This window comes from Seriola dumerili, unplaced genomic scaffold (assembly GCF_002260705.1).
Source record: "Seriola dumerili isolate Sdu_G_001 unplaced genomic scaffold, Sdu_1.0 BDQW01000290.1, whole genome shotgun sequence".
Lineage (NCBI taxonomy): Eukaryota > Metazoa > Chordata > Actinopteri > Carangiformes > Carangidae > Seriola > Seriola dumerili.
The window spans coordinates 1,341,337-1,484,791 of NW_019174545.1; the positions used below are offsets into that span (position 1 = coordinate 1,341,337).

Below are 143,455 nucleotides of genomic sequence, written 5' to 3' on the forward strand. Positions count from 1 at the left end.
AAAAAAAAAAAAAAATGTATCTGACCACAACCATACTGGGAATGAAGAACTGCAGAAGAGAAAACAAGTGAGAAACCATGCTGTCAACAAGAGGCTTTACACAGAAAATGTCCTCTAGCAAATGCAAGTTTTATTGTGAAGTAACAGCAGGGAGTCTTAGGGGAATATAATTGGCCATAGCTTAGCAAAGATTTGTTAGGTTTTAATTGAGGCGAGAAAGTGGTCTAAATCAACACTTTGGACATTAAGCCACTTTTTTGTAGCTGGGTAATTTTTACAAAAGGGAACTCATTAGGTGAAGAGCTGCAGGAGATTAGAGCAGTCTGGGTGAACCTCAAACCTGCAAACATACATAATTAAGGCAAGCAAAAGCTCCTTCCTGTGTTTCTTTGTTGCTGAATTTCTTCAGGGAGGACAGAGCCAGGGATTTGAGGTATGATGATAAATGTGCCACAGTCAGTTTTCATTATGAAAAACCTCTAAGGCTGTTTATCATCTCAAATCTATGAGCTTTGAGGAACATTCAAGGCACATGAAAACCCTGCTAAAACTATCAGAATATCTCTGTCAGAATTCAGGCTAAGATAAATACTGGGACATTTCTCTAAATCACATTGACACTGTAATTAAGAATAAGAGAGACGGATCTTTGAGAAGGCGGCCTCGGGCTCAAGGCTCTTATCTCTTTTTGATTGTTATCAACTCAATCTCTAAGTTGAGGAAACTGGACATTAGAGAAGCTTAACACTGTTAAACTGTCCTTGGATTCACATGAACAATTGTTGTTACGCTCATTGAAACCTTTGCCCTGCTGTCTCACTTACAGTATAGTTATGAAAAATGAAGTGATTCAGGTGCTTAAGACATTTACATTTTTCTAAGTAAAGCTCCCGCCTTTAAGTGGAGAAGCATGAGAGGCATTGGGATCTGGTATGCAGCCATCGTGGTATCAGATGGAAAAGGTTAAGAATGAAACACTTAACACAAAATATTCTGAATGCTTCCTCTTTTTGGTCTTTGTTCTCTTTTATAATTTTTTTCAGCAAAACCGGATGTTACATCCTGTTTAGTTTCCTCTGCTAACTTTGACTCTTTCTGACACCTGTAAATTTTAAAAAACTGTATATGTTTAAGGTATAGACTGAGGTATCCATAAAGGGAGATACAGTACATCTATAGATTTCTATTAATTATTTTTTCCTCATTCTGATCTTCACCTTACTGAACTTAAATCAATCTGACTTTAAATGACATGTCAGACACAGGAATATTGCTCTATTAGGTCACACTTGGCTATATATTCTCTACCAGTCTTTTCCTCTTTGTGTTCCACTCATCTTTTCTCCAGACAAACAGAAACTGAGTTTGTTTTTGGCAAATTTGCTATTCTTGGCGTGTAGATTAAGCTCCAGCAATGTGATCTGTATTTCCAGCAGTCAGTATCAGACACCTTGTCTCACATCACGAGGCATATGAAACTGTTAAGTGTCTCAGCTGATCTCTATCACACACCTATACACAAAGAAAAAAAAGAAAAGGGGGGAAACATTCTGTTTACAGCTGCTATGTGAAACTCAATTACACAGCCAATTGAGAATGTGGCTGTTTCTCAGATTTGCGTGATGTGTTCCTGACCTAAATAAATAAGACTGCTGTTCCCAGTGAAGCTCCAACAACTGCATACACTTACTAGATTGACAGACAAGAAAAACAGTACACACACACACACACACACACACACACACACAATAATACACACATACATCTGGACCTCTGCTTCTCTCATTCATATTTGCTGAGTGTTTTAATGCATGGTCCCCTGGTGTTACTGCCCCCAGACCCCTAAGATGAGGTGAGGTAAGATTTGGAGCCCCAGTATTATGCCATCTGGATATACATTCACACATGCTTGCTCAAGTGCACGCATACACACACGCACAGATATACTCTTGTCATAACGCACACTGACAAACACCTGGACCTGGTTACTAGACTCGGAGGGAGAGTTGAATACTGTGTGCATGACTGTGTGAGTATAAGTGGGGTGTATGGGGAATACTGAGCTGTAGGTTATTCAGTGCTGGAGGCTGTATTGAGGCTCATTTTAAATTTTTTTCCTACTTTCTGAGCCCTTGAAGAAGGGGGCTCACGGTGGGTCATTGCTACTACAATATGTAGACCCATTCCCCCAAACAGAAAAAATCTGACAGAAAGGGTTTACAACTTACAACAGCTATGAAAAACTTCCCTAGAAAAACTAATGCAAAAGTTCAAAGTTAGACTTAAGGTTTGTCTTAATGATATTTGTGTGCTCTCAAGTCTATAATTTAAGAAAACATCCAATTGTTATTATGAAGATGTCCCATTATGTGCAATATCTACAAAAACAGGTGAGATTGAAAAAAAAATATTACATTCATTAGGTATGTCATTTTAAAAACTTGGTATCACTAGTTTTAGTTTGCATCTACAGTTTCTCCTGCAATTTTGTCCAAGTATCTTTCTGAAAATATCTTGTATTGCATTTCTTGTATTATCATTACCATTTCTATTATACAGATAAATATGGGCAAGGTTGTTCTTTTCATATACCTTACACACATGCAAGCACTCTCTCAATCATTAGACAATTAGATCATGCCCCTATCTTACTACCACTCTCATATTAAGAGTGATGCTAGCTCATTTTTGGGACAATGTTCTAAATGCATATAACAGTAACACGTTTTACCATGTCTTTAAATTTGAATACATTTACACAGAATTGAACATATAACGACAAATTATGTGATCCTACTCAGTCTATTTAATTGGGAGCAACTAAAAGGCCTATGTGTAGTAATTGCTGCATTTTTCTTTCTTGGAAACAGTACACCTAAAGGCAAACAAGATGCTGCGCAAACTTTTTAAACTCTTCTCACATAAACTTTTCTTCCTTAGTTCAACGGTTACTTGTGCAGTAACGTCGACGCACGTGCAGCTGATTGTCAACAACCCAACAAACAAAAAGAGCAACGCCTGTCAAACTTTTCCGAGGTGATCGCAAACCGTTGCGATTAAAAAACAGACAATTAAAAACGTAATGCTACTCAAAAACTTGTTCGACAGTTTCACCTGCCTTCACTCCAAGTTTACTCACCTCAGGATACTTTCTTGTTTTCTTGTTTCGGTGAACAGGAAAAGTTTTAGGCACTCGTTACTCCGGGTAGCCTGCAGATGCGAGTCGGTCTGTTTCCTCCACACCAGAGTTGCAGCCTCTCTCTCTCTCTCTCTCTCTCTCCCTCTCTCTCCCTCTCTCTCTCTCCCTCTCTCTCTCTCCCTCTCTCTCTCTCCCTCTCTCTCTACTTGCTCGCGCGCACACAAGCACAGGGTCACACACATGAAAACCTCTCTGCTCCTCTAAACTTCACTCAGCTGTATGAGGGGTGATTAATGCCACAGACTAGCAGCGCATTAGCAGGGAAGAAGTGACTTTACTGCTGCTCTGAATGGCTTCCACAAGCCACTCATCTACTTGGTGTCTAATAAATAATAAACAACTAAAAATGCCTCGCTGGACTGTCAAAAAAAACAACACAACAATGGACGGGAAGTGGGCTGTGTCTGCTGGTTATAATGGAAGGGTTATAGTTTCTTTAACAATTATTTTTATTAGAATATTATGAATTACATATCTCAATGGCGCATCCATTGAGTTAACAACAATCACATTTTTTGTATGTGATGACAGACAGAATTATTTGCATATTTTACTCTAAATTAATGGGAAAGTATACTATTGTTATGTGAAATAAGGATCAAATGAATGGTGAGGATAATTCAAATCAAGTATCAAGTAAGCTTTTAGCGTTGCCAATTCTGAATCAGATATGTAAACAATCATCATTTTAAATGTAGAACATCAAACATGGATGCTGCAGCCTGACCAAGCCTTTTCCATCCAAATGCCCCTCAAACACAGATATCACATTCTCTCTGTCTACACCGCTTCCTCAACCACTGATTGTCCTCAAATGAAAAAAGAATCTACCACCATCTCATAAACACTGGTTGGATGTAATGGCACACCTCCAGCTCAAAACAACTAAAGCATACTACTCATAGGTCAACCAAAAGGTTTCATGTGATTAGGCTACCTCTTCTGCTTTATTTTCAAAACTGCACAACTCCCCCAATTCTTCTTTCTTAGGGGTCGATGTTGATGTGTGTGGTGGGTGGGTCTGTGTGAGTATTTGGTTTGATGATTGGACTCAATAGAATTATGTGAGTGACTAGAATGGCAGTCAGTATATTGTGCATACCTCCGCCAACAGTCCTACATGTCTTTGTTCTCAAGCTTTTTTTTTGTTGTCTTTAATCCTTACCCAAAAAGCCGTATGGTTTTATTACCTGTTGTGTGAAATGATAATATCAGCATTATACAATACTGTCGCAACCACTATTGTCATTCTGTGATTTTATTAGTTGCATGTTGAATTAAATGATGTAAGCAGTCCTAAATGCTGCTGTTGCCATATGCGCTGTCAGTTATTATTTACAACACAACTCTGTGTGTAATGCAACATTTTCGTCCACCAGATCTGGACTATTATCTGGATCTGATAGACAGTCAAATATGTCTGATTTTTACATCAAAATCCATACATTATTTCCTGAGAAACTGATGAAAGAATCCAAAAATGCACAACCTCGCAATTTTAAGGAAAGTGATAAAAAAAATTCTTAGATCTTCCCCTTTTATCAAATCAATACCAAATTTTAATGGGTTCTTCCTCGGCTCATGTCCCATCTCTCCACCAGGTTTGGTGCATATTGATTCAGTAATTTTTTGGTAATCCTGCTGACAAATGAACAAAAAAAAACAAAACATAACTTCCTTGGCGGAGGTAATAATCCCATTCTCTTTGTCTAAAGCATGGATGACCATGGCATCACTCACATCTTCATTCTGTCCTTCTCCTGTCTCAATAGTATCCACTTCACATCTCTGTTTCTCTCTATTTGTGTCTCCTCTGACCTTTCTCAGCATAGTGGAGACATGTGTTGAAATCTGCATTTCACACTGCTTATGTCAGACTCCTCTATACCACCACGAACATGAAGAACACAGGATATTTATGTTGGGGGTTTAAAAGTACATAATTTATTAAACAACTCAGATCAATTTGAACAGTTCCAACTGTGCTTTTGTAGATGATTCTTTCTTTCCTTTTTAACCACTTTTAGTTAACACAGTACATCGTACTAACCCCATTTTGTCCCATTCAGTAAAAACAAAGATTTTTTTCATAATTATGTGAAATTTAGATTAGATTAGATTTAGACAGAGTTTTGTTGCCATTTGCTCTGCTCTTTGAAAAACAAAACAGACCATATTTGCCCCTCAGCCATAATGAAAAGTAAATAATTGTCAAATGGACATGTTGGGACAGTTAAGTCAAGTGACAGTCAAGTGAGACACTAAAAACACAGACGAAACTACCTGGATCCATTCCCTGCACCAGTCCCTGAAAAGCAAAGACCCAGTTACTCAAACAGTTAAATATATATTGTCTGATCAGACATTTCTCCCCTCTATAAACAAAATAAAATAAACAGGGTTTACTACACAAGGATTATAGTATCTGTGTTTCACTCCTTATTTTCCTGCAGGCCAGAAACCGCTTCTTATGTTTATGAAGCATATAGAGGACTGAATCAACCAGAAATTAATGCAATGAGTGAAAATACATAATTAATACATAAAATAACATGAAGTAAAACAAAAAATATTAATATGATTCATGAAACTATATGGCACTCAGTACAGAAAATGTATTTCTGCCTTTTTCTGCAAATAGCAAGGAGAAATACATGAATATACAACTATGGGCTTTATATTTTGTTATACATTTATTCACTCATTTTGTACGTACTGTATATATATTTATTTTATTTTATACTTAAGACCAATTGTTTCCTCCATAAAATCAAGACCACTCCTCTTTCTCTTTGTCTCTCTTTCTCAAGTGCCTTACTGCTCCAAATACATATTACTAAATGTGACCTTCTGTTTTGAAACAAGTAATATTTTTGCCAGTGTTACCAGTTTCACACAACACATGGAAAATAAAACACATAGAATTAATTTATAAAATACAGAAAAAGATCAAATAATCATAAGGATTTATTAAATGCAACAGCTTTGATAATCATCTCAGACATTCAGCCCAATTAAAAACTTTTGATGGAGGTTCTGATTTGAAATGCTGTTCATGGAACACAGGAAAGTGAATGGCTAACATTCTTTTAAACTCTTAATAGCTGCTGGTTAGAATTTGAAATTTGATACAGCTAAACAAACATTAACACTAACAAATATAAACTCCTGCTTAGAAAATTGTTTTCATATAGTATGAGTATGAATATATATTTTCCAACATTTCTGGCACTGTAGTTTCTGATGTATAATTTAACAGGGTAGAATACATCTAATCGCTGTCACGCTTCTAAGAAACTCAAGATTAAACTCTGGATTAAGAAAATAAAGACTACGACAGAATCTTATGTAACATTAAATTACTGACTTTGGTGATTTGTAGTGGTAGTATACATACACTGCACCATTTGACAATAAAACTGTTCTACTTTGGATCCATGAGCACATAAAATGCAGATGAAAATCAGTTCAAACTGATTGGCTCCAAATACAGTATTTTCCATTGAAAATCAGTCAATACTAAGAACAGTTGTTAACTGCTAGCCTTATTGCTGCTTCTGGTAGGGAACACAAGGTAAAATCAAATGATGTTTTCTTTATAATGGGTTTGGGTGCCTGAATACGACTAAATTAGCTCACCTGGAGGAGCCACCACCATGCATGAATGACTATCGCTCGAGTTGTATTGTTGCATGGACTAACTATCATTACAGTAAGAGGTCTTCTTAACCTACCAAAAAAAGATGTATGGCCAAAAAAGTGTGAGAACAGTCTAGGAATCATATTTTCAGTGTGTGAGCATGTTTCTTGCAAAGAGGTTTGTCTTTCTTGGAGAAGAAGGTCTGGCCTTCCAGCGCAGTACAGCACACCTGTGAAAAGCCAAACACACACAAAATAGACACTTTAGCAATACATTCAAAAAAAGAATACGAAGAAAACTTTTATTGATGACATATGTTATGTCATGTTGTACGTGCTAGCCCTGTGATGGTCTGAATTTACTGTGACACTTACAGCACAAACAAAGCAGGTGTCATGCCAGGTGTAACCCAGGGCCTCCAGGAACTTATCTCCAGCCTCAATGGGGAACTCACAGCCATGACAGCCAGTCCCAAACAAACTGTAGAAGTCTTTTGAGAGACAAGGAGATGATGGCATACATCAAATAAACCATAATAGCAAGAGACAATCAAACCTACAGAGGTCAATTCATAACAGAAGGCTACTTGTGTCTTTCCATCCGCAGATTGCTAGGTGTTTTGTTTTTTAGTCCGAGGCGGCACTCATCAGCCTAATTCACACATTGTTGAGAGTCATTATCACTCACCTCGCTCACAGTATGGTTCTCCATCCTCCAGGTGGAAGGTGTTGTTTCTGATTGGCTGCTGACAGGAAGCGCACAGAAAGCAGTACACATGCCACGTCTGTTTGAGGGCATTTATCACCTCCTGGGTGCGAATGCAAACAATGTGGTTATTTGGAAGCATCATACAGTTTGTTAGAGGTACTCTGTGTGCATGTGTGTGTGCGTGTGTCCGAAAATGAGATCCACATTACCAGAAAGTGGAGAGGATACAGTGATTATTGGAGGGATGCTTACTTTGCTAATTAGGTCATCATTTGTAACATGGTTGTACATGTAATATATCTACTGCCATTATCAATACCTACAGATAAATGTATGCGTTTAACATGTGTCCGAAATGCATAGCCTTTCATACAGTCTGACCTTTTCTCATGTCAGACTTAAATATTACTTTTTTACTTTGTGGGGCCACATGACCCAGCTTAAAATAGACACACTGCTTTCTTTCCCACCCTTAAACTGTGAGAACAAGACAGGACAAGGGATCAATGGAAAGTTGGTGGGTCAGAGTAAAATGAAGGATTAGGAGAGAGGGAGTGAGAAAACAGGTTAATAAGAAGCCGTAAGCTGGTTGAAGATGTGTGAGAAATAGAGGGTTGAAAGGGATTGAGGCTAAAGAGGTTAGAACACGTGAGGGATGAATGTCAGAGCTGCTACAAGAGCAGAGATCTCAGCTTCCTGACACTCTGGGTTCAAGCTACACCTGCAGCCTCTAGGCCTCTAAGCCTTATTCTCCTAACACCTGAACATTTACTGCATTCCTGAGTTTCATTGGTGCTCACTATTGAAATTTCATAAACCTTAAGCTTTGTTGCATTGGTCCTCTATGTATTCTTTTCTGTATCTTTGGACTTGGACCTACACTGTGGCAAAAATAACAAAGTAACCCTATGATGAATCTGGCACCATTGGTACATTTTACACCCCTTTACTATGTGGTCTCAAATTGTTAAGAATAGCCCTTTACTAAAGATGTAAACAATTACATTAATTATAAAGCGTATCCATAGTGCTGCTGCTTAAGTTATGTATGTTGATAGATAATGTTTGGGTTAAGGCAGACAGCTACTGGACAAGAAATGAGGTACAAAATAAGGTATGAAGAGAAACAGACTCCATAGTAATGTAGCCTTAATGCACACACATCAGTTTAAATGTTGGTTCAACTTCTACTGTAACTCCCACTGAGGAGAGTGTGATGTTTTTAATCACCAACACCAAGTCACTTTTCTATAGATTTCAATATCGAAAGTGACGTATCTACATTTTGGATTTATTTCATATAATCATGTCCAAACTATGACTAAACGTCTTTATGCATCCGAATGTCCACCTCCAACCCCTCAGCACACAGCTGGTCTGCAGTAGAAAAGTGAAGACTAAGAATTACACTGACATATTGTTAATCTAGTTGCTGTAAGCACAAAATTGAGTGAGATATTATAGAAAAGGGAGGAAGAAACAGAAGAATGTAACACAAATAAAGACAGAAGTTGATATGTGTGACAGGTTTGCGCTGAACGACAGAGGAGGAGGACTATGGCTGTTAGTCTCCAAACAACAGGTGGTGGAGTTTGAAAACAACAGACACGCGCAATGTCAGGGGCAGCTGTACAGTAAGTGAATGGTACGAATGTAAAATCTTCAGACGAATGGCAAACATTGAGTCTTTCATCCATATTCTCTTTCCCTGCACTATAATCTAAGTTTAGTTGTCATCTTCATAATATTTAGCTTTTTTAGTTTATGAATCTTATCTGTTAATCATAGTGCATTCTGTTGATTGACCATCACAGCACAGGCGAGAGCAGCCAGATGATAATTTGATGTGCCGTCACTTCTACACTGCTACATTTCACTTCACGCCAACTCACCCCCAATATCTTAGCCTGGCAGCGGCTGCACGTCGGAGCGAAGAACTCCTCATAGCAGTGTTCACAGTAGACAAATCCCTGTTCTTCCACAAAGCCCACATCAGCCAGGGATGTGCGGCAGTGGGCACAGTTAAATTCCTCCTTATGCCATGATTTACCCATTGCTACTAAAAAGGGCCCTCTGAAAAAAAAAAAAGACAAGCAGAGACAAAAGGAAGAGTGGAAATCAACTTTTGATTTTACCAGCAGTTGCAAAAATAACTGTCTTGTAAAAATGAACCCACATATAAGAGAAACAGGCAAACTATATGAATTACTTGTATCATCATGAAGTTATTTTAAGAAAGACATCTCATCATAAACACAAAATATAGAAGCAAAGTACCCTGTACCCTCTAAGGTAGTGCTGATAGGTCATCTAGTCACTGTGCTTTGTTTTCATTACCATGCCTACAGACAGCACTACAAATAGGCAACCCACAAATGAATAAATGAATTAATTACAATGTGAGTAACTCAACTTTGTCTAACTTCCACAAACTGTCTCTTGGCAACACAGCATGTAAATCTAAGTTCTTCCTGTTTCTCCTTTCTTTCTCCTCTCAGAAAGTTACTGTTTGACTATCGTGATTTAGTTATGATTTACCTCGTTCATCCTGATATGCTGAATCATAATGTTTAGAGTTTTTGACAATTAAGTCAAGTCTATGAACAATATGTGGTAATGGTTGTATTTGATGGTTGGAGCCAGTCAGTGTTTGGCTTTCATAAAAAAAAAAAAAAAATGAGTTTATCAAAATTATTGTTAGATTAGACTTCTGTCAACTACTCACTGAATCATTTTAGTATTCCATTCAGGTCGCTGAAAAGAGCTTGAGAAACTAGGAGGACATTTTAGAAATCCCATGTGTTGTGTCAGTACTAAAGGTCTCGTGTGACCATCATCCTCTGCTTCTACTCAGACAGCACCCTGGCCATGTCCACTTCGATGATTAGGTGAAGTGGGAAAACAACAGAGACTAATTTACTCCATACAATAGCTGTGCTTATCTGAGCTTACTCTGATAGTGACCCTGATAGATTGCTTGGCAGTCATTAGCATGTGAGAAATCCTATCCTTAGGTGATATGTAATGTAAGGTGACACAAGTTGGGAGATAATGCTGGGGATAGGGCAGTCAGTTACCACTTATTTTGTATTATGTTATGTAGACTTTGTGCAGTTAAAAAATCATGACGCCTCCTCCTGTTCACACAATCTTCAGATACCTTTAGTGTCATTTTGTCAATCATGTTCTATTCATCAGATAGAACTCCATATATAATACATATGACAACATCAAATTTTACCAGCACAATAGGCGACTGAGAGAGTAACTCAAGATGTGGTATCATCCTATCGTGTGTGTGTGTGTGTGTGTGTGTGTGTGTGTGTGTGTGTGTGTGTGTGTGCATTCAGCGCTCTGTGCGCAGCATCATTTGACAGTTTGAGCTACTGCATGTGCAACTTAATTCCCTTTATCCTAATCTACACTACAGTCAGTCAGTCAGATCGTTGTAGGTCTATAGTTTCATACACAGATTATTTACTCATGATGGTTTTAAGTTAATTATTTTAAGTGCCTAACTGGGTCACTAAATAATTAAGGAGTGGAAATATTTTCCTTTCCCGTTCTTAATTTGCTTGAGTACAAGTTAATATCTGTGCAGTCAAGTTGAAGACATCGTCTCTTTTTTTATCCTTGTGCAGAGAGTGTATGGGCATATGATGGAACTAAACACCATACATGTGCACTGCTTTCTTTCACAATTTAAACAAATGGTCATGACAGCCTCTTTCATTCCTGATGGCATGGATCCATGCTTATTCTATACAGTTGTCTGTTAAGTTTCATGATTAAAAAGGTTTTTAAAAAATTAATTAAATATATTACAGATCAGTTTTATCCCACCTGATGACCATGTTGCAGTGGGCACACATGGGCGTACGGGTCCCTGCAGGGATGTGTTCTGCCATTTGGACCAAGGTGTCCTCATCTTTAGGGTGGGGCTGAGGTACAGGTCGGGCTGGGACCGGACCCCTTGGGACACTGGCACTGCCGTTGCCCTTCATACCAAAAGACGGAGTGATCAAACCAATCTGTGGACGGTGACCTGTAGGAGGCAGGAGAGAAATAAACCAGAAATGCAGAGATAAAGGTAAAAGGAAAGATGAATAGATGGAAACTCAGAATAGTGAGCACTTACGGCATCACAAAAGATGTGCACGCCTGTGTTTTCTTCCCAGGTGTGTAAGTTATTTGACCTCTACCCTCTTTGTCTATACACCCAGCAGGTGTCGTGGCGGTGCATGCAGCTGGCTGACTACCGTTGTCACAACCGTGGATTCACCACATCAATCTTCAGCAATACACAGAATATTCCACTCGACCTTCAACACATTCCTCTGGTGAATGTGCATGCATACACATGACCAAACACATGCAACCACACACACATAGACCACCAAGACATTCCCTCAGCTAAAACCCAGGCACCTGGCTAAACATGTAGTTTGGCCTTTGATCTCCACTCTGTGGATGGAGATGTGTTTTTGTACGTGTGTGCATGGTGTGGGACCGGCTACTTTTGGAGCTCGGCTTTACCATTACATGTCATGTTTAAGTGGGTCTGTTTGGGCAAGGAGCGGGACTGGGTTTACATTTAACGCTGAAGCCAGTAGGGTATTCATTTAAACCCTCATCATAAAAAAATTGAGGGCCTAAGTTGAAACGTATGTTTGACGGTCCAAGAGGGAGGTTAAACACAGCTTTAAGATGCCATAGATATGAATGCTTTCTTACTGTAATATTGCTCGATCAAAATTTACCGCAAAAAAGTGGCAGTAATTTGTTACATTTAAGGAAAAGACTTGTTTTATGTTGATTTTACACAGTTTGATGTTTCAACCTATTAGTGAAGCTGCCATTAATCAAGCCAGCATGCGCAAGGCTTCATGCTGAAGATGAAGTTGTTGTAGGAATGAGGGGAGCAGGTAAGTGAAGGATGCAGATGCATGAGTGCGTGTCTGTGTTTTCAACTTTCAACAGTGAAGATATTGTTTTACAATAGGCATTAGCAACAAGCCAGAAGCTGAAGGCCTGGTTTCTTCAACTGCTGCTTAAGATTCAAAATGGGTCAGTGGCTTACATGCTGCTGTGGCACCATACGGCTAGCAGTATATTTTCACGATCCTGGGTCCCCTGGTAAGTGACTACATTTTATGATTCTGTCGAGCAGCAGTTACATCAGGGAGTGACACGGAGAAGAGGACCTGCCTTGTGCTCAGAGACTGGATGTAGTGGACGCTGTAACTTAGGCTAGTTATATTTAAAGAGTAGAAAACCTGCTTGCAAAAAAACACATATACAGAATTTATTCATTTCAATTATGTACGTGATAAACAGAATAATGCACAGAACTGGCAGCCTCAGATTCTAAGGGCTGACTGCAGATGGAGCACAGGCATTATACTGCAGCTCTGTGGCTTGCCTTTAAAACTTTATTCATAACTACCGACAGGTCCCTTCAGTCAATATTATCTTTCTGACAGAGTAGAACTGCTGCACATGTGACTGAGCAAGGCGCCACAGGCAGAGCGGGGCCTGCTCGCCTGCTTAATGTGCTTCCACAGAGGAAAAAGACGAGAAAAGAAAAAGAAAGTCTGCAATGACCTATTTCACAACATATGTCACGCCTCAACCATGGAAAATAAGCCTCTTTCCCCCTTGCTAACTGGCTGCAACAACATTCAATCCAACAGCAGTAAATCAGTTTCACAGTGTGCCAGGACTGGGAACCAAACATTTTTTGTATGAGAAGAAATAACACTTTTTAACTGTAGGAGGGAATATATTAATCAATCAAAAACATGCTTAAAAGAAGATTTAGCTCAATTCCTAAAGCAGTTTATTTTTAGGAATCTATTTAGGGGGGAGTCACATTTTGGATATGCATGCATTCCCCGTGACTTATGCTAAGAAAACAGCTCAGGCACCTTAGTCTGATTGTACTCCAGTAGTTAATTTAGTGAAAAAATACCACAAACTGCCTACAGTAAAAACAACTGACACATAGCCATACAGATATATTTTTGTTGGATTTGGCAGTAAATTTAATTTACTATTCCACCGATTTCATGATGAATAAAAAATGTATTTTAGTCACTGAAACCCATGTATTATGTACATATACTATATTCTTTAATATGTACTCACAATGGCAGATATGCTATTTCAGGAAGTAAGTTGGAGACCTGCTTGTTGTGTCTTGGTCCAAGGTTTTATAAAAATGTAGAAAAATGGCACCTGGCAATTATCATAACCAGTGCTCATTGTGAATATCAATGTGAAAATGCATGAAAAACCCTTTAGGATGTGCTGCTATCACAAGGGGACAGGAGAAAACACACAACTACACACACACACACACACACACACACACAGTGTTTACCCTGGGTTGCAGCAGGTCCTTTGATCATGGTCTTGACAACTGCAGAGTCATGGCTGTTGAGTTCAGGTTCCTCACTCTCCTCACTGCGCAGAGAGACACCATGGAAACACAAATGATATGGAAATCACTTCATATATTTTGTAATTAAATTCATAATTAAAAACAGTACACCAGAAACCACAGCCACTGCACATCAAAGGCTGCATAAACTCTATCTTCACTGCTTAAATCACAAAATACTTACTTATTTGCATCCCACTCATTCAGAGTGATGGGTCACACAACAGCAGGATGTAAATTGTTATTTACAAAAATGTCATCCCCAGCAAAATACCTTTGAGCTCTGTGTACTCACAGCTACTACAATAAAAAAAGACAAAAAGAACAGTAAAAAAATTTTTAAAAAACGCTAGCCTAGTGCAATTTTTCAAGTTCCTGTCAAAATACAGTAAGACAGACTCCAGACCACCTACCTGCTGACAGAGCTGAGACAAATATGGTACCAACCAAAACACAGAGTGCAGCTACAGCCAGAACAGTACAGTACTCAACTTCATGGTGCACTTCCGACTTGTGAGTACAGTGTGCACAAAAATGTTGCTCGTGTGTCACATTCACGGAAGAACAGAGTCCAGGCCACCAGCCCGATGATGGATAGGTCATGAGTTGGTTTGCACAGCACTAATAATACAGCACACCCATTCAAAACTGATGCCAGAATACCAATTCAAATTATTCAATAGAGAGTAACTGACTACAGTGTTATGAAATATAGCATGGTGTAATGAATATAAGTGCCCCTTCCTGCACTGTAGACAGATGCCAGACTACCAGTAGTAATGATGGAGGAGAGACAAAGTTCTTGTGGTACAGTGCACAGTCCGACCACATTCATTTCACTCCATTCAGTGACTTGTCCAGATATTTTTATACAACAATCACTGTATATACAGTTGTTGCCTCACCTCTTTACATTTTAAAATGTCCCCTCTGAATGCTCAACATATGGGTTTGGACACTTCACTGAGGTTGTGAAGGGACAAACTGAATGGGTCCCCATGACAACATTGGCAGTTCTTTTTCACATGGCCCCAGGAAATAAAACTAAACTTCACATTTGGGTCAAAGGATAAATAATTGTAAGAGACTCTGCAGTAAAATTTAGTGGTATTCACATCAAAAGATGCCAGAACACTGATTCAAATGACGAAAAAGAGGAAATGACCACATGGGACCAGTGGTTATTTCTAAGCATAATGCTATGCTAGGTCGTCTGTTCATATCTAGTGAACAGTGCCGTGGCACAGGGTGATATATTTTGTCTTTAAAGAAATGTAAACACAAAGTATAATATCTGTGGCATTGTTTTCAGTACTCGCCCAAGGTTTGACAAGCCGAGATCTAAGGCAACACATATTTTCTGAGAACAACATATTCTTTTTCATGGTCAGACATCCTCTCTTGGGTCAAAATGTTCTCTTGAAGGGAAAACATCTGAGCAAAATACGTCCTTGTGATGCAAAATTTTCTCTACTTGTTAAAGACGTATTTCATATTGCAACGCTCTTATTAGGGAAAACATAGTGTTGCTATGTGTTAGTTCTTACATTTAGGGTTTTACTGATCAATTATCATCAATATATAACAATTATCCATTAACGATAACTGGCGAATAAACATCTTAAATCATCAACATTCTTTCACGTAATGCACCATTATTTACCACACTGATAAAAAAAATAAAAAAAATAGAACAAATGAGGCAATATATATGCCTGTAACTTTTCAGAAAATATATATTTTCAGAAAAGTTGTCTTGTGTCATTGGAATTAAGTTATTTTGAAAAAAATATGAAACACTTTTGCAGGTTTGTATTGAAGAACAAGACAGGCTTTGAAACTCATTTTCTGATGCCAGAGCTCGTCCAGCTATCGTGGGGGAAAGGAGCAAAATGTCTCTGCTCTTCAATCAAATGTGGCCCCGGGGCCTCAAACTCTCCACTGCCTTTTAAAATGATGCAAAATGAATAACCTCTCTATGAGTAACATCAAGCGTGTGCATGTGTGCATGTGCATGTGTGCAAGTGTGCGTGCGTTTGTAAGTGTGTGTGTGTGTGTGTGTGTGTGTGTGTGTGTGTGTGTGTGTGTTCATCAATGCCAGCTGAGGAGCTTGGGTGGGCCAACAATCTCTCCCCAGACGTATTACACCCACAATGCATAGCTGCTGCTGATGCCAACAGTTGGATCACTGCTGTTTTCTCCTTGTGCTTGGCTGTTAGGGGACTCATGGGAGACAAATGTTATGGCAACTGCAGTCATAGTTACGTCAAGTTGTGCCTGTGAGTGTGAGCGAGAAAGAAGGAGAGAAAGAGAAGAACCGACAGAGAGATATAGACTATGAGACGTAAATAGGCAGATAGAGACACAGAGAGAGATATAGGAAGAATGTCACACTTGTGTGTACTGGCTTCACTTCAGTCGATGCTCAGTGTTTCAGCTGCCCTCCCTGCCTCTGCTCTGACATTCCTTTAGCACACAATTCATTTGAACACACGAGACATCCATAACATGAAATGGTCCCTACAGAGCAGGGGGTTCACTTGGTTTACCACCCAGGACTACCTCTAAAATCATTGGTTCAAACTTTCTGAATAAGTGCTCAACTATGTAGCTGTGTAATTGCACAACTCACAAGGAAAGGAGAGGGGAGGAGACTTTAAATTTACCTAAAGACATAGACAGCATTGACGGGGGAAGAGAAGAGAGGGTCTCCCTCTTCTGTGGCAGACTGATGCCAAGACACCCTTTGGTGTGAGAAGAAAAACAACACAGACATGCTTAGACACTGAGACATTAACGCAAATTAACAGAGATAGTTGGTTAGACAGCTGCTGATGCTATTCCCACCCTTGTCACATTTGGATGTAACATTTAATAGTTGTTACACAGACGATAGCACTCTGAAAATGACTCTCAAACAAATGGATAAAATGGTTATAAAAGTCAGAAGATTTAATTTACACACTGTTAAACACTAGACACAAACTACAGTGCAATGACAATCATTGTGAGAAATGCACCCAGTGCACTGATGTGTTAGCCTTGATTCCGGCTAATCAGCCTATAGTTGGTACAGTCATAATCTAAGTACTCTCTATAGGAAAGAGACTGTCAGACTGTGGAACATCTCTCTTCATTCTTATTATCAGTTTATCATTTTGTCCGCCATGTAAGGGGGTGGGGGGGTTGGGGTGTTCGCGGGTGGTGCAAACTGACTTCTTATATCTACAGCCAGAGACAACACTGAATTGAGTATAGACAGTAGGCAATTAAATTTGCATGTGGACTATTGTCCTTTCATGTGCTCCAATTCTTCAATGTTTATACCTGCTTGTAAATGTAAGTGAAATGAGTATCCGATCTAAATCTGATCAACTCTATAAGTTAATTCTAAAATCAACTGGTGTGATTAACTTCATAGATCACTGTGTGATGCTGTAAAGAGAGAAAAGGTAGGTAAATTAAGCACATAAATGAGGAGGCTTTCTGGCTAATCAGCCAAACTAAATTCACTCTTTTCTAAATTCACTTTTAAAGAGCATCAGCTCTTATCAAGTAGAATTTGTCCTGTAAGAAACAGGACAGACTTCATCCTCATCATACTTTTAGGCTATTAAACTCTGTGAGACTAAAGGCTATAGCGCCATCTATTCAAATTATCCTTGCAAACAAGCTAAGAACATTCATTCACATTAACTATTGTAACTGGCTAACAACAGGTGACAAATAGAGCAGGAAATAAGATGGTCCCCAGTCCTTCATTCATTAGAGGCAATTACAGTGCGGCTCGTTAATATTCTCCACCAATCAGGCCAATTACACAGCAACTTAATTGTATTCTGCAAGACTGTGATTGGTTGATAAATGGTGAGTCCCGCTGTTTTGATTCAATAGTAGCCAGTTAGAGTGCTGACCATCTGGACATACTGGGCCACATATAAACCTTGTTAACTGGAGGGATAATTAAAGAGGGACTGGAGGAAGGAGGGAGAAAGGAATACATTTATTTTCTTTTTATCTGTCGCTCTCTCCTGTTCTGTCTTTGTATTCTCTCTTTCACATTTTTACATTAAGTGCATCCTTGAATTTTCCTCTTACGTACTGCATCCCTACGCAGTCAGTGGCCTTGCTTGGCATCTCTGTTGCTGTCTCTGTGTTTGACTTATCTTTTTCACGGTCTATTTTCAGCACTGTAGGCTGCCTAATAATGAGACTTCTTGTTTGCTGGTATTAAGCGATAATGAGGAAAAACCTCAAAATCTCAGTCGCCCAACTGTTTACACATGTAAAGTAACCCCATGTGTACTGTAGCTTCAACAAGAACTTGTGTTATGCATCTCATAACTGTGTTAGTTTCGTTTGAACATAGAACAAATGGTCCATTAACATAGCTGACTGCTGTCCAGCAGCTTTCTCCACCACACAACAGATGGTCTATAATTTAGCACTGTGATATTTTTTGGATCAAATTCAATCGTCACGCACTATACCATCCATGCATGTGCATTCACTCACACGTAATGACAAGGACACCCATCCATACAGTCGCCTACTCATACTCAGTCTCTCACACACGCACACACGCTTTTCATACTTCATGGTTTAAATGTGTACGGTTGTGTCCACTAGCCAATGACGGATCTCTGTGAGATGCTGCCAAGCTGTTTCACAGTGACCACAGAATGTCATAGTTGGTATGAGTTGTAACGACACAGACATATGGACCGTGTCTTTTGGTGCTGGCATGGTCTGAACAAACATGGCTTTTTAACTGGCATGTTCAGTGGACACAAGGGCCTTGTTTACACTGTGGATTAAAAATGTTTTTACTTCTAACATTTTTTAGAAAATATTAACTGGACTACCAAAATAATTTTACGATTTTACGAAGAATAAACAACCTGCCCCTCCTCTATGGCCCATGTGTACAACAAATGAAACACATTTTTCGATCCTAAAGTTGTCTTCTGTGTAGGTTTGCTTATTTGCTTATGCTATCAGGGATTTAGTTGATGATCATTATGACTGAGAAGCTGCATGCATCACAAAACATTGATATGTACAGTGAAAGAGCCCGCAGATATTATATCTCATTAAACTGCATGATGATATCACTCTTTGCTGGATCCAGACCTGGACAAAACTGTGTTTAAAATTTTTAAAAGATATGAAAAAAATAACAATAATCAAGATCAATGCTTGAGTTGAATACTGTTTTTTTTTTTAACCAATGCCTTCAACTTGAAATAGTGTAAAACAAAAATTTTCAAGCAATCAAGACCATTTTCAGTAAAAGCATGTTTTGTCCAGCTCTGCCCGGTCTACCTCTTGTTCTTGGGCAGGTGCAGCTCACTGACGCTACGACGCTTCTTCTTTTTCTTCAGGCAAAGAGGCAAAGCTTGAATGACTGGAGTGATAAGCAGGGCGTCCAATAAGGACTGAGATGCTGCTTTCTCAGGAGGCCTAGGATTGTTCGGATAAGTTGTTCTGAACAGAAAAGGCAGAAGATGATTCCAGGAGGAAAATTGTGAGACATTATAAAAAGGACACAGAAAAAAAAGAGAATAGGATTTCAGGAGTAGTCACTTAAAAGTCTGAAGGAAGAGGTCAGAGCACACTGAAATAGCTAAATGATAGGGTTCACTCCATTTACCTTGACTGCACTGGACTACGGCACTTAGTGTGTGTCTGTCGCATGGGCTGTTTGAGTGCACTATGGGTGAGGGGAGGGGGTGAGGGGGCCGCTCTGGGCAAGAAGTCTAGAGGACTTGACAGGAGCTCTCTCCTGTTTACAAATACACACACAGAGGTTTTTGTTACATGGACAATTCCGTATTAGGGATTTTCACTTGCTCTACAAAGAGACAGAGAGTGAGAGTGAATTTCAAAACATAAAAATATATTTTGAGCCATACAACACATATTTCACATCAAAGACTGAATACACAAACAACAAGCTGAGCCAAGCATCGGCAGAAGGTGGCGTGTACACATAGTTCAGGACGAGTATTATAACAAGACTAGGTCAAAATATAATATATGGCTGGACTGTGTCATACACTATTTGCTTTCTGCCTAGTGTCAACCAGTTTGAGCCCTTTATCCATTTGCTTCTCTCCTATTCTCTGTGCTCACATAAACAGTATTTCAATGCAGCTGAATTCCCATTAAAGCTGTTCTCCTTTAAATGTGTTACTGTTGTCAGACAAAAGAACAAGTATGAAATAGTGACTGATATGCAGCCCATTAAAACTACATGTTAACCAGCAGTCACCTGCAAGCCATTTCAAAGCTGCTGCTCACACAGAGTTTTGTGTCGTCTGATAAAATCCTACTACACGTAAAATAAAGACAAAGACTCTGCTGTCATTTCGGCTATATTTACTTGTAATTACATCAATCAGCATTTGGCTGACCAATGGTGTAACTTCATCACTCAAATCTAGCTGTCAGCCAGTCAGTCAGTCACGGACATTTGTGTTTATAGGGCTGGCCCCACTGTTGCTGCCCAGTCCAGTCCAGCCAATCAAACAGTCCTCTAACTCCCTTAGCTATCTGACCAGCAACCCTCACAGCTTTTGTGTGTTTCCACTGGGCGTGGGACTTCACAACCCAGTTCAACTACAACTAGTCGCATGAGATAAAAACCCAAATAAGTCCTGAATTGATCTGTTACTCCAATGTCTTACCACTTGGCCACCATGACCTGGCAAAGGTGGTTCATTCTGACAACACCAAAGGGAAGCACACACACGCACGCACGCACGCACGCACGCACGCACGCACGCACGCACGCACGCACGCACGCACGCACACACACACACACACACACGTGTAGAGGCCCACATACAGTAAGACAATGGCAGAAGACAGCACCAGATGGTTTGTGATATTAAATGTCTCCATAGAAAATATTGAAAAAAAAAAACAAACACAGCAAAGTATGGCAGCTTCGCATTGTTCCTATTAATAGTGAAAGGAAGATGAACTAATTTGAAAATCATTATAACCTTGTTACTGACTGGTTTGGTAGAGTAGAGCGCATGATGATGTGCTGATATATGAGATAAATGGGTATTGACTTGGACTGGGAAACTGAGAAGACAAAAGAGAGGAAAAACTGCACAGACTGGAGAGAATGTTTAAACAATTAAAGTAAATGATCAGTCACGGAAAAGTTTTCATGTGCATCAAATATTAGAAATGTGGTGCATCACCTGTGTTGAGGTGAAAGTTGAAACTGACTTTGCGCTGCCCTCAGACATGCAGCAGCAGGATTATCTAATTTATGGTTGTCATCATCATGGCCAGTCAAACAGTTCATGGACTCAAACTTTTCCAAATCTGTGCTGCCCTCTAGTGGTGTCACCTGGGAACTGCTAGACCAAGGCAAAAAATATTTAAAATAAAGACAGTGATCATTCTGATTTCAATCAAAGCCTTTTCTAGTATTAAACCTTTTATGTATTTTAAGGTAATACTGTGAGCTTTCATGACACGCTATTTACCTTTCAGCAGGGAGCAGTTGGAAGCTTGGTTGAGCTGAAAGAGTAACATCTGAGGTACATGGTCTACAGACACGGACTGGGTCAGAAGAGGCCCCTGGTGCTTGGTTTTGTGCTGGTAAAGTACTGCTACCACATGAGGAATATACTCCTACTGTTTGGGCAGGCAATAAACTAAAAACAGGCAGACACGATGCTGGAGTATGGCTACAAACAGGATTTGGCCCAAGAAAAGAATGGGGCATGCTATCTGGCAAAAACACAGCATCAAGGGAAGTGTCATTTGACTTTTGGGCATCTGAAAAGGTGTAATGATGGGCATGAGATGATGACATTTGGTTTAGAGCTGAGCCATTGCATGTTAAAGGTACCAGCATTGGCGCTAATGAATAGTTCATATTAGACAAATGGTTTGGGTGTATTTGACGAAACGTGTCAACAGAGCTTGAATACGATAATGGGATGGCAACTAGACGAAGGTGTGACGCAGATGATATGTTGTTGTCTTGATTTTGGGTTTTTAAGAGGCCGTCAGGTTTGGAAATAAGGACATCATGTTGGATTATAGCATCCTTCTCTTGCCACTGCTGATTGGCTGATGAGCCTGTCGCCTGTAGCTGTGGTTGGTCAGTGTGAGATGTGGGAGTGGTCTCTGTATCACTCAGGGCGCTGCACGTTGTGAGTGAACCACCTGCTTGGCGTGCTGGAGACCTGTCACTGGCAAATATCAGATAGCAGAGAACAATGTTATTGTGTTCACAATGTTTAATTTTTTATGTATTTTGAAGTTTGAGTTGGTTTTAGTTGAGTCACAGGAAGTGTGAAAAATATCATTAAATGCACTTGAAATGTGAAATCAGCATTATAGGTCAGAAAAGGTCAGTTAGTTCCTGTGATTAAACGAAAGGGCTTTATGTGATTGTTTTCTTTAAAAGTGACTACTACTGTGTCCAAGAGACAATTCAAAGTGACAGGTGAAGAGGGGGGAAAAAAGTGTCACAGGCTTAGGTGATGATTTATACCTGACCTTCCCACTGTTTGTCTCAGAGTCAGTGAGATAACTGGAAGAGGAAAGAGTGAAGGAACTAAGGACGTAGGGGAGAAAGGAAGGAAAGAATCAAGGAAGGGGAGACCAGAAAAAAGAGAAAAGGAAACAAGAAAAAAACTTAATCATTTTATTCGCTACAATACAGAATGCTTTTTCAAACTCAAAACACAGAAAAGAAATGTCAGCCTCTAGAGTTCCAGATGTTTTAAAATGCAACACTGTTAGACTCTACAAAGAAGAAACTCATTGAAGTTCGCAAAATCTGCATGAAGTAAACATGGGGATCAAATAAATGTTAAGGCACTGGAGAAATATTTTACACAGTAAGGGCGTCAAATCATTTCTCTGCATTACAAGTCATTCATCGCATTTATACAGTTGCTCTGCAAACCATCAAAGCTCAACAAACTGCTTACCAAAAAGAGCCTTCCTTACTTGCATAAACCTTATACCATACCAAGTTGGAGTGTTACATCCCAGCAGCATAGCATATAAGCCACTGCTTTATATATACTGTACATACATGCATGACAAGTTGAAATCTCTTCCACTTTTTCAGACATGGATTTTTTTTCCCCCAGTAATTTCAAGATACTGTGTTAGTTCCAGTGCTAGCAAATATAACAGATGTAAACAAGCCATTAAAGCTTTTAAACAAGTGTCCTCTGTAACATACATTTATTCAACAGTCCAATTAACATAAAGGAACATACATAACTGTCTGTCTAATGCACTCTATTGCTATTGTCAGTGATGTCAGAAATAAACTCCTTCCTCCAAATCACACTCCTCCCCCTTATGTCATATCTACATTACAGTGGTACTGAGGACAATGAGGGGCAGACAACACTGTAGTTACTGTATGTGGTGCATTTGTGAAGTCCTTTTTTATGCATTTCTCTATCTGATTTACTGAACGCAGACCTTAAAGATATGGTGTATGTTTTGTCTATCTATAAATATGAATTTCCATCTATCATTTTCATGTTCTATGTGTCAAAATGAACGCAAACTGAATGATTCATAACATGTCGTCAATGCAACTTTCAGTAGGGCGACTCGGCTGCTGTCTTCCTTTTCCCATTACATGTGTATAGGTACTGTAGTGAAGACTGAGTGGGGCATAGATGTGGATTGACAGCTGTATATCTGACTGAGCATGTTCAGACATCATATCAGACTTCATTAAAGCCGTCATGAATTTAGGCTCTTATTTGAAAACTCTGTAATTCTTGTCTCCCATCACCATCATGGTGATTATTAGTATGAATATAGTATCTTATCATTAAAATCACTGACATGTTATCAAGTATACACAAAAAGTGGCATACACATGCACTTTACTCAAACTCGAAATGTAAGTATAATGAGGTGAAAGTAGCCACACACATAAAAGTGTGTATTTAGGCATCTACATGTTTAGGGTTGGAATCAGTGGAGTGGGCCCATCACATAAGCAACGCTTAAATAAAGGTCTGAATGAAGCCAGCACAATGCAGGCACATGACGTGACAGTGACACACACACACACACTCTCTAACAATTCCTTTACAAGCTCCAATTGCACTATTCCTTCTTTTACTTCCTATATTCCCATTAGTCCACAAGCTTGTATCCCTGCAACAGTCCAATGAATTAACAACAATCAATAGCAGTCAAACTGATATAGTGTACACATACACAGGTAGACAGACGCATACAGAGACACACACAGTCTACTGGACATTGAGGGCGCGAGCAGACACCCCGTGGTGCCAGTCTCTCAGCTCGTTGTACTTAGGGCCAATCACCATCCGAGTGGTGGTCTTGTTCACTCTGCCATCCACGTCACAAGAGTAAGAGGAGATAGAAAGAAGAGAAAAACACACCAAAGGAGAGAGAAAAGAAGGATTTAGGAAACGTAGCTGCCCTGCGATGTGTGATGAGACACACTGAAAGCTGAGCCACAAGGAAAGCTTGATGATACAGAAGCAGCTGTTACCACAAACAAAAAGCTGATGATACACAGGAAACATACAGATGTAGCGGTTATGGGCAGTATTGCTGTCATCATCAGAATATAAAATGACAGAAATCAATGGAAAGAAAGAACAAAAGTGAGCTGTAAGGATTATCCAGAAAACAGTTCACTTGTCATTTCCAGTGTCCAAAGAGTCCATCTTCATTTTGTCAACACTCTGCCCATGAATCGTGGTCAGTATGGACTCAAGTTATGAATCAATTTAACCACAACGCTTCACAACAACACCCACAGTCAGCGGGAATGTCTGCATGTTCACATGAGCAGTCACAGACACACGGTTAACACATGTACCGCCACAAACCACCCAGAGAAATGGACAGCCAATGGATCACATCACACTGAGAACGAGACCACAGTAAAGCCATGATTGTCAACAACGCAACCACAGGTTAAACAACATGCAACACTGCAATGCTGTCACATCCAACGACCAAATGCACAAACAACCACGGGCAGCACACAAACCATCACATATGGCTATGCTTTGATCGATGAGCACAGATGGATGCACTTTCAGAGCCTGGCATGATGCTATTTAAAATCAACCTTCAGCAATCTGAGAGGAATTTAATCAAAATTGCTTTCTGATCTTTTGAAGCTACTGAGAATCGACATACTGTACAGCACACATTGGTCTGGCTTTTGACTTAATGGATCAAATGTGATCCTCCCTCTGCCGTCTAGACAGGAAGAGCCCACACAGCATCAATACATTTGCCAGAACAGTGCAACTGAGATTTAGAGTCAGATTTTCTGCTACTGCATAAATGTAGATGTTACTGTTTACGTTAGAGACACCCAGCTGAGCAGGTTAAATGAAAGAAGAGTTTGAAAATCAACTGAAAAGATGAGATTTTCTGGAATATGTATTGTTACTCCAACAACACAATTAGTCATACAAACCACAACAACAAGAAAAACGGAGACTAGAGTTATTAAAACCACAAGCTTCAATGCGTCAGCATTTTCTTTGCCAAGCACTTACTTTGTCTTCTTGGCTTTGTCAGCTTCCTCATCTTGAGCTACAAGGGAAAGAATGGAAACATTAATGAGTGCACTCTAAAAAATGTTGCCGTCTTTATCTTCTACAAAAATGCTGTTTGATTTAGAAATAAATTATATTAGCATGATGATTTAGATATGTTGGTGTGCCCTATGTATGCAGGATCCACTGTATTCAGGTGTGTGATCACTAGCTCAGGTGCACTAACAACAACAGGTAATGATGAGGTTCAGGTAATGACTCTGCATGCACTTCAGTCAGTCAGTAATGTACCGTGCTCGGTGCCAGTGATCTGAGCCAGAATCTTGAATGATCTGGACTGGGTGGTGCCAGTGCGGGGGCGCCAGTCCTCTGTGTCCTCCGTTATGCGCTTCCTGCTGGCATCAGCATGAGTGGGCACATGGTAAAAATGGATGTCTGTGTCCACAACGTGTTTCCTGGGAACTCTGGGAGAACAGGGCAGAACAGGATGGATGAGATCAGAAAATATGCTTTTAATTTTACATACTGCCTCTCATATATCTATCAAAGCAACAGAGATGAAGACTGATGTCATTTCCTCTGGGGTATTATAAGCTATTAAAGTGAAATGTATAACTTTTAATTCGGCAGGAAGCTATAAAACATTTCATACTCCTTAGTACTCCAAACTTTGTACTATAAGCAGGTCATAAGTGGCTCTGTCCACCGCAGTGTGTTATGAGCCAAAGCCATGTAAAGTTTTCTTTCAGGATGTTAATTTCAATCGGAAAGTTTAAATTCATTTACAGTATAGGTATTGACATTATTGTTTCTTCAGTCGGAGGAATTTGATTAAATTGTTAGATGATTACAGGTTAGGTTATGAGATGGCAAGGTGACACACAAAAAATAATATAGAGGGGGAAATAATAATAGAATTTGTGCTTATTAAACAAGAACAAGGGGGGAAAAAAATCATACCACACTCTGTTAAATGTTTTTGGTGTCTAGATCTACCAATGTGATACCTTGGTGGCTGGGGTTTTCTTGAAAACCAATGGCAGAGAAAGACAGGGCAGAAGAAAACAGACACAGACAAAATAAAGCCAGTGGAAAACGAAACAGCAATATTCATAACAATCATAAGGACACAACAGAATCATGTGAAAAGACTTACTTCAAAATACTTTGAGGTCCACTAAGGGGAAGGTAAAGTAAGACAAGACAGACAGAGAAGAGGCAGAAAAGTGAAGAATTGATTAACTTGTAAAGAATGAATCAAAAGAAATGTTAAGAATTAAAGATAAGTAGAAAATCAATGGAGGTAAATAGAAAACATGAACTTATGGACCACAACTACTAGTGCATGCATAACACTGAGCCAAAATATCCACAGAGATATTTAATTGCATCGATAAGATGAAAGGTAAATTATCAAAAGAAAAGATCAGTTCTATTTTCAACCACATGGTGGTGCTGTTGACTCATCTGTAATTCCATAGAGGTGGAGTCATTCATCATCTGGACACTTTTATGTTTTTATTCAAATGACGCTGAAACACGCACTTTTGTTTTGATGAGTGTGTAGCATAGTTATGATACAACATGTGTGGCTTGTGTTTGCGTGAATTCATGAGGAGTAATATGCGTGTGTAGCCACAACCTTTCTTGGCAACAGGGTGCTGACAGGGCTGTTATTAATTGGCTGTCAATAAATCAACTCCAATACACATACACATACACATACACATACACATACACATAAACATACACATACATACACACACAAGAGCATTGATGACTTTCCTGGCACTGCTGTCAATAAATCACCTATAAATAAACACACCCACCAATACACTCACCTAGCACATTGAATGGAGTGATTTATGAGTCTCTCTCAACACATTCTTGTCACAGCAGCAGCTATGTCGGTGTGGGAGTGTTGACAGCTCTATGTGAGCCTGCTCACACACTTACAGTTACAGTACAGTTAGTTACTGGAAGTGTCTCACACAATGTAGTCTGTGTGTGTCTGTGTGTGTGTGTGTGTGTGTGTGTGTGTCTATAATGTGTTTGTACAATATCAGTGTTTGTGATTTATGGCTGAGGTAAAAATATACTGTCGCCTCAGCATATTGAATCACATGCAAAGGTTGGGTTCATTTTAATTAGTTGAATGCATGTGTGTTACCACTTACAACTGGCTTTAATACCTGAGTGGGAAACCCTCATGTAATGTGCCAAAATATGAAATGTTTCATACACAAAAGCTATTTCTGTAGTAAACTAATAAGCAAATGCATGCAAATGTCATGACACAGTATTCACACAAAGAAGCACACAGAGAGGTAAAAAGGAGAACAGGCGTAATTTGACATGCTTCAGACACTAACTTTGTGACTGGAGGATGTGCTGCAGTCTGCAAAGCAGAAAAACAAAGTTTGAAAGGAAGAGAGAAAGACAGGGAAAACTGACATCCATATGTCCCAAATCTCACCATTGTATTCAAAAATCCCCTCTGAAACGAACCACACAGCACATTTACAACATGCAAACAAGCAAGCAAGACGCAAGGATGGACACGTGCTGTCTCATAGTATCAGTCTGTATGCATCTCAGCATCAGAACAAAATAGAGATTCACTAATGCTGGAAGAAACACCTGTTGATAAGTATACAGAGAGAGAGAATAATTCTGTACCACGCGTCCCGAAAGTGCTTTCTCAAAAAGAGCCACTGCAATTTACAGAATCATATCCATTACTACTGTATATATTGATCATCAGTGACAGTGCATCTGTATGCTTACCTCTACTGTGGATGACCAAAATAACTATTGTAATATTTGAACTGTCTATCATTTGGAATAAAATGAGGATGAAAAAAGCTAACCAAAACATTCATATAGAAATGTTGATGTGAAAAGAAGCAAAAGACAAAGAGGAAGATCAAGCTTTAATAAAGTGTGTTGATAAATGTCATCTGTGATACTTGGAGAAGACTATGTACCCAACTGAAATTCAGCTCGAGTGTTTGTGCGTGTGTGAATGACTGCATGGTGTAAGATTATATTGTGCAGATCGCTGGTGACCGCTAAGTCTCACAGAAAGAGAAACCACTGATCCTTTTGTTGGTGTGTTCCCCAGAGGAATGAATAAAAGAGAGAGTGAAAACATGAAATGAAATGACGAGAGAAATTATGAGTCAGAAAAGGAGTATATTCAGTCCATTTGGCATTTTAAAAACATCCACATATACCCGGTAGTTTTAGGATAAATCACTAAAAGAATGAATGAAAAAGTGGAGAAAAATGGCTTGATGACGGTGTGCTAGTCTGTGAAGGGCACCAGTGAATTTGTAAATCTACATGGATTCAAGGCTGAATCCTTTACTGACTGACTGATTTTCGAGAAGAGCAGAGAGACTACCACACAGCTTGAGTTACCAATGCAGGCTATATATACACAGCTTAGTCATAGCATCATTGCATAGTTATACTCACTATGCCTCTGGAAAGAGAGGAGGTGGGGTTGTGACAAAAACAGAGGTGGGGGGTGGAGGGGTGATGCTGGGAATTATGTTGAGAGAGACAGGAACAGGCAGCTTGGATGTGAAGTGTGGCGGGGGAAAATTGAATGTGATGTATGAATAGATATATAGAAAGAAAAGGAGGAGAGATGGAGGCAAAGAGGGTGAACATAATAGTAATTCACTCAATGAGGGTTCTCTTCAAATGCTGGTGACGAGTAATATAGTTGAAATGTGGGGCTGTCCTCAGACACTCAACCACAATTCAAAATATAGAATCACAGTGGAGATCTCCACTTTCCCTTAGAAGAGCAAAGATGTGTCTTCATAAAATATCATGAATGATTCAGGATAAAATGAAAGCAAAGAAATAGAAAGAACAACCACAAGTAAACGGGAGAGAGAGTGCATTTCAATAGCTTCACCATATAACCACCACGCTAGGGATATTTTATTTGTCCATACATATTACTTATGAGTTTTAGGTCTACATCCATCTTAAAGTTGAACATTAACTGTGTTAAATTCCTCACTTTCAAGATTTTAACCACAAACAACTCATGGTTATGTTTTACAGCCGTTTTTTGCATTATTTTAAGAGGACTCCAAAAGCTCATTTAGAGTCCATCAGTTCTGATGTTTTCCATCACATGAAAACAGATATCACATGTCTTTCAGTACGGAACTTCAGTCCAAAGTTGCTCCAGTACACAAATAACCCATTTTAATTTGCTTACATATCAGTGTTTCCACACTGGTAGTTTAAGTTATCTAACATGACACATTACACAAATAACTGAGACTCTGGCTACATATTTTTTAAAAATGTCAAACCAAACCAGCAGCACAGTGCCAAGCTGAGACTGTCACATTTCAACACTATAATAAAAAAGATTCACAAACTGAGGCAACATAGTCAGGCCTGGCTTCTTAACTAAAACCATCGATCTCAATATTGTGTTTGGAGTATAGTATTTTGCTTTGGTAACTCCACCAAGAAGGTTTCGTTTTCATGTCTGTTTGTTGATTGATTTGTTTGATTTATTTGATTGTTTGTTTGTCGACAGAATTAGGCGAAAAGTACTGAACTAATTTTCACCAAACTTGGTGGAGGGACGGGACATGGGCCAGGGAAAACGGAATTCAATTTAGGTGCCGATTTGGGGCTTACCCAGGAATTTTTTTTGTCACTTTCCTTAACATTGTGAGATAGGGCATTTTTATTTAGATGAAATGTATGGATCTTGATGTAGAACATCAGACATATTTATGGTGTTGAGATTTATTAGTTCATACAGTTTGGTACAGATCCAGATAATAATCCAGATCTGGTGGAAGAAAATTCTGAATCCACATTATGCACAGAGTTGCACTTGTTATTAATAGTAAGTAACAGTGCATATGGCACCAGCAGCATTTAGGAATGCAGTATTTCATTCAACATAGCAATGTTGAATACAGCTGTAGAGCTGTATGAATTGAATAAGGCTGATGTCATCATTTCACACAACAGGTAATAAAACCATGCAGCTGTCTTGCACAAGGATTAAAGACAATAAATAAATAAAGCTATACTTGACAACAAAAGTCATGTAGGATTGTTTGGCCTTGGCGGAGGTATGCGCTCTACTGAGTGCCATTCTAGTTTTTTAATGTTTTTCTCAGAACAAAACACCAACAGACATTTGAGCCTGATTTAATGATGTGGAAGAACTTTGAAAATCACTGCCAAGATTTCAAAATTTTAAGTTGGAGTCTGGAAAGCCGGATGAGGGCCTGTGTGGAATAAACAATTTTCAGTCAGGAACATAAACTTTGAAATAGGCCTGGCAAAACACCATGTTTGTAAATCATTACAGAAGTGGATTTTTTTGTAACAAAATACTTGTCTAACTAAGTGCAGACTTCAAAACTTAACACTGGTGTCATAAATTTTCATCTTCTGTTTCTCACAAACAAATGGTGTGGCTACTGATATTTCAAAATGCCTTTTACCATTTCTAAAACTGCATGAATCTGTGAGGGAATCAGTAACAGACAGTAAAATGATAAAGTAGATGTTTGACATGTCAATGATCCTACATCCCATTTGACAGCTTGAACACCGAGACAAAGACATTTGGAGATAGGAACCAAGAATTGATTCAGTTGATAGGCTGTAGAGACCGCCACTCACCCATTAAACTGCAGTGGCAAGGCTCCACCCTGACTCTCCAATAGGCCCCGCCTCTGCCCCATGGCCACCTCACAGGCGTTCTCAGTGGAGTATAGGTTGATTGGTGTGTTATACACTGATGGCTGAGGTGGAACGAGGCCAGGGGAGGAGGAGGAGGAAGAGGATGGGTAAGAGACAGGAGGTGGAGGAGGAGGAGGACTGGTGTGGGAGGACGCAGGAGTGAAGGCAGAGGATGGGGATGGGATGAAAGCAGTAAATGGTGATTGTGATGGAGTGTAGTCGCTCTCTGATCCGCAGCCCCCGTAAGGTCTGGGGGCTTTATTGTAGGGGGCGGAGGAGGGACTGGAGGACTGAGGGTGGGGATAGGGTGGAGGAGGGGGGTGGGTGAGAGCCACTGGTTTTATGATGTCTGATCTGTCGTCCTACCGGCATGAGAGAAGAGCATGCACATACACACAAAAATAAATCACATCACAGCACACACTATACTGATGCCTCCCAGGTTATGATTTATGGATGTGTTTGTCCAAATGATAAAGTCTGATTTCATTTAAAAATAGCTGGAAAAAATCCAAACATGTTGAGTCCCTGTAAATTTTACAATTTAGTTCCTGAATTTCTTTGACAAGAGACGCATCAGTATAACCTTCATTTACAACAAAACACAAATGTAGCAAAGACAGAAAAAACATAACAAATCAAGACAAAGGTGTTTTTCATGCAACAAAAAGTGTGTATGGCACCGTTTCAGAAGGGTGTAGTAACTAAAGAAAAGTATTCAAAGGACTTAGAACATACCCAAGGTGAATTACTTTTTTTGTTTTTATGCTGACATATTGAATTTTTCAATAATTCAATTGCTTTCATATGATGAGTATCTATTTCCTGTTCCATAGTTACTTCATAAAGTAGATGGTTGATTACCAAGGGAAACTTATATCTACAGGAAAATAAAATCTACATTCAAGGCAATAAAAATAAATTATTTTGGAATAATGAAGTGACCTTAGTATGACAATTTGTCACAATAAGCTATATAAAGTATAGATTTAACATATAATATCTTAAAATATATACAGTTCATTCAGAAAGTGTTCAGCCCTTTCATTTTGTTATGTTGCAGCATTATGCTAAAATAAAAATAAAAACTTTTTTCCCTCATCAATCTATACTCAATACACCAAAATGACACAAGTGAAAACAACAAACACATTATTTATTTAAAAGGAAAAACTGAAATATCACATAGACAAAAGTATTCAGACCCTTTGCTGTGACACTTGAACTTTAGCTCAGGTGCCTCCCATTTCTCTTATTCATCCTAGAGATGTTGGTGATGGTGACGATGATGGTGACCAAGAACCCGATGGTCACCATCCAGCAAAAAAGCACCTAAAAGACTTTCAGACTGTGGGAAACAAGATTGTCCGGTCTGAGACTGAGATTGAACTGTTTGGTCCCAATTCTAGTGTTTTTAGTAGAACTGGTTGTTCTTCTGGAAGTTTCTCCCATCTCCACACAGGATCTCTGGAGCTCAGCCACAGTGACCATCGGATTCTTGATCAACTCTCTTACTGATTGCTCAGTTTGGCTGGGCAGCTGGCTCTAGGAAGTGATTGGTTGTTTTCGCTCTGATATGCATTGTTAGCTCTGAGGCCTTAAATTTCAAGTGTCATAGCAAAGGGTCTGAATACTTCTGCTAATGTGAGATTTCAGTTTTTCCCTTTTAATAAAATTTGCAAAAGTTTCTAAAATTCTGTTTTCACTTTGTCATTATGGGATATTGAGGATTGATGAGGGACATTTTTTTTTATTTTAGCATAAGGCTGCAACATAAAATTGGGTCTGAACACTTTTCTGAATGTTCTGTATATCGAGGCAGAATCTCATTTTCACCTGGTGTACCTCTCCTCAGTTAAACAGTAATCTTCTATGATTTTCTTGTATCTATTAATAGACATGCTGTACACACAGTGTAGAATTTTTTCTTATTTCAGTGACATGCTGTGTTACAGTACCTTTGGTGCCACAGGAGGTGGTTTGGGAACACTGGAGGCCCTGGAAAGAGGGACAAGGAAGGCAGAGAGAAAGTGTATGAGTAATGATTACACAACCGCATTTTATTTTTTCATTTCAACTTTGAAAAATGTCTGGTTTTGATATATGAATATTCATGCTTATTACAGATTGTGACTGTTAGCCAACACCGTGCGGGTAAAAGTAAACAAGCTCTTCAAAAGTGTTTGCTGATATTTATGAAGCCGTTCGAAACCACTAAGTCCACACAGTAAAATTTTTAGATCTTCCTGAGGTCGAGAAAAACTGTGGTAATGGTGAATTACGGCTAAACCTGAGCTCTCAGCGTAGAGCCCAACATGGAGAGGTTTCTGTCATCAGCTTTGACAGAATCCAAAAGAGTCTTACCGTTGCTGTGTCAAACTATGAAATTTGAGTTGCTGGAGCCGAAAATTGTGGTCTCTTTCAGTGTATGTGTGCTTTTGAAGCCAGCTGCTTTTAGTATAAAAAGCCCAGTATCAATCTGATACTCTTGGTGTTTGATACTCTTAATGCCACTTTGAGCCATGAGCTCCCCAAAAGGTCATCTGAGGAACATGCCTGTAACTATCCACACTCTGAAATGTACTCAGAAGTGGATTAGCACTTCCTCCTAATATCAATTTTACTGAGATCATTTTTCTTCTGTCAACAGAAGTGCTTTTAATTGCTCTGCATGGTTCAAGATGATACTGATGCAATAGGACAGCACTTTATTGATGCAAAATGAACTGAAATAATCAATTTTACAACAGCGAAGGATCAGCACACTTATATTAACCAATCAAAAGAGTGAATTTCCTCAATAACAACAGTAAACAGTTAAACATGCGAGACAAATGAATGTAACTCAAATGGTTGATTGAGCATGATATGAAGGGAAAAATGCATTTGTTAACACAAATTAAAGGTTAAGTAAACTTTGCAGCAACTGAAGATGTGTCAATATCAGCAGCCCCACATTCCTTTCAGAGCAGCTCTTCAAGACACTTCCTCAGGGAGGTTCATGTCCTTCACCTCAGTAAATTTGAACCGACAGCCTTGCAGTAGCTAGTAACACATCAGTGTACAGATACGGCTACTCTAACTTGGTGCGCCAGATGGTTTGTTCCACAACCATCCACACCATTCCCAGATGGTTTGTTCCACAAAACCATCTGGGAAAGCTTCACTGAAAACTGTTTAGGAAAGGGCAGATGCTTTCAAAAAACACTTGGCATGTGATTTGATGAACCATCATTCATCACGTAGTAGGAGAACGCCGAAAAGGAAACACAACACAACAAGCTGCAGTTGGAGCTTTGAAAGCTAGTTAGCATGACGGTAGATAACTCCACGAATACCGAAACAATCGCTTTGCCATCGCTGCTGGTAGTTCCTCTCCCTCAAAGGACACTGACTGGTCGAAACCACAGTAGTTTGGCCACAAGCAAATAGTTAGACTGTCGTCTCTGAGAAAATCCATTCTCGCAAGGTTATCGCTACGCATACGCTAGTCCTTTTCCTCTCTGCACTAGTTTTGGTTTGCCAACAGCGTGTGTCATGGTCCTTTGTGTGAAATGTGAAGGTCTGAAATTTTACTAACACCTGTAGCAAAAATGGTTTCATGAACCCCTCTGAACAAGTGCTGAAGTGTAAAACTAAATTTTGATATGACTTCACATCACCCTTTTTGTCTCAGTAAGACCAGGGCAGCAGTACATCTTCCCAGTAAGTTTCCATGGACACACTTTTGTAAATAGTCCAACAAATCAACAAGTACCTAGACATCAAAGCTGATCCGAGGGCAGCAATGATCTCACTTGTGCAGCCAAAGGCACTGAAATGAGGCACCTAGAGTAGGAAGGAAAACGCCAGGGTATGAAGTAGGTATTTCAGATACGTCACCGTCATCCCTGCTGTAGCCTCGATTACACTGCAGCTATAACTGGAAACACCAACATGGAAATGTGTTGGGGTCATATGGTAAGAGTCAGAAAAAAAAGATGCCTGCTGGAAAGTGAATGAGAAACAGAGCCTAATTTAATTCAGACGCTTTTAAACCTTTTCTTTGGGGATTCAAAGGCAATTTCAGGATTCTAAACAAGGAACCTATTGTTTTTATTAAGACACCTTTATGTTACTGGTAACTGGCATGACCTTGGGAATACTTGAGATGATGAGAGATGTACTGTATCTATCCAGGTTGATCTTCCTGAAACCTAAGTAGCTGTCGGTGTCAAATGAGCCTTAGAAGTGTTTTGAAAATGTGTTTATGCTGCATTGGTTTATAGTGCACACATTAACAGAGCAATAACCAAATAAATATATCTGATTTTGTTTTGTTCTGATTTTGTCAAAAATATATAAAAAAAAAAAGAATATGTCATAAGAATATGGGGCTTCCACTGGGAACTTGTATCACTTATTCCAGAGGAACAACAAGACCTTACACCGTATCAGACACTTAGCCACAGGAATGTTTCTCCATAACTCAAATGTGTGAGGGTCAGAGAGTAAGTGGATGCAATAAAGACACTGACAGTGTGACAGTGACAAACAAAACAGTTCATATGTCTACCTCCTGCACACCAGATGGAAAAGTTTGCTAGGCCGTATATGTATACATGCGTGTGTTCCTCTCAGTGTGGAGACCCACCAGCAGTTTCATTTCATAGTTTGAGAGCAGCTGCTACGAAACATGTTTCTTTTCTCTGCGTTTCATTTTGTAACTTTGCATGTTCCACGTTATGTGTCAGGCTAAGTGGCTGTGTTTCGAGTACTCTGTTATGCGTTTGTGGAAGTTTTACATTATATAACAGAGCAGCAAATTGGTCTGTTCCTGACATGTAACTGTGAGTCTGTGTTTCCGCTGAAATTGTTTGTGGTGACAGCTATTTTGGTTTTGCCTTGATACCTTACCACATCCAAGTGAATGCTATGCACGCTTTTACATATTTCCATATCTTGTTAAGTTTAAAAATCATGCATGGTTATGGTTTTCCTAATTAACCATTTATGGAACATACATAAGCTTTTACATAACTTCGACAGTGCTTTCATGGGCTGTTACATTTTCTTTGTTCAGTTTCCACTCTCCTCAGCAGCCATTCTCCCTTTGTAAAAAAAAAAAAAAAAAAAAAACACCTGCACAGTAAATACTTTAAACTATGTGATGTTAATTTGTCTGTGATTCAATTATACGTTAATATTTGAGCCAATATTGTGTCGTGTTGTACTGAATTGTATTTCACTATGGGGAGCTCTTGTTATTTTGTATTTCCTGCCATCCATACCATTTTTAATGTGTCCCCATATTTTATCTTTATGCTGCTTTGAGTTTCTTTACAGTTTTTCCCCACATTTACACATTAAATTGACCTGTCATAAAGAGAAGGATGCCATCTCTTCTTCATCTCCTCTCAAATCACCCGTGCCCTCGCGGCTGTTCTGTGTTCTTGGTTGTGCATTTGTGTTTAATCTCTCTGGTCTATTCTTACACGAGTGAGATCATTGACCGATGTTTCCAGGGCTGCACCCTGACATGCCATTAGCTTCACAAGCAAGCAACCAGCCGCGCTGAATCAATAAGAGATTGTTGCCTGAGTGTGTGTGTGTGTGTGTGTGTGTGTGTGTGGTCAAGAAGCAGGAGTGCTTTAGGTGACACTGACTGGGATCTGTTAGTAACACCAGTACAAGTTGAACACACACTCTCCAGAACATATAGGTACAGAAACACACAGGCAAGCTTTACATGTCTGCAGGAATTTTACAAGTGGAGCTGATTCTGTCACTGGATGCCCTTGTGTGTGTGACCTTGTGTTAACAAAAACACTACCCACATGGGTGAACTCTGAAAAATTATACACACACAAACACACGCACACATACACACTCACTACATACATTTATATATATATTGTAACTCCTGGCAATCAATCATCTCAGTCCGTCTCGTTTAAAAAGTCTCACACACATAATTATATTTCAGCAATAAGTAGGTCTTTAATGAAGTGTGATGCCATATGAATGACAGAATTGTTACAGGCCAGTTGACATACACATACACCCACACAAATAAATTCACATACACACACAGTGATATACTGTGCAGGGTGTGGTGACACTGATTTCAGGCATGACAGGTTGGCCCAGGAAATGTTACTGGGGTAGTGTGATAACATTGGCTACAAAGACCAGTTCATACACTTGATGTCATCTGCACCTGCAAATAAGATTTAAACAAATGCAGGCGCGCACACGCGCACGCACACACACACGCGTAGACACAAAGTTTGTTTGTCCAGTTCTATTTTTAGACTAATTGCAACTTTCTGAATATTATTTTTGTGAAAAACGTGAACTTGACTGGCCCAGTTATAGACGGCTCAGTTTCCTTTAACAAAGCTGTACTGTGGTTCTGTTTGCCACAGATCTAGTCTGGTTTTTCATGAGCCGTGATCTTCTCTTAGATTTGCACCTAATTTGTCTTTGTGAGACATTTTTGGCATTTCTTGCGTGTTTTTGTGGTAAGTTTTGCATTCCTGCCAAAGACAGAAGGGAATGCTCTCATCCAACTGAAGTCAAAACACTATTATCAAAATTCAAGTGTTCCTGATATTTGTCATTTTATAAATGATATGAATTCACTGTTTTTTCCATTCTTCTTCCATCTTTTTTTCCCTTTCTTCTCTTTAGCTTTAACTAGGCAGCACAAAATATCACAGTGATGAAAAAATATAGTGCAGAATAGATAGAATGATATTGTGAATTGAAACTTTTTTTATGTGCATCTGTGATCCATGTGTGCAAGCGTGCATCAAGGACGCAAGTCTGATAAGATCAAACTTGTGTGTTTTCCCACAGGACCCAGCAACAGATTCAAGTATGAAACACATGATTCAGAGAGAGAGAGAGAGAGAGAGAGAGAGAGAGAGAGAGAGAGAGTCCCTCCACTTACTGTGTAAAATAGGATCCCTACTATAAATCTTAGAAATTTAGAAAAATCTTTACAATCATTAGTTTTTTTCTTATTCCGTCTCTGCACCTTTCCATCAGTTCTATTTTAATGATCTCGCTCTCCTCTTTTTACTTACTCCTTCCTGCCTCCCATGCAGTTTGCCTTTTCCTGGAATGAGATCACCCTTTTTAAACAAAAGTGATAATGATTATTAAAACAAAGCCCTCTAAAATGTATGCAGTCGTCACTCCTGAAGGAGGGACACGCACTCTGAGCTCTTCTGTATTTATTTCTTTTTCTGTGCCTTATTAGGAAAAAAAAGGGGAAAGAGAGTGCTGGTTTGGTTTCAGGATTTTTTTTTTTCAGTTTTACCTTAAACTGAAGCAGACAGAACAACGTGACCAGGAGAAAATGCCAGGGCACCACTAAGAACAGAGTGACTGGCAGAATCATTGCCACGTGTGGTTCAGCATTTGGGTGTCTAATAAGTGAGGTTGTGTGTGTGTGTGTGTGTGTGTGTGTGTGGCTGCGGGAGCCAATGTAGGTATCATGTTGTTATGGCTCCATACTCAAAGACAGAAAGAGAGAGGGAGAGAGATCATGAGTGAACAATAACTCCTGATCTCACCAACTGATGTAACATTCCTCTGCTGGTATGAAACAACTGTGTCATTTCTCTGCCAATTCCAGGACCAATGTGTGAGTTTATCTAGAAACGGCCTTAAAATAGATCTGGAAGCTGAGTCTGTCTGTCGTTATCAGTCCTCACATTAGAAAAGACCACAGGAGACATAGGTCACCCACAGATCACAAGTAATGTAGGTCTGTATGTAGTGTTCGTGTGAACCCATGTCTCTTTATCTGTGTGTGTGTGTGTGTGTGTGTGTGTGTGTGTGTGTGTGTGTGTGTGTGTGTGTGTGTGTGATCCTCCCTGTTCCTTATCCACTACCTCCCACCACTATCTCCACAGAGGCCTCGACAGGCCTTTCAGCTGAGTATGACATCACATGAGATCCTAAAAGAAACGCTGACACTGACCAGACCAAAGGCGCAAAATATGTTAAAACTGTGGCGGTTTCAGTACAAAAACATTACTCAATTTAATAAACTGCAGTACAGAATTTGAACAATCACAGGCAGAAGAAAAACTTAAATGAATTTCCACAGTTGAATTTCAGTGATTCTTTTCACAATCCAAGCTCCACATCATGTAGCCCATGTTAGAAATTAGGTGTTATGTCATACACTGTATTTGAAATAATGTCCAGTCTTCTTTATCCTCTGGCATAGCCTGAGGGCACGAATTCACTGTGGTGAAAGTTGCACAGACCTTATGTGACCTAAAGCCTGGCTACATATAGACACATATAGAATCTATGAATGTAATTTGATTACATTTGCACAGAATGTCCTTTTTCATATAGTGGGTTACCACAGAAGAAGGTAATGAACTGACAGCAAATGCCTAAACATATCACAACTGTGTTTCCTGTGGTTACATAGCAACAAACAAGCAGATTTTATAGAAGCTCACTTTGTAACAGAAACATGCAGCGGTAGACTGGCACCATAAGGAGTCTTAAAAGCAGAACATGAGAGGAAACAGACACATTAAGTTAAACCCCACCAGGGTAGGAGAAAGGAGGCAATGTCTCCAACTGCACTGCAGGTCAACAGTACTTCATGAAAACCCCAACAGAGCACAGGAGTAAGGGGGAGCAGTGCCTCTATAACTAACTAACAACACTCACCACTCGACAGCAAGAGGATGAGCCGACTACCTGCACAACTTACTGTAGCTAACTTCTCTAAACTAAAAAAAAGACTATAAAATACAAATAATTAGATGAGAATAGAACATGTCTTTGAATGACAGAGTGCAAAAGTGAAAATATGGGGGATGTAAGCTAGAATATACTGCTACTATACATATCGTATTGAGTTTAGACAATGGAGGACGTGAAGTCCATTAAAAGTAAATAGCTGGGATGGAGAGGAGATATATTTGAGACAAAATGCTGTAAAATCTTATATGCTGTATGGAACTTTTTACAACATTGCTGTCCTAACATACACATCAAGTGGCACATCAAACATCGATATAATTTTGGGCAGTAAAACAGATGAACAGCCCGGGTACTGTTACAGCGTGTAATTCTTCTTAGATGTTTTCCAAAGATCATAAAAGTAATTTTATGAAACATTACATTCATGCAAACATATATCTTTTAAAGGCAGAGGACAGATGTTTTCTTTTTACATGAAAGTGTAATTCAACTGTTTGGTTTAATGGCAGTGTCTATAGGAGTAAGTTTATTCTTACTGCCTGCTCTGTCTCTGGAGTCACGGGGCAGTAAAACAGTAAATGGGAGAGCCGGAGTCCTGTGTTGTCCTTCAAAATCTAATTTAAACTTTTACAGCTTTGTTTCACAGCAGACTGACCAAGAAGCAAAAGCTGCACACATAAACAGATGAGCTCACATGGAGGTGTTGAGAAAGACACACCGACACAGGGACAGGCAAGCACACGTTGGCATTCAGTCACACACAAAGAGCAAAACACAAACACCGCTAAATTGCCAGACTATTTTTCTTAATACAAACTCAAGCATGCTGTGTTTAAAGCCCTTTTTTCTCTCATTGTTAATGGTTCTTGACCTGATAATGTCCCGTCATGCCTCTTTGCTCACTTCATGGCAACTCCCACACTGAACATTGCCATCATCGTTTAAAAGATTTAAAGTGTAATTGAATAAACTAACGACTCCATGGACTGTAACTGGAGTGTAGCCAGCCTGTTTGCGAAATACATACTAGATATTTCCATGCTGAAACTACACATTTATAGAAATCACAAAACTGAGCTTTCTTACTCACTGCAGCTGACTGACAAACACACTATGACAATCTCAACTAGAACCATACAACTCGAGGAGCACAGAAACACCAGACTGATCCCCAGAGCAAATCTGGATTTATCAAGGTCGTCGTGTCAGTGCCGTCAAACTTATTTAAATTACACAACACAGGTTAAATCCAACAGAGCCAAAGCCCTGGTGTGATTTCATGAGACTCAGATGAAGATTGCATTGTTTAAAGTGTGGGTCCTGGGTAGAAGGAGTTTAGGAATCTCTGCCTTGAAGGCAAATTGAGTACATGCTGGGGCTCCATAAGGGAAACCAGTGGTACTGGGGGGCCCAAACTGGAACATGAGGACATCTGCATGATTCTAGGGGGTCCCAAATGGGATGAATTAAAGCAGAGATTCAGGATTAATGGGCTTTTAGTACTGCGGTTTTTAAAATCTATCCTGCATCCTATGGTCTTAATTAATGTACTTACTACATCAACAATGTGTATTCACAAGGAGAATAAACAGTGGAATACTGAAAGGCAGAGAACTACCTAAAAATAATATTTAATATGAGTGAGAAAGGGAGAAAGACAGAACATTTGAGCCCTGTGTAATTTACATCTTCTTTTCTTCTCTCTGGCAGCTCACATATATTTTTTAAGGCAGCAAAAACAGAAACAAAACAGTACATCAAGCAGAAGAATGAAAGACATGGTAAAGAGACAGCACTCCAGCTGCGTCCAGCAGTCAGTGCTGAGACAGCCTGCCCATCAAAATGATCCACAGCTGGACCAGGAAGTGTTTTCCATATTCAACATCTGGCCTTAGGTCTGTTGAGAGGGTTATGGATATCGATGGGTGTCAGTATCACTCAGACAGATTCACTCACAGATATGCAAGATTTACTGGCTATTTTCCTTAATTTCTTTTTTTTTCGATTATTATTTTTGATTCTACACTCAGTGTCCAACTTTCTGTTTCTGTTTACTTGGCCCATTTCTTGCTTTCGCTCTGTCTGGCTCTCGCTCACTGCCCTCCAGATGTGCTCCGAATGGCACTGAGTCAGATGCCTAAGAAACCTATGTGACAGTGATACAACAGTGATCATAAAATGATCCTGGCTCTGACATTGAACAAATACCTGAAGTTATGGAATTCCTTCAGGTTCTTTTTTCCACTATAAAATCATAGTATTTTCAACAGATGAGCACGAGGAAGGATGGTGGAAATGGTGGAGAAAAAAAAGTCAGGAAGGGATGACAGGGGACAAGGTACGCACTAGAATGTCAATGTGCACCCCCCTACATCTTATATATTTATACATATACATACATATTGTTTGTTATTAACACATACTATATTGAAAAGTAACACAGATACATATTGGTATCCCAAGAACACGCATAGAGGTGTTCAAAACTACACATGCTCCTTAGGATTACACCCTCTGCCTGAGTTGAACATGGTGTCATCTGATTATGTAACAAAATCAGGGCAAAACTATATACACAGTGAGTCATTTGGCTGAATTTAAACATGTCCCAGCCAAACTGAACTGATAACACAGCAGGGATAAAGCTTAACGTGAGAACTGTAAGAGAAGATGGCAAATAGTGTCTGAGAGTGTATTGTGTTTCAAAACATGTTGATTACAATTTATTATAGAGTCATTTATAACTATAATTTGAAGCTTATTTTATTTGGAACAAAACTGCTGAGTGTACAGTTTATGTTCTGACTGCGCCTTACACCCTGAAACTCACTTATAGTAATTATTATTTTTCTCTTAATCAGTCCAGATGATTCTCCACACTGCTCCAGCTGCCCATTTGGGTATTGTTCAACAGGGCTGGCTGGCCTAAAGATGAGAGGATGAGAGCACTTGGCTTACTGTAAGATATATTTGGCAAATAGCGGAGAAGAATTAAAAAAGCTGAGACAGATGAGCTTAACACAGTGTTCTTGGCCTCAAAATATCTATGGGCTACCTTCACAGACCCCTAATGTTCTTGGGATTTGTATTTTCTTTGGCAAAAACAACAGACTAACAGAAGACAGGCAGAGACAGGTGTGTTTAGCTGTAGCTGCATTCTCGTGGTATTAGGATATTACTGGCCAATACTACAAGCCTAGCCAGACATGATGGCCGTCAGCTTTAGATGATCTTTGGCAAATACTAGAGAGCAGTGAAAGACAGAGACAGGTGAACCCAGTTTAGCACTCTTGGCTTTGGAACATCTTTGGCAAATATCAGAGCTGAGTAAGTGGCAATGGCAGCTGCACAGAGAGTGTCTATTAGAAAAGAGGATTTGCATTGAGTTCTGAATTTCCGCATCTACAGTGCAAGTCTTAGAAGTTCTAACAGATCAGGCCATTCATATAGTTGTTTTACTGGTAAGTGACACATTTTGACTAGTTTTATTTATTTATTTATTTATTTTTTTTTTTTTTTTTTTGGGGGGGGGGGGGGGGGTGTCTGCTTGCATATTGGGACATATGGCAATACAGCATCTTATGTAGATAGTAAGTGAGTTTAAATATATACGACTTCTTGGCCTCTAGTCTGACAATTGTGCTATCAATTACCTGCAGTGAGAAAACAATATTGGTAAAGCCAGTGAGAACAATGTGAGAAGGTGGAGATGCTGTATATAAAATGATAAGCCAGCCACATTCATCAGAGCTCCACCAGCTTCCAGACCAAAAAAATCACATCTACCTGATCACAAACAGGGTTCAAACTAATATAATTTTAGGCACAGGAAAAGAAGCACCCTGGTGGCTCCGGGTTGAAGGCGCAGGCACCACAACATCACAGATTTGCCTGTGGCCCTGAGACTTTCTCTCTCACCCTCATTTCCTGACATCTCTGCTGTCTGCTTTCTGATGAAAGCATAAAATACACAAAACAATAAAACATTTTTCACCTCACAACACAGCCCTTACACTGCACTGCTCTTACAGAAGTTTCCATTACCACCTGAGTTAAGATAAAGCACCACCTTCAAAAAAAAATGGGAACAACAATTTCAGATTAGGGGTTCTTATTTTTTTAACATTACTCTTTGTGGATCACTGTGATGAATGTTTTTTTTCTATTCACACCCGTGTCCCCCTTCATAGGGAGTTGCCTCTCTTTGCTCTGAAACACGTCAGCAGGCCAAATGTTTACATGTATTTTTGTAACAGCAGTTTTTTTGTAAATGGGGAATCCAATAATCTCTCTCCTTCAAAGCCAGGCTTGTTTAAACATGCTGTTCTTGTTACACGCAGGTCAGTTCCAAGTAAGCATGCCGTCCATACTAGGTTTCATTTCAAAGGGTAAGCTAAAAACAGGCAATAGATCATTTGATTGCGGTACTAGTCTTGCTTACAAACAGGTAACTGACCCATACCTCCTATACATCAAATGACCAATTATGAAATTGGTACATTCTCATATTTCTAATACAATGAGAGGTCATTAGTTATGTACAGTATGTGCACACAGCCAATTTCAGATTTCATTGTGAGGACTATTACATCATAAACAACCAATCTGAAATTGGACCGAGTAGGAATTTACATCTATACTTTCTAAAGAAAAAATTACATCCAACTCCCAGTATATATCCAGCTATAAATATCCAGTAACTAGCCACTAGACTATAATTATATACTGGTGGTACACTCTGCTGCACTAGCTTAAGGTAAACTGACATCATCAACGTGCATGTGTGTGCCTGTTTGCTGGACACGTGGGTGTGCACAAGCATCAGCATATGCACATACAGCCCAGGGATCTCATTATCACTATTCATAGAACACAGTGTAAACAAAATGAAAACATATACCCCAACCCTACATAAACTTCCCTCACCCAACTCCTTGCCAACACATGAGGAGCCAACTTCCAGACTCAAAATAACTTAAGCGGCTGCCAGTGTGAGACCTGTGTGTATGTGTGCTTGCTTATGTGTGTATGTGTAGGTTTGTGTGCATGTGTTGGCTATAGGAGTAAATATTAAAGTGTACCATACCCCCTGCAACAAATAATCAACATTTACACTATTGTTCTTTGCCTCTTTTGCACGCATGTAACATGTCGATGAGGAGTTCAAATTAATATCTGTGCAGGATACAGAGCTGAGGTGAGCTAAACGTTCTTACTAACTGATGTGTGCGTTTGTGCATGTGGAGGGGAGTGCGTAAATCAGTGCCACCACAGCAAAACAACAACACCACTGCGCAGCAATCCAGACTAATTGTGTTTATCCATGACTTATTATGGCCTGTCCTTGTGGCTTTCTACATGAATGCACGAGATCTCACTATTATAAATGCATGTGAGGACTCCACCATGGAGACACTCAGTCACGGAGAAAAGGCTAGTCAAACACTGTAATTATCCTGGTTGAGGTCCTTTCAACAGGGTGAGATCTCAACTCTGATAAAAAGAGAAGTGGAACCAATTAACTCAACACAACACAAAAGCTCCCTCCCGACCTTTCTTCTTTGCGTGATAGCTTGTTTATTCAAATCATGGCTTTGTTTCATTTGCTGTGTACTGTGATGTGCTTACGTGTATGTGGGTGAGTACATCGGGTCAACTGTGTTTCAGTTTGTACCCTTTAACTCCCTCAAACACATCAAGACCTTGAGACTGTGCCATTACTAGTGAAAAACACTCACACACTCACACACACATGCGCACGGGCCCATTAAATAGTCAAATGGGCTTCGAAAAGACTTCACTGTGGGGAATAAAGCATTTAGCCAGACACTGGCAGTTCATAACACTGAAACACAAAGGTGGTTTTGTTGAGGGACTGGATGATTGGTTGAAATGAACAGTTTAGTACGTTGGTGCGCCTCTACAGAGAATAATTATATCGGCAGAGAGCCTAATTTAAGTGTTGAAACGTTTTGATTGCATTATACTAGAGGGACAGCTTCAGGACAAAGCCATCAGCAAGGAGGAAATGTCCTGCTTTTGTAATTCCTCTGACACTTCCAAATGTGACTCCATTCTCTTAGCTTTCACTTCCACCCTGCTGTCAAACTTCACCTCTATTTTTGTTCTTCCATTTCATTGCCATTGCCAATGTCCATTTCTCAGTTTCCTTTCCCTTCTTTGTCCATTTCCTCTTTCCTGCCTTCTCTCCTTCCTCTGCTTTCTTTCCATATAACTCTCCTCTGCCATCTTTTATCATCTCTCAAATACAACGCCCTCAGTCCACACAGAAAACACACCTCTGCTCTACATTATCAGTTTTCTGCCCACCACCTCTCTTGTTCCTCCAACCATTCACATAACTTTCTGTCTCACTCTGTTGAAGTTGCAGCAATTGGTTGTTTGAAAGAAAATTAATCTGCAACTATTCTGATTTGTTTCAGTCATTTTTGATGCAAAAACTGATAAATATTCTCCAGGTTCTTATATATGATGATATGCCAATTCTCTCCCTCATATTTGACAGTAAATAAAATATACTGAGGTTTTGGACTGATGGTTGAACACAACAAACAATCAGTTTGGGCACTGGGAAGTTGGGACAGGCGTTTTTCACTTCCTCTTTTTTATTTTTTTTATTTTTATATTTCATACACTAAATGATTAATCAAGAAAATAATCAGCAGATTAATCAATTAAAATAATCATTAGTTGCACCTGCACTGACAAGATTCAGTAGAATATATCAGAACGTGAGCAACCATCTCTTTGACAGTCTAATTGTGTGTGAATGTGTGTGTATGTGTGTGTGTGCATGTGTGTATATGCGTGTATATGTTATGGACACATGTGCTCCACATGTGTCTGATATCTCCGTCAAAGTAAAACAGTCCATCTAGCAAACAAGATATTGGTTGTTTTTATTGGTCTCATCAAATAGAATTCAGTTTGACACTGAAGATAAGAATGGAAAAAAGATTAATTGAAAAAATAAATTCCCAGAAACTCAACTGCATTTTTTCTACAGCTGTGCGTCAGTATCCATAGTAAAACTTTAGGAACATCTAAGAAACTAAACATGGAGCAGTGATGTTTTAACATTCTCGCCTGGTGCCATCAAGCAGGGTGATCCATAGTTTATCTGTCCCTTTCATCTCTTTGGCATGTTGTTACTTCCATTTGCCTCCCTCAACTTATTTAAGCTCTTTCCATTCGTCCTTCATTCCTATTTTTTGTTTCTTTCGGTCTTTCTACCTCACTGTCTTAGCAGGAGAGCTGGACACACACTGACACTGTTTGACAGAAAGCCATGGAGGCTTCAAAGGTTGTGAAGCAAAAGTTTGTGTTTTGAGAGCTATTATTAACAGAACAATACAAAGTGCATTCCTAGACAGAAGACAAACTCTGGCAAAGATTGAACTGTTAAGTAAAACAACAAACACTTTGGATCAGTTACCATTACTAATGTATTCCCTTACTGTTGGTCCACGTCTGTGGGAAATGTATTTTATTCAGTCTTAGAGAAAGAGGCATCTATACGACTGAATTTACAGATGTACAAGAAAAATATGCTAAAAGGCGGTATCAAACAGGAAACTAAATCATTGTATGTGATACCAAGGATACTGATCTTTGAAAGCCTACAGAATCTCCCTTCCACTCTCTTGGTCACAAGAGGTAAAGCAACAGACTTACAGCCGTGTAATTCAATTTACACACCACATTGCCAGACAATTGTAAATAAATATAGTTCAGCTCAATATGCATAGATGTAGGATTAAAATGCACACACACAGGAAATATATACGTCTGGGAACTCAGCATGTATAATAGTCATCCTGAAACTAAGTGAAGCAGAAACTTTACAATTGTTAAATAACGGAGACAGAAACAATGAAACTGGGAAGTATTTTTCCTGATCTTTTTAGGATTAAAAACACAAACTTGATAAAAGACTGCGGTCTTTTTCCAGTTCCTCGTTTATAAGGGAATTGTTCACGGATCAAAGAAAATGATAAAACAGCCTTTGATGTGTCTGAAATCTGCCTATGAAGCAGAAAACCTCTCTGATGTGAATATTTTTGTAAAAATCTGTTTTTAACAGGGGAACCAGCTGAAAGGGGCGACTGCCAGAGCACCTTCAAAAATCTGAAGCACAAGTTTGTAAAAGAGAATCGAAGAATATCAAATATGCTGCTCATCAAGGTGAAATCTTCAAAATTTGAACTTGGGGTGAATGAAACACCAACAAACTGATGTTGTTTTGGCACCTGTTACCTGCAATTTCATCACTGCCTGCTTTACTCTAATCTGTCTTTCCACCATAGAAATAAAGAAAGTCTCACTGACAGCTACATAAATGTTGGTGTGTGATGATTGCGCTGGTAACCATGGTGTTTGCATTCATGCATTTATCTGGTTTAACTTAACAGTTAATAAATCCCGGTTCTGTTCCAGGTTTTTTTTACTGGATGGAGAGGGGGGTCAGTGCCAGGATAATTTGGCCCTCCTTACATCTGCCATGTCATCTTTAACAATAATTGTAGCCAGGGCAAATTCAGCCATATATGTCAGTTTAAATTTTTCTTGTAGAGACAACTTCACTACAGCTTTTCCTTTTCTTGTCCTTCACACATCTGCTGTCCATCTCTTCTTCCCCATCATCCCTTTATTTGGAAAAGGAATAACAACCTGTCTCCTTTTAAAATACACACACACAGACGCCACATGCATTGTTAACACATCACACTGTTATCATTCCTTTTGCTATCTGACCCAGTGACAAACCCAATCAAAATCTACAGACGGAAAGGAAAAATGAAAATAGAAGCACGTGACGCCTATGAAAACTAACAGAAACAAGACACTAGATTGGTTCTTTCCATTACGCATCTAAACCCATTAAAGTCCAGATGTTGACCTTGGCATGACACGCTTTGAATATACAGTACGTCTAACTCACAGTGCCAATGAATGCCAAGCAACAAACAGAAAGAAACCATGAAACTCTGATCTTATTTCTTATTTTAAACGGAGTCTGGAGAAGACACAGTGATTACTGTCAATCTCCTGGACCCTTAAGCATCCTTGTAAAGCAGAAGCTGGAGCCAGCTGTCCCAAGAGTGGCTGCCTGGTCACACAGCCTTAATAATAAAATACTGCCACTTCATGAAACAAGCCATTCCATGTGTTTCAAATAGGGCATGAATCAACCCTTCAAGTCTGCCTGATGTCTGCCACAGACACAGTGAAACAGAACAGATATACTGTATAACTGGTCCCGCAAACAAGCACACCCATACATGACATCTGTTCAGTTACACTTGGCACTTGGCAGCTAGTTTGGCGCCTTAATGAAGTAATTAGATACCAGTCTTTAACAGTTTGTCACTTCAGTTGTAAAATGTAAAACAATTAAAAGCTTAATAATCATTAAATGAAAAGTTTGACAATTTGGGAAATGTGCTTGTTTTCTGTCTTGCTGAGAGTTAGACCACAAACTTAAAAAATCTGCCTATCAGGTAGCTAACTACCTCTGGAGCTCGAAAGCAAGTTGTGGTTTCGCAGGGAGGTTATGAGCTGGACTATGTCTTAGCTAGGCACTGTTTTATTTTCCTTACCTTTGGACATTTTTTATGCTAAGCTAAGCTAACCGTCACCTGGCGCTGAAGACACTTCAGAGTGTCACTCTCATATCAACCTTTTTCACTGTGCCAAACCTCAGATGCACAGGAATGTTGAAGCTATTAGTTATCCACTTATCCACATGTTCTCAGGCAGCTTTAGTGAGACAAACTATATAAGCAGATGCAGTGTGATGCAGTGTGCTATTGTTCCACAATATAAATCAAGAGCCAGGGCTTGGAACACTTCTCAGCACAAACCACACTTGCCCTAATCAGTTTTAAACTCATTTTTGTGAAAATCCATCAGTAAGACACATTTTGTGATGTTTGATGAATATGCTTTGATGTGCTGCATTGTATATTCGAAATAATCATAATCAAAGCATAGAGTCAAATGAATGCTTCTGTTTCCTGCAAAAACAATTTCGGTTCAAGTGGCCACGTCGTTGTCAGCAAAGCCTGGTGACCTTCCTCGGTGTAAAAACTTTGGCTGCTCATCAAAATATGAACCCCCACTTTGACAAATAGCTCATCTACCAGTGACCTTTAGCCAAGTGTTACGACCTGTTTCCCTCATTATAGAAAACAGTTTGACCATGGATGTCTTTCACTACCAGTAACACACACACATGGAAACCTACAGACTGACCTTGAGTTACTTTAAGCCTTGTGATAGCATGTGTTCTCTGCCACACTCGAGCAAAAGTAAACATATTCAGTCTGTCATCATTTGGACTCAAATTAAAGGACATGCTCAGTTAGCCTCAAATGAGGGGAGGGGTGAAGGAAAGAATAAAAGTCATCAAGGGAGGACAGAATGTGAAATCCAGACACAGAGACAAGCAGAGATTAAGCGATACAATGAAACAAAAAGAAAAGCAAACTGAGCGTTTTACTACTTCAGTCTATTCTGATTTCATGTGTAGCAAAATAAATTCATCACGTTCTACCTGTGTATGCGCCATACACTGTAAATCTGCTCTTTCTTTCATGATTTTGCCTCCAAAAGGACAAGTGTAGGAGCCCTAAATGTCTCACAGTGTTTGAATGAAAACACACATATGCCTACAAGTGCTGCCAAAGAACCAGACAATTCATACCACATGCGAACCAATATGAAGCCAGACAAACGCACACACACACACACACGCACACAGGCACTGTAACACAACTGCTTGTGATAAATCAGCTCCACTGTACAACAGGATTCCACCAAATAGTGAAGAGTAGGCCGTGGGGAAGATGGGGTGGTCCACACATGTGATGCTCTCGTTGTGATTTCAGTGATTCCTCTTTCCTTTAGGGAATGGGAGATCAGGCAGAACTAATGGTGCTGCTGTGTGTTAGAGCTAAGATTAACTCCTACAACAACACTGAACATCTGCCTGGACGCGGGATGTCTGGAGTTGAAAGGGGAAGCATGGCCTTTAAATTTGACGCAGAGACTGGTTGTTAGGGAGGGTTTCAAAGGGAGTGTATGGATCCTGTGTTGTCACTTGAGATAAATGGCTAGCCGCTCACATTCACACGTTAAATCATTGTAAAGTGAAGTGGCTTGGTTACAGACACACATGCACACACAGTGTGAGGTCATAGCTTACTTCTGCAGGGTGAGGCTGAGGTTGTCAGTGCAGCTCTTGATCTTGTTCTGGGCCTCCAGGTGGTTCATGCCGTCTGTGGCGATGCCGTCGATGGACAAAACCATGTCACCAACAGCCATACGAGCTTTAGCTGCCTTCCCACCATCCGTCAGCTGCAAAAACCACAAACAGTTTAAATTATCACCAGCAACGTCACAGTCAGGATTATTAAGCATGAGGGTGGGTCAAGGTGATGTCGGAACTTCACATCCACTCTGTAGTTATCACAAGATTTATGGATCCATTCCATAACACATGTATTTGGGCAAAGATAATGAAAGACTTGGTTCTTTACCACATGATGGAGAATACTGTACATTCACTGATGTGTGTTTAATAGCAGGGGCCTTCATTTTGAAGTTACTTTTGTTTCTTCTTTATGACCTGTTGTGATGTTTGGCTTACAGCTTGTTAGAGAAAAAAGAAAGTCTCTTAACACACTGTGTGAGAAAAAACATCACAGTGAAAATATAATGCTTGTGTCTAATGTTTCCACTACTGTTTATAATGTAGCCATTTCGCATTGGTGGGTTGTTTAATCGAAATGATGACAACGGCTGAGTGAACGCTCAATTTTAAATTAGATCACAACAAATGTAGAAATAATGAACTGAAAGTTATATCTTCATGAATGTAGCATATGGACGTTGACATAGCACAGGGCATTTTTTAGAGTTTAGAGCCAAATTTCAAAAGCGCAACAGCAGCAGTTTAACTAAGAGGTTCCAGTGCTGCTGTTTTGTAATGTCTGCTTCAAGCTAATTAATGAAGCTTATCCTGACACATACTTTACTGTTACAATAAAGATCAAGTAAAGTGAATCTAGTCCTAGTAAAAAGCAATTACTCCATTATTCTCCGTACAAAATACTGTTAAAAAGGTGACAAATAGCTAATGGGACACTACATGGTGGAGACACATACCAGTTTTATGGGCTTTGTGGAAACAACAATTACAAGCCAGACATCTCTCAGTTTGCACACATCATAAAATATGCATACACTCCATTTCTCTTGTCTCTGGTTTTCAGTGTCTTCCATGATTTTTGAGGGATGCTTTAAATATCAGCATCTAAACAAAGTGTAATTGCTGCACTTCCACTCTGGAGGAAGCTGGTTAATTTGAAACAGATTCAAGCCACACAAAAGAACTCATGTCGAACCGCAGGCCTGGTATTTAATACCAACCCTGCTGTTCAACATGGCTTCAACATGCACAATTCCTGTGCTGTATTAATTCTGTTTGTTTCAGTAATGTTGAATATATAATTATAATTATGCAGGGGGAACAATTATAACATTTTCCACTCATATGTGGCGTTGTTGTCCATTTATTTGTGAGCAATACTCAACATATTTTGTAAACAAGTGTTGGAGAACAGTTGCGGGGCAACTAAGCATTTAACAGGCAGATAAATTGGCCTGAATTCACACCAAAATAAAATCAAATTAGATTAAATGTGTCATTATGTGTTCTCTATTTTTGTGCTGAAACTAACCCTATTTCCTTCTTGGTTAAGTTAAAGTGTTTTCTAAGTAGATTTATACACGTGAGACACACAAAATTTGTAAGCAACAGTGGCACAAATGGAAAAAAAAGGCAAAACAATTGATATTCCTTTAATTCCTGCCGCCAACAGACAGGGCGACACACTGTGTTAGCATGTGTCATATAAGCCAGAGTCCCTCTTATCAGCACGCTGAGGGAGGAGAGTGACAAATTTGGAAATGTGCGTCTGATGTTACACTCTCTATCTAGTCTTTTTCCCATGACGCTAAAGCACTGTATGTGGGAACAACGTGAAGGTATTACTATAACGACTTACATTCATAACAATTATTGCCATGCAATGAATTTACAGCCAAAGTGTGAGCAACAAAACACACTAACAGCTTGGTCTTGTGTGTTTGTTTCGTTATTAATAAAATAGCACCTGGATATTGTTTATTATTAGAGAACAAAAGCACCTTGCAGCTGCAGTTCTGACCATTCTTGGTCACACACAAGGTCCAAGTGTGTCCAAAGGGGAGTGAGGTCATTTGTTTCTTTTGACACCATGAAAAAGGGCCACACGGACCACTTCACTGAACACACACATGCACACACAGACCACTTTTGTGGTTGTTCTTGCTAAGAAGTGCCTCTTACTCTTACTGACTATACATCAAGTGCAGCTATTGAATTTGGTGGCTCTTTAAGAAAATGTGTTTCTACTGAATCTGAAGTGACACTCAAGGATGAGAAAGTGTAACAAGGGTTTAGATCTAGGGACATCTTTGGTGTGTTACATCCCCCTCTGTCTATTTCCTTTGCCTCTATATTTGTCACTCACACACACACACAGACACACACACACACACACACACCCACACACACACACACACACACCCACACACACACACACACACACCCACACACACACACACACACACCCACACACACACACACACACAAAGACAGACAGACAGACAGACACAGGCAGGGCTAATAAAAGAGGCTCTGCACTCGGATTAGTGTTAAGGCTCTGCGGTCCCAACCTTTTATAGTCATATTAGCCCAACACACGCAACATCACTCATCACCACTCACAACCACAGAAGGCAGGAAGAAGAGGGTAATAAGGGATCGACTTGACATTGATTAAAATTGCGGGGACGGAAAGGAAGGGAGAAAGAGAGGGAGAGGAGGAAAAAAAAATGCGACTGAGTATTTTGAATCTGTGGGCTCTTTCTTCTTCTGTACATTTGGACCCATTTCCAGGGGTGTGTTCATGCTAACCACTCTGGCACTATTATGGACCAAACTCTCGCCACAAAATGTTCAATTATATGTTTTCCCCAATTAGTGCTCCGTTCCTGCCCCTTACCCACACAAATGCTACCTCTCTCTCTCACCACATACATAGAGAAACACTCACCCGGACTCATGAAACACTGCTCTGTTTCCCTCTGCATCAAAAGGAAACTGCAGCCATACAAGAGAGTTCAACTGATTTTGAACAGGAGAACATACATCAGGCAGAGATGAAAAACATTTTTAATTCGTGCTGTAAGTATTTAATATGTCTTGATTCAATATAAGTCTAAAGGAATTGTTCTTGCTGGTAGGAGATCTGTTTTCAAAAGCAAACATTTGCTTTCAATCACTTTGATTAAAAAGATTTCAGAGCTCAAAGTAGTTTCAATTTTCATATCAAAGAGAGAGAGCAACAAATCACTGAGAAAATCAGAAACAGAAATCTAAATAATCTGCCTATGCAAGAAACCAAGCACTTAAAGTTTCCCAGGGTACTTGATTTATGGCTTTGTTTCTTTGTCCATGACAGAAAACAGCAGCTTTAACGCAACGCACATATCCATATAAGGAGGAGAATATATGTAGAATACACACGCATACAGTACATGTACTTCTCTGACAGCAGCTGAGCAGTGCTCCCAAATTCGCAGAGACATCAGTTCACACATGACCACAATTTTTATCAATGATCCACCACCAACACAAACATCCCAAAACAGAGAAAACTAAAACAGTTGAGAAAGAGAATAGAGATATCCCTTCACCTCAGTCCTGTCAGACTGGGACTTGTTAATCTCACAATTTGAATTTACACCCAGAAGAAGCCTGCACTAAAATCCTTGTCAGAAAATGGCAGAAGATGTATGAGTGGATAGAAAAGCCTACTCTTAAGCAAGCTCTAATATAGATTTTCTACATGGATCAAATGTTAAACGGGGAGTGAACATTGTGCTTACATTAATGAGGTGGCCAGACATTTCTCCTACTTCTTCCTTTGCTCCAAATGAGCAGGAGTCATAATTCCTACAGCCACTCAAGGGATTTGTCACTTCAACGTAAACAAAGCTTGTTTTGGGATATTTGCTGAAACAACTGATGCCGTCATTTTTCTTGGGAGGACAGTCACATCTCTAAAGAAATGCTAATGTTGCTCTACGTCTGCTATTTTTAAAAACAAGTTCACCAACTTTATAAGGGTAAAAGTCTGTGTTTTTCAAGTTGTTGTGGAATTCTCCTGCCCTTAAGTGGCCAAAAGAATCAATGTCTTTGCGCAGCTTTAGTTAAATGTCACAATTAATAAAAGCTGCTTTTACGTTTAGTTTTTTTTTCTTACAAAATCCTTTATATTCTGTATTTCCATCATACACTACCTGTGTGTAAAATCCCCCTGCCTCATTATATATTCATGCAAAAGTGAAAGGGTCAATACTTGTGTCATCACTTATTCAAAAGAATCAGAAACACACGTGCAGTGTGTTAAAAGCCTGCACATATGAACTTGCCATTGTGCTTCCAGCTATGTCAGTTTTCAACACATATGCTGTCTGATTTAAGTGCTTTGAAAAAAAAAATCTAGTTTCCACACATAGCAATAAAGGTTTACTGGAGTCCTGCAACATTGTCTGGTTTGAGCATAACACTGACCAGTTGAAGAGCTTTGAATAATGCCTGCTTTCAGCACAGGGAGTGACAGTGATGACAGGCAGATGGTTCATGTCACGCTATGACTGAAAAGCTGAGAGCAGGAGACACAATTACCTCACTCACACTTTCAAAAAGCTGCTCCCATGTGCCAGCCTTCAGAAATATTTATTTTAGTTCAACCTTGCTGCGTCAGGACTAGACATTAGGTTATCTTTTAGTGTGAGCCTACATGTCAGGAAATGTTCCTGTATTGCATGTTTAAAATTGTAATTCGGAAAAAAAATGTCCAAAAACCCTTGCGTAATGTTTTTCTATCAATATAACATTTTATCAACAACCTTATTATTTATTGGCCAGCTCCCCGCTTATAACCACAATAGGGACATTAAAATGAAGTGTGCAGGAAAATAACATGACAACTGCAGTGCTCTGATCTCTTAGCAACACAGAAAACAGCAAAAATAACAACAACAAAAAAGCCGTTATATGAAGAAGCACAGTTATGTGAAGAACAGACAGATTGAAGGGTAGTCAGATGAGAATGGAAGAAATAAAGGGGTGAGTGAGATTTATGAAAGAGGTACAGGGACAGAAAGAAGTTAGCAGAAAGTAATGGGAAGATTAAGAAAGTGCAGGAGACAGAAGCAGGGACTCAACCCACTGGTATGGATCCATCAGTAACACTTAGTAAACTGTGTTGGGTAACATTTCATTTGCTATTTATGGTCCTGAATGAAGCAAATCAAGCAGTTATGTCAGAAGCATCATGGAAACACATGAAACAGGATCATCTGACAGAATCCACTGGTCCTTTTCAACTGTTAGAATAAGAGCATGTCACATCCATCTTTTAGACGTCGTCTGCTGCCAGCTGACCGATTGCTTGAGGTTTACAAGTCAAGTTCTTGAAAATGATGAACAGATGGAATAATCTGAAATCTGTCGCATTAGTAACGTATAGAAACATACAGTCCACCTTACAGCAGGCAAGTCATCTATCAAGACAAAAGCCTGAAAATGAATTTACAGTATGAGTATGCCAAACATGATACAACAACAATATAAAATAGAGAATGGAATTCAATAGAGACTCCTGAGATCATATTCTTTATAGAAAAGACAGCACTCCAACTGCCAGTTAGAATCAATATAATGTTATACAGCAAGTTTTTAAAGGGCGTCAGCCCAGTAGTGGCTCTGCCTAAATGACTGAACATTCCTGTAACCGTATATGTGTATTGTATTAGCACATGTGCATGTGTACCCAGGCATGCACACCCCTATGCTGGCACACTAACACACACATACTTTCAATCTAATGAAAGCATCTGAACACGTTTTTTTATGTTTTTTCTTCCCCTAAAGCTGTGTGCACACCGGTCTCTAATAATCACTGCCTGACTTGTATGTTAATGCTAGAGAGCCTAATAAGAAAAGGCTATATCGGATTGAGTTCCCATAGATAGCTCAGCTGCCAAACCCACAAAAACACATTGTACACATTAAACATAAAACTTTGCACACGAGATTGAGAACCTGGAGATCTGCAATGCTTACAAGCAGCTTCCCCCATTCAAGCAGAATCCAACTCTGATATAAGCTGACAAGCACTATTGAGCTTCCCCCTCCGCTCAGTGTGCTATTCAGCCACACCAACATCAAAAATATGGACCAGACTGGTCCAAACATACCTTTTCATGACAGTAGCGGTTGCAGATCTCTCTTAAGTTCAGGGCCTGAGACAGGGTCTTATGATTTTCTGCTGCCTGTCTTTCCTGTGCTGAAAGTTTCTCTCCTGCATCTTGCTGCTCTCTGCCTTGACATCTTCACTTTTCTCCCTCCTGGCTGAAGGAGTACTAGGATTATTCTTCTGAATTGACAGTAAACATATCAAATGTGCAGTATGAAGTAAAAACATCTAAAAATCACTTCTATCACAAACATTTACCATTAACTGACAATGACACTCTCCAGTGACAATGCAGAATCCTACATTTTCCAGCCTCAATGTTGTTAATCTTTTTGGCTCATAGTCTGGACTACACTTGGAAAGCTCAAGGGAGACGCGTTAACTTCGGTCTTAAGGAGATGTAACTGTAGTTGTAGCACAAATAGTGCTCATACATCGCACATATGTACGTTCACAGCTACACTGCTAACTAATTAGCTAACTCTGCTCTCTCACTGCCGCTACGCACAGAACCTACGTACTGAGCTATTCCTGAAAGGAGCTGCACTACTTGTGTAACTGTATTCACCCTCAAACTTCTCAAACTTCCTGCTGATCTTGAACAAAGACGATAAATCTGTGTAATTTGCTCGTTTACACACTATTGCTGCCTCTTAGTATCATAACTGATCTCAGAACGGTGGGAGCTTCACAAGCACACTGAGGCTATCGTTAATTACCCGTATGGATTTATTTTAAAACTTAATACATCTATGGTCACTCGTCAGAGCCCAGAATTATTCTCAGTGCGCATGCGTAAATCCCCGCGAACAGAATGCTGTCGTCTCGCTTGACAAACTTTTATCAATGGGCTGTATTAGAAGACCTTTCTATGTTAGCCGTTAGCTGTCTTCTTATTTCCTTGCCTATGCTGTGACATTGTTGTGTCTCTTGGCGCTTTATCGTCACCTGCAGATCAGTGGAATAATGTGAAACAATTGGCAGTAATGTGATTAGCGTCATTTGCATCTTACTGCAGGTGCACAAGAAAGAATACAACCGGATCCCAGTCAGAATAATACTGCTCCATCGTGCTATTAACAGTCAAAAACACACCAAACAGAAATACACACGGGACCAGCATCAACAAATCCAAAATAACATTATTTAACATTGTAAATGCTAACTGCACTTTGCTAAATTAGAGGCGAACAAGCCAGCATTCAAGACCACACTCAATGATGTGATTGTCAAGGTGCTGAGAGACTTACCCTAGGCAGGGCTGGTGAGCACACACTCAGGAATACAGCCATATGAACACAAGACTGGATTGTGTTAATCCATATAAAAGCAGGGTCGGTTACTTGTGGGTTGTTAGTGGCATTCACTTACAGAGGGTGTAATTAACCCAAAATGGTGGTTTTAAGATACAGATTATATCACATTTAACTTATTTATACTATGTTCTAACTGAAATATTACACTCAACATCCTAAAAGAGAAACCTGGGGGGAAAAAACAATAAGATGTGCTAGATAAACAATTAAAAAACTACTACTTATATATTCTGAAAAAAACAAAAGAATAAAGACTTGAATATATAGTGAGGCATGAGTCTGGTTTCTGGTCACAGTGGCAGATGAAAAATACTTGAGAAAGCCTCGTGAACACAGTGGCACACTCAAGATACTTAAAAAAGCAATCATTAACCAGATCACTGGGAAGAAAGAGGAACCCTATCTCAGAGAGAAAAACATCAGATCAACTAACTGTACAACTACTCATATTTTTTTATTTCATAACCAATAATCTGACTACTAGCTTTTTGATTCTTCTTGTTGCTATGGTAAGATATGGAAAACTTCTTTAAACAACAGTAAACTGAAATTCTCTGCCCAAACTACCAACAAACATTTGTAAATGTTGGTTAGAGCTTGCTGAAATACACTCTGGGTTTAAATATCACCATCACTAGTTTGGTCTGATATCCTGCCAGGTATGCTGTACTAAAACGCCAAACAGGAAAGGGGACAGCTACTGCTGTTACACCAACTGTTTTCTTTTGTTTCTTTTGGACTTCTTACTTACAACCATTTCAGTTTTATTTATTTCAGTCCTTTTAGTCCACCAATATTATTAGGAATAAACATGATACCAGACATGAGGCCAGTATCCTGAGAGGAAAGCAGGGGAGACATGGCAGGATTAGCAACTACTGTGGAAAATACATTATAGCTGCTTTAAACAATAGGGTATTCAAGTCTCTTCATTGTGAATTCACTGAAGCACATGTTATGACCTGGCTATGCTTGTCTGCCAGGGTTATAAAATTTTCTGGCTTCAAATAATTCTGTTCATTCCAGTTACACTAAAATAGCTTTCTTCAAAAACCTTTGCTTTCATTAAGAAATAAATTATCCTCATATATTGTGTGTCACATCTTTTAAAGGCTTATTCTTTCTTTCAGTGTCTTTTATATTTCATCATTATCCCTCAATTGACCAGTACAGATGGATGACTAGAATAAATCCCTTGTAAGTTTCGGTCACTCTCTAACATGATTCTCTGAAATCTTAGCTGAAGGAAAGTAAATTATCACTCAACACCACTGTGACAAATGTGGCCCTGTCTGAAAAACAGTCAATGCTTTTGGATACTAAAAATATTTAAGGTGTCGGCATGTGTAACACTGATAGGGCTTTTACAATGGATTAGTCGGTCCATTACCGGTGAAGACAGAAATGCCAGGTACCTGTCAGCATGCAATATGCAGTGATGAGAATATTTCAAAAAAGCAACCCCCAACTTTTTTCTCAATTTATCACTTGTACAATGGTGCACACCAACCTTAGAAGTGCTTATAAATTATTCATAATAATAGAAAAAAAGGGACATCTCAAAAAGTCATGATAACTGAATGCCAAATCTTGAAATACTATGTCAAATCTTACACATTTTAAGGAGTATAAGATGTATTGTCATGCTGCTGTGAACTCAGAAAAGTCTAGTCTGTTACTGTGTCCAAACACAACAAGTCTGCCCAAACCAGCACACACACATTAGCACTGACAGATTGATTTGTGGGAGAGGAAATGATAAGTTGTTGACTCTGGCTCTGGGACTATTTCACTAAGATAGACAGATACTCAGAGGGAAACAAGGGACTTGTTTGATTATGATAGATTAAGTATAAGTATTATTAAGTCATATGGAGGGGCTGTCAACTGGCTCTTGCTCTCTGGTATGAAAGGTTAAGCCACAAAGTTTTCTGCATCATGGGTTCGAGACCTGGTCAATGATACAATGTGAGTGTGAGGACAAGTACTGTAAGAGGAAGAAATAGAAAGAGACTATGTATAGACCTAAGCAGTCTTTGAAATAGACCCATCACTGTGGTCAGTTGTTATCATCGGCTGTTGAAAAGCATCTCTGGGGACGCAGGAGGCAGCCATCGCTGATGCTGTTCCAGGAACTGCATTCTTCCATGAAAAGGTTTTAATATAGATTAGCTGTCCACTCGTTTTGCTTTAGTCACTGCACTAACTTTATCACCAATTCTTCAAAACCTGTTCTTAGGTTTACAGAGATTCCTTTATATAGCTTTATTAAGGTTATTATGGACATAGTACAAAGTAATATTTTATATAAAAGACATTTTATATAAAAAAAAACAGGCCAAATATATGACTGCTATCTACATACATAAATTTGATGCAAACAACAAAACACAAATGAACCAGATGAAGGGATTCTCATTCTCAGAGATACTCTGTGGAGTTTCTGACCACTAGTAGCACTATAGAGAAGTACTTTTAGAAGTGGGTCCCTGTTTTGTTTGCTTTTGTGCATGCACATTGGGACAAGATACATATGCCTGGCACAATACTACTCTGCTGATCGACCTGGTGGCGACAATACAGCGGGTAGAAGAAGACTGCTACTAAGTAACCAAAGATGTAAACAATGCAGTTTTCAAAATACTAAAAAAATTCTAAAGAAAATGCATTCAGCGCTTTTGTCAGGCCTCAAGGATACACACAGTACATATTGGTGAGTAACACTGAAAGTAAACACACAAAAAACTCCCCAAGACACCTTTAAATATTGTAATGTCTCATCTCAATCATTATCCTGATTTATTTTTTGTATCTGTAGTCTATAGTGTGTTTTTTGAAATACCCCAAATGTAGTCTGCGCATTATTCAGCCTACAACAGACCTGAGAGCATTTTGTCTCATAAGTGGGTGTGGCCATGGGCGCTGACCTGTGAAAAGATGCCTCTATTCTTAGAAGCTTAATGCATCTATTCCCCTGTGCTGCCTTCACTTAAATTATTTTAGCAGTGTACTGTAAATGGGTTGCCCTTGGAAAGTTTTAAATATTGATTCCCTGATTGTAAATTTAACTGGGAATAGCAGGAAGGTATTTTCTGCCTCTACACATGAGGGTCTTGTTCTTGAAAACCTTTTGATCAGTATAATGGATTTCACAACAAATGGTTTTAATGAGGATTAACAGCAACTGGACTGCCTCTGCAGGTTATTTTCTCCCTAATCTTTTCTACAGAAAATCCACTGAATGGCTCCTTCACTAGAAGGCAAGGCGTAAAGGTACCCTTGTGCTTATAGAAACAATCCTAAGTGAACTAGCTTCCATCTCAACAAAATGTTCAATATAAACCAATCAACAGCCCCTTGTGTTCTCACATATTACTCTGTATGTAAATTAGACAGTGAAACTGTCCAGCTGTTGTTCTTCTGGTACAACTTTACATATCCCCGTATAACTGTGTATAGAAGTATCTGGAAAATCCTGCTGAACCAATGCAGGATAGGTTCAAGATACTGCAGGCTAATGATAAATATACTTGAAGACAACTCAGCAACCCTTCTCTTTCACACTGCCTTCTTTTGTTAAAATCTCTCCCTTTCTTCTCCAAATGTCTCCTTTTATTAGACTATGTCAAACTGTGATGCCGTGGTAAAACATTTCACTGGCACTTTGAGAAGCAGCACCGTCAATCTTGGCCTCTTAAAAAACTGTTTTTCTACACCGTAAAAAAAAAATAAAAAGAAGTGGTGAGCACAATTTGCATAAACAGCAGTTACTGGGCAGATAGCTCAGGACATACAGTTATGGTTACAACTAATCAACCTATGATGCAATACTGGTACAATGTGATAATACTGTGGGTAGATCTAGTGCCATAAATGAAACACACAGTATATTCACATACACATATATAGAGCTTAGCAACAGCAGCACTTAGGGTAAGTGCGGTTTTCTAATAACCCCATATTCTGTGGTCCCTTCTTAGAACCAACTATATGGTTAGACTGGCAGAGAGCAATCTGTGTGTGTGGTTCTGTTGTGTGTGCCAGCTGATCTCTGACACATGTGTATGTGTCATTGATCAGTGGTCAGAAACATTGCCCTTCATCACCATAAACTGCATTTAATGGGATAAGATTAGGGTTTGGTTTGATTCTTGGATCTAGACTGAAAACTGTTTGAGGAGTGAGTCAAGAGTTGCATGACATCTAATAGCCAATTAGAGACAGAGGTACATAGAGAAAACACATAGGAAGGTATGATAAGAATGAGGGCGACAGAGAGACAGCTCTAGATAGATGACCTGTTGACTGACCTCATATGTTTGTGTCATATAGACCAGCTGTCATCACCCACAGTCTCTGTATACACTGGATAGATTCACTTCCTTGCACTTGCGTATCAGTATCACCATATATTCATTCGAACGCTCCCACTCCCTTCCTTTCCATCTCCCTTGTTAATCTACATGTCTCCCCTCTTCGAGATCCAACAATGCATCCCATCAGTTTCAGTCTTCAAAAACCAGATGCACTGCTGTTCTTGTTTTTTTTTTTACGAGTCTTGATTTTTTTCCTCCCCAAAAATTAAAATCTAGAGCATCAAGAAACTGCAACAGGATACAGTGCTTGGGATACAATTGGCCTTTTCCCCACGAAAGACATAATCACAATCAAACAGCATTTTGGCATTCAAAACAAAATGGTAAGGCAGCAGACAATGGAGTATCAAATTGGGAAATTATGAGTCATGGATTTTTTTTAAATTCTATGTTTCATTGGATGTTTTTTGTTTACACCTTTGGATATGAAATACATTGACTACAAAATATACACTGTTACACTGAAATAGAAATACAAGATCATTCTTTTATTTTAGTTTCACTTTGATTGATTAATGAAATCTCTAGACACTGGCCTGACCCTAATCTGGAGGCTAAGTCATATTATCCACTTTCTGTACACTTCATGGTCTTAAGCAGACCTAACAAACATTTACTGTCAGCACCCAAAACTGCACCAGTACTTCACTTTTACTCCTGCCAATATCTTGAAACCTCAAACCATATAAGTGTCATTGTGATACTGCAGTAAAGTTCATAGTGGGCTGCTGAGACGATTATTGTTTACTTATTGCCAACTTCACTGACCAACATCACCATTTATTTTATCATCTTTTTTCAATGCAGTATATAAACTCTCTGAAGAATGCATTATTTGCAGTGCAGAATATTTCAGTCTGATATTTCAGACATGACAGCACCACAAATAAAAATTCCAGATCGTGCACGCAAAGTTTAACATGGTGCTTTTGTATAATTTGGGTTTGTCTCTTTTTTTTTCTTGCTTTCTATTTCTATTTTTGTCTTCTGTCATGTTTTTCTCTCAGTTATTCAGATAGCATCTTCCATGACTTGGTGTCCACGCACACAAACCCAGACACAAACACACGCAAACACACAACTGTGGTAAGAAGTCACATGGCTTCAGTTAGTGGGAAAAGTATCACATCCAAAGTAATAACACAAACATGGCAACCCAAAGCGGCCCCAAGGGGGACTGGCACAGGACCTGGCAAGCCATTCATCACCAGTCTCATGTTGCCATAAGTCTGTGCGCTGCCAGTTTTAGTGATTTGTGTGTGTGTGTGTGTGTGTGTGTGTGTGTGTGTGTGTGTGTGTGTGTGAGCCTGTATGCTTCACTGTATTTTGTGTGCGTGCCAGTGAAGCTGCACTGCCCCAGCAGAACGGAACAGAAGCTTGACCAAACTTAGAAAAGGATTATCATGTTTCAGCATCACACTATAGTTAAAGTGATGAGGGAAACCTACTGTTTTTGTGTGATCTTTTATGTGTGAACGAACAGCAGACTGGGAGGAGGTAATGTTAGGGGTAGACACTGAAAGGCACAGAAACCAAGGGACCATCAAGTTACTTGTTCAAGCAGAGGGACTTCAGCCAAGATTTGAGTGCCAGGACTTTGATTGGTGCACTTTCACTACAGACACTCAAAGTTAAGTGGAATGCATATAATTTTCCTGTGTGGTCATTACATGGCAGATGGCTTATGATTCAGCTGAGCTATCGCAAGCGTGGTGGTTGTTGGGTTTGAGTCAAAGGGACAGCTGAAATGGTGGAAAGATGGAGAGGAGGATGGGAGAAGGAAGGTAAGGAAGGAAGCATGGAAATCAGTTCTCATCTTTTTAATCACTTATCAGCCATATGGCACTGCTGGAATGCCATTATACAGCGGCCCTCTGATGAATGAGTGTGCGAATGTGCACGCGTGTGTGGAGATAAAATATAGGCATGTGCCTTTTTCACTTTGCAGAGAATACAGACAATTGTGAGGTAAGATGATTTAGTGTGAGTGTGAGTGTGTGTGTGTGAGTGTGTGTGTGTGTGTGTGAGTGTTTTAGGCCTTGTTCAGACCTGGCATTAACATCCATCTCGGGTGATCCGATCACAAGCGGACAGCTCTAAGTTCAGGTGTGAAAGAAACCAAGACGCATTGAGGACGCATTTGAGATCCAATCACTCAGACCATATTTGGAGGTGGTCTGGGCCACATGTGGTCACATTCTTTTAGCAGCGTGGACGCAAATGTGTCCTGGGCTACATTGAAGGACCGCCTACGCAACTGCCATCCTCTACCACAGTCTAATTAGTCCGGCCACAGTTTCATAATATAGAGAAAATGCTCATATACTATACTCTACTACAATGATTCGCTCAACCCCTCCGTGCCACGCACTCTCTCTCTCTCTCTCTCACAAACACAATGACAACGAACTCGTCTGTCATAGTCAGACTGGCTAAAAACAATGCATACGTGATTATTTGCTTATAGAGCGAGAGACATCTGAGTGAGATCTATTCACAGATGGTCACTCGACACACATGTGGAGACGGATTTTATAGCCAGGTGTGACCTGACGTGCTAAGAGCTGTCCACTTGTGATCGGATCACCAAAGACCCGTGTTTATGCCAGGTCTGAACAGGGTCTTAGTCTTACCCTGGAGATGGTGAGGGGCATGTTGAAGTCCTTCCCTCCTTGCAGCCTGAAGCCCCAGGGGGCAGGGCCTAAGAGAGTGACGCTGTAGTTGCCGCTCATGGTCTTCCTGATAATGTCAAATGCGTTTGGCGTTTATGTTGCTGGCGATTGATGATGCTGATTGCGGATCAGGTGATAATAATGATGTCACTGGCTTTTGACGATGGGTGAGAATTTGGCCAGAAGTGCTGTCTCCTTTTAAGATGTTGTTCCAAGATCTGAGGGGAGATATGAAAGAAAACCGTACATTAGATTTGTTATTGTATAGTTACATAAGACGAAGGAGGTGAGAAGAAAATAATTTACTGATGGGTGTTCAAAAGAGGAACTTGAGGGGTTAATGGGAGGACATAAGAAGCAAAGTGAAAAGGACATTTGAAAAATAAATAAATGAATAAATATTATCAAAAAAAACACATGATTTGATTATGATTATGATTTTCCACGTTAAAAAATAACAACTGGCTGCATACTCTTAAGTAGTGAAAACAAAAATACATTCACATGCAAAGCAGTAAAATATAATTTTGAGTATTGTGCCGCAGTTCAGTAACATAAAAGACTTACAATATCCCCCAGGAACCTGTCACCAAGGGACATTTACACAGCTAACATTAATAGAAATGCAACATATTTCTTATTATTAAGTGCTATTATTGTGTGAATGAAAAGGCTGTACCTGTTTAATGGAAATTCCAGAGAGGAAAATATTCCCTTACAGGAAGGTAGACAATGTTATCCCTAGTTTCCCCTGGACTATCCCCTTCCCAGCAAACACACTGTGTGTGTGAGAGAGGTAGAGAGGGATACAATGCTCTTATATACCAGCTAATGACAGAGGGGAGGGGAAAGGTGGAGGAGGGGAGAGAAGAAGAGGGAGGCGAGAGGAAGTACGGGTAGAGGTTAGGATGGGTGGAGAGAGGGAGGGGAAAGAGGAGGGGAATCGCACATGGGTGGAGTGAGTGGAACACAGAAGAGGAGGAGAAATGAATGAGATGATATGAAGGGTGAGATTAGGGGATGGGAGGAGACAACACTCAGAAAAAAATTTGGGGAGGGGGGAGAAAAGGGGGGTGATGGGGGGGGATTAAGGAAAAGAGTGTGGGAGCACTCTACACAGAGAAAATGACAAGGGGAGGGAGTGAGGGGCAAAGGAGAGGAGAGGGGTCGGTTTATCTTTCATCCAGATATTTTGGGAACATGGACTCAGTGCTTCAGGCTGCTTCATTTAAGATGGGACCAGCCATAACTAGATCATGACAAGAGCACGCATCCCAGAGGCTTGAATTAAAAGGTCTCACAAAGGTCCTTGGAAGGATAGGTTATGGTGATGGTGACTGTAAACAAGCCCAGCATCAGCTTGTTTAACTCCTGTAAAATGGTTGTTTCACTACTGCAGCACTGTTGCCTCAAGTCTAAGACTACAAGTCAAGCATCTTGGAAAATGAATGCATGGGTCATCATTTTTTTCTTCAATTAAAGTCACACTGACATTTTTAAAAACTTTAAATCACCATTAAATTGACTCTGTCACATATATTCACATCACTTTACATGCTGCTTTTTATACCACAGATCCTAGCTCTTGAACCAGTCATCTTTAGTTGAATGGATACTTACAAATCTACAATACCTATACAAATCTACTGTGCACATTGCCTCTGGCTCTCTAAGAATTAAAGAAACAATCATAACCAATTAAGTTGCCAATTTATCTCTGCCACAGTCTTTTCAATGTGTGTAAGCAATCTTGTGCCTAAGTGCAGTACCATCATTTCCACTTTGTTTATTTACTAGTGTCGTCATTATTTATGTCGGACAGCTAGCAGTTGTTCTCATTCTGCAACTCTGCCCTGGCATTTGTCCATTCCCCTTTTCTAGCCCAGACGGATCAATATTGACTTTGTATTTAGACTGATATAGTAGTGGCTTGATTAAACACTCGTCCTATTGGTTTCTTGGCCCTGACCACGCAAACACATACACAGTACATTTTGCCAAGTAGCTCTGCACTGTGTTCACTGCAGGGCTAGTTATAGCAGCCTGGTGAGTACACAGTCAAAGAACGATTTCTTATGAAAAACTAACAAATATCAAGGAGGAGATCGAGAGCTGAAGGTTGAGAAAGAAATCAGACATAAACTTAGAGAGGCGAAAGGTGGCTGGACAGACACTGGAGGATCTTCAAGACAGATAAAAAAAGAGAGAAACAGACAGAGAGAAGTGTGCAGTAAAGTACGATGAAACATTTAAACTCTGCACCATGAAACAAGCTGAATATTACATTCAACCTGCCTCTAACACCTTTAATAATATAACATCATGATGGTTATAGCGTATGAGCAGATTAAATACACACACACAAACAGGATGCTCTTGATGAGCTTGCAAATGAACGTTCCCACAGAGTTTCTGACACACACACAGTGTGCACTTCTCCAGTGCAGCCAGGTTTAGCAATAGCAGAGCAAATCCTGGGAGGAGCAGAGACGGAAGAGTCATTAATACTGCTTCCACTGCTGAGAGGAGGGGGGGGGCCTGATGGGGTTAGAGCTAACTTAAATTTTACTGCATGTAAATACAAAAAACATAGTGTGTGTCCAATGCTAGAGCGCAGATGGTTGCTCATGCCTGTTCTTAAAAGAACCTGCTGCATCTTTATTTGGGAAGATGACATGGACAATAAAACCCTGTTAAGCCCTGTTTGATCCTATGGTGAACACCATGGGACCTAACCTTTCTGAGTCCCACCTGTCCCTATACAGACCAGGTTAATGCCAGCAGTCTCTGTTGTGGGAGAGGAGGTCTGTTTTACACAAGAATTTTCACCAGATGGTTGGATTAAATAAAACACTGCACAGATCAGTGATAATCATTGTTGATACGTTGTATCACACAACAGCAGGCCACAAATCAGTTATCATAACATCCTTTTCTTTCCTTCCTAGACAACATTCCACATTTAATACTGTGTGCCTGAGGTCAGGGGTATCCAAGGTAAACAGATAACAACAGTAGGTCAGGTGTGGGAGGAAAGAGAGAGAGAGAGAGAGAGAGAGAGAGAGGGTTTAAGTTGATGACACTGACCTACAGATGGATGACAAATTAAAGGAAAAACCTTTAAATGAGCAGAGAAACAGGAAGACGATGCTCTCATCTACAGGGCCCAAGGGGTTAGTGAATGGTTTGATGAGTATGGAAATGGGGTGAAACATATGACGTGGCCTTCACAGTCACCAGATCTTAACCCAGTTGACCATGGTTCAAGGAACAGCCTCTCAAAAGTCATCCATCACTCCATATGTATGCTGTATGGTGTTTAAAACATGCGTTGTCCCATTATCATGTTTATATTTCAAGAATAAGTTCAGCCAAAAAATGGCTTGAGAATGACCACTTTGATCTTTAAGGTGTAATTTGAGAGTGGTGCACATTCAGATAATAAACTGGATCTGGTGGAAGAAAATGTTGGTGGAGGTATGACTCTACTGAGTGCCATTCTAGTTTGGAGATGTAAATACAGGTTTTGAATAAGTTGTCTACACAATAAGGAGACAAATGAAACAACCTTCTGAGAAACAAAAGCATAGAAAGTATAGAATAATACATTAATAGATAAACTGCATTTAGGCCATGTCTCAATGTCCCAATCCCATGTAACAAGAATACTGGTTTTGAGTCCCATGAAGATATAATTTCTAAAGTATGGGTCCCCCAGCGGCCCACCAGTGTATTTCACTGTCTTAAGAGAATTGATCAATTGCTTGTATTGTCCAAAGTGGCCAATGGCCAAAAACTGTAACAGAGAGAACAAAAGAGATTTGTGGGCCACAGGATAATGATATCAAACACTAACAATAGAGAGTGCTCTATAGCATGAAACCTCAGACACCCTGCCAGTCCTTTGTTCTGTCAAATGGTCTATTCCAGTCCCCATATGCTCACCTCTCCACATGCTTAATGATCACAGCTTAGCAGCCCCCAGGCATACACACACACACACATGCACACACACACACACACACCAAGACAAGCTCCACCCATTAATGGTATGATAATCTGCCCCTTTAAATGACATTTAATGCATCACCCATGTGAATAAAAGGGGACTCCATCCCCCTGTTCTGTAAACTGCCCCCCCAACACACACACACACACACACACACACACACACACACACACACACACACACACACACATAAAACCTGGAGCGATACAACATATGTACAACCTCTCTCATGTGTGATTTATATGTTTCGAGTCAAAACTGAAGACAACAGCTGTGATCTGAATTGCATTAATTTTAAATTAGTTTAAAACCCATTCAGTCAACTCTAAAATATTCAAAATATAAATAAAAGCAAGTTATTTTAAGTCACAAGTGCGATGCATGTGCCTTGCAAGATCATAGCAAAGCAGAAGTATGGTTATATTAATAACTTATTTCAAAAGATCAAAAGACTCTGGCGAGGCAGTTACAAGTGGAGAACAGGAAAGTGGAAATTCTAGGTGTTTTCATGTCTCCTTCATTTAGACTGATGAGCGTGGAGGAAATGGGCAACATGCCAGCCTAAATAACCTCCAGTGAGAGGACACATCCAAATCACAGAGTCACCAAAAAGTCCATAATCACATACATCTTTTGCATGCAAACATTAATTCACTCACAGGTGTATTCACACTTATCTACAGGTAGACAGTAAGGTTGTTTATATTGGGGAGACAATTTGTCTGGTAGCCATCTAATCGGTCTGACCCCTCCAGACTGATATAAGCCTAACTAATCCCCCAACCCATCCCTGTAAATACTGCACTGTTAGGGTTATGGTTAGTGCCTTTTCTTTACCAGGGTGTTCAAAGTTATGGGATGGATGAAAATTGGCTTGGCAAACCAGGCATTTTATCCAGATGAGCTGAAATTAATGCCTAACTGTTAGTAGTCAGATATGTGCTAATTGGAAAGCAGACAAAGACAGTAGACAGACCAGCAGTAGAGTAAAACATATATGGCTTTAAATATGGGCAAAGATTACTTTTCAATTGTTCTGGTCCAGGAAGGGAGCCCATTTTTGTCAAAGCCGTCTGTATAAACTTTGTATCAAATATGTACAAATGTGATTTTGTCTTGATTTGCGATATAATGCTCTTCTCAGATGTAAATGTTTAAAATTCAGTGTAACCGCCTCTGGAGACATACCTCACAAAGTCACAAGTTATTAGCTCGTTTCACATTTTGTCCCCAAATACAGAAATACTGAGAGCATGCCAGGAATCCAGAGATGAGCTTATTATCAGAAGCCTGTATCTCCTGTCTGAGCTCAGTCACTGTTTATAACTGCTCGCTTTCACAGTGGAAAATATTCCTGCCTGCTCACCAGCCAACCAGACAGACAGAGATAGACAGACAAACAGACTGAGAGACAGATAGCTCAGCCCAAATGATTGTCCATCCTAAGAAAAATAAACTGAGAAAAATCCAGCTTCAGCCGCACAGAGACATGAACCCACAGGTGCACACGCACACACACACACACACACAGACGGACAGACAGACAGACAGACACACACACACACACACACACTCTGACTCTCTAAGACCACAAATGTACACGCATTTGTCTAATGCTTGGGTCAAGTCCGGGTCAATCAAAGCGAGGCATTTTAAAAGCAAAGTGTAATGTTGCCTCAGGGACACAGAACACAGATTTCAGAGAGACCAACCAGCCCTTCAGACTTTAGGGATCAGCTGCTCTTAATCGTTCCTTCCACCTTCGATTTGGAAGCGGACGCATAAACACTCGCATCACTGACCTCTCCTTTTTTGTAGCACTGCCATCAGGGATAAATTTCCATGTTAACAAAATAAATCAAGATCTATTGAGCAGATTGCTATGAACTTTAATGAGCACAGCCATACTCCCCAGAGAATAAACCATAAGCTTTCCTTCAGCACCAGACTGAGTGTAAACTTTGCACTGGTGGCCCCACAACTGGTAAGACTGTGAGATGAGCAAAATCATTAGTATGTCTTCTGCTCATATTCTGTACCTTTAAAGTTTGTGTTGTAATAAACACTGCAGCAAGTCTTTATTAGAAAAGTCCTAATCCCAAACTGCAGGTCACTATGACTATATGTTTTTTGAGGTTGTAGTGTGTAGCAGCTGCAAAAAAAACAAAACAAAAAAAAAAAAATCAATTCCCCAGAAATTGAGAAGCTACATGCAGCTGGAAAAATTAAAACTAATTGTGGAAAGTGGTGAGACAGCTCCAGGAACATCTTGGAAAATGAAAAACAAATTAGTAAGCCTTTGGAAACCACTTTGTTATGTTTCCAAGTTAGACATTGGCAGTAGCTAAGTGGTATGATTGACATCCATTGGCACCTGTTTATTATAATTTCCTATATTTTTTATTCATTTATTTATTTATTTTTGTATACTAACTGCCAACCACATGGTGATTACAACATATTTAATAATGTTAGTGTAGTATATACTGTAGTTTATAATTGGCACAATTGGCTTTAGTCTTGTTTGGAGTCAGAGTAAGAAATATCATTTAAACCATGGCAACATGACCTAAATAAATCTTACCACTGATAAAGCTCTTAATTCCCTGTAATATATTCTGTAGCATGTGCTAGATATATCACAGACATACTTATATGTGATATTCCCAGAATGCCTAGAGTCTTCAGACCTGACAGTTTGTCATAACTTTTCATGATAGATATTCCTCATTCAGACCACATTCATTATATCAGCCTCAATGTCATGACACAGGCTTTAGTGGATAATGAATTATGCATGGGTGGTTTGCTTCGTACCACTTTTAGGCAAATATGTACCCATGAACCCAGAAGCATAGACAAAACAGAGAAACACACATACACACACACACACACACACACACACACACACCACATACAGTATTTGAGACTTCTGTGCCTTTCCAAAGCTTCACTTCCTTCCTCTCTAGTAGACAGCAGCTGTTCTGCGTTGACTGCAGAAAAAGAGGGAAGATATAAACACAAGATTCAACGAAAAAGAGGTGAAGTGGGGCGGATAAGATCACAGAATAAAGGGAGGAAAAGAAGACAAAATTACTCACGATTCAATGGGACCTCAACCAATGCGTAATCACATGCTGGAGCGTGTGTGCGTGTGTGCATGTGTGTGTGAATACATTTGCCATCCCAGCCCATATATCGGTGACCAGAGGCAGAGCTTTAGTATCAGTACGGTCTCAAGGGGAGCTGAAAGCATCTGCCCTATTCAGCCCAGACTAAAGCGTGTCCAAACATCAATACTACCCCGCCCCCCACACCTTCCTACACCTCTACTCTCATTTATCTTTCATTTTTTCTCCTATTTGCAACAATAACCATTTAAGATACTCTTATATTTGCTTTCTGATAGTGTTACAACAGCACAAGTCATGCATCTGTTACAGCAGTTTTAACAAATAAGTCAGTGATGTTAAATAAGAAACCATTAATACCATCAGAGACAATGCATGACAGTGGTTGCCACTTGAAATGCTTGCTCCAGTAACAGGATTAGGACTTTATGTAGAAAAATTAAATCTCTTACAACCACAACAGATTTTTTTTCCATTGATGAAAATCAACTAAATTCATGTAAATTCAATGTACTCAATTATTTAGGTACAATAAACTTTTACTTCACTACATTTCAGGAGCAAATACTATTCTTATTACTCCAGAACATATATCTAAATGCTGCAGTTACCAGTTAATTTGCAGATGAAGACTTCCTTTACTGAGCTTATAAAACACAAAGCATTATTATAGAGTAATTTAAGTCACCCAAAAGGATATAAATGGAGTAAAATTAGTTTTACTGCAACTAGTATATTCAAATGGTGCTTGCATCAATAATAAAAATCTAATATCAAAACATAGGCTATAGAAACTTAACAATGAAAGATCCCATTTGGCTGTAGGAAGTATGCTACTTTTACTTTTTTTTTTTTTTTTTACTTAATAGGGGTTTGAATGCAGGACTTTTACTTGTAAGTATTTTTTTAAATGGTGGTATTTGTACTTTTGCTGAAGTAAAAATCTGAAAAAGCTACTTCTTCCACCCCTGCTTTTTGTAGATATTAACTAGCTACTTGTCAATTAGCATAGTCCTCACCAAAAAAATTATATAGCCTAGCAAAACGTTGCCTAATAGTACCTGATAATAAAAGTGAATCGAAAAGAAAAGACCCCTTATAACCACAAAATGTAGTCTAACCAAAATAAACTACAAAAAAACCATTCACTGTGGGTGAAGCAAGTATTTACTACTCACTGTGTGTCGCTCCTGCTTTCGGTCCGTGTCCTCTCCGGTATGCTGGGACTATTCTCCGCTTGTTTGACATCCACCGCCACTTAGTGAGCTCTGTGGGACAGGTCCCTCAGTACTGGAGCAACGTCATTACGCACTCAGCCAGAGAGCGGGTCCAACACGGCGTGAAATTAATTTCGCCTTGATTTAAAGGTTCTTTATTGTGTTAACGCCGTCATTGAGGGGAGGAGGAGACCATTAAATATTATACTTAACAGACTTGCTGCTGTTGGGACTGTGTTAAAGAAACCTTGTCACTGTTATTCATCAATAAGAAATCAAATATTGTGAAGTGAAATCACCTTTTGTTAATTTACTTTTATTATCTTTACAGGAAGCCAACACTTCCACGTGCTGCAGAAAACATTAGATGGGTGTTCGTGCTTGCGCGCGTGCACGTGCTGATCAAACGCTAAAAAAGTGGCCGCATCCGTCCACATGAAGGCAGAAGAGTCTCCTGCCAGGTATGACTTTTATCAGAAGCCAGTTATGCTAACTGGTCATTATGTATCTCCAGTTTCAGTTTGGAGCAGCCTTGGTTTCACTGCACGAGGTTATGCTTCCCTGCATGGTGATGTAATCTCTCTCTCTCTCTCTCTCTCTCTCTCTCACACACACACACACACACAGAGGGAGTCATAAATACGTTCATGGACATCAGTCAGTCATAGTTGTGTTTTGTGGCGTTGACAGAAAAGCATTGAGAGACTATATTGTTTGACTGGATGGTCTTTTTCATCCATCCTTTTCAGTTCATCATCACTTACTCACAGCAGCTGCAATTTAGTATCAACCAGTTTTTCATGACACATACTTCATTATGTAAATATAAAACATGTTCACATGTTTTCATCCAAACAAGAATTTCTCAGTCATGTCAAAGCAAACAAAGCAAACAAAAACAGTATCAGTATGTTGGTTTTGTAGAGGGATCTCACATATTCTAACTCTAAAATGTCAAATTCACTTGTCTGGATTTGTTTGGGGGGCACATGCATGTTAAACAAAGAAAATGTTGGTTTTTCTTGCTGCAGTTAATAGAACATTTATCAGAAAGAAAGAATAAGAAAGAAAGTGCACCATTTTCCACACTGGGTGAATAGCCTTTGGAAATATGATTCCCTACATCCATCTAGTGGCCATGTACTGTCATTACATACTACATAAACCATATAATTCATGCTGCTCGGTTATTGTAAATATGATGTGGTATACTGTATACTTTTACCAGACAGCATATTCTTATAATGGCCTCAAACCAATCCCAGTTCACACTGGGAAAGAGGCATGGTCCATCCCAAACAAATCACCAGTCTATCAAAGCAACAGTGTGGAGTACTGCACCAAGGGAATGTCAAAATGTCAAAGCATGTACAGGGTGCTGTTGGTCACTCTATCTCATCTTCCTGCAAAAAGTGTGTCTGTTCCTTCTGCTTTGAATGATCAATTCAAGCCTCTGCTGAAACAAAGGTTTATGAAAGTATTATGAGCTCATACAGTAGCTCTCTTCAGCTAGGCACACATGTTCAGTGCTGAAAATAAATTCATAAACTTTATTGTGCTTGCAGGAATTGTGACATTATCACAGCAGTACAAAGGAAAAGAAAGCAGTACATGAAACAACACCTAAAAAGCATCCAGAGGTAAAAATGCAGTGTACCGTACAAACCTCAGTGTGGCATGAAAAACATATGACACAACCCACAGTACAGTAAAGAAAAGTTATTGTGGGTAAATAAAAATTATATAATTAGTCCATAAGCGAGGGAAAGAAATACAGTGTGCTCTGTAGAGGATGGGGAGATGATATACCAGTCTACCAGATGTAAGTGAAGTCAGCTGTGGTTTTCACTACAGGTCTGCTGGCAGGGTGTTCGCATACTTCTTAGAGAAAATGGACCCAAGTGATGGCACTGATAATGTCAGCAATGACAGTATGGACAGAATGTTAAATTATCTATTTTAGCATAATTCATGCACATGAAAATTTGTTTCTCCAAATTGGGCTCTGAAGAAGAGAAACAGTTTTTATTGGTTCACCCCAAAGCCTCTGAGGTGTCAATAATCTGCTGTAGTTTGCACTGGAGGGTTGTCCCTTGGTGATGTTAGCTGTCAAACTAATGTGAAAGAAAGCGACAGATGAACATGTTGCAAAGACATGTTTTGGTTTTTTTTTATGCTCAGAATGCTCTGCCTGAGTCTGTCCTGTCGGTAAAATGTAATCTAAAGAAGATCAATCCAGTACCTTTGAAATTTAGAGAGGACGAAGAGGAGGAGGAGGAGGAGGAGGAGGTGATTAATTATGTCAAAGGTCACATTGAAGCCCCTACAAAAACACTAACAATACTCCCCCCCATGTTGCTTGTCACTCTTATCTGTTTAATTGAACACAATTACAATAATTTACATAACAATATAAACAAAAAGTAACACACAGCACTTAATGTTGTGTAATATAAAAATAACTATCCAAGTGACCTTCAGTGAGCCATGTGAGGTGGCTTTTACTCTCCTCTTCTCCAGTCCATTTGGCAGTTACAGCCCAAAATTAGCTGCACCAACTGTCATTCACTAATGACAGTTCAATGTACAGTACATTCAACTTCAGCCTCAGAAATTGGAAACATGCAAATATTGGACTTTATGGAGCTTAACAACAAAATAAAGTTACAAAACAGAGATACATCAAAATCATTATTCAGTTTCATAGGTATAAATCATCTTTTCCCTCTGATGACTCGTGGTGCAGAGCTAAAACTATAGCTATACAGTAAGTATATTGTATGCATTAATCATTTACACAAACTTTAAAGTTAGACTTTTTGGTATGTTTAGCGAGGCTGTCAAGTTGTCCAATTAGGATTAGCCATAATTACCTTTAAACCACAATTTATTCACCACAGCAGCAAACTTTCCCTTTCACCATACTGTAATTGCTATTCATGTGCAGATATTTAAGAACTGAAAAATGTAATTAACACTGGCTGGTGACAGAGTTGACCTTACCTGACCAGTGGAGACCTTGCTCTCGGATAATCATGGGCACTCTTCTCAGGAATTGTGCCAAAAGTTGGATTCAGAAATGTTTGATCAGCACATGAACTAACACGAAACAGTGCTACTCCTACATGTCCTCAACTTTGTTACTGCATAATATTTATAGCTAAAAAACCAACAAATGCACATGTATCAAATGTTAAAACACAGATGATACAGCCATCACACCTGACTTGATTTACATTTATTCACATTCAGTTTTGTAAATCAAGTCAGGAGCTACTTTTGTACTTGCAGAAATTGCTACTGCATGCTGCAAATTAGCTTGGAGGAATTATAATAATTAGGAACAGGAATAAGTTAGGAACAAGAGCAGCTGTCATTTAGTGACTGGTGTGATTCTGTTATCTGGCTAAAAATAAAGGACAATTAACCAGCCAAACAAACTAATAAACAAAATTAACAAAGCCTTCAGTGAACATCTTTGGTCATATATGTATATAACTCTTATATATAAACTTTACTAGTGCCTCCTTTGCATAATGGGACAATGAAAGCACACGCTCACTCAACATCACTGGCAACAACATCGTAACAACAGAAATAGTACAATTATGATTTTTTTTTTTGTTGAATGGGAATAGTTTGAGGGAGCAGTGGAGCATTTGTTATAAAACACAGTGTCCGGACAATTAGCAAGACACATTAAAAGTCATCACAAAGAAAATGCAAAACATTCATTGTTTTATGAGACATATCTGACCCCACTTAAGTCTTCTGACCAGTGTCTACGACCTCCCCTTCTCCTTACACCACTATCTCGCTGTCAATGAAAAGTTGGAAAGGTCCACACTGCCTAAAGAAACTACTACCACGAGACAAGAATTGAATATACTGCACATGCTTTATATACTCTAAGTACATCCTCACAACCTAAAGTTATTGCTTTGCTTTCTTTAGTCAGAGAACCTGTGATGTAGACCTAAAACAACTGACATATAAACATTTTAGCTCAAAACTTTATATCACAATTTCACCTTAGTTTGAATAGTTAAACAAAGAATCCAGCCTGTCAAGCTTGGGCCCCAAGCTCATGCTGCCCCCTCAGGGTGCCCCTGTCCCTGCCAAGTCTGACAAACACTGCACACTGCATTCCAGGAACCAGGTCATATTGTTTCATTTGCCGTACCAACATTTCTTCTGCACTCCAGCTACCTAAGAAACTAGGGCCCAATTCCGACCCGGTCCCTACGCACTCCCAGTCAGAGACGGAGTGTAACTGTGTGTAGAGTCGCACTCGTGGCTGTGGAGGGCCTCTTTCATCAAGGGGGAGGGTATAAATACAACGGCAAGCTTGTCTTAATCTAATTATATCCTCATTTTTTCAACAGTTTATTTTTCAAATATCAAATAAAAAAACACATCCCGTTTTTTTGGTGGTAGACAGTGCCATGTTCATTCCAAAATACAATGTAACCTCTAATTTTGTCATGTGTGCGTGAAAATGTCTGTTTGAGATAATTTATTACATGTCCTTTGGAAATAAACACACAGAACTCACATTGGACGGTAAATGGCATTTCATCTATCCCGGACTCAAAGTGATGCTGCACTCGTCTGGGAGTGTGGTTTGTAATAATAATCCTGCATCGATGCACTCGGTGTTGGAGGGCTTTATAACCCTCTCCCACTTACGGGTCATTAGTTTGGAACAACACTTAACATGGCGAACCCTTCACACAAACGCGCAAAGGTAGGGAGAGAGGGTAGAGGGAGTGTGTAGGGGCCGGATTGGAATTGGGTCAGAGTCAGTGAGCTCAGAAACAGATAACAGTTCAAATATTGATTTCAGTGGGTGAATACTTTGTCCACAGCCAATACACGTCTGGGCCTGTGGAGAAGAGTGTGGTGTGATCTGTGGTCTGAAATTCTAATAAATAATATAGCTTTATTGGAAAAGAGTACAAGGGCAAATACTGAAGTCCAGCTCGTCAAGAGAGCAGCTCCACTGCCTCAAAGACTTCTGATGAGAAGTTCAGACTGACAAAAACATTGTTCTCCATTGCCTCAACGCTCTCCTCCAGGCAGACGCTGTCATGGTTGATGAGGCTGCTTTCAGAAGTCGGACTGATGACGATTATGCGTGGAACACCCTGAGGCGACTTGGGATCAGTAGATGGGACTTTTCTGAAATTTAGCGAATCAAAAGAATCGCTCTTGTGGCTGTTGAGCCTGTCACTGATACTCCATCTTTCCTTTCCAGAATCTGAAATATCATTGGTCAGACTCTGGCTGCGCCTCCTGGTAAGAACTAGTAGGGGGAGAGTAGCGATGGTCAGAGAGCTGGTGACCAGTTCATGCTCACAGGTGCTGGATGATTCAGCCATGGAGGATGGATGCTAGCAGTTTAAAAACCAAAAAATAAATAAATAAAAAATTCAAACTCAAATACACAAGAACACAATTTGCAAAACATCAATTCATGATACATGAATGCATGCAGGCAAATAAAACTAACATAATCCAAACACTTCCAAGCACACATGGAAAAAAATCAGAGCAGTTTCCTCAATAAACCAAAAAAATATTTGAGCTCATGTCACACTTTTTCGTGTTGTGTTTTCTCACCTTCTCTGCTGTATGGGTCTTGGAGGGTTTCCGCTCTAACTGTTTCTTGTAGGACCTCCCTCTGCAAGACTGACTGTAAGAAGACGTGCTTCTGAAGGAATCACATGACTTCTTGCCCAGAGGCTCCATCTCTACATCCCTCAATACCTACAGGACAGAACAGAACTGATTGAGCTGAACGAACTGAGCTAAATGGAAATTATCCAAGCTTAATCTAACTCAGATCATCATATAATCTAACTTTCCAAAACCTGAACATGAACATGTCCTTATCTTGTGTCAGGAAATTAAAGCACTGGAGTGATGGCCTTCACAACAAAGTTGTTAATTAATGATGAAGATAGCAAGTATGTATGTTTCTACACACGCCTTTAGGCAAATATTTCCTAAAGAACACTTAAAATAACAAAATTATCCTTTTTTTTTTTTTTTTTACAAGGTTGGTGGGAAATACAAAATTAATGGGAAGAAATTATCTTATGTACAATTACCATGACTGTGGAGTTGGGTGAAGCTGTAATGAAGTGTGTCCTTGATGCTGTGGACTGTCTGCTGATGATGGAGTCCCTGAAAGAGGACTCACTGATGGAGGAGGAGGAGATGCACTCCTTCCGAGGAGTAGGAGACAGAAACCAAAGGCAGGGAAACTTCTCTGCTAGAGTCATCCTAATGAGTAAAGAACAACAGAAAAACACAGGTAGACTTAATTTACTTTAAATTTGTTTCTATAGGCAAGTAACTGCAATTTGTCAATGCTGTTAACAATTTATCTGAATTGCTGCATTGACAGGATGAATACAACAACTCTGAGTCATCCTTTACCTGTATTTGTTGTGGATGATAGCATAGATGAAAGGATTGTAGATAGTGGAGGCTTTAGCTATGATTGCAGGGACGGCCTTGGAGTATGGCGACAAGATGTTGGCATGCCTGAATGAGAAAGAGCAGCAGAATGTAAAGTCTCCATCAGCCTAGTTTGAAATAATCTTGTTCATTTTGCAGTCTTCAGTTGTTTGTTTGTAGTGTGACAACACAACATGCCTCAAAGTTCCCTTTATCTCTATATATTATTGCAATAAAATGAAGAGGCATTTTGGGTCAAGGATTAGCCAAAATGGGCCAGCTGCCACTGAGGGGTGGTTAAATCCATCTGATTGTGCGCGCTCATGTGTGTGTGTTTGTATGTGTGTGTGTGTGTGTGTAAGACTACCTTTCCCCTGTGAATGAGCAGGGAAAAGATGTGATTTCAAAGTTACATAACTACGTCCCATCCTACTGTATGTCCCAGCAGAGACATGCGGTTTAATGAATGTTGTGATAGTTTGGATTAGCAACTTCACCGTCTGTTGTATGTCACTCATCCAGGGATACTTGGCTTGTAGCTGACACTACATTATATAATAACACATTCAGTGCCAGTTTGGGGAGATTTTCATCCAAACTGCCAGCACACCATCCTTACTGGAAGTGTGTAGCATGAAAGTCACCAGGAGGTCTGGTATTACTGCCATGCTGTACCATGCTGATTCCATTCTTTATATACGACGAAGGGTTTGATGCAACTAGATATGATTAGATTTAGTCTTGTTCTAATGTAAGATGCAGTGTGAGATGTTGCAACTGAATACAATGAACATCTCTAGATCTACAGTATTTATGTTATAGTTTAGTGTGTACCCCGATTGCTTGAAGAAATTGCCAGAAGTTAATATTAGTGTGACTGCTGTCTGTGTGTTGTGTGCCTAAACAGCCTAAATGAAATGTTTGTTGTGGGAATTGTAAATAGTTTGTTATTTTTTTATTTGACTTTTCACTATGTGAGAAGTGTTCCCTGTACATATACTGAGCATACATTGCCCATACTATTTCTTCAACTTCAATGGGTAATTATAAACAGTATATTCTCTTCTCCTCTTCTCTATATTCTCTTAATATATTAAAATATTAAATATTAAAATACATATAATACATTATATATATTAAAAAGTAAATGGTTGGAGTCTTCAGAGAACACTGATACAACATGGCAGGGATGCAATTATAGACACAACATGCTTAACACAAATAAGTAGAAGAAGAAACATTTAAAATGTTAACTCCACCATAAATTATTATTCCCCTGGCTGCAAACCAAATTTCTCCCTTAGGGACAATAAAGAGGGATTGATTTATTCAAGTCTTACCCAGCCCAGGAAATCAGTGTGACACAGGCATATGGTGACCAGGAGAGGACATACACCACAATGACGACAAAGGCGATCTTTGCCAACTTCCACTCACTCCTGATAGACTTCTGCTGGATGAGGGTGGATTTCCTCACCTGAGTCCCCAGACGTTCTACCTCCCTGTAGGTGGAGCAGGACGTAGGGAGCATTCAAAGAGAAAGCTTGACCCCAAAACAAACTTTATATCCAAATTTCATATATATATATATATATATGCTTGTGTGTGTGTGTGTGTGTGTGTGTGTGTGTGTGTGTAGTTACAATACCTGCTAGTCTTCCTTATAGCCAGAAACATTAGGAGATAGCAGTAAAAGATGATTCCCAGTGGAATAAAGAAAACAAAACAACACAGCATCATTGTGTAGCTCCTATTGGCCAATGTGTATGTGACATAATCCCATGTACAAGATGTCATCAGGCCCTCAGGGATATAAGAGCCTAGAAGGGTAAAAGGACATTGAATATATTTATTGAAGTTACAGGAAGATAACACCATGTTTGAATTAAGCCTTAGTTTTGTTTTGATGTAATGTCTGAGGAGCAGTAGATTAAGATCACAGGTGAACTCTGTTACTGCAGGTGAATGAATGAAGATTAGTTATATTCATCCCCACATCAGTTTTTCTACAGTAGGAAAAACAAGAGCAGGTCCTTTGCCTGTTTCTGTTAGACTCTCTCATGGCATGGTACAGTATTAGTGAGGCAAGTGAAGGAGGATTACAAGAAAGGACACTCAGGTAAATGAAACTCACTCCAGCCAACTAGAGGAGCCAGACTCCAGGCCAAAGAGTAAAGCCAGACCATGAGGATGGCCAGGGCGGTTCTTCGTTTGGAGCTCCAGTGTATTGCCTGCAGGGGCTTGGTGATGACCACGTAGCGGTCGATAGAGATGGCCAGTAGGTTTATCATGGAGGCAATGCCAAACAGGGCGCCACAGAATGCATACATCTTACAGCCTACAGGGAGGGAGCACATACAAACATATAAATGACTCAGCAGAACATATTACTTTATCTAATGTGTTTTTGATTAAAAAGAAATATGATTTATAAATATAAGATCTGTCTTTGAGGCTTTAGAAAAGATCTAACAGTAATGCTAACAGAGCAGAACTGAACTGAGTGTGTTGTACTAGAAATAAAAAGCAGAATTACCCATCTCTCCAAACACCCATTCCTTGTACAGACAGTTGATGAAGAAAATGGGCGACTGTGTGAAGGCCATGAGGAAGTCACTAACCGCCAAGTTCATGATGAAGTAGTTAGGCAGGTTACGAAGCTTCTTGTTACTATATACACACACACGCACACACACACACACACACACACACACACACACACACACACACACACACACACCCACATGACACACAACACACACACACACACACACACACACACACACACACACACACATAGAGGGAGAATAAGGGAATTCTGATGGTTAGTAAACTGTACTGACACAATATGTTCATTATAATGAGAACTTGGCTCTTTCAGTTGATTTTATTTGAATGCTTAACTCAATATACACAGTGCTGTTTCAATGTCAGAATTAATTAGATATAAGCCCTGTGTTGAACTGATCAACTCTGTGTGAACCTGCATTCATACCAGCTTGATTAAGCAGCATATTGACCCGCTGTCTGCCTCCACAGCTCTTTATTGATTAAACTCTGCTCCTGTGTTTTCCTGAATTCAAAGTGGCTGCTCCACCAGCTCCCCTGAACACCAAACAATGTGGTTTCTTATGCCTGTGAATATTTGTGCATTTGTTGTTGGATCACAGCTGGCTATGTGTTCGTCTGACGAAGTATCACAAGTGCGCGTGTGTGCACAGTACTCACTTTATTCCCAGAAAATCATCGTACCGGGTAACATCTCACCTGACAGTCAATTACCTCCCTCTCTTCTCTCTCATGGTCTGTCTCTCGCTGTGTGTGTGTGTGTGTGTGTGTGTGTGTGTGTGTGAATTTTCTCAGAACCCATAACATCATGTGCATTTCTGATTCAGTAAACACAAACTATCAGCACAACACAATGGAGGACCCATCTAATCTATCTACAGTGATGGACAGATGGAATATAAAAGCTCTTGACAATCCCCAGAACAAACGCACACACCCACACACACTTTCTCTCCCTGACCCAGTTTCTGTGAAACAGTTAACGTCAGTAGCACAATAAGAGGTCAATGGCTGTCCAAATTACACAACATATAACACACATACTTTGCTTCTCAAAGAAAAATTTACAATTTGAGAGTCACTCATCTTGAAGAATTACTTGAAATATTTAGAAAAAAATTACCGTTTATATTCAACCTTAGCTGATGCTTGTGACTGTAAATGGGCTGTGAATTTCACCATTGCTTTGAACTACATGGTACATTTGATTTATAGTGAAATGCACAATAATTTTATGCAGTCTGAGTCACTGCTGTTTGTTTGAGCTATGTATGCTTATAGACTTTTTTACCACATAGTATGTTGCTGTATTTCAGAGGACTTGTTGCTATGTTCCGAGGAGCCCAAACCACAGAGCACGAAAATGGTAAAAAAAAAAAAAAAAAAAACTAATTTGGGTAAAATCGCAAATAGATGTGTCCCAGTTGAGGTTTTATATTACTCATGCCATTACACCTGTTTTGCAGATGCGTATTTGCACAGTGAAAACCTGGGAAAGATCACCCTTATTTAAACACATTTTTTCTATACAGTAGTCCACATGATTTCTCAAGGATACAAGACAGATTTTCTACCATGAACACTATGTTTCACTTAGTTGCCATGCAACTAAGATGATCTTTCAGCCCGGACACTAAGATGCAAAGATTATTTTACTGATAATCGGCAGCTTTTTGGAAACCCCTTTCATCCTAAAAGTCACAACATATAATGATCCTCACTCTGCAGTGAATTAAAGACTGCAAAAATGCATAAACCTTAATTGCAATGTTCAATGTTGCAATATCTCCCAAACCATTTCTAACAATCAAAACCCACAGTCCTGCACAGATTTAGTTCTCTCTGTATGCCTCTCCATCTGTTCCGCTCCCTCTGAGACCATAACATCTCTGAGTGATTATAACATGTCCTCAGGGCTCTGAGTAAGGAAGACCCACATTAAAAATGATAAAGGCTAATACAGTCAGATACTCAGGGTAAATCCACTGAAAAGAACACACGCACTCATTAACTCAAAGTAAAATTCTGGAAAAAAAACAAAAAACAAACCACTCACACAAACCCACCTATAGAAGGCAAACATAACCAGAGCGTTGCCAGTGATGCCCAGTGTCCCGATGACAAAGACGAATAAAGCGACAATGTAGTGAACATGGTCAGGCACATCCACCTTGCTGAAGAAGCTGCTCTGGGTGTGCGCTTTCTCCGGCTCCATGCTTTCAGTGGACCACATGGTTCAAACACCTCGTCAGGACTGCCAACCTGGCAGGATGCAATAGGTCTACTAGTTTGTAATCCACTTCATTGTGCTCGTGTCGGGCCTCCATGGTTGTATCATTTGCGACAAGAGATGCAGTGGAGATGTACAGTATCTTCTTTAGATCAAGCTACATTAAGGTCTAGATTAATTCGGTTTACTGATTGTTTTCAACAGAAGGCAACCCCTGTTCTTCCCATCATAAATCATCCATTTAGTATGTAGGACCAGGTGATCTCCACTTTGTAAAGATGTGAAATGTCAAATCCAGTCAAGTCCACGTGTTTAAATCTGGAGAAAAAGCTGGAAAAATGAAAAAGATTATCTGTACAAAATGATATATCTTCTATAACGCCAAATGTTATCAAGCTGTCAATATTACATTATAGAGATATGAGATATTACAGAGTATATGGGTATTAAAATGTAGAGCATGAAAAAATAACAGTTCCTCTTTTACTTCTTTTTCAGGTAGTGTTAGATATTCAATGACGTCCACAGCTGTGCACACATTAGTTTTCTCCAAATGTACTTTAAAAGCAACATCCTCTCTGATATTCCCCTCCGGTCTGCAGATCCAAAGCGTCCTCCACCCGCAGGTATCCAAATGATTCCTGTCTGACTCTTGGGTTATTGAGTTGATGATACTCTCCAGTACATTAAATCCCACACTTGTTACACATTGTCACTGTCCGTCGACTCAGTGTCAGCCTGCAGCCTCGTCACAGCAGCTGTGCACCAGGCTCTGAATCAGTGGCCTGTCTCTGATTATCTTTCCAACTAGCAACTCCTAACCTCTCATCTCTCTCTCTCTCTCTCTCTCTCTCTCTCTCTCTCTCTCTCTCTGTCCCTGTGTCTCACTCTCACTGTCCCATGTTTCTCTGTGTGGCTCTCTCAACCCTGCTCCCTTGTCATACTCTCTCTCTCCCTCTCTCCTCAAACTCACTGTGTCCCTCGCCTACCCCTCTCTCTCTCTCTCTCTCTCTCTCTCTCTCTCTCTCTCACTCTCTCATCTCTATTCTCGTCCTACTTACTCTCTCTCTCGTCTCACTTCTCTGTCTCTTCTTCTCTCTCTCTCTCTCCTCTCCTCTTCTCTCTCTCTCTCTCTCTCTCTCTCTCTCTCTCTCTCTCTCTCCCCCTCCATATAATATGGCCCAGCCCTGAGCTCTAACCCTTTAACTACCAGCTTCTTACATAACAGTCATGATGTTCACCAACACTACCAGCCATTTTAGCTCAGGCATGCATTAGACTTTGTAAACTGCACATGCACACAATGATGCATGCCCTTCACCTTTCATGTCTATTGATTCCTGCCAGTCTGTGGCTCATTACAGCAGTCATCCCCGTGCTAATGAGTCTGTTCTGTGAAACCTCCTCCATGCATGCAAGCATTCAGGCATGGTGCACAAAGACGGTCATGTTCTCTTGTCCTAGCCATGTACGCTCTGCTGCGACATCATTGTGTCACTAACAAGTTCAGACTCTTTAAGATCCCTCATGGAACACAGCCCAGCTAATTAGTCTCTCCACTCATAACTTATGGAGTCAATTCACCACAGCTTTGAATCGCAAGGCACACATCATGATCCAGCACACACACACACACGTCTCCAACGTTTCATACCGTCCATTCAGCTGTAGATGCAGATTATTCATGTGCAGAGGGAACAGCTTTGAGAAAGTCCTTGTTCTCTCTGGGAAGAAAGCGTTACAAAAGTTAATTCTAAATCCAAAATACTGTAATCCAGTTATTATAAATGAGTACTCAAAGGCTTCATAGAAATATATCACAAGATAATATTATAATTTTGAAATATCTAAGACTAGTTTGTTCATTGTGTGTAATTCTTTACTGTCATGACCATGCTGATGTACCAATTGAAAATGAATGCATCAACAATTACAAATAAGTTATTTGTGAGGACTATAGGCTATAAAATATATATGTTATATAGTCATCAGATATAATTTACACTTTAACAATTGAGAAACCATTATCTTATACTAAAGAAGGGAAATTGACGTTTCTTGGTGAAATGCACCAGGTGCATGTTGTCTATAATGAAAAGACTTGTTATTGATTAATTACTTATAATGGTTTTAAATGAATCAGTTACCAAGAGCAAATGGGGACAAGATAACGCCTTGGTCCGAGTAATATTCTCATGACTGCCTGTAGGACATGGGTCAGAAGCACGCCACATCTGCTGGTCATTGCTTTTTATGGTGCTGGACATGTTGGTAAAAGGAGATGAAGGGAATAGAGGGTGTTGAAGAATGCAGAGCTTAGACAGAGATGCCAACTAAGCCCCTAGAGCAAGGGATAGCCTTAATCTGCACACTGTGCATGCATGTAGATCAGTGTTTGATCTGCCTGGAATAAGAACTTGTGTGATACTCTACATGCATGTACTGTGTGTGTGTGTGTGTGTGTGTGTGTGTGTGTGTGTGTGGTGGGGTGGGGGGCATGTGCCAGCATGCATGTCTGTCCACGAATGCATGTATATGTACTTGTGTATATGTATTTGTGCAACCATTTCACAGAGATATCACAGGGGATTACTGTTGTACGGTTCTGCTGCCGGCTTTGATAACCTAATCACAGTTATTGTGTTTATGCTTGCATGTCAGCACAGCAGGAAATATACAACAGGAAATAAACAACAGCAGGGAAATATACAACAGGACATCCAATCTACTATGTAAACTACTAAAGCTGAAATAAGATAAAATATATACTGTATATTGTGAACTGCTAAAAGCTTCTAAACAAATATACAAAACACTAGACAAAACTGGAAATGCAGATTTGCCTTTTGATTGCATAAAATGGGTCAAGTTTGATGTTGCTTTGCTTTACATTGACTGTGACTACAAGGCCACTTGTCATGTTAATACACTCTTTGCAACAAGCTTCAGTTAGAGAGGGATTAGAAGAAGATGAAAGAGTCAAGTCAAGTCACACCCTTCATCCTGCTCTCAGCTCTCTCTCAGATGTAAGCTGCTGGTTGCAGGAAAAAAATGCTTCAAAATTCAAATTAAAAGATGAAATTCAAATTCAAATTCTGGTAATGTATTGTAGACTATGCAATGAATCAAAGGTATGCTACCTTACAATGAACATAATGTATTTGCATTCTAGCACAGGTTGCAAAGCATATTCATACACAAGAGAATCAGAGTCACTTTACATAAACTCATTAAAACATACAACTGAGACCATGCTGCATGTCCTGAAAATGTTCATTACATAAAAACATATTTAGAAACAATTCATTAATTATGGAGAAATGTCATTAGGCCTTCATTTCATCTATATTTTAGGAGCATTTCAGGTTCTCTAAGATACTGAATGTACACAAAAAAAAAAGTTTAAGCTTAACATGGCTTTTTCTATTTTATTTGTTTATTGTTTATTTATTTTCCCCTGTGGAAACACTAGGAGGCCTTTTCCAGAACACCTAATGGATCCAATTGGTGACAACATATAAACCACTCAGAAACATCTTTCAGCATAATCTTAACATAATCTTTAATCTACTTGACAGTTGTGCAGTTTAATTTATCTCCAAAACCGAGTTATATATCCTGCTTACAAATTATAATCTTGTTTTTTGTATGCATTGTGGTTTGTATTTGTTGACGGGTGTAAAAGTTATCAGAAGGGTTTTCCTGCAGGTTGTAAGTTCATGTCTCTGATCATCACAGTGCCACCTAGCTGTAGTCTCCTGTCTGTTTCACTCCATGTGATCTGGATAAATGACCTTGTCTTAATGGAAAAACACATCAGTGGTGTGGAACTCCTGGAGCATGACCCGGACAGTGGTGCTCAGCATTCCACATGTCAATGAGTCAATTACTATTGAACCAGCTGGTAGTGCTGGTGCTTAAGTCCTGGGCTCGAATACCCTGTTTAAAGATATAGCTCTCTTTTGTCCAACAGTGGAAACAGACTAATTATTATTGACTGGTGCTGGTCATATGACCAGGCCTGCGTCCTCTGGCACATGAGTCAGTTGGAGATCAATAGATCAGAACAGAGGGGCAAATAAGTCATAGATACTGTACAGAGCACCATCAACATGAAAAAAAATATGCCCTAGGAGGTTGACTGTCAGGTGCCTGTTGCCCTGAAGTGGCTTCTGTAGCAATGACAACTGGCTCACTTTTTTAATCCAGATTAAATGGGATGCATGTACCAGTTGTTTTTTTTTTATTACTCAAGTGTAGTGGGGAGAACAGCACCATTGTCCTTTCTCACAATTTGGATGAAATCCTTTTTTCTGCATCAGCACCAAAAACTGATCATATGTTCCCATGCCGTAACTTCCCACCAAATCTTAATTGTATCTGTTCTTCAGACATTCTGCCAGCAAATAAACAGACTTAAAAACCTCTGAGAGAGGTTATAAGAACATCATAACTTAATGTAGCTTGCTGTATTTACTACGAATACATGTATATGCTCTCAAGAATAACACATGAGAGAGACTTTCTATTCACACCATGGGAAGTTTACCTCCTACAGAGTAAATGAAATGGTTTGCCTTTGGAGGATTGTGTCACAAAATCTGCCTTTTAATGACAAAAATAGATTTGAATTTAATATCAGCAGCACTCCTGTTGTGGTCATTTGTCTGGAGTGGTTGAAAGAGTTGAATGTCCTCCAAGCAAACAGAAGTTTTGCATTTTAACATCATAATATATGTACTGAGGCTGTTCCATGTTTACTGTCTATGCTCAAGATCCTGCCATTCATTTTAAGATAGAGCTATTGATCATAGATATCACTTATTGTATGAGGTGTACTGTGATGATGTGTGGTTTATCACCCTAAACAGACGGTGAGTAAAAACGCTGCTCACTCGCTTTAGTAAAAGTAAACATGCATCCACATGCTGCTCTGGTTTCAGGCGCAGATGTTACAAGGTGCAGCAGCAAGAGAAGTGTGAGTTAAACATGAAATGATGGATATGGTATAGACCTTTAAATCTCACATGCAATGCATGTTTTAAGCCTCTTTAGTGTTTGCCTGGATTTCTGTTAACTGCCATACTGGGAATCTAGGTTATAGATCAAACCATGTGGAAAAAGCAGGTCATAACATGCTCTTCGATAAGTGGAATGAATTTCAATCAATAACAAACCACCACAGTTGGACTCTGGATGTCCTGTCCATCTCTTTCTGTCTTTGTCTTGCCTTATCTTACCTTCTCTCTCAAAAATGTAAGGAGAACAATTAATTTTGAGTGTTTTTTTTAATATTATTGTTGTTATTATGAGTGATGGATTAAGAGATACACAGACACATAGAATATAGATGCATATAAACAAAAATACGTGAGATATCTAAAATAAAAATAAAAAATGTGGGGAGAAATAAAACTCAGGTGGCAAAAAATAAGTAAGTAAGCGTGATAATATTTCATTAAGCAAAAACAACAAGAAGAAGTTCACAGCAACACACATTTTGTCATAGGTCAGATAGGAGGGTATTAAGTAGAATAAGGGAATAGGTGTTATACAATTTCATTATGCTGAAGTAAAATGTTAAATGTAATAGAAGTGGGAGTGATTCACCAGGCTGACCATGGGTTGTTATATTCATACCTCACCTTTTAGGGAACTTTTCATGTACTTTATTGAAAGCACTGAAATGATTTAAATGGCGATTCAGGTCTGCAAAGGTGTCCCAGTTCCTCTCTCTGCAGACATCCACGTGTTGTGTTAGTATTAAACATGACAGAACACACACCATAAAAGCTATGGATGGGACTGCATGACGTATTTTCAACTCAGGTACATTCAAAATTTATGTCAATGGTGAGTGAATGGATATAAGTCTGTTGTTAAGAGGGACGGGGCAAATTATATTTATGATATGAAGAGAAGGGGCCACATTCATATCTATGTGGTCAGATGTTCATGAGCTAAATCTGAAAAATCTGTGAAATTCAATATGATTTGACATGAGGCCATAAGTCTGAAAAATGTATTATAAGTGTTTCGGTGATTGTAACAGTCAAATACATTGCTGGAAATAAATGTCTTTTCACATTGTGTTCACCCCAGCACCTGTAACATCAGAAATCCTATCATGAGGAGCAGCAGAGGTTTTTCTTCAGTCATTCCAGCACTTGCACCAGTTGCCAAGCCGAGACCTCCAGGTTTCCCTGAGAAGAAGACGATACGGACAAATCATCACAAACATTTCTCTCTCTAAATTCACTTTTGATTTGTCCCTCTGCTGTACCTACCCATGGCTAGAGTGGTGGACTTCACGTTGACCCAGAAGACCGTGCGCTGCTGAGCTACTGTGGCCCTGAAAAACAACTGTGTTATACTGCGGAAATGTTTCACGCTTAGATCGCTCTGCCTTTGTAAAGAAATTCATCTCCTCTCTGGTTTCAAATTAGATAAATCTCTTGCTTTCTGCAACATGGAACCCCATCTAGTTAAACTGCATGAGGTTTGCAGAGATCTGAAACATATAAAAGCAAAACTTGGATCTTTAGAATATTCAGAATTGTTTTTATTGTTGCCATAAGCAGTGAGCAAATTTCACCCTTTCGTACAGTCTTGCAATTACAGACATGAAAAAAAAAAGACTTGTGTGTCCTATGAGACCAGGGCAAATACTGGTTTTAAGAAGGTTTATATTTGTGATGGTAAAGCATTTTTCCTTACATGAAGTAGACAGGGCTTGTAGAGTTGGGTGCTATCCATCTGTATACAGTGCTGTTGCCCTTCAGGTTGGTGTTGGAATGAGTAACAGCACCTTGTGGATTCCCTGAGCACTGTGAACATAAAGCATTTACACCTATCAGCCTCTGTAGTTAATTCCAGTTTTTTTTTTTCAACCTTTTCTCAAGAAAAAGTCACAGTGACATAAGAAGGTGCAGAGGAGACATGGAGACATTTGAAGCACTTGTTGGATTTTTTTTTTTCTTGGTTGGAGCTTCTGTGATATTTTGGAGTTGTAGGTTGGCAGTTGTTTAGGTCGTCAACATACACATCATAACCCTTCTTGGCACTTTAACAGTGACCAAAGTGCCTGAGAATCACCTCAAGAAACTTTGTGTCTGGAGGAGGGAGTTGCCACCTCCCCAGAGCGTTAGTGCCGCTGCCTGTTCGGGCTTCCAGCAACACACCTCTGTAGACTGGCCCACTGATAGTCACTGCAGGAAAACACAACAATACACTAGTTATTGTATACTGATCTTATTTGACACAATACAAACATTATTTTAAAATCTTAGAGTCGCCTGTATGTGCAAAATGATCTCATAACAGACGACAGTTGTTTGTATAAAAACACGGCCTTTAAGCTAAATCACAGCAAATCAAGACCATTTGAAGATCAGCAATAGTGTGACAAGTGAGCACATAGTCCTTCACAAAGAGAGGCGCACACACACACATAAGGTCCATGGTGGACAAAAATCTTTGTCACTTTGCCTCATTTTAATATGTAAAAACACTGTTGTCATGTCAACATTAACACTGATATAATGGCTTAACAAGAAGATTATGAATTTGAACTTCATAAAGTTGCTCTGTGACATCAGCAGGTAACAAAGACATCACAAACCCAAGCAGACACAGAGGAGAGTAGACGATGTCAGAGTTTGAGAGAGAGATCCAGAGACTTCTGCGTTTATCCAGGCGTAAAATCCCTCAGAATAAGATTCATAAACTAAAGATTACTGTTAACAGCACAATTACTCAAACCAGCAATGATGTGACAGAGCTCCAATGAAAGATAATAAGACTTTTCAGCCGTACCAACTGTAAAAGTGATCCCATAAATTTGGTAAATATAAGTCACCTTTTATCTGTAAAGTGTGAAAAAATGTTCCCTCTCTTTATAAATGTCCTTGCTTATGAATTAATCCTTAAGTGCCACTACTGTATATGGAGACAGATTTCTACCTACTGTTTTATGTATAATCTTTAATGTTTAATGTGATGTTTGTATCGTCTCTGAAAGCAGTCATGGACTTCTTACCTGTAATGGGCTGGCCCGGCTGAAACGTCCTGGTGTTGGTGAGGAGAGCGTAGGGTGCTGGTGAAGGTTGAGGCAGCACCCCAGAGTGGCGAGGCAGCATATCTTCACAGGCACCAGTGGGAGCACCGCTGGGATAGCCGCCAACGCAACAGAGCACTTGAAGCACAAGGAAAGCGGGCAACAACTGCTCCATCAGGCTGAGTTAAAAGCCACCGCACTTCAAGCAAAAGACTGAAAACAGTGGTACAAGATGTTACACAGAACTGAGCCGCATGATGCTGCTGAGTCACACAACCAAAAAAAATCCTTTGATCTAGTTATCACTTCTCTAACCATGAAATGTGCTTTCACACGCATGCTCTCACAATTTCTTGAAAAGAATACATCAGTGATCCTCATGCATTTCAGGACAATCTTTCAGGATGTTTTAAATTGAGTAGCCCCGTGTTTCAAATCTATTGTGGCCAGGGGAAGTTAGAAAACACTTTCTATGAAAATCACAGGATCAGTACTTGAGAGAAAGAATAGTCCATAAAATGTGCTGTTGTGCAGCACTCCAGATCTACTTTTAAAGCATCTTTTAAAACATAAAATCCACGTGAGCCACTAAGCCACAGTTCACAAAACAAAAAAAGTCACAAAAAGAATTACTAATGCCTATTTTTGTCAGGGATTATTTCGTGACATAAATATGAGCATATATCATAGGAGAACCTTTTGACTTGGCAATACATACTTCTCTTATGGATGCTGCTGGCTGCTGGCAGTACATTATGTTAAATAATATGCAAGTCTAGGCAAGTGCTGCAGTTAACCCTCCAGAACCCCCTGCACAGAGCCAGACCTTATGTCCACCGCCTCGCGTCTCAGCACATTTTCCATTTGTCAAAAATCAGTATAAACATTTGAACTTTGAAGAAAAACTGACTCAAGTAAGAACCATTTGTGAGTTGGTAACAGTAATAGTGCCAACTCTGAACTTCACCATTCAGAAGCAATAATATCAAGCCATATATCTGGTGTGGTATTGATAGGCAGCTCTGTGGGATGTCACTCTATATTTAGCCACATTTATCTCACTGTCAAACCTCTGTAGAGTAAATGCTTACAATTAACCAGTGGAATACAGAGAGATACTGCCTCCAATTTCTTTTAAGCTTTCATTGAAGTGGTTACGCCTGTTAAATGGAAATAATAATAAATAGATAAAATAATAAAAAAAACAATTATATAAAGAGCAAACATTAACCAGGGCTCTTCATGAAACCACATTCAAGTCTGTCATTTGCTCCTGAATGCGAGTATTAAGACCTTTAGATAGACCTCAGACAATCAGTACAGTAACACGTGAATGACACTTGATATTGTTGCTGTGAGTTCATCACACATTTAGTAAATGGTTTATATTTCTGTATAGGCTTCGACCACAGACTGACTAAACTGGATGCCGACGTTGAGGAGCTGAGAAAGAGATTAGAAGATTGCTGACAATTTTCAATTTATTCTGTGTTGTCCTCATTATCACCAAACACACACACACACACACACACACACGGTGTTACATCACAGGCACACCCAAGCTATGGTTCAGCTTCCATGTTTGGGCTGTAAGCAAATGCTAAGTCTCATTCATTCACATACTAAGCATGAATAATGCCACTCAAAATCTTATTTCAGCATGTAATGTTAAACATCTCCGGAGTCTCTGATTAAGTGCTTATCAGAAAAGGTTTTCAGAGTAAAAAAAAAAAAAATCCCCTTTTTCTTAGTTTGTGCACATGTGTAATCTTTGTGCTTAAAGGATTAGTCTCTCATTTGCAGTATTTGGTTGGGTATTTCTGAGTGGGACATAGCAAGAACTGATTGTGTCTTTGTGTCTCCTTAAAACTTGTTTAATCTTTTTTTTCTAAAAAAAGGATTTGTCTCTAACAAAACAAGAATAAAGACATGATTAAAAAACAACTGACTTTCACGTTGAGACCGACTGAATGTCAGTACTTTGGAAAAATAATAAAGTGTCACAGGACTTATGATTATATCACAGAAGATGTCTGTAGAATTAATGTATTATTCACTTTACATATGACAACATATAACAGCTGGTGTGAACCTGACTCTAAGAGGAAGCAGCAGACTTTTAATCTGAACAGATTTAGTGCTGTGGGGATTGCATTTACCTGAGAATACCTTATCCCATGACATGTTCTGTCTGGCTCTCATCTGTTTAAATTTACATTTCTCTGGGAAGATGGACTCTACTCTTTCATCATTTATCAAGGGATATATGATTTTAAATGACTTTAAGAAGCATTATGGCTCATGTGGTGTCAGACTGTTGTAACAGTCTGATCATCTTTTCTTTTTCTTTTTTTCTTTTTTGCAGACTAACTTTGGGCCACATTGAGTGATAAGGTTTTGTTCCAGCTTATTACTGAATCATTGATAGGGCACATGCTAACTAATTCATTTTCCATGCATTGTCAGAGTAGATCGGTTTTGTAACAGAATGTTCTGTTCTCCGTGTTTCTGCACACCTTGCAGTCAAAGTTTTCACAGGCAAGATGAGGATAATGATGATACTCTGCTCTCTGCATATCAGCACATCCTCTGTCTCTATACTTACATTTTCTCAGATTCAACAATGTGAGGTAAGCCATATCAATGAAAACGACTGAACTAACATAAATCCGTTTTTGGTAGGACTGAACACTGTCCTCCCTTTCTCCCCTAAATAAAGTATGGTCTGTTAGGGTAGTGAACATGGGGAATACAAATCCAACATAACATTCCCTTGTTTGGTAACACACTTGCTAAAAGCTGATGCGAGCAAAAGACTGAATGAAAAAAATAAAAAGAATTGTGCACAAAGACAAAGGTCAAGTGACTTTTCCTGTTATTTTTCCATCCATCTCCTCAAGTTAAAGCCTGAGGCTCTCTGAGTCAGCTGAACAACTCAGTACAGACACACAACAACCAGTAGAAGGTGCAAGGCCATTTCCATGCTAGTTTAATACGTCTAATGGAAGTAAAATGTGTTTCACTTTTCAGTTTCAGTCCAGTTCTCCCAGTACAACTTCTTTTACAGCAATAGCAAAGCCATGGGTGCAAACAGAACACAATGAATCGCCAGTCTCTCATGTACATCCTTGCATTTCACCAGTATACTGATTTTTTTTTAACCTTATCTCTTTTAACGAGGTTCGCAATTTCTCATTGACGCTGCTTTTCGATTAACTTTAAGTTTGCTCTGTTCAGTCGAGTCGATGTGTTTATTTAAAGGGTGGGTACTGGGGTTGTCAGAAATCATCTGCATGGCTAGATATACAAGATGTAAGTGAAAAATATTTGTTGTAACTAGAGTGGCATGAGGTTATACAGTTCCTGGTGTATGTAATATGATTTGCTGTGGTATCCAAGTCGAGAGGGCAACTGCGCCAGTGAGAAAATGGATTAAGGTTAGGTTACAGGTTAGGTAACTGTTCTGATAATAGCATTAATAAAAAGAGGGAACGTACAGTGTGACCAGATAAAACCAAATTATAACCCATTAGTTATGTGACTGGATGGTTATCGTGAGTGAAGTGAACAGGGCAGGTTTAGAGCGAAGGTTACCTTTAACCTTAAACTGTGATCAAATGTGGATCTGACCTCAATACGACTAAAAGGTTTCACCAGCATGAAACAGCTGGATCCCCTCGTTGATCAGTTACCTCTGCTCTCAGCCCACTCGAGTGTGAACGCTGTTTGATGTAACTCTAGTTTCAGGCGTTGAAATATATCATCCTGCGAGTGCCACGGTGCTAGTACTGGGCTCACCGCCGCAGAGAAACGGGGACACTTGTGTATGTGTCTCTGTGTATGTGCACACATGTTCTTGTGTGTTTAGGTAATAAGTGACAGGAGGGAACAACAGCAGCAGAACAATCGAATAAAATTCAATATAAAATTCCACTGAGCAACACAGTCAGTGACATGGTTACATTAATATGATGGAGCTGTGTGCTGAATTAAAGCGAGACAATGTCCTTCTTTCTGTTAAACGATGAGTGAGCGGTGTTCCAGAGAGAGTCTGGTTACATTTCTAAAGTACATCTAACACAGGTCAACAGATTTCCCTAAACACAATACAGATGTTCTTATGCAGTCACATCTGTATATGGTGCGTACTCTAACCTTCAAGCAAACCGAAACAGGTTCAAGAAGACAGTACAGACGCAGCTCACAAAAATGCATCAAACTCCCCTGTTTTGAAAGCATAATAGAAAAACGTTAAAGCCACACGGATGTCACAAAACAAGCAGAATGTTCTGAAATGTAACGTCAAATCTTGTAGCTTTGCTTGTGATTGAAAAGCCCTCGAGAAAGGGCAATAACGCAATAAAAATAGGCTACAGGGAAAGTAAAAAGAAACAAAAAAAACCAAAGATCAGGTATTCAGCGTGTCTCTTTGTGCGCAGACCATTCTTCTATTGGACATTGTGCTCTCGAGGGTTTTTGTTGTGGTTTAAAAATTATCTGTAATGTGGCACAAAAAAAAAAAAAAAAGATTTGTGTGGGTTTTTCAGAGGTCACCGATGTGTTTCATTCAAAAATGACATTGATGTGCCACTGCCATGGTGAAGGTATGGTTAAGTACAGGCAACTAAAATGACTTGATTTAAGTTATAGAAGATTGCCTCTGTAAATCAGCAGTGGGTTTTTCTTCTCATTTTCATGCTCTTGACCAATTCTTTATTTATGCATTTTATTTCCCTCAATATATCTGAGAATTGTGAAACCCACATTCTTTGGTTTCTTGTTGCTGCAACTGGGGATTTGTCAGTTGTGCAAAAAGCAGCTTTCAGTTATACTGTATAATGGATTTATTTTTTCACATAATCGTCTGACTCCAGCAGAATCATTCCCTCGTCTTCTTCTATGAATGTTGTAACACAATTTGAAGACCTTGCAAAGAATGTTACGGTTGGGACAGCTGTTAAAGATACCCTATGACTGTTGTGTAATCTAAATCTCTGTGTATCACACAATGCTCAGTTAGCACAGCAGGTGAGAGCGTGCTGCCTCTCCTGTTAAAACAAACAGTGTGAAGCAACCACAGCTTATGCTGTTGAATTTCTGATCTCAATGGGATTTGTTTTCAAAGATTCTTTGAATAAATGTTACTAAAATAAATTCAAACTCTGTCCATGAATTGCTGATTTCTTCACAAACAGTGAATAATACAGATAATAATAAGATAATACAGATAATACAGTGACCTTTCTTGTATTGACTTTAAGAAAGAAAATGGTGGCTGATTAGTTCAACATTTGTCACATCGTCTTGCAATGGGAAGTGACTGCAAGCCTGGAGAAGCCTGTAATGAGTATTCATATAAGTGGTGGCACTTGGATACACCGGCTAATTTTAATTTTCTGGGGATTATTTAGGGGATTATTAAGGCTTGAGTAGTTTGATGGGGTTTTTTTGTTGTTGTTTTTTTTTGGTGTGTGCACACTCAGCCAAAGTGGTTCCTGTTTGCTCGTCCCAGTTCAACTGTACCAGTCTTAGTCTGCACTCCTTTGCACAAATTTGGATCATCTGGCTTCACTAACTGACAAAGTTGGCAATGAGCATAAAGCTGAATTTAAAGCTTTAAATAGCTCTCCAGACACATTTTGCTGACAACACAGATGCTACATCAACATTTTCCTACAGTCTACGGACACTTGCTATGTTTCATCAAATACATACAGTCAAAATATGCTACATTTTGTACAGTGGACAGTCAACCCAGTTGTGGATCACTAAGTGGATACCATGTTCATTCACACGCCACAGACACATGGTGTATTTCATTGAATGAACCTCTTTTGCATTTCTTATTAGACTTCACACATGTTGAAAATGCTGCAGGCCCTATAAAAAAAATCACTGACTTTCACTGTCCTCAAATAACTTGTAATTTATAAGTTGTAAATCAATATAATAATTGGGGTTTATTACAGGATTTGTGATTAATTCAAACTTTAAACATTTGCAAGATCTTTTTAAAGGGTAAAGCTTATGCACGGAAAAGCGACTGACATGTAAAGCTCAAATAAGAGAACTGATCTATTTTTCTCTGAAAACAAAAGATACGAAGCGACTCATCTTAAAAGCTGACAGACACAGTACTGTGGTTTGTGTCAAATGATAGCAGCAGACTGTCACACCCAGTTTGTCCAGGATTTTGGTGGCTTCACCGTGTCAGCATCAGACTTTCATGTGACTAGCATCTGAGAGTTCCAGATAAAGGAGCATGTCAACTAAAAGAAGGTAAAAAGAAAACAAGTGCAGCTGATATCTTCACCCTCCAAAACTAGCAACCTATAAAAAAAAAAAAAACTGACATCAATCAGACTTTAGAATATGTGGTCTACAGACTGATAATACATCACGAAATACAAATGCCACAACAACAAAAACAACAGAATTCCTCTAGGGCCACAACCAAAATCCTCTACAAAGAAGTTTATCTCTGCTAGCTGCTCTAGGTCAGGTTCATGAAAAACTTGCGATGACTCTTGATCCCTTGGATCACTTGGTTCTTCCAGCAATCAAATAAGGATTTACAGTAAAAAAAAAAACAAAAACAAAGATACGATTGGATATCATCCCATGAAAAAAAGAATGTCCTTCAAAAAGGTTTTTCAAAGACCCTCATTACCCATAATGCTAAGCTTTTTCTCTCCTTTCACAGAGTACTTGTGCTTTGTAATATCCTCTGGTCGTTTTTGCTGTTGCCATGTGTCGAAACTGTTGTTCAGAGCAATTCATCAGGTTGTTAACGTGAAAGCAAACCTTACAACTTGGCAGGTTAGAGCTGGTTTGAAAACTTTGAGTCACAAGAGTCATTTAAGTAGCTCCTGTGTGCAAAGTAACAATGTTGTAAGTTTTTTTTCCAGTTCGATTCTATACCATGTCAGCCATGGATCGATAAACCAAAATTATATTGTTTTAGTTTTCACTCATTTGGTGCTGGCAAGTCAGTTTCCAGATGACAAATCAGCTGGTCGAGGTGTTCACTCCGGTTTAAGACGCTGCTGAAAGGGGACTTTCGTCTGTTGAAGCCATTTTCTAGTTGGAGCAAGTATTGATGTTCTTGCCGTCAGCAGCATCCTCCACCAGTGCTAAGTGATAATCAGTGGAGAGCGTGAAGTGGGACACGCAGCCCACCAAGCCTCCATTGTACTGCCTGTTTGTGTGAAGAGCTATCTCTTTCATGCCACCTTCAGGAGAGAGAGAGCACAGAGAAAACAGACATTGAAGGAAGAGAATATAGAGATCTAGAAATCACAATTACTTGTTTGACTTGAAGCATTTTACTAGATTGTGAGTTGTGAGCTCCACCTACCAACATATAAAGGCCCGTTGATATTGAGCTGCCTCATCTTGCCAGGTGACCTGCCTGTCTTTGCTCCATAGTCATCCACTGTCAGCTTCCCTGACTGGCCGTCCCTGAAGACAGAAGTGATAATAGTAAACTTATTCGTAAACCTGAGAAACAGGGCAAAGACTGTAATGTAATTCTTGGCACAGCACCTTACATTGACCGTGATGACCCCTTTTTGCATCAACGAAGTAATTATAGAAAATAAATTTATCCTTGGATTTTCCAATTTCCACATGGATTGCTTCTGAATGTCCTGCACAGAAAAAGGTATGTCCTCTTCTTGAAGCTCCGCTAATCATAAATTTTATATTAACCAATCAAATGACTATGTGTTCCTCATAGGGATGAAACCACAGACAATTATCACCTGATTCTGCAGTTTCCTTGAGCTCTGCGGGGTGGTTGTAATGTTAATGTTTTGGGTTTTTCCTCACTTCTCTAATAACTCTATATAAATGCTAATATTCCTCCATGTGTCTGCAAGATGTGTGAATAGCTATATGTTAATAAATCATAGTATGTTAGTGTTGAGTTTAGAGCTTGTTCTGCTGCCATCAAGTGGACAAGGAAATCAACCGGTGCAGCTTTAATGTCTGACGTGTAAAGACAAGTGAAGGCAAAACATAGCCACAGATGTGTTGTAATCATCACAGCAGACATTATTTGACAGGATTTCTTAATAAAAAGATGAATTCTTTTTAAAGCTTACCTCACAGCTTTGACTCTGTGCCACTTTCCATCACTAAAGGTCCCGTTGACAACAATGTTAGCTGCACCACTGCCCAGATTATAACTAGAACATGGAAACATATAGAAGGAGTTTAGCTAGCTACACAGGGTGCAGTGGGTTCACATTTGTATGGTACTGCCCAGATAAATCTTGGCTCTTTTCCAGGTAACAGTCCTGCCTCATACTTTGGGGTTTTTTTTTTTGTTTTTTTTTTTTAGCAGTGCTGAGCTCTCCCTTTTCTTCCTGACTCCTGTTTCGTCAAATGGACAGAGAACAAAGTGGTACATAGAATTTGAACTTAGACTAAAAAAGTTTTTGTTCTTTTTTATAACGTAGATATATTTTATAAAGAGTGAGTAGATATTAGTCGTGCATTTTACACAAACAAATACCTGAAGATTAGTGCACCATCTTGAAGCCCCATGGACAGGAAGTCACTGTTGGGTCTCATTGGACTGTCTCCTCGCCATAGCAACAAGCCATCTTTGGCTGTGCTCTTAAAACGCATGAAAAGGTTGGTCCTGGACCCAGAAACCCTGAAAAAATAAATAAAGTTTACAAGTGTTGTTTGCTGTGACAGTGAGAAACACCACTCATAGTTCTTTCACCAAATAATTAGTATGTACAGACTAACTATGAAAGTTCAAGGGGCCTTTAGGATATAAAATGAGGAACTGTAACTGAACATATCAACAGTAAAAGACACCAAAAACCCCTTGCATGCTTATTTCATACACGTTTCTCAACCAACCTTTTAAGGATATCGCTGTTGTCGTAGTTCAGGTAACTTCGCCCAATGAACTGTGGGATCTCAATGGCTTCAGTCACAGCTGTGCAGAGGAAACACTGTGTTTACTTCATATCACCACAAGGTGGCAGCATCATCATGTATCTACTGGTTGAAGCTAAAGGGGAACGCTAAAACTGATACTCTGAGGATACAGGAATGTTGGGAGGGAATATGTGTATTTTAATATCCGTTTGGAATTCATACAAGAAAACTTACTGTTCAAACAGTAATTCCCACACTCTGTTCAGTGAAAGCATTAGAAAAAAACAGAGAAGGCATAGATAGGCTTAAGGGATTATAATGTCCAGTCCATTATTCTATATGACATTACATGATAACAGAGGAAAAAGATTTAATCCATGAGAAGAGGAAAGATCATATCACGTGGGTAAAGCCATGTATTATACACTCACAGAAACAGTGCCATCATTAAAATTATTAGTAAGTTAATGGCAGCATCCGTTTTTTTTCTTTAATAAATCAGCAACTTGTTGAGGCTGCCATGTGTATCAGTGCATTTGTTTTTTACTTTACAAAAGATGGAAATGCCAAAAACAGATATATATTTATTCCTACTCCTCAAAACACATGGCACCAGCTTCAAAACATCTCTTCTGACAAGCATTGTGTAAACCACACACTGCTGTCAGTGATATGTATCATCTAATTTGATGCCTGATGTTCTCTAATCACAATACAACAAACTATGAAATGTTCTGCTACTATTGACTCCCATCAAACATTGGGACGTGCTGGTAATTGTTTGAACTCCACCAGAAAACCAATCACTGAATTGCCCCCATTCTATAATTTCGATGATCAATCAATAAATGTGTCTACTGACTTAATAACATGCATAAAATTCATATAGGAAAAATAGAAGTGCTGAGTAGTGCAACTGACCTTTCTGGCAGTGCCTGCCATCATACCCTAGGGGGCAGTCACACTCATATCCATCCCACTTTGGCCTGCAGGTCCCTCCATTGGCACAGGGACTTTCCACACATGGGTGTGCTGAGTTTGCAACATTGACACCACCAGCGGAGCCAGTTGTTATTGGGATGGTGCGGTCATTGAGAACCAGCTGGGGAGGTGAGAAGAAAACAGACGGAGAGAAGGAAAATGAAGATGAAGCAAGAAAAGGTGTAAAACTCTTGTCATAGTGGTCGGCTTTGTGGCTGGTGAGATTATATATTTAAATACAGTGACAACTGTCAGACTTCTGGACCCCACTTTATATATATAGCCATACCTTCTGTATAATTCCAGTAAAGGGCTTTATTACACCTGCCGTCCTCTTGGTTTTATCATATTCTGGTACTCCTCCAATATAGAGAGGTGAACTGCAGTTGATCTGAGTGAAAGCTCCCTGCAGAAAAAGATTAGTTATGTCAACCTTTCATGAATAAATCTAGTTATACCATATAAATGAATATGTTCATGAATATTAACATCACTCGGGCCTGCTTCGCTTATAAAATACTTGATACTTCATATGTCTGACCAGGTATAGTATAATTTCCTCTCCTCATGCACTTTGCACTTACATCAAGTTTACTCATGGAAGATGCTGGAATATTAAATCACATACAGAAGTTGGCATGTTACCTGTATTTGTTATACAAACAGTTTTTTGTTATGTGTCATAAGTATGTCATGTTTAATGAGCCAGGTAATGTTAAACAGCCAAATTTCACGTCTCCATAAAACAAAAAAATGAAGTTATTTTGTAGTTAGAGAACCAAACCTGGGTTAAAAAAGACCATTCACTGTCACACATTTAAAATGTGTCAATGCGCCGCCCATGTTGCTTTGCTTCTGCTGAAAGTGTGCCTAAACATCAGAACTTAATGAAGTGTGTGTGAATGCTCTGTTGCTGAGTTTATTATAAGGTTTTTCTGCCCTCTTGTGGTCAAAAATAACAAACCAGCTTTACGCAAGACACATCGAAGGAAAATACCTCAGCAATTCCCTCCATTGGCCTCTGGCTGTCCACCTGCAGGATACCGCTCTTTGCTGTGCGGGACACCCTCAGCTCGTGCCAAGTGTCCAGACTGATCTGCTCCTCACTCCTGTTGCACAGATCATCACATTTAGCATCAAGTTAGAAAATCTAAATTGAAGATGAAAATAAAAGAGACATACTAGAATAAGAGCGGATCTATCCAGTACCTTATGACTGATCCTCCGGAGCCGCAGTCAAATCTGAACTCTACATATCTGTCCACCAGGTTTATAGCCAGGAAGTCTCCACTGCCTGCATCATCACTGTACAGCAGCATCCCGTCGGGCATCGATGGCCGAAACGTCAGCTCAAACTCCATGAAGGACAGATAACTCTGAGAGGACTGAGGCCAGGGGAGGACAGCGTACGAAAACACTGTCTCATTGAAGAGTGGTGAGGACAGTGAGAAACCTGAGGAGTTTGAGAGAAGATAAGAGAAAAGAACAGGCGGAAGGAAAGAAAAAGGATTTGGGCCATGGGGGAAGAAGAGGCGTTGAGCATTAAAATGATTAAAAGTGAAGGGGAGGAAAAGGAAGAAGTCGGTGAGAACAGAAGAAATGGGAAGAAAGGACATGTGGAGGAGGAAAAGAAAGTGGTAGGTTGTATTGTCTGAAAGCTGGTCTGACATGCAATCAATCCCTCTGCCTCTATATTAGAAATAATAATCCTCATCTCAACCAATTTTCTTCATATTGCACTCAACCGTTCAGTAATTACCTTAAAAGGTGTGTGTGACAGTCTATGACAGCCGTCGAGTAAGAACAAACCTCAAAGAGACTTTCTGCTTTTGCAGAGGCACAAAACTCCTCTTATAGACAAGACAAGTGTCTGTTATTTGTGTGGGTGTGAGAAAATACAGTTGACTCACTCTCTTCGCAAAGTGCTCCCCTGAAGCCGAGTGGGCACAGGCAGATGTAGCCGTCAGCACGGTTTGCAAAACAGACACCGCCATTGGCACAGCTGACCAGGTCACACACAGTGTCGCTGCACTCACCTGGTACAGAGTGGCAAGGAGATATGAGCGGATTAGGCCAGACTCAGCACATGTATCTACACACATAACAACTACTAAAACAAATACAGTTTCAGCGGTTGCATTATTTCCAACTTTCATGTCACACAATAAGTAAAAAGGGAATTTTAAGATGGAAAGTGTTTTATATTTTTACTGCTTTCATGAAATCATGTTTTACAAAATCCTGTGGGAGCCATAATTTCCCAAACATTTCTACTTCCCGATTCAGTGAAAAAAATCTATGTATATCTGCCAAAATCTAATTATCAAAAACAATTTTTTCTGTCATTGTGTCAGAGAATGATCTAAAGTGGTGAACAATTTAGATATAATAAGCAGATATTTTCTCTGTTCTTACATTAACATGTTTGTGTGTCTCTATGGTTGCAGCTTTAACCAAAGGTTGAACGCTGAATCATGATACGCTCTCAGATTGTGCAATGAATAAACAAACTCATTCAAATTCAAATAAAGCTGTCTAACTTTATTACAATTATTTATGTATGAAGCCCAAAATAAGTTAGTTTAGACTCTAAATCTGCCTCTAAACTACTCAACGGAGAGGAGAACCAGTGTATTATGAGTAATGTGGAAAGAACTCATTTCACAAACTCACATGTGTACTGTATGCTTCCTCACCTATATCAGCTCCACTCAGAGCTCTGCCCAGAGGCCAGGGTCTGATATCTGTGGCTTTGTTGTTGATGATCAGACTCTGAATGCAGCCAACAAAACCACGATTTGCCCCCGTCGCCCTGACCAGCCAATAAGCACTCGGGGATCCCCCCACATACAGCGGCGAGCGGAAGGTGATCTTTGTGTACTGTCCCTGAGACATCGAGGGTGAAGAAAACATCCCTTATTACTATGAACACACACGGTACTTTAATCCAATGTTATTAATAATGGACGACACATCCTTTGTTAATAATAAACACATGCTGAAGCTCTGTATGTCTTATTGTTACCTGTGAGCGTCCAGATATAGGGGTGTCGTTGTCCATACGGAGCCAGCCGCTCATGCCGTCTCTGAAGACAGTTACTGTGTGCCACTGACCAAGAACTACACGACTCTCGCTAACTATCTGAGCTGCTCCTGTACCACAGTTAAACCTGTAGAGACAAAGATGAAACGGGTAATTATTATGTATATATTCATGAAGAATATGCTGTAAACAGCTCAAATGATGAGCATCCTTGAACCCCTAAATTTCCCCTTAATTTTTTCCTGTTAGAAAGTGCTGTTTATCCCCGTTTCCAGGCTTTGTGCTATGCTAAGCTAACTGACCATTGCTGTACCTTCGTATTGGAGAGACTGAGAATGTATTTCCAAAAATGCTTAACTTTTGGCACACTGTATCATATGTATATTCTGTATGTGCTTATTGCAACAGCTCACTGAAGATGTATAGTGCTTAAAATGAGTAAAATATATTTTAGGTGCAATGTTTTTATAGTTAAATCACATAGAAATGCATCATTAAATCTTACATCAGTCATGAGTTTTATATTTATATTTGTTTTTTTGTTTCCTTTTAATGAATAATTGCTAGCAGTATTCCTGAAACTGTTTTCTTAAAAACCTTTATTTTACATCTGTTTTTTTTTCGACCAACATTATGTAAAAGCTAACATTACATCGAAATGTAGTTTGTATTTCTTATTTAGCCTTTGATGTGTGGTTGCGTTAAATTCTTTCTTAACCCATAAGTGATACACTGGATATGCAAAATGCGAGTCACTCTTCCTCACCTGTAGTGCAGCTTGCCTCGCACCAGAGCCAAAGAGGTAAAGTCTCCACGGCCGTGTTCGTTCTCCCCACAGTATAGCAGCAAGCCATCCTCAGAGTCTGCCTGCACCAGAGAGAAACTGTTTCAAATACGTTTTGTCGGGACAAAAACACAAAGGTGTAAAAACAGCTCACTCCCTCACCTTGAACTCCAAAGTGATCTGAAAGGTCTGGTAAGAGTTTTTCAAGGGTTCTAAAGTCATGTGAGAGTAGCCGTAGAACCTGGGAAAGTTCACCGATACCACTGAAGAGGAACAAAGGATAAAATCATGATAAATTCATGATAAAAGAGCTGGGTGGGAATAGCTGCAAAAAGTAAGGCAGACAACGTATTACGCTTCTCTCACCCTCGGAGCAAGTGTCCCCTCTTCTTCCGAGGTTACAGTGGCAACGTGAACCTCCACTGTCATAATCACTGAGACAGAAGCTGTCGGGGGGACACACAGTATCATCGCAGGTCAGGTCATACATGCGAGGTATGTCACCTTTCCAGGGTGACATGGTTGGGGTGGTAGTGGTGGTGGGCACAGTGATGCTGGGGTGGATCCAAACAGGAAAAAAGAGAAAGAAGTTTAGTTTTCAGTCTTCTGAGAAAACACGATTTTTACAGTGCAAATCGGGCATTAGGTAGTCTTCAATGCATTTATTGTATTGTTCTGTCCTCAGGTTTGTCTAAATGTTACATTTGCTTTTTCCTCATAGATACTCTTCCCTCTGTGCTTTAGGGAAAGAAACAACCAGGATAAAAAAAGTATTGAATATTACTTATTAAGTATAGTCAGGCCAGTGTATATTTTCTCCAGTTAAAGCTGTACATTACATACAACCAGTGACAGCTTAAATTGATGTGACATTTCAGTGCACTGCTCCAATCAACATCTTAAATCATATAATAAAGTGGAAGAGCATGAAAAAAGCAAACTGTAGCTGGCTTTTAGGAGCAGAAAGCCAGGAGAGACAACAACCTAGCAATCAAAGAGCAAGAGGAACATCAATAAGAACAGATATTTTATTGAGATAAAAAAAAACCTTCCTGATACCCCTGTTTTTTTTTTTCTTCATAGGAAAAAAACATGTTAATGATCAGCTTTGCCATTAAGAGAGAGGCTGTTACCTTCTCCACTAACTAATAAACAGCACTGACATCTTTTCAATCAAAAACATCGCAACAACATCAGTGAAAACAGAAACCACCGTAGGCCAGGGCTCCTAAGGTACATCATACCTGGTAGTGGTAAGTGGGGCAGTAGTTGTGGTGTCAGGATTGGTACTGGGCTCTGAAGTGGTGGGGAAGACCAGATCTGAGAAGTCTGGGAAGATGGACGAGCTGGGGGTGGTGGTGGTGGTGGAAACTGGTGGGACAGTGACATTGGGAGGAGCGATGGTGTTCATACGGTAAACAACGTTCCGACCAGACGGTGGACCAGAACGTGAACGGAGCTGGGATTTCCTGTTGTCCTGACTGATACCTGGGAATGGCTTCAACTAGGAAGCAGACGAGTAAAGAAATAACAGAAAGGAGGGATAGAGAATTATTTTAGAGTGTCACAGGTTAACGCACAATTGCCATCACTTCTTTTTACCATGTGTACCATGTGTTCAGCAGCTAATTTCACCTCTATCTATAATCTAATTTGATTTAAGAGTCTGAATAAACTCAAAATGAAATTTCAATTATCACTATCCAACTCTGTCATGTAAAAACCCACCTCTTCAATAAAGATATCATAATCGGAGTCATCAATGTCAAAGCCATCATCATCTTTGATCCCGGAGTCTGTGATGTAACGCCCATAATCCCCACTGCCAACTTCTGATGCGCCTGTTAAGGATGTCGATGAGGATTATTCCATGTCTGTTATTAAATGCTGTGAAAGGACTTAAATGGTGACAGCAGTGAAATGAAGGGAAACACACATGTCCACAAATACAAGTCATGAGTTGAACACAGTAAATGGAGGTCAGAGAATCACATGATTAGAGAACAAGAAGTAAGGGAGTGACACTGCAAACATACAGTAAAGTCCAAATTTACTTCATGTTGTTTCTGTAGCAGGAAAATTCATGAAAATTCAAGACTGTGAAAACAGGTGTTCCGTTTGCTTGTATTCACAGCGTCCATTGAAAACCTGTAAATATATCTATTATCAATAATTATGTCCTATTTTTCCTCTTCTTCTTCTCCTTTACTGTATCATTCTTTTTTAAGTGGCAGGCTGGTGCTCATTAAAACCAATCCCTCTTACTCAGTGTTGAAATGAGATTTTATACAGATACTACATGACCACCACTGGTGCAGGTTTGGACTTTTCCTCCATTTGCAGTATCACCATCATGTGCCACAATGATATTTCAGTCACAGCAAAGTAACATGACAATGAACATGACCTAAACAACAAACAATAACGACTGGTTCACTGAAGATGTTGAAGAACGATGGCTCTTTCTATAATGACTGATCATGTTGTGGAAAATGTGACCATATTTCACTGATGATGATGATTATGATGATGATGATGATGATGATAGACATGAGTATACAGCTGCTGTTGGCCGACTGGGTCTACCTGTTAGCCTGTACCCCTGCTGCTGCACCACGTACTGAAAGGTGTCTCCTCGATACAAAACAGTGCCATAGGGAGCTCATAATGTGCAAAGACAAAGTCAGACAGTGAGTACAGTGAGCGTGGTTTAAAACCACTGCCAAAAATCATCATCAACATTAATTAGTTAGTAATTCTTTTTTTTTTTTTTAACCTAATCAACCAATCTGATAAAGGTAGGTTAGCTAATTGAAAGCCCAAAGAGCTGCTATAACCCTGTCCTCAATAACTAAATGTGTTGTTCCACACAGTGTTGGGGAAGCTACTTTGAAAGCACACTGTAGCTTTGTAAGCGACCAGTTGAACTGCAGCAAAGCTACCCTAGAATTAAATCTAGTTTAACTAATCAAAGCTACTTAGAAAACGTAGTTCAAACTACTTTGTAAAAAAAATAATGAAATTGACAAAGAACATGTGATAAGAAATGATAACAAAATATAATACAAAAAAGTTACATGATGGCAAAAAATGCCATTCAGCTGAGTTTATTGCAAAAAGTGCCTTATTGTTCACAGGTCATACATCAACCAAAAAAATAAATACCCAACTACTTATGGGAAAGTCAAAGGAATGTCACTTTGGTTTTGTATACAATAGCTGCCGGAGTATGGCCATGAGGATTCAGGCTGAGATTTGGGAGGTTTATCCATGATGATGTTGTCACTGTGTGGCAACGCCTGACCTTGGCTTCTAAACACGCACTACACAAAAGGTCAAGTGTGGAGGTGACTGCCTGACAAATGCATTATCTGGGCTGCCTTCACAGTGGTTGGGGCTGGTCACAGGGGGTTCAGTTATAGTAGAGTAGAGAATAATCAAAATAGTTTTTTGTTACTACACAAAAATGGCAAAAAAAAGTATCAATCACTATGAATCACTGAATCATGAATCTATGAACTTTTGAAAAATGTAGTTAAACTATTAGTTCAATTACAAGAAGTTTACTAGTCCCCAACACTGGTTACACACATTTACACACATACATTTAGTGCATATGTGTTGGACAATACTGTATAGTAAGCCCTATGTTAAATTTACTTTTTAAAAACACACTATACATTTTTGTATATTTTATATCATACTTTATTCAGTTATACTGAGTGTATTATTACTAGTCTCTAAAGTTGAAAAAACAATAGAGTGCATGTTCAATATAACACCTCCCTTCCCATCCACGCTACACTGAGGAAGATTAATCTTAGCTTACATAACAGCATCCCCTCCCTTTTCTCTCCTTGCCATTCCACCTCCCCATCTATCTGCATTGTACAGTATCATTCCCCATGTAGTGTTGTGGAGTGATATTAGACAACATATACGAATAAAATAAAATTTCATTTGTCAAACATCTCATGGAAACTTGACTTTTAAGCTTGAATAGATGCCAAGATTTAAAGTGCTAATTTGCACAGCCTAATAACATTAAGTCCTGAATACTGAGTGCTGGCATACATGGAGGGGGGGATGCCCAAAAAGCCCTCAGAAAACTAATCTGCTGTTGTGTAACAATCCCCCTCAATCCATACCACCCTCTTTCTAACCACTATGAACACACACACACACACACACACACACACACACACACACACACACACACAATGCACCGCTGCTTGAGTGAACAGCGGGGGTGGGCTTGACTGACTGACATACTTTTCTTGTCGCTCTCTCAGTGATAGCTTGTGTGTGTGTGTGTGTGTGTGTGTGTCTGTGTGTCTGTGTGTGTGTGTGTGTCCATCAGGGTGTGGACGGGCAGAGAAGGGGTCTGGCATTCCGTCCTTAATCCTGTCTGATGAGACTCGGACGTAACCCGCTTTCATCCCCTGCTGAGAAACCACGCTTCTCTATCTCTTCGTTTCTGTCCGTCTGTCTCTGTGTCTCTCTGACCGACTCGATTTATCTTGTTTCATGGAACTTTCGTTGACATTATTCTTAACTTCTAATATTATCTCTCTCCCGTCCATCCTTCTAGCTTTGTCTTTGTCTCTGTGCAGTCTAGCAGGACTGAAGGGGCTTAGTTCAATCAGAGCAGTTTACAACAGTGTGACAGCTAACATAGCGTGTGAAGCGGGGTGGCCTGTGTGTACTGTGACTACAAGGCAGTTTAATTTTAATAATCATACATACATACATTATGCCCACTAATCTGTAGGTAAACTACTTGTCATGGTCCTTTAATCCATTAATACATTGCTATAACTGCATGTTTTTGTATTTGTGTATGTCTCCCACACACCTGTGTGAATGCGTACGTGTTTGTGTGCTTTAATATCAATCACCACCCTCCCCCACACACCACCAGCAGCCGACTACATCAAAAATAATAAAGTAAATGACTCTGTTGCTCTATATCTCCACCATCCAGGGCTACAGTCAGAAAACCCCACTGACACACTGACAGGTGCTGTCCTACATTCAAGCAAATGCTGAAAGAGGCAAACTGTCTAGTACCATTTATTTCATTGATTTTTCACATGATGATTTGAGGGGGTTTTGTGAGCCTTTCAAATACCAAAAAAACACAAATTAATGCTAAATTGTAAGAAATTTGGAAAATTTATATTCAAAATTGCAAGATTTCTCATTATATTATGGGATTCCCTGTGATGACACTTTAATAACAGCAAAAATATGCTTCAGCTCTAAACCAAATATAATCAGCTTCATATGTTAACTTAGACTGGAAGGTGGGAGATAAAATATGCTGAAAAAATAAAGTAAAGCACATTATGCAGTACAGGATGAAGTTCTACTCATCTTCAATTATGTTCTCTTTAATTATGCCTCTACTCTAACCGAGAGAATTCCAGAGAAACTTTGAGTTTCAAAAACGTATCATTGCTTCACACTGCGGGGAGAAGACAACTGTCTCCACAGTAACACTGGGGTTTATATAGTGTGGTTGAACATGGTAAATTTTTTATTGTGAGGGTAACTTTGGCCATGCAAAAATGAGCATGGTGTGTTTAGTTCTGTGTGGGTGTAATGTTGAAACTAAACTGAAATTGAGTTTGTTTTTGAAATGTGGTTGAAACCACGGTAACGAGAGAGCTGGGACTAAGATCTGATGGATGTAACATCACAGCACATTTTGCTCAGAGATAAACATTTGGCCTTACCAAGAGTGCGCACAGGGTTGTTGATGTGGCTGGGTGGGCTAACCCCGTGCACATTGACCGCCCGGACAACAAACTGGTACTCCGTTTCCGGTATTAACCCCTTCAAAACCATGGAGTTAGTCTCAATGGGCTCACGAATATACGTCCACTCCGTGTCCATTTCTGGCCTGAGAAAAAACAAGGACATGTATAAAGATACACAAACATAAACTGAATGATCTATTAAAGTTTGTTAAATAGTTTTGTTTTCTGATATTTCCACATCTGTGTGTGACATTTTACAAAACACTAGTGTTCTTTAGCTAATTTTTTGATTTTCTTTTTTTTTTACAAATAAATAAAAAATCATCATTCTCAAAACATCTTCAGTGTAATTGTTTTTTGTGAGGGATGTTTTCAAAATTCTGACCAGTCACTTCATTGTGCTCCTCCTGCTGTTCTATGTACCTGGAAATGAGCAGTGAAAATGACTGCCAAGAGAACAATTACTCACAATTGTAGCTCTGAATAATTCAAAGTCAGAAAAATATTGAATCACTTTTCAAACAAATCAAAAGGAGCAATTGATTGAGCGGTTTCTTTTTCATCATCTTACTAATTTCAAGCTGCTTGAAGCCTCAAAGTGTTATTTTATGCTTTAAACAGACATTGAAAAGTAAAGCAAAGAATAAAGTGATGATCTCCTGGACTTTATTTTTTTTGGCTATCATCTCCAGCTTCCATCTCAAACACTATGTTTGTGTGTTGATTTTGGGCGCCTGGAGCTACAGCTATCTGCTGAATAGAGTCATCTTCATCATCACTCAATGTCTCCCTTCAGTAAGACCTCTTTTGATGTAAGAGGAGAAAGATGTGCCTCTGACACAGCCCTTTTGTGTGGAAAATCCCTACTTCATGCAAAAAACAGGCACTGATTCACATCTACTCTCTCACAGTAAGTGACAGTCTCTCTGCCTCTGTCCCCCTCTCTCTTTGCTCAATCGCAGGGTGTTAACTTCACACCATGAAGGGCAACACTACTGTGTTTTAAAGCTTATTTCTTTTTATGTCTTTATAACTTTTTTCTTTTCTTATTTTCTTTTAAAAACAACTCTTATGGGGGCATTTTAAAATTCTATTTGCCTTTTTTATTTGTGTCTGGCAAATCACCAGAGGACTCTGGGCAAATTAGTTCTGACCTCAACTTCCTTGACATTGTAGCCAGAGGACTCGTCAAGACATTGGAAGTTCCTTTATGTGTGTGTGTGTGTGTGTGCATATACCATTGATGTGTGTGAGGCTGGACACAACTAGAGTATGAAGTTCATTCTTTCTCATGTCCCAACTGACCCTCATGTCAAAACACAAATGGTTACACTGAACAGACCAGCAAAGACCTCATGAAATTAACTATAAAAGAGAGCTGTGTATTCTGTAGTATTGCAATGTGACAGTGAGTCTGATTAATGAGGCTAAATATGCAGCTATCTACACCCATTAATGCACACAGATAAAGTTTGGAAAGAACTGCAATTTAAAACAGATTATCTCTTAATATGATGCTTCATTTGTGTTTTGTTTTATATTTTTCTGCCAATAAAACACTCCCACATATTTTGCCCAAAAAAAGTAAAATTCATTAGTCATTTTTTATAGCATAAAAGCTTCTCCTGTTCCAATTCCCCTTACACTGCCATTATAATGGTGTTTATGGTTAAAAAGCCTAATTTATATTCTGCGTTTGTTTGTCCCAGTTTCTATTCATTTTGCTTACACATAAGAGAATGTTCAAATTGAAAGAAGTACTTCTGGTTACGTCTTTCATATCTGTTTATCAAATTTGGAGCTATAGCCGGGAGTCAGTTAGCTTCGCTTAGCATAAAGATTGGGAGAGGAGGAACACAGGGCGCCTGGCTCACTCCAAAGGGTCAAAAACAGGCAAATAGCACCTCAAACTCTCACAAATTAACATATTATACCCTGTTAAACAACAGGTTTTGATTTTACAGGGAGACTCATGGTGACACTGCAGTCACTGAAGTCACTGCATGGCCAAGATATAGTTCCTGCATATAACTCCTCATAAAACCAGAATTTGTTGTTTTCACATTTCACTTTGTGTACAAGTTAAACAAGATAAAATATGACATGTTAATTACTGAGCTTTAAATATGCTGGTAGGTGGATTTTGTTGCTTTCAGACAGAGCAAAGCCAGACGTTTTTCCCCTGCTTCTCATCTTTATGCTAAGCTAAGCTAAGCTAAACTAGCTGTTGGCTACATATTTATTTTTATATGTGTATTTCCCCAAATCTCAATCTATTGCTTTAAAACACTGTTATTTCAATGGCTGCACCACTACATCTGAAACTACCTCTGAAACTTCTCTTAACTAAAGTTTGGGCTTGATCACTGCTTGGCACCATCAAGAGATCAGCGTGGTTATCAACGATACATGGAGGCAGTGTTCTGGGAAAAAGCTCTCTGAATTGTCCAATAACAAATGGCTTATCAATAAAGAGAATGAACAGGAAGGTGATTGGACACAGTCATTGATGGAACAAGGCTTTTCACTCCATGACATGACCACTTCAAGTTGCCCTTTACCTGATGAGCTGGTTTGATAGTTTGTATGTGGGTGACCTGTGTGTTTTTGAGTGGCTGTGCTCCAATGTACGTCCCTGTGATTGTGTGTGTTGTGTGCTGACAGCAACACGGTGCTGGTGAGATCTTTATAAATTTCATAAACGTGAAGCTTCATCAATTACTTTTCTGAAGGTTGATCAATCATTTATGACTGACCTGATGTAAGCCACCAGGAAGTGAAGGACAGGTGCGCTACCCTCGCTCTCTCCTTGCTGCCATGACAACGCCAGCTCTGTGTCAGATACAGCCATGACAACAGGCTGAGTGGGGGGCGATGGGGGCATGCACATTTCTGATGGCAGAGAGCGAAATTGAATTTAGTGAGTTATTAACAATACTACAGTAGAAATAATAGCATCAGCTTTAAAATGGATTCCAACTCACATATTCTTACCATGTGAGGCGGTGCTGATGTCTCTGGGCATGCTGGGCCTACCCTCCCCTGCCCAGCCATAAGCTCCAACACTGACTCTGTACTTAGTGTTCACCTTTAGGTTACCAATGTCCACATCCTAGAAGACCATTTATATGGAGGAATTGGTATAGAGATACAGATAGATAAGGAAAGATAAGCAAGAGCACATCAGCAAGGACGGTCAGAGGGAGAGAAGAGAAAACAGGAAAAAGACAGGAGGCAATGCGAAAAAGAAAATTACTGGAAGTGGACATTGTCAAATCTAGCTATAAATGTCAACTGCGATAAGATAAAGCAGGTACAGGGTCTAAATCATTAAAAAAAAGACTAGAAGATACTTACAAAGCTTGCTTGTCCATCAAATTGCCCCTTTGAGAAAATAAGAGCAGAGGTGTCCATAAATATTTGAGTATCACAGCACTGACAAAGTTCAGGCACATTTCATTGTACTGAGTACTGTAGTTTTAGGTTTTTCATAGAAAGTGAGAAAGGAAGGTCATTGTCACCAAAAAATAATATAAATACTCACCAAATATTAAAAGTGAAAACAAAACTAAATAGTTTTAGGCAGAGCAGGTAGTTTTTAAACATATATTACTTACGTAGTGCATTTGCACAGGACTATTACACATTTGCTGCTCTAGTTTTAAAGCAGTAGGTGGGTGCATATGGGATAAACTTTAATTGAACTTCAGTGATTGTTTTCACCATAATGAAGCAACATGTCACCCAGTGCAACAGTTTTTTGTGGTTTTAATGGTTTTTTGTGGAGCTGTGTGGCACAGAGGAATAAAATCAGGCTTCGGATACGAAGACACTAGTTGTTAGTAGGATCAATTCACTCTTTGTTTTAGTCTTTTCATGGCATTTGTTGACAATAGGAAAAATGTATATCACCAACCTCACCTTCTAAATGTTTTGTTTTTACTTATAGCTAAGGATGTTCATTACTTATTTGAAAGTGATGAACAGGAACAGGTTAAAAGTCTCTGTACACTCACAGTGGTCAGCATGTCCAGGCTGAGAGGCACCTCCATCAAAGATGCTGTACCCACTGGATGACCATTCCTCATCTCTGTATAGAAGACCTGAAAAACATCCACACAGTCAAAGACAAAGACTCATACAAACACATACTGTATGAGAAAAAGTATCTTTCTGTTCCAGTAAAATCAAGCCTATTTTGGTAGTGTTTGATTTAGCTAACATTCATAAATGTCACATCTGTTGTGTTGGATCAGAGCACCATTTTTTTTTTAACCTTTAAGCACCTACACTATCAAGACATGGCAGTGACAACATAAACACTGCACCATACGGAGGAAATACTATGAAGAAACAGGATTATTTTATTATTCCAAAGTGACTGGCTAAATGAACACAAATCTGCGAGTCGTGGGGAAGCTAGGTAGCTGACTAATCCTCTTAGTGAGGACATATGGTCAAAAGCACAGCACACACAGTCATACTGATCCTCACTTTGTTAATGGTTAACTCAAAACAAACACTAGAAAGGAAGGAAGGAAGGAAGGAAGGAAGGAAGGAAGGAAGGAAGGAAGGAAGGAAGGAAGGAAGGAAGGAAATTGGGTTGTGGGATCATTCAAAAAATATAAAAAAAAATGAAACACTTGAGGGAACAAACAAAAAGTATGGTTGCTTAAAAGTTATGTCAGAATAAAAAAGGAAAGAGGACAGACTCAGTCCACTTTATGCCACAATAATACATAAAAACTAGAGTAAAAGCCTGCCATGCCATTGCATACTGCTAAATTTATGTCCATTATGTCTCTACCAAGTAAAACAAATACTGTCAGTACTTGAGTACATCTTGCCTGGGGTGGACACTAAATAAAGATTTGAGACAACATCTTTCAGAGCTGTATTGCCTCTGAAAAAGCATACATTTGGCAGTGAAAGGGTTCCATCAAAACACCAGAAATTTCAAAATATCAATCTAGCCCTCAAGGTCATTTTGGTGGACAGTGAGTTTGACAGGCACTTTAAAAGCAGAAAAAATATGGGGGTCCATCCATGTCAGTGGCTTGCAGAGAAAAATGGGCATGCAAAAAAAAGAGAGGAAATTTGATTTGTGACGTAGCTTAGAAGTTGTTTTTGTTTTTTGGGGGATTTTTCGCGAGTTGAAAACCTTTTAATGCATTTTGAAAAAGAGTTCTGAAAAGGAACATGTGGGGTTTGTGCCTTTTAGGTATGTGATACCTGGCAAGAAAGCCTTGAGACTGAAATGACTGCTGGTCAACAGGGTTATACTGCTAAACCCACCAGCCAAGGGCTACTGGATTGTAAACATCTTACCTAGACTAATAAAAAAATATGAAGTGCTGGAAGAAATTGAAAATAAATATATGTGCTCATAAGATAAAAACCCATATGTCATTGTTTTTATACAGTTTTATATAGGAAAATATCAAAGACAATCAATATTTATATCAAAAGTAAAGTTGAAATAGTCTTTTATTATTTAATGTAAAATCACAATTTGTGACTGTACCTTGTATCCAGTGATGGTGCTAACATGTCGCCGTGGCATCTTCCATCGTACACTGAAGGCTGTGCAGTTGATTGTCTCTAGCTGAATGTCTAATGGAGGACTCAAACGATCTGGTTTATACAAATACAAAGAAAGACATAACATTGCATGAATTGACATGAATCGATTGCTAATGTTGCTCCATGTCTGCTGGATGTTTAAATAGCTGTGTAGCTGACATGCTCACCATTTATAACATAGCATTGTCGTAGGTTTAATATAAAATACACACTTTTTGACCACACATTTATCCTATCCTTTCCATGTGAAGATTTCATTTTCAGAAACAAATTGAAAACAAATTTTTAGTTGTTAACATTGTTCAGAAAAAGTAAAGAAGTTGCACTTCCAAGAATTGCCTGCCTGGTCAGAAAAGCCTTGTCAATAGTTCCATGCAAAAACAAGTCTGTTGCAGTATCTTTCCATATAATCAATGATAGTCTGAACAAAACCTACACTGGATTTCACCTGAGTATATTTGAACGGTGGAAAAAAGGACCACTTGAGATGACATAACCTGTAGTTTGACATGCTGGCTTATAATATCAACTGACGCTTACTTCAGATGTCATTATTTTCACGGCCTGAGTTATTAAATCCAAGGTACTTCTGTGGCACTACAGGGGATTGTGATTTCACTTCCAGTGTTCAACCGTGGCCTGAAAATACTTCAGGAGGCTCTTATGGGAGCAAGAGAGAGAAATATCTATAGCTGTAGATCATCAGTGCTCCTGATGACCTACTGTATATGCATTACCAAGCTTTAATGGAGGAACATGAGCAGACAAGTGCCCTCAGAGCCTCATGGTCATACACTTTATGTCAAAATATTTGCACATAGTGGATGATTGCAACATCCAGATCAAAAGACTCCTTAAAATGCTTGATAATATACAGTAGCTGAACATGATACATTTTAAATTTTTAATGAATTTACTAAATTAAGAGTAGATTCTGATAGTACCTGAAAAAAGGTGTCTGCACAGTGCACAGGCAGTGATAGATTGAGATTGTTAGTAGTTTCTCTTTCTAGGATTTGCACTTAGTTGGGATTTAGTTCAAAATGTAAATATTAGCCATAATTGCCCTTTCTCTGTCTAAGTGATAAAAAGACAGACATCGCTGGTATAGACTGACATGAAGATCACACAAAAACTAAATATAGCAAAGCAGAACTCAGTAAATTGAAATCTCATGTAGCTACAACACTGCTCTTTTCCACTTTCCTTTTTCTCTCCTCTTTATTTCTTGTGACTCTTCACTTCCTATGCCGACCTCACTCCAGTCCTGTCCCCCTGACTCCTCTCCTGTTGGCATCTCCACTCCTTTCTCGTACCCTTCTCCCTGCTCTTCCATCCGAGCAGATAATGCAATATGTCAGCTGAATTCCCCGATCATCCATATCTCCCCAGGGGTGTGGCCCAGCGAATGTACGGGTGAGCTGAACTCACAGAATTAGAGCAGATAGAGAGTTGACTCTCTCAAATCATCATCTTTATGGCCATCAACATACAGCGGCTTACAGTGGTGTTTCAAGTGAAAGATAGGTCTGGGTACAAATTATAATACTCAGAGGGACTGGAATTAAACTGTTCTCTAATCTGTATGAATCCTGAAAATCTTAACATAAACCCCTGAAACTAATGGATTATGTTTGATCAGTATGACTAGATTAGGTATTGACCCTGGTCCTGTAGGTGCCTCCTCAGGTGGCCTCTTGAGTAGCTACCAAAGCTGTTCTTGTGCTGAGCTGGACACTTTTTTTGGAAATGATAAAAACAATTAATAATTGTTTTTTCTTAAATAGATCTGGAAAAATTAGTATGTTAAATTGTGATAACACAACCTTCCGAACCAGTTGGCAAGATGCCATTCAGAAATACTCTCTGACCAAATGATGGAACTGATATGTTACGAAGCTGTATGCTACATTAAGATGATAACTTATGAAATCAATGTTCACGCTTAACTTACTGTGATAATTATGTTTAAATCACATTGAAGACCAGTTAACACTATCAAATACTAAAAGTTGTGTTACTTCACCAAACTGCAGCAGCAAGTCTTTCTGAAGTCCACAGGTAGCAGGAGTGATATCCACAGGCTAAAGCTAACAGGCTAATAAGCACTGGTTCTGGTCCCTGAACCCTGAAGCTCTAAAACCGTCTCTTTACCTTCCTTTGGACAGCGACTCTGCTCAAGAGCTCGTATCAGCAGCCGTCGAGTCAGGTTTATACAGGTTTGTAGTACTGAAGCGCAGCGCACACAGCTACAGTAAGCCCTGATTGTAGCAGTCACCACCTGCGTTGATTAAAGCTAAACTTTGTCACACGGTACTGAGCTTGTTTTTGTCATGTCGGATCACTTTTCTTATCAAGCCTGGGTGCAAATTGTTTTCATTGTACACTGAAGATCCTGTTCAGTGAGGCCAATAAGTCCATAATCTTATGAAACAGTGCACTTTAGATAAAGCATAAAGCAACAGTTGTAGCATCTCATACAGTATCTTACACATTGGCCTTTTCCAAATGCACCAAACACATGTACTAGACCAGATTGGCAAATTGCCACAACTGATCATTTAGGATATCTGTAGAGGTGGGAAAATTTCAGGTTGAAGTATTGTCCAAATAAGAGCTCAACTACTATAGGAATTTTTTTTTTTTGTGTCAGTATTTGTATAATAGACAGTATATAGTATATCTACATATTTAAGATTTGAAACTATTCCATAATGCAAATAGTACACATCTTTTTTTTTTTAGATGTGACTTAGATATGTGCTGAGAGGGACATTTTGCATTTGAAAAGAAAAAGAATACTTTTCAGTACTCTCTGATGGACAAATTATGTAATGGAGCCAGTCTTTAAATGACCCAAAATGTATCTTTGTCATTTATATTTATATATATTCATTCCTGTCGGCTTCAAACAAGTAAATATAAAGCCGTTTTTAATCCATTATGGGGTGCAGGTTAAAACACTGAGCTTTTCATTTATGTTGAGATGTCAATGCTTCTGACACATTTATACAACTAGGGACAGAAAAAACAAACAGGTGCTCTCATTATACTTGCTCTCACTTGATCAACAATTATCCAATCTTAAATTCAGGTTTCTTCTTTCTGAACAAGCCACCTTCTCTATCACTCTGATTCTACATCTCCACTTTTCGAGTCAGTCATGTAGAAGTGCTGCTCTTTCCAGGTCTGAGTCATCCAAAAATGAATGAGCATGAAGACACATGCTGTTGTGCTCCTCTTCAGCATGAATTAGGAAATAATACATTAACACTGACAAAGGGAAAATTGTTTTCACATTTTCATTGTCTTTCACCAAATTAAGTTTCACGTACTGAGTGTGAGGGGATGGAAAAGATCAATTAAAATGCATGCATACTGCGACAAGGTAATAGCTTTAGATACACATTATAATAAGTGTAAAAAAAATAAAGCTACTGAATGGTTCTAAAAATAATTCAATAGGTTATTCTAACCAGGGAAAAAAGCTGTCAAAATCCTGAAAAGTGAGACCACTTTGAGGTGAGATGTCATTCAATTTTAACGCTTTCCAAATATAATTATTTTTGTTATTTAAAGGCTGACGTGATTCATCTGGACATCGATGCCTGTTGACACCCCCCCCCCCTTAGAATGAGACTTGAAAGACCTCAAAACAAACAACAAGTACAAATGTCACTGGAAGTCATGAGGACAGACCTACAGCCGTCCTCTGTATATGGCAGTCTCGACTGTGGAGTTTTCTGTGCTGACAGACAGATGTAATAGTCAGCTTGCTAAGGCCTGTGGGTCTGAGAGACTGAAGGAGTGGGGGAGAAACACAACAGACAGTCAGAGAGAGTGACAGCGAGAGAAAAAGGAAGTGATGGAAAGAGAGAAAGAGGGGGAAAAGGAACGAAACTGGGACAGAAAAAGTGTTCAGGGTGACAGGATAACAAAGAAAGACAGAGACAGGGAGAGAGACATTGACAGAGAGAGACACTGTGGAAATGACAAAATCAACAAGGATTTTTTGCCCAAAGAGGCAAAGAGCTAGAGCTGAATATTACTGTTATTTCTCCTTTTCTTTCAAAGATCTTTTAATTTTCACAGAAAATATATTTAAGCTACAGTTTTTGTTTTTTAATCAAGAAAACACAAATTTTCAACAATTCATATTCATGTCCCTTTTCTGCCTCAAATGTAATTTAAATTACAGTTTAGATAGATAAATGCAGTTCACTGGTTATTGTTCAAATGGAGCTAATGCTGCTGATCAGTGGGGTGTAACATGCAACATGTTGCACAGTGAGCTTTGATACAGACTAATCACTTTTATACTGTATGAGCAGGGATGTGTATAATGGAGATGACATTATGATGATGGTATGTTTTCCTAATGATGAGCACCCAGCAGCCATATTATTTTGCTTGAATCTTTTATTGCCATGAACCAAAGTTTAAGCACTTTACAAGTTTGAAGGTGTCACACAGATTGTTAATGTGAATTATTGCCGCTACGCTAATTCAAATGTGACCTGACAAAGTTTTAAAGCAGGCTTAAAGATACTTAATGTAATCAAATGAAAGAAAAGATGAGCACATACAAAGGTTTCCCTCATCCACATTCTCAATATATATATCTCAAATATATTAGTTATTATTATTATTTGTATTATTATTAATAATAATAATAATAATAATAATATTAAACCTTGTCATGCTTGTTTTGAGCTGATGAACTTACCAGATCTCCGAACATTTGATCTTCTTGCACAAAAGCAAACGCTGGCCGCGCATATTGCAAAGAGAAGTAAGTACAGGAGACTCCTTCCTTTACATGTAGATTCCATGTCTTCTTCTGGTCGAAAGTTTAAACGGTCAAATGTTCATTTTAAGACACATTCAAACGCACCTGTAACTGTAAATGTAACTGATCCCTTTGCTGATAAAACTTTTCTCTCTTAAAAAAAAATACAAAAAAACGTCTTTATCAAGATTCTGGCGCTAACGCCATCCAAAGGCAGGCAGAGACTGCCCGAGAGGAAAGGGCAGCTACGGTTTGACACTGATAAGATTACAGTCTGCAAAAGATCAGTGGGTCGGACACATTAACGAACGGACAGACTGCCACAGTGCCCCGACAGGCGCGCTGACAGACGATGGAGAAGGCTGTCCCGACAATTCACGCGTAAAGCGCAACGACTAAACGCAACTGAATGGTAGGCGAGATCATTTTTACGCAGGAATCTCGCTTTCGTGTCAGGCGCGTCTTAGACAGCAGATGAGATGGACAGCGAAGTGCAGGAACGTGGGGCCATTTAGAGCTAAGAGGATAATAAGCGTCTAATCCGCACACTGGACACAGATGGAGAGCATGTCTTGACGCAGAGGCAGGGGAGGTGCTCAAGCAACAGACACTCCATATTAATACCGTGTGTGTGTGTGTGTGTGTGTGTGTGTGTGCGCGCGCGCGCGCGCGCGCGCGATTGACTGCCTGTGTGCACAACAATGACAACAATGACCAAAATGGCAAAACAATGAAACCATTAATTCATGTTGGCTATAGCAGCTGCTCTGTGCTCATTAATATGTCACTAACAGTCCAGCTGATTACGCGCCATTAATTGTGGTGGCAGCCTGAAGAAAAAGAAACAGAAGTAAAGTTTGAACAAGAGGAGTGGTCTGCGCGCGCGTGTGTAAAGTCACAATGTTCACGTGCGTGTGTATTTGAGAGAGAGAGAGAGAGAGAGAGAGAGAGAGAGAGAGAGAGAGAGAGAAAATGGTGTTTGCAGGAGAGATCAGATTTATGGTATCAGAGAAGCATTTTTCTTATCAAGGAGCACTAAAGACAGAGAGGACTGGGAACAATGTGCACACACCAGTACCAGGCACTATTACAACACTGATAAAGTGCAAGTCAAAGTTGTCCACAGCCTCCACTGTTATGAAAACTGGAGAAAACGCAATTTTACTCATCACATGTGCTGCAGAATTTTTTTTTCATGTCGGTTTTTTATTATAGTATTATATTATATTAGAGCTACCACATGGGGCTAACCAGCAGCCAGAAACCAGGCTGGTTTCTTAAGCCATTTTCATTTTCACTCTGTTGGTGGTCTACTTAGACTTAATTTTCCAAGTCCGTCATATTCCACCTTCATGCAAAATGAGTATATAAAATTGAGCAGTTACTCAAGCCATTCATTTATACAGAATAATGTGGAAATCCTTTTATCTAATTCTGATCCAACATTTTTGCCCTGATCCACAGTCAGCTACAGAAAAAAAGAAAAAGAAACTCGGGTCTTGTAATACACAGTGATAACCGCTGTGGACACCTCGAGTAGTTTTACATGTTCATTGCAGTCATTTTTATAATGACTCCTTCTGTGTAGCTACAGTATATCTCAGGTCATACCATCAGAATTTGTCTGACAGCTTGTATTGTAAAGGTAGAATAGTGCTATTAACCTGAGGCTGAGACTTGCTGAAGGTGAATATCTTGAAAACGCAGCTGTCATGTGTTACTCACAGGACATTATTTCATACGCACAAGTTAGGTTATGAGATGACAGCTCTCATTTTTCCATGTGACCAGTGCTAAAACACTGAATATTGGCTCCAGTCCACATGCACTACGTTTTAATGCTCTCTATCAGTATGTGAAAAGTACTTGTAGAAACAGTAAGAAGGGCAGAAAAGGAAACATTAGAGGAGGCAAAGCAGGCATCAAAGCAACATGTCTGTCCTCAGACACCTCACAGCTACTGCCCGTCTCACTAACATTTCCACTGAGGACTGTAGATGATTGAAGCGTTGACTGCATTTAACAAGATGTTGCCGTCAATTTCCTTTTCAGTAATGGCATTCCTCTTTGCAGTTAGAAAACCATCTTATAACAGGTGTAGTAATAGGAGCTCTCTGAATATCTGTGCTTAGATTGAGATGACACAGCAATTCCATAGACCCAGTCAGACAACCAAATCAAGTACAGTTGGTCATTTCAAATCAGAAGCATGACATGCAGCTATCAGTTTACCAATGATCACCAAAAGAAAATCACACCGCCAACCATAATCAAAGACCTTCAGACAAAATACAGTATAATATTAGTCTTACTGTGCAGTGTACGGTTCTGTCCATTTCTGTTCTACTTGCTTCCATCCGTCTTCACATTCACATGTGACATTAATTATACACTCTGTGGGTCACAGAGGTAAAATGTGATCTTATTATTCCAGGTTATTCACCTGCTATTATCATCCAATCAACAAAAAACATTCCACAGGAACAGCCAGAGGACTACACCTCTGCAGAGGCCAAAGAGAGATACTGTGAGTGAAATATCCTCATTGCCACTTTAGAGAAGCTCCACAGTGTGGACAAAGGGAAGATGATTTTCTGCAATTATGATCCTACATTTTGACACACAGTAAAGCTTTTCTTGTGTCATTGGTAATGAAATGTTATCAGCAGGGTGCAGACAATGTCATGCTCAGTTACTTCAAAATAATACAGCTCCAATGTTTTCTGGACCTTGTGTTCTCACTTATTCTTGCCAAATCTTCACCTGTTCTTGATTTTATAAAAATCCGTTTTGATGCTTGAGCACCGATATGAAAGCACCTTCTTTTACATTTCAACCCGGTCCAGGGTTTGGCATTTGGAGCTTGTGACAGACCTGAAAGAAATGAAACAGTAATGGCTTCAGTGGAATAAGAGCTTAAGTCAGTTTCCAGTGTTTCCTGTTATGACAAATGTTTTCAGCAAAAACAGAATCTGGGTACTGTGAGTCATGAAATAAAAGAAATGTTCAACATTAGGGACAACTGACTGAAAACCCAAACCTGAAGACCAGTTTTCAGTGTATCCAAAAGTCATAACAGGACCTCACTGGGTAAAACTTCTAGATATATCATCAGATCAGTGATGTCGACTGCAGCTAAACTGTAAACATGACAAAAGGATCTCAACAATCTAACAAATGAGGGTGGTTATCACCAAGAGTAACTACACAAGAGTAGCGAGATGATGTGCAGCGGCTCAGGTGATGGACACTGAAATGCATGTGAAGAACTCACTGGTTCCATCTCCTGGACAAAGACAAACGCACAGCAGAGGGAGGGACGTACTCTCAGGTGAACCCACCTGACGAAACAAAGCCATATTTGTTCACGTAACATTATCAGACAAACAACTAGTCTATCTATCTGTATTTTCTATATTAATCTAATTTAAATTAAAAAAAACAAAACATTTTCCTTCTGGTAAGCAAACTTATTCAAACCATGAGAGAAACACAGGGTAGCTTTCAGAAGAGCCTTGTCCCAAGTAAAGACATGATTTGTTACTTTTCTATTTTAAGCTAAAAACAAGCAAATAAACCAGACTGGTGGTTTAGAAAATTGTTTAACTTGATGAGAAGAACAGCAGCCTGTAGTCAAAAGAGTGTGACATGTTTTGTCAGATTTTAATTGGTTCTTTCTCACCACACCATGGAGATCACTAAAGATAAATTGATGTTAGTCATTATTTGAGCTATCATCCACCAGCCTCCAAAACGTTCAGATCAGTTATGTGTTTTTGCCAACCTGCATATAAAAAAATTATCATAAGCATTCGTTTTAGTTCTTTCAGTGTCCTACATGTATTTCTTTACCTTCAAAAACAGGATACACACAGTCGCTTTGCAGAAAAGGAAGTTACTGAAAGGTATGCAAGTCATTGTTGTTGAAGATGAAATAAAGAAAAAAGAAAACGATTACTGGCAGGTGTTAATGCCTCTGATGTGCTGTCAATGTGTCACACATTGATAATAACAGCGGTAAACAGTGTCCACTAGTGGCAGCATTTAAGTCCTACATGCACATGTGTGAGAAATCAACACATCTGGGTACAGTGTTTTCAACCAGTTTACTGACTGTACTGTTCTTCACCTTTTATATTAATGAACAGACATTTAGAGGTTTTACACAGCCACTTATAGCTGACGAAAATGTGTCATTTACCTACAATCACGAAAACTGAAAACAAATGTAGAGTAAATGGTCTATTTGTTTACCGACTGTTATTGACCCCACTTTAACGTTTCTGAGTCAACTCCCAGTGGTTCAGCTCAGCAGACGGCATCCACTCCACTCACAGCTTCCAAAGCCTGATCACTCTCACCCTGAGGCTCCAGCAGCACCCGTCTACATATGGTGTGGATTACTCTCCAAGCACCACTGTGGCACGCCAAGGAGGTGATTTTTATCATGTATTCAACGATCCACCCAAATCCATAAGTAGCTATAAAATCATCAGCAAAGGGAACTTCTTACTTCTGCAGTCAAACTAAATTAAGCTGACATCAGGGAGCTGATTTGATAACAATTAAACAAGTATGGTTGGTTATTTTCTTATTTTTGGTAACTTCTTGTACTAAATGTTAATATACACATACTAAATTAAGTGAATCCAAAGTGAACTAAGCCCTTCTGTGGTTAAAGCTGACCTTTGGAGCCTAAAACTGGACAGCCTCCCCTGCTCCTGAGCCCTAACCATGGCAGTTGCTGGAGAAATAGCTGTTATTGTATATCAATCTGACATAAATAAAACAGCCATGTTAGCAGCCTTGTTGTGATTCTGAACCTCGATGCAGCCCTGCTTTGCGCCTAATGCTATATGCTACCATCCTCACAGTGACAATGCTAACATGATAATGATCAGCTGGTAGAATGTTTACCATGTTCACCATCTTAGTTCAGTGTGTTAGGACTAACACAAAAACCAAATACAAAAAGCTAAGACTGATAGAAATGCCATGACAAATTTAAATTTTGACTAGACCACAGCCCTGGGAGAAAAGTGAAGGAATCAGCAAAGAAATTAGAAGTTATTCTCTGAACACCATAGTGCACCACATTTAATGCCAAGCCATCAAATAGTTGTTGAGATATTTCAATCTGGACCAACTGACTGACTGATATTACCATCCCTCAAACCACGTGCATCTATCATGGCAAGAAACAGCTCTTTGACTATGACATTAAAGCACTTGCAACTGCAGAATACATTATTGCTAATCTCCCCACTCTCCTTGTCAGTGCGTCAAGTCAGGACATTCTTTTTTCCTGCTAATTACTACACCGGCAGCCATGTCCCAAATCAGACATCAGTTCCAGCTGTCAGCTCCTCCCTCCCACAAGCCATCCTGGGGCTGCAGTTTCATGTTGGCCGATAATGACGGGTGAAATGACCTGTGCAATTAGCCGGTTACATGCGAGTCAAACCGAGCCCCAAAAATGGCTGACAGATTCAATTGCAGATCAGCCCCCGATTAGCCCTCATACCTCGCGAGAAGGGAGATGGACATCTGTTTGGTATATTTGCTGCTTGGCAAGGGTGTAATTGCTTGAGGATGAGGTATTTCCATAGTTAAGTGAGCAAGTCAGTGGAGAGGGAAGCCTCCTCTGAGTGATTAGTACACTAACATCTAAAAACACAAGCAGGAGTCAACTCTTATTCTGTATGAATTTACAGTAACAGCGCATTTGGATGCTCAAATGGTTTTTGCATGTTCAGTGTAGTCAAGTGATTACAATACAATGTGGCCCACATGTGCGGATGCACTGACACAAACATGATTCATCATGAAAGGCTACACTTCAAGGGTGCATGGACGAGCGTGTATGTTTACACATCTGCATATATTGTTCAAATGCCTATGGACATGCAGTATGTATTTCACATCAGGCTTGTTCATGAACTGCTGTAAAGTTTAAGGCCTGCCTCGAACTAGATTGGAGGAAATGGAAAGATTTTTCTGGGGGAAAAAAAAAAGGGTGTGCACCAGAGCAGATGTACTTTTTATCCACAATAATCACTCTCAAAGAACAGAGAAGATGAAGGCTGCTGGGAACAACACAAATGAGAGACAGGTCTGTATATTTCAAGGATTGCAAGGATTCATTTGGACGAAATCAGAAGACAAGTGAACTGTGTTTATGGCAAGTCTTGGTTCCGGTGCCATAGGGGACCAACTTTGAGAGATTAAATTAGCTTGAAACACTCTACATTTAAAATAACTGCATTAATGGTCTAGTCTTGGCTTTGAACATCCCCATATAAATGAACTAGAGCTTGATCCATCTGGACTTTGAATCAAATAAGCTCATGTGGTATACATTATCATCTATACTATTTGTTCTGCTCACACTGAACAAAAAGTCTTTAAACACTACAGCTGTGTGTGCAGTTATTTTTACTGTCCTGCAGACTAAAGTGAAATAAACAGCTTTTAACTACTCTTGGAAGGAGAGCACTTGACACGCAGGCACATAATCTCCTCAGATCACTTTCACTCATCTTTCCTCTGGTTTCAATCATAGTTTCACCCATGCACATCTCTGCCTTGTTATGTCTTCTAAAAAAGATGATGAGATTGAATAACAACATGAGTTGACACAGTGAACAGATGAGATGAAATTTTCACATTCGTTCACTGAAGTACTGAAGAGGTAGATGCTGAGTTGAGGCCACAATGTGACAATAGAAGGATTTCATCTGCCACTTTATACAAAGCAGTCCTGCGTTTCTTACTGATGCTATGGCTGGTTTACAGCTCCCAGTTTACAACTGTTTAATATGTTTAGCATCTACACACACAAAACATGTGAGGTAAGCTGATCCATATAGTTTGTTGTGTTTCTCAACATCATTATATCATTGTAACATGCAATTATTACGCAACAAAAGCCATAAAATCTTTCCCCGATTTAACACGTCTTTAAAATGTTCATTTACACCTTGTGAGCCAGTGGTTCTTGACATGTAACTTAAGGAAACTGAGAAAAGCATTAAGCCAATGTAATTGAATTAATGGAAATTTAATGTCTTATCCTTACTTAGTCACAATGTAAGATTCAAAATAACATTTTCTGTTGCTAAATATAGAAGGGAACAGATTTACAAAGGAAATCTCTATGAGTGAAGCTGTAGTGGACATCAGCTCAGAGCCCTTGGTGTACAATATCATCTGCTCATCAGCTGTAAAACAGTGTGATTTCAAGCACACTGTGGTTATAAGTAGCAACACAATCTACCCAGTCTGTTTTGACTGGCTGATTAGAAACACATTTCCCATCCAATATCAACCAAACACCAAAAGCAGGAGGGGGAATCTGGCGTATTGTTAGTGGAAAGTGTGAAACTTCTCTCTTCCTAGAACACAGACTGAGCCTCTTTCATAACATAACATAACTCCTCTACCCTCACTAAGTTCAATCATGAAGTTGGACTCCATCCCTCTGTGTTGTCTGCATGGGTGGAGACTGGAAGAAGCAGAGGATGGACCGTTAGACGTCACCACCACTCCCCATCTCTCCTGCTCGACCTCTCGCTCCCCCTCAGTCAGGATTGATGGTGAGTGAGGATGAACAGGAGTTTGCGTCACCGCATTGTGCAATAGAAACTGAATGAAAACCCGAGTGAGGGACTGTGAACTGGGAATCATTTTAGTCCTCCGAGAGGCGTCGTTGGATCCGTCTGTTTGCAAACAAGTTCAGAGGGAAGTCGTTTCACGCTTTTGCCGTAGGTTTCGTGCGCCTCGGATGTTGCGCCACGCTGCAGAGTGATTGCCAGCTGGCATGAGAGTGATAGCGTGCAGTTTACAGTACGCGGGCAATAAAACATTGATCTTCAACATTTTCAGTGACAAGAGCTGATGAGCGCGCCGCACCGTTTCCTCTCCAGCTATTAGACGTCTTCAATATGCCGTTTATCGTCGTTGTCAGATGATACCTGTTGATTTTGCATCGCGCCATGTCCTTCTGTCGGACTGAAGTGGACAATGAAGTTATGGGATAGCTTGACCACTTGTTTGATACTGCTGAGCGCCGTGCACGCCAGCCCGCTGCTCCGGAGCCCGCAGCGGTCCACGTCCACCAAGAGGAGAGGGCGCGCCGACGAGAGTCCCCTGGAGCTCCCGCCGGTTCAGATCCGCCTGTCTGTCACCTCCCACGGCATCAGCCGCGCTGAGGCGGATGCAGCGGACTGGGAAGAGACGCTGGCTGGAGGAGCAAAATGTAAGAGCCTGTGGTTTTGTACGGCGTGCCAAAATGCCACAACCACGCCAAGACGTAATTTGCAAGTAGCAGGCTGACTAAGACTAGAATTATTTGTATTTTTTAAACAAGTTAGGCCTATATTATGATCTGTGTCCGATAGATTAAAAAAATAGGCTACAAAATAGAAGAAACTTGGAACTGGACACTCTATTGGCACATTTTCACTTCAGAAAAAAACAAAACAACTTTGTTTAGACTTAAGTTGGCACTAAAAAACTTTTTAAATTTTAGAGTGCATCCAGTTACTGAAACATTTCCAATATCCAATCTCATTCTGCCTTCTAACCAATTAGGGTTACCTAAGTCAGAGCTAGTGGAGTTTGTGGATTTTGATGTTATTACTTCCTTAATACTTTCCCCACAGTGAACGCCCACATAAAACATGCTTTTTAGTTTTTGACATAAATAAATGATGTCGGTTGGCATCTAATGATTATTCTTGCTCTGAATAAATCTAATCTACTTTATGAAATGTTATAATGTAAATGTAAAAATGCTTGTCACAATTTCCTAAAGCTCAAGGTGATGTCCTCAAATTGCTCATTTTGTCCAGTTAACTGTCTAAAACTTAATCATACATGTCTGAATGTCTTTAATTTTTGCTATAAAAAATTACTTAACAACCAATTGATTGTTAAAATAGTTGTCCACTAATCAATTTAGTGGTTTAGCTCTTGCACCACAAGGATACATACTGGCTGCTGTAGCCATAATGAAGTCCACACAAACATACAACTGTCTGGTGCATAAATAAGAATGGGATCCTTCTGTAAACTGGATGAATCAGTTCAAATGGAATTCCACTGCAGAAAAAAAAAATGTGTGTTAGCATTTTTGCATTTGGATGGGTGGTATCTGACACAATACTCCAATTCTTCAATGTCCAGTGTGGTGTGGTAAACAATGGGTTTCGTCCAATATGATATTCCCTTCTAAGAGTGCCATTCCTCTTAATGTGTTTCAGACCTCATGGACGAGCCCCTGCCGGGTGAGTTTGAAGATGTGGTGGACTTCATCAAAGTGACCATCAGCAGAATACGTCGCTCCTCGTCATCCACCGCGTCCTCATCTACCCCACCCTCCACCACTTCCTCCCCCTCCAAAGAAAACTCAAGCAGCAGCGCCCGACACAGAAGGGAGAGGACAAAGGGGGTGAACCAGCAGAGTGGTAAAGGAGGAAGAGGAGGAGCTAGAGGAGGGGAGACAGGCAGGAAGGTTAGAGGAGGAGGCGGCAGTGGACGAGGACAGGGTTGTGTGCTCAAACAGATCCACCTCAACGTGACGGACCTTGGTCTGGGCTACCGCTCAAGTGAAGAAATGATATTCAGGTACTGCTCAGGACCCTGCAGGAAGTCCGAGACCAACTACGACAAAATCCTCTATAACCTCGCTCATAACAGGAGGCTTCCTTCCAGAGACACACCCCCTCAGGCTTGCTGCCGACCAATAGCGTTTGACGACGATCTCTCGTTTCTGGATGACAACCTTGTTTACCACACCGTGAAGAAGCACTCTGCCAGGAAGTGTGGCTGTGTGTAGCAAGTGTAAACTGGTGTTAGGCTTTGTGTAATTTTACATTGACTCCCACTTTGAAGTATGGTATTGGGTGTTTTTTCTTCAGATTTTTGAAATTGTGAGGAAACTTTCTGGCGTGACACGTTACCATGCTTGACTTGAGTCCAACAGTAAATGAGTAAATAAGGAGAAGAGGTGGCATCACTTTAGTTTCTAGCCCAAAGCGATGGCCAATCCGCTTCTTCTCAACCTGAGCTCCATCACAATATCCACGATTTGCTTTACTGTCCACACCTTACATCACAAATCTGTTCAGTGTAATTTGAAATGTTTCCATGGATACTCAACCAAAAAGACTGAAACAAGCTCAAACACAATTCAGCAGACTCACTCTGTCTACTGTATAGCACATATGTTACATGGACACTTGTGAAATGTATTTATGGAATCTTGAATATATTAACTTATTGATATTTATTTTTGTTTTTATAAAATGAATAAATGTTATTTATTATTGTAATGTGATATTTTAGCGTGTGCCAAAGGTTTAAATCAAATCATTTTTATTTCCATATAGAAGCAGTAAAAAAAAACTGGGTGGTTTACATTGCAAAAATGATCTTTTACGCATCAGGATCTTATGTTTAAGGTGCCCTGCAGAGTTGTCCTGTAAACAAACACGTTTGCCTGCACGTACGCACGATACAAAAAAAAAAAAAAAATCAGGGTGCTACTCTTAAAACATTGCTCTATAGTGCTACTAGTGGTCAAAAACTCCACAGGGCACTATTAAAGTTTTTATTCACAGGAAAACTTTCCTCATGATCTTAACGTTTACAATGTTGTACGATTTCAGTGTCATTTGACTGCATTATTTCCTGTTTGTTTGTTTTTTTTATGAGGTAAGAAAAGCTTTAGATTTGTTCTCAGATTAGAAGAACAGTTGATGATTCATGGTTAGTCTCATGTCCTCCTCTAAGATGAATTGCTGTGGTACTGAAACAAGATTTCCTCACTTTAAAAACATGACTACATTTTATTTTTATACAGTAATCACCTTTAAATAGTCCCATTTAATTGTTAATAAATGCATTCTTACACAATGCAGTGTATTCTGTAATGTACACACAGGAATCATTGTTTCTGTCCTTTGAAACCATGCTGTTATAAATCTGTCAACCTTGTTACTACTACCACCCTTTACTCAGAAAAAACTATTACATTATTATGCTATTACATAAAATTGACATCAAAAAACAGTTGGGGTGGAGACCCTTGAAAGGGAATGGTAGCAGAAATTAATCATTGTATTTCTGTCACTTCTTGTGTAAAAGAGGAAAAGGAAGAATAGAGCAATAGGGATGAATCTACTGAATCCTTTAAGAAATGAGAGAAAACATAAAAGGATGAATAGAATCTGATGTTATCAATTGACAGGAACAGGCATTAAACACAGGAGACAATGGAGCACACAAACCCAGTACAGATCTTCATCTGCAGTATAAGAATAGAGGGAAGGTGAGACCGACAGTGAGGGATGAATGATACATGGCTGAAAGATGAATGTTAAAAGATCTTTCAACATAAAGAAAACATGGAAGAATGAGCTAGAAGAGGAGACAATGAATGACACTATGATTAAAAGGCGGCAAATATCCAGAGAAGACAATGATGTAAGAGAACACGAGAAGAGAAGTCGTGCTTAACTTGTGTGTGTGGTCGATATCTGATCCATGCTCTGCTCTCTCACATTTCACAGCCCTTCCTCTGCCTGTCTCCTGAGCTGTGAGTCAGTGCAGCCTGGTCCAACAACTACAGGCCAAAGTGGGCTTCCCAAGCCCCTATCGTACTATATAACTTAGATTTATAAACAGCAGTCTGTGGTTCTCTGTGTGACATTTTACCAAGAAAGATCATGCACCAGTCAGGCTCAGAGCGATGATGGTACAGTTTGACAGTCGGTGTTTCACTGGTAGACATAGCTAAGAAACTTAAAGACATGAAGAAGTTTATTTTCCTGTGCTTGAAATTATTAACTACTCAATGAACATATCACCATGGTAACATTATAATCTGCAGCCAGTAACTTTGACGCAAAACCGGTTACTCACAATACCAATATTTTCATAAAATGAAAAGGATTTAAAAATGAGTTAGAAGAGAATTTTATTTTGAGCTTCCATGCTCAACCTAAATACAGTGTGAGTCAACACTTTCCACAACATAACTTCTGCCTCCTCTACTCATTATTGTAGTTTCCTGACCACAGACAAACCAGTTGTAGCCTAAAGCATACACATTTTTAAAAATGTAACACCCACAGTGAGGCTTGGCCAAACGTGTAAGTAAAATGTAGGCTAATGGCTGCCATGGGCCTAATTAAACATATTCCTAAATTAACTATGACAGTAGCAAACTGTTTCTGGGCCCACTGTGTAAAATGTTATCAGTTTTTTTTTTGTCAACTTTAGCTGTTGACAACAGAGGAAATCATTAGCGCTGACTTGACAGTCAGAAGATAGTGTTATTAGTCAGATGAGTCTTCTGCTCTATTGTTCGTGGTGTCAGAGGAGCTTGTAATGAGGGATAATGTTCCACTGGAGTGTAATACAACACAAGTGTTAGCTGTTAAGGGGATGGTGTTCGAAACAGGTGCTGAATACTGGCAGAACTGTACACGCGGACACATTGATGCTACATTTAAACTTTAGAGAATCGGTTCAATTAAATTACAAAATTATATATTTTCTTTCTTACTTGTGCAGATAAATTTGCATTTATTTGCAAAGGTTTTCAGTTATGGGATTTCATCTCAATACAGGGGAGGTGAACAGATACGGATCGCAATGACAAATTATAAAAACATTAAACAGCAAGACCCATTTCCAGAAGCAATGTCCTGGTTGCTCTGCAAAATCCACACACCTGAGGGTGAGGTTTTTATTGGGACTATTTCTGTAGTGGTGGTTTAAATGAAATATACAATCTATACAGTCCATGTAATAGCTCACTTTTTACTCACACTTATTTTACACATTTTTACATTTCAAGTCTATTTTCTTCCATTACACACACACGACTACAGTTTTTGTGTATTAGTATCCGAGTGCTGCAAAAATGCTGATAATCTACAACTCAATGCTGTGTCTGAACACAATGTATAGATGCTGACGGAGGACTGAAGCTGCTGCTCTGCTAACATGTTGCTCGTAATATGCCTCCTGTGAAGACACAGTGTCAGAGGAAATATTTCAAAACCTGGGCCAATAAAACCATTTTGTAATTTGTGAAATATGTCAAATCTAATTTGGGTGAACTGACCCAAGACAAAGCTTGAACTCCAAACAAAGTCTTGGGGTTTTAAAAACATGAATGTAAAAGATACTTCTGGAGCTCATAAAACTGAGAATAACATTAAACAAAACCTTAAAATGTGAATGATTGAAAATACTAAAATCCCAATCACTTGAATGGGAAAGTGGTCTCAGACTTTTGGACCCCAACTGTAGGCTAATCTTATCAAAAGATGAAAGCTTTATATTTATATCAATTAGATGAATGGTTTATATGGATATTTTCCATATGAATATTTTTTACTGAGAAACTGACTCAAAGGCCTTTTGTAGTAATTACTGAGGGTAAAGAGGGCACGTGAAGTTCATTTTTCCCATGATTTCCAAACCAATCTGGTGACACGGCTGTTAAAAGTCGACCTCTGACTTTCAGGAGAAAAGCCAGCTTCCGCTGCATCTCAACGCCTGGGTTCATGAAGTTCTCTATGGTAGCTCAAATTCTCATCATTCGATTCAAATCAGCGACCAGCTTGTTTACAAGAGGAAGCCGCTGTGGGCAGAGCCTCGTCTGCCACTATTGTGCCAGCAGGCGTGAGAAAAGATACAAATGATAAATGTAATCACGGTTATATCAAACATGTCGGGGGTCTTCATGAGAGATTTGTCAAACCACAAGAAGCTCTTTGTGCTACTGCCCTGGAATCTGTCAGTATGACTCAGGCTACATGACGAGTCAATTCTAACAGACAACCACAAAAGGAGAAAAGAGAGGCATCACAGATGAAAACAATACAGCTACCAATTCGAGGGGTATGACGACAACACAACGCTGACGCTGTCTCACCCTGTTTCTAAGATCAAAAGAAGCTCCCGGATCCGTTATCTTCTAATCTTCACAACTGATAAAAGTAGTGTCTTTTATCAGGAATTCTCAAAAACTTTAAAGGCCTGAAGGTCATGAAGGAAAAATACAAAAGCAGGGGAGAAGTTTGAGAAGTTTTGGCACCAAAGTTCTGCTACACTAAAATAGACAGTGAAAAGTCTAAAGAAAACACTAGTATTTTTGTGATTTATACAAGAAACAGGCTCTTCAACATCCTTAATGCAATAGTTTAAGAAACACTGCTGTGCTGTCATCGGACTGGCAACAACACAAAGCAGAGGCAGAGGGGATTAACATGGAGCTGTAACCGCACTGCCCTGATCATCTTCAACTGGCCTATCGCCAAACCTCTAGTCTGGACCACCAGCCGCAGGCTCCCCACTCATCACTATTACCATGCACACACACATAGACATGTATTATTATTATTATTATTAAGACATCACTGTAGTGAACTGCAGATGGAATATACACTGATTCAGCCAATGGCCAGTGAGAGGGAGAGAGGGGACAGTCAGACAGAACCATCTTATAACATTTAAACATCAGTGGTGTAGTGTGAGAAAACCCCCTATTTTCAAAAAGTCAGCTTCCTGAGAAAATGTTTTGAATTTTGCTGGAGGTTTTAACTTTATGCGTACTTGCAGGAGACAGTGATGGTGAAATATATAAAAGATCAGAAGAAACGGAGCATCTGATTCATTCATTCATTCATTCTTCATTTCTGCAGCTCACGATACATATGATGTAATCACTTGACTTTTTTACATACATGATATATCGAAATCATTCGATCTGCTGTTAGCCCTAACCCAGCGCAGACACTAACAGGCCTTTGGTGGATGCAGTATTTTAACACATGACTGATTAGTGCTGTAGGAGGAACTGGTGAGGTGTGTGAATGTAACACAATCACCAGGGTGTTGGTGTGTGAGGTGTGTTAGTTCAGATGGTTAAATATTCAGTTGAAACCTGAGAATGTGCATTACAGTGTTGTGCCTATGCCTCACACCTGTGGTACATCAGGTGTGTATGTATTCATACTGTGCAAATCTGCATTTAGAAGTGGTGTAATAGCTCTCTACAGGTTTAGCTTTATGATTCATATGAGGTCAAAGTCAGATCAAATACTTTATATTATTAGGGAGAAAAAACTCACACCTGCAACACCTGTGCATCTTTGGACTGGAGATAACCAAAAAATATGAAGGACTTATACAAATTTCTGATCAAACTCACTTGAGTTGAGGCACCACCACCAGTCAGCTATAGTTTATGTGTGTAAACCCTTTTCTGAATGAATGCCCCAGCACCAAGCAGGCAAAGCAGAAGATTTATAGGCAGAATGAAAGACAGGCTGGTTGATGACGTGATTTTCCGTCCACTTCTGTCTGTGTTGTTAGAGTGTAATGATAAAAAACAGTTCGCAGACAGAACGGACAGTAGCCCCGCTGGAGTGGAAACAGTCTACTCCAGTGCGACACACTATGTCAAGCAAACAGGGAACTGCTGAGATGAGTTGACGTTTGAAAGTGGTGTGATCCTGAATGACACTGCCAACAACACACACCAATACAAGCACAAAGAACATATGCTACAAAAAGGTATCTGTTGAGGAAGATCATGTGATATGATAAAAAACATTTTTCTCCACAGCTGTTTCCAAGGACAATAATGAATATTCAGTCTCAATGTGAATAGCTGTATTTGAGATGAGTTTTTCTTGAACATAAACAAGATTGGGGGCAGACAGAAAATAATATGTACACAAATCGAGCCCGTCCTTTTTATTCATAATGCGGTTGGGTGAGAACCTATTTAATCCTTCAAGAAAGCAATTACTACAGACAACATGAAACACAAACTTTAAACAGTTATAACAGCTGTTACATTTTTTGCAAAATAATTAAAATTTCAGGCCTTTAATCATGTTAGTTGCTCCATCCATAAGGGACCTGTGTCACTTACCATAAAAAAAATGAACTTGGGAGTTGCAACGTACTACAGCTGTTCCCTCTGGGGTTATAAAGGTTATAAATGTTACAAAATGTACATAACATACATTGTCAATACATCAATGTACATTCCTCTCATGGTTTACACATATGGCTCTAAAGCACCGCTGCTACGCTGAGGTACAGAGTGGAACTGCTCTAATCTCCTTTGTAAACACAGTAGTGGTGTGTGTGTGTGTCTAAGACCCCAGGAGGCAAACCAGACCCCAACTCACCATTCATCCTCCCCTCATGAGGAAAAGGCAGACCTCCCTTTATCCCTTTTTTGCTCTTCACTATCCCTCCATCCTCCTTGTGTCTTTCACCACTTCCGACATTTCTACATTCCCTCCCACCTTCCCCTGTCCCTCGTGTCCCCCCTTTTGATGTCCCATAGCTTGATCTATTAATGTCTCCGGCCCTCCATCCTTCTGTTTTCTTGTTCTCTTTCACACCCTGTAAATAAATGCAGGACTTGCCTTGCTGTCTGTAGCCTCCTGTGTTTGTGTATTTAAATCTACACTGTATCTGTATATTCCCTGGTATTAAAAAGGAGGAACCCCTCACATCCTCCATAAACACCAGCGAGAGCTTCTGACTCCTTCACCCTCTGTAACTGCAGTTATGCATTGTAAATAAGAAACATGAAAAGTTATTGAAATGTGTTAAATGACTCCTCTGTGAAACACAGACAAGTTCTTGACCCAGCACTGAAAGAAAAGAAAAGGGAAAAATTGGGACTTATGAAGAATCCTGTTTAAATTTCACCAATTTCTGAGACATTTCATACTGATTTCACTCAATATGTGAGAGTTAAAAAAAAAAAACTTTAATACAAAGTACATCACTATAACCATCTCTGTTTCTTCAGCATGAGTATTTTTACTACATGCTCTATTACATGTCAGCTACACTAACTGTTAGCTAGCACATTAACGTTAACCTTCTAAAGCTGTAATGTTGAGATAATGTAAATAATCTAGGTGGGTCAGTATGTATAGCAATGTGTAAACAGCTCCATACTTTTTTATTACAGATATTTCATTTTCAAGGAAGTAGCTTGGCTAACCTTAATGCTAACTAACATTATCCATACTAATAGGCCAGTGGTTAATGCTAAGACATGATAAACTAAAATGGGCCTAATTAATTTATGAAGGTTGGGGTTAATTAAATGCTGTGCTGGTATTGTTATTATCATGTGTATTTGATATGCGATAGAACCATGAAGAAAAAGAACCCCATGAGTTCTTTCTAAGGAACGCTCTAAACGATTCCCTCTTTAGGGGTGCAATATGTACAAACAAAAAAGGTTTAATTTAGGACCCCTTGTTTTACAAGTGTATTGCTGTGCTGTTTTCTGCAAATTATTATTTCTGTTCATTTCATGTAAAGCATTTTTGGCCATCTAATTTAAAAAAAAAATGTATTTCATGAAGTGAGATTTACTTGTAAATAACTGTACTGTGTGTATTATTGTTTGCACAAAATTGTAATTGCAGCCATGTTTATGTTTCCTGGGTTTAATCATTGTGTTACTGGAATTTCTCAACAACTAAATCAGAGTTTCATGAACATCTTTCTACTTAACTCTTATCTGGAATTGAGATGCAGCACTGTGTGTGAAAAAAAGAAAGTACTGTATTCTTATCTTCTAACACAAACCATATCTCTGCTCTAAACTCAAGCCAAACAGAAAGAACAACACTGCAGCGTGCCAACAACTGACATACCACTGAACCATGTGTGTATACATAAATCTACTGCTCATCAGGATGCTAAAACAATATGGACTTCCCAACCATGTAAGCAAGCACTCCTCTGCGATAGCTACAGCATTGCACACGTTTCCTCATCTTTGTCCTTCAAGACAAATTCACAGCATGAGATAAAAAAAAAGATAGAGATTGTTTTAAGTTAGAAAAAACATTCACACCTCAATGAAATCTAAATATTTCAGGTACATTTCAATGTTTGTGACCATGTTCAGATGAAAGAAATGAGAGATATTACAGAGGAGGATTATTTCAAGGTGACGTGCAGAAAGAGTATGAACCAAATCCAGACTCACAACATTGAGATTAGACGTCCTGATCAGCCTACTGATACACAGGGGCACTAGAAACTGACAAAGAAGCTGAAGAAATGCATGCGTTCTATGTAAACACACATTAGGTGCTCATGTAAAGCAACAAATCACACCTGAGAAGTCATTTTTACATTTGCAGTCATTTGGAATATAAATGGATGAAAAAAAAACAACCCAAGATTACCAGCAAATATTGCAGTTATTAACTCCTGACCAAATCCAAACATGAGTGTGTAAGATCCCAAAAATACCTATACAAGTATTTACAAGCCTGTGATCCCCTAACAGACATCTGTTTCCCCCCTGAGGTGAATGGACCCTGAAATGAATCCTACTAAGCCAGAAAATGACTCACATAGCAAAAACAGGGAGCAAACAGTTCAAACCTCTGACTCACAGCCCGTTTATAACCCCTCCATAACCTTTCATAGTCTGGAATGACCTTCTTATGACCCTTCATAGTGCCTTAATAACCCCCATGCAGGCCTAAGTGAGCAGAGACAGAACTGATGGAAATTTGATATCTCATGCTCAGTTGCCCTGTAATTCACTCACACACATCATCTAGCATTGGCAAAAAATCCACATGCAGGTATGATCTGCTCGCAAGCATGAAAGCAACACAGACACATCTACTCATGAACACACAGACACACAGTGGCTGATGTCTAACTGTTGTAGATATGAAGGCTACTTTTCACTGCTAGAAAGAAGAAGGGGGATAACATGGCATGTTTATTTGCCCTTTGATTCATTTAAGTTATGCCATATGGTAGAAAGTGTCCTACACCACTGAGAAGTGGACACATTTTTAACAGATTACCAGAACAGGAAATAAAACTTTGACCTCTGTAATGTTTCTGCCATGCTTCAACCTTTGAGGTAGACAGAACAACAGTAAGAGTCTAACAAAACAACTCCTCTCCACTCTGGATGGAAAAACAAAATCCCAACCACAGGCTACTTTGGGCCAAATATAGAGCTAATAACTTGAATTCTTACAGCATTTTTTCATCCGATTTTTGTTCACTTTCCAAAAGACTTTTAACCTAAGATCACTTAACTTCTAAGGTGTGCATAACTATGGCAGATGCAAACTAAAGCAAGATTTTACAATAATTTTAAAGCAATAGCATTATACAAGTGTTTGCTTTATTACAGAGAGCTGAATGAGACAATTGATACCAATTTCATGTCTGTACACTAAATATGAAGCTACAGCCAGCAGCCAATTAGCTTTGCATAGAATAAAGACTGGAAAGATGGAAACCAGCTCAGTCCAAAAGTAACAAAATCCACTGACATAAGATTTTATAACTCAGTTGTTTGAGCTGTACAAAAAAATGTGAAGGAAATAAAACTGTAAAAACTACATGTGTTTTTTGGGGGGTTGTGTGCCAGACACAGTAACTCACTTGAGTCTTGTTGTCACAGAGTAAGTCTAATACTTCTGTGCAAAAATTCTCTGACTATGTCATCATGTTGAGTCCATTGAGACCTTTTTTTTTTTTTAAAAAAGCTGTCTCTTACATGTCCACCAGCTTCATAGCTCTAAGTGTAATCCTAAATTGCTGGCGTGCTCCACTTTTTTGCGTGTTACATATGTTTGTTAAGTAAGTAGAGCAAATAAAAGTCAACTTTTTTGTATCCATCTTTTTAAGAATACCAAGAGTAACGATGAATATGGGAGTCGAATATTTAAGCATATTTAACATACACCACATTTTATGATTTTATTATGTTTTATAAATCTTATGTTCAACCCTGAGGTGTGCTATGTTTTGCCTGGCTGCAAATGAATTTTCCTTTGGGGACAATAAAGTTAAAGTTGAAGCTAAGGAAATATGGAGTTATGTGTCTTTATATAAAAATGAACTACATAATGACAGTAAACCACAAAATGTGCTCTAATCCCCAGAAAAAGCATGTGTAAATTCAAAGTAGGTTCCAGGTGCCTTTTTTTCCTATTAATTCTTTTGTGGAGCTCAATGTGACTGTGGCATCACTGTGGGACACACTTTCTGTCTTGTTTTCTGCCTAAATCTGTGGTGGATCTTCCCTACTGTGGATAAATTGTCCTGACACAAAAGAAT

General features: G+C 39.4%; 5 protein-coding genes across 8 annotated transcripts; 1 reads left to right on the forward strand and 4 right to left on the reverse strand.

Annotated features, from left to right (window-relative positions):
• Positions 1–5,129: 5,129 nt before the first annotated feature.
• Positions 5,130–66,546, reverse strand: pdlim5 (PDZ and LIM domain 5). 4 transcript variants are annotated; one of them, XM_022757676.1, is made up of 22 exons: positions 66,453–66,546; positions 65,735–65,991; positions 51,241–51,392; positions 33,251–33,290; positions 27,923–27,948; positions 26,707–26,727; positions 26,558–26,575; positions 25,842–26,014; positions 25,551–25,587; positions 22,517–22,579; positions 21,498–22,211; positions 21,207–21,368; positions 21,010–21,084; positions 19,643–19,777; positions 19,315–19,476; positions 16,656–16,733; positions 13,930–14,012; positions 11,391–11,592; positions 9,440–9,620; positions 7,527–7,647; positions 7,214–7,329; positions 5,130–7,068 (listed from the first exon to the last, which is right to left on the reverse strand). In XM_022757676.1, the coding sequence occupies exons 2-22, from the start codon at positions 65,831–65,833 to the stop codon at positions 6,979–6,981; spliced, it is 2,748 nt and encodes a 915-aa protein (XP_022613397.1). In that variant the 5' UTR covers positions 65,834–65,991; positions 66,453–66,546; the 3' UTR covers positions 5,130–6,978. The 4 variants fall into 4 exon arrangements, with proteins under 4 accessions (XP_022613397.1, XP_022613396.1, XP_022613395.1 ...); XM_022757675.1 differs by lacking the exons at positions 26,558–26,575; positions 26,707–26,727; positions 27,923–27,948 and adding an exon at positions 31,233–31,654 and having other exon boundaries at positions 21,207–21,365; XM_022757674.1 differs by lacking the exons at positions 26,558–26,575; positions 26,707–26,727; positions 27,923–27,948 and adding an exon at positions 31,233–31,654.
• An 11,900-nt stretch (positions 66,547–78,446) lies between these two features.
• Positions 78,447–85,396, reverse strand: LOC111230849 (melanopsin-A-like). The gene is made up of 9 exons (XM_022757711.1): positions 85,230–85,396; positions 83,132–83,265; positions 82,730–82,933; positions 82,244–82,415; positions 81,936–82,097; positions 80,575–80,682; positions 80,244–80,418; positions 79,753–79,899; positions 78,447–79,523 (listed from the first exon to the last, which is right to left on the reverse strand). The coding sequence occupies exons 1-9, from the start codon at positions 85,394–85,396 to the stop codon at positions 79,116–79,118; spliced, it is 1,677 nt and encodes a 558-aa protein (XP_022613432.1). The 3' UTR covers positions 78,447–79,115.
• Positions 85,397–91,486: 6,090 nt separating this feature from the next.
• LOC111230784 (putative defense protein 3) lies at positions 91,487–93,624 on the reverse strand. Its single transcript, XM_022757610.1, has 5 exons — positions 93,432–93,624; positions 92,489–92,601; positions 92,111–92,220; positions 91,681–91,745; positions 91,487–91,596 (listed from the first exon to the last, which is right to left on the reverse strand). The coding sequence occupies exons 1-5, from the start codon at positions 93,622–93,624 to the stop codon at positions 91,487–91,489; spliced, it is 591 nt and encodes a 196-aa protein (XP_022613331.1).
• Positions 93,625–100,529: 6,905 nt separating this feature from the next.
• egflam (EGF like, fibronectin type III and laminin G domains) lies at positions 100,530–123,332 on the reverse strand. The gene is made up of 25 exons (XM_022757810.1): positions 123,227–123,332; positions 118,442–118,551; positions 116,934–117,020; positions 116,275–116,301; positions 115,912–116,029; positions 115,674–115,809; positions 112,894–113,060; positions 108,884–108,996; positions 108,400–108,659; positions 107,522–107,709; positions 107,318–107,418; positions 107,138–107,238; positions 106,354–106,498; positions 106,025–106,214; positions 105,239–105,364; positions 104,538–104,781; positions 104,326–104,437; positions 103,618–103,734; positions 103,269–103,449; positions 102,582–102,605; positions 102,327–102,405; positions 101,968–102,111; positions 101,555–101,638; positions 100,807–100,910; positions 100,530–100,681 (listed from the first exon to the last, which is right to left on the reverse strand). The coding sequence occupies exons 1-25, from the start codon at positions 123,330–123,332 to the stop codon at positions 100,530–100,532; spliced, it is 3,216 nt and encodes a 1,071-aa protein (XP_022613531.1).
• Positions 123,333–132,557: 9,225 nt separating this feature from the next.
• LOC111230929 (glial cell line-derived neurotrophic factor-like) lies at positions 132,558–133,127 on the forward strand. Its single transcript, XM_022757825.1, has 2 exons — positions 132,558–132,649; positions 132,707–133,127. Exons 1-2 carry the CDS (start codon positions 132,558–132,560, stop codon positions 133,125–133,127), a joined length of 513 nt encoding a protein of 170 aa, XP_022613546.1.
• Positions 133,128–143,455: the final 10,328 nt, after the last annotated feature.

Excerpts from the sequence above, each read along its gene's own strand:
- LOC111230849 (XM_022757711.1), bottom strand. The coding sequence starts at position 85,396 with ATGTGGTCCACTGAAAGCATGGAGCCGGAGAAAGCGCACACCCAGAGC. Across the intron at positions 83,266-85,229 it reads GTTATGTTTGCCTTCTATAG|TAACAAGAAGCTTCGTAACC; the intron begins GTGGGTTTGTGT and ends GTGTGTATATAG. Across the intron at positions 82,098-82,243 it reads GCTATAAGGAAGACTAGCAG|GGAGGTAGAACGTCTGGGGA; the intron begins GTATTGTAACTA and ends CTCCACCTACAG.
- LOC111230929 (XM_022757825.1), top strand. The coding sequence starts at position 132,558 with ATGGACGAGCCCCTGCCGGGTGAGTTTGAAGATGTGGTGGACTTCATC. Across the intron at positions 132,650-132,706 it reads CGCTCCTCGTCATCCACCGC|CAGCGCCCGACACAGAAGGG; the intron begins GTCCTCATCTAC and ends AAACTCAAGCAG.
- egflam (XM_022757810.1), bottom strand. The coding sequence starts at position 123,332 with ATGGAATCTACATGTAAAGGAAGGAGTCTCCTGTACTTACTTCTCTTT. Across the intron at positions 104,782-105,238 it reads GGGAGCACTTTGCGAAGAGA|GTTTCTCACTGTCCTCACCA; the intron begins GTGAGTCAACTG and ends CAAACTCCTCAG. Across the intron at positions 103,735-104,325 it reads CAATGGAGGGAATTGCTGAG|GGAGCTTTCACTCAGATCAA; the intron begins GTATTTTCCTTC and ends CTTTTTCTGCAG.
- pdlim5 (XM_022757674.1), bottom strand. The coding sequence starts at position 65,833 with ATGAGCGGCAACTACAGCGTCACTCTCTTAGGCCCTGCCCCCTGGGGC. Across the intron at positions 22,580-25,550 it reads GACAAAGCCAAGAAGACAAA|TTCCTTCACTCTTTCCTCTT; the intron begins GTAAGTGCTTGG and ends CTACGTCCTTAG. Across the intron at positions 19,477-19,642 it reads CGTAGTCCAGTGCAGTCAAG|AACAACTTATCCGAACAATC; the intron begins GTAAATGGAGTG and ends TTTTCTGTTCAG.
- LOC111230784 (XM_022757610.1), bottom strand. The coding sequence starts at position 93,624 with ATGGAGCAGTTGTTGCCCGCTTTCCTTGTGCTTCAAGTGCTCTGTTGC. Across the intron at positions 92,602-93,431 it reads GCCGGGCCAGCCCATTACAG|TGACTATCAGTGGGCCAGTC; the intron begins GTAAGAAGTCCA and ends GTTTTCCTGCAG. Across the intron at positions 91,597-91,680 it reads GTCCACCACTCTAGCCATGG|GGAAACCTGGAGGTCTCGGC; the intron begins GTAGGTACAGCA and ends TCTTCTTCTCAG.